This window comes from Sorex araneus, chromosome 1 (genome assembly GCF_027595985.1).
Source record: "Sorex araneus isolate mSorAra2 chromosome 1, mSorAra2.pri, whole genome shotgun sequence".
Classification (NCBI taxonomy): domain Eukaryota; kingdom Metazoa; phylum Chordata; class Mammalia; order Eulipotyphla; family Soricidae; genus Sorex; species Sorex araneus.
In genome coordinates, this window is record NC_073302.1 from 377,400,934 (window position 1) to 377,545,112 (window position 144,179).

Here is a 144,179-nt window from a genome sequence, read left to right on the forward strand (position 1 = left end):
CTCTTTGCAATCTTATTGCTCTTTTATAAGGAAAATTTTAGTAATTGTACTCTTATTTTGATTTTTTTTTCTTTTTGGGTCACACCCAGTGATGCACATGGGTCACTCCTGGCTCTACACTCAGGAATTACCCCTGGAGGTGCTCAGGGGACCATATGGGATGCTGGGAATTGAACCTGGGTCAGCCGTATGCAACGCAAATGCCCTACCCGCTGTGCTATCGCTCAAGCTCCCTCTTACTATGATTTTATATGATGCTGCATGTGTGCCAAAATTACAGACTTCTTTATTCCCCTGCCCAAACCTCTTCTTATCTTTCTTAGTTTTCCAATTGCATGGGAAAATCCACTGATTTTTATGAACTTTTTATGTTGTTATTTGTTTTTTTTGGACCATGATCAACTGTGCTCAGGCCTTATTTGGGGGTCTGCGCTTAGGAATCATACTTGGCATGTCTCAGGGGACCCTATGGGTACCAGGATTGAATACTGGTCAGTTGTGTGCAAGGCAAAGCACCGTACCGCTGTGCTATCACTCCAGCTCTGGGAACTCTGTCTTTCTCTCTCTCTCCATGCTTGAAAACTGCTTTTATTAATTTTTTCCCTCTCTATCCAGTCTCTTTTGTATTACATAATTAAATTTCAGATACATTTCTTTTGACCCTCAAATGCTGTCTTTCACTCAATGCATTCATGTATCAGGCAGCTAAAACGCTATTTTGATATTCCTATGTGACAGGGATTTGACAGCTCACTAGCTCCTCAGTGGCCTTTCCATATGCTCAGACTTTATGAAAGTCTTGTGTCTACTATAATAATATTGTTTCACATTTGTATTCATTTCATCTTGCCCGGAGAGCTAACTTCGTTGACTTAAAATGGCTTGGTGTCTCGTTAACATACAACTATATCCTTTTTAGTAGCCATTTCACTTCTAAATAATATTTAAGTGATATTTATCCTTGGCCTGCTGACTGGTATAGCTGCAAGAGCCAGTGAGAGAATATTACAATTTTTCTCTGGCAAGCTCTCTTGAAATAAATCGCAAGTGGCTGAATATCTAAAGCTCACATAGTGCTCTTTTGTTACTCATGTTTGAATAACCATCCAACACATCTATTTTCAAGGTCTTTAGACTCATGGTTCCAAAAACACACATGTAGTTCTCTGACTTTGCCCTTGAATTGGATTTTCGTAATGGAATTGTTATTTTTACTGAATTGCCCCTGAGCTCAATTGCAAACCATATTGAGTTTTTCTTGGACACACCTGGGCTCCCTATTTTTATTCTAGTTTCCCTACTGTGTAGTACCACCTTCTCTTCCTGTCTCTTCTTGTTTCTCATCATTCATCATAGTATACTCTTTGGAAAATAACCCTTATGTCATTCATTTTTTAAAAAGATAATTATGGAAGTTCTTTTTTAAAGCAATTTTGATCGTCATATAGCAAATGGTTTTGTTTCATGCCATAGGGACTACAGAACAAGTGTAATTGGTGGTAGAAAAGTTGGAGTAAAATAGGGCTTCTAAATATCCTGATATATTATTGAAATTTTCTTTTTTTTTACATTTCACTCTTTCAATTCATTGGGGCAGTGCTAAAATTTAAGTGGGAATGCTTTCTTTTCTTTTATGAGCCTGGCCTGAGGGGGGGAATAAGCTATTATTGTTAAGAGCACAGTTATTGATATTAGCTGAACCAGTTTCTACTATATCTTAATTCTTTACCTGGTACATATTCATTGTTATTTAAATTCAATAAGTCATATTTTTCTCATTAAAATGGGCAAATTATTTGAGAGGCACCACAGAATTCTATCAGAATAATTCACTAAATAATTCATTAATTCATATAACCTCAAAAATATGTAACAAATATGTTATTAATGTCACTATCTTACTTTTATATTAAGGGAACAAATTTTATTCTTTCAAAAAATTAAATCTGAGTCTCCACTATCTCTGTGAAAACCTTTATTAATACCTGTCACCAGGAGAACTCAGAGCCATGTATTTTGAATCTTGTGTATTTTTTCCCCTAAGTTGTGATGATATTAGTTCTATATTTATTGACAATAACTACACTATTATTTCTGGAAATAACAATATGATTTCATGAACACAAGACTCTCATACCAAAATTGTTATATTCCACTGATAAAATTGATACCCCCAGTACTAAGTAAAGAGGTTTATAAAGTTCCAGGTTTTAAGAAGCTTCCAAATATGTTTGAGAGACAATTATCCTAGATGGAAGAGGGACCATAATTAAGTAACAGTGTTTGATATCTTACTAGTAAATACAAGGCATGATTTCAGTTGAGATATCTCTAACATGACACTGTTCAGTCCTCAAAGTATGTTTTTATTTTCTTATACTTTTGCAAAATATAAGGAATATTTTATGAGTTTCTTGCTGGAGGAAAGCCAGAAACCAGTAACAAAGTTCAAGGCATTTGGAATGCCAGAACAGAGTATCACTGTTATAATTTGCTTAAAACCTCTCCTATATTTATTGCATGTTTTCATTCAACCCTTTGTATTTATTATTAGGTTCTCAATCATAAAATATTTGCTATTTTAGTATTTATGGCAAACATTTTCTGATATATCATCTTAATTTTTTCTCCTGTCTCATTAAAAAAAATCAACACTTAAAAATTTATTTTCTCTTCCATACACTTCAGTATTGTATATGTGAGAAAAGTACCATAAATTTCACTCCAGTTAATCCCTTCCTTAGTGCTCCTTGTTCCTCCTTCAAGACTACAGTTTTGACCAGGAACTTCAAATCTTCCAAAACCAAAAATGTTTTGAAAAAATAAATAAGCAATGATTCTCAAATAATTAGAGCTTCAGGTCATGAAGGGTAGTGCACATGCAGAGGAACTTATACCATTTTAAAAAAGGTTGCTTTATACAACTATCAAAGCAGTTTTTGTCCACAAGATATGAAAAGCCTTGTCATGTGACAACCTCATACATGCAGACTTCTCAGTAAATACCAATAGAGTAATCATGTGCATCTATGAATCATGAATAGATATCAGATAACTGTCATTAATTTATTTTAGCACACTATTTGTCGATAATAAGAAGACTATATAATAGTCCTGTGTTATTAACTACAGGAATAAAATAAAGGTCTGGTAATGAAGAATTTTCAAAATAGATAGAGGACACAGCTAGATCTCTCAGCAGTCTTTTGGAGTCTCTTCTCTACTAGTCTGTAGTCAGGAACATTTATTTGGGGTGGGAGAGAAACACAGGGGTTAAAATGTGCACCTGGCATGAGGCCAGCCACAGTTTGCTCACTGATATCACCTGGTATCCAGAACATAGCCAGGTGCAGCCCTATAAGCCTTTGAGCACTGTTAACGTGAAACTGAGAACCACTGGGGTGGCAGCACATGGCATCAATAGCTCTGATGCTGCCTGGGAGCTACCACCCAAACAGAACACTCACTGGATGATGTGCTGTAAAAACAGCAAATTCTAATTGCCATATTTATTCCATGTGTAACATGGTGGTGGTGGGGTGTTAGCAGACCTTCTGGGTGCTGATCCTCTTGTAAGCAGTTGGGGCATGATAATAGAATAATTTATGCTTGGGTCTTATGATGATATGGAAATACTCAGCCTGTATGCAAAATGCAGTGAATTCTAAATATGTAACAGATATTTTATTATTCCAACACAGCATGCCAAAGTAATATTAACAACGCCTCAGTGAACGCGTACATAAACAGAATCTATGCCTATCATTATTCTTATTTACTATTTGCTTGTCAATTTTTATTGCAAATTAACAATGATACTCATCATAGTGATATAGATTAATTTTTTGAACACTAAAACACAAAATACAAAAGGATTATTTATTCAAGGAAAATATTTTCTTCAAATGGAGATAAATTATGTTTAAGCCCATTTAGTATGTTTTTACATTAAATATACAAAATACATTTTTGGAAAGGATGTAAGTATGTGGACTCATTAAACATTTTTTCTCCTATGGTCAGACACTCTAAGAAGACTTACACTTACATGTACATGAAAAAAAAAAACCAGACACTCATCACTTACCATCGGGGGATGCAAATCAGAGCAAGAATGATGTACCGCTGCAGATTAGTGAGAATAATATGCCACACCTAAAACATTATAAAAAAAATGTTGAGGGCTAGTGACAGTATACCAGGTAAGGTGTCTGTCTTGAATGCAACTGACCTGGTTTCAATCCCTGGCACACCATATGGTCCCCTAAACCTATTAGGAGTAATCCCAGAACACAGCTGGGTGTGGACCCCAAAAGACAAAAAACAAAATAAAAAACAAAATAGAACAAAACAAAAACAGAGTAGCTGTGGGGACAATGGAGCCCTCATTACTTGCTGATGAGAATGTTAACTGATTCTGTACCTTTGGAAAACATCAAGGACTCTTCTCAAAAGACTAAGAATTGAACCTTCATACGATTCAGCAACTCCGCTTCTTGCCACCTTAAGAGTCCCCAAACTATTCTGAAAAAGACTTTTTGTGCCCCTGTGTTCACTGGAGCACTATTTTTAATACCCCAAATCTGGAAACTATTCATATGTCCCAGCAGATATATGGATAAAAAAATGATGGTATATATCCACAATGGAAAAATCCTAGGCTATAAGATCAAATCATGCAATATGTTGCTGCTATGTGGGTGGATCTGGAGAGTAACATGTTTGAGCCCTGTCATCCAGAAGGAGGACAGATAAAGAATTTCTCTCATGTGTGGGACATAATGAAACATGGGAAGGGAGTAACAAATAGCTAAAAGCAACTGATCTATAGAACTGATCTTAGCATTACTGGGGGAGGGGGCATCAGGAGGTGCTGAGGCTATGAGGGAAGAAGCAGTGCCTGGTGGAGGGTTGGGATGTTGCATGCATGAAACTAAACATTCACAGTATTGCAAATCATAGTGCATCTAAATGTTACTTTCATTCCCCATTATATTAAATTAAACTTCTGATTTTAACACAAACGTAACTGGTGAATTGGGTAATCATTAAAATTGTTATTCTTATTTTTTTAAACATTTCTTTAATTGTTACAGTGAAATGGGAACTGAAATAAAAATAGCAAATTGTAAGTGCTCCCTTTAGCTTTTGATTCAATTTTATTTTCCAGTAACCGTTTTAAAAATTGACTGCAGGGTGCTGAAGTGATTGTACAGTAATCAGGGTACTTGCCTTGCATGCGGCCAACCGAGTTTCAGTCCTGACACATATATGGCTCTCCCACCCCTTAGCCTGCCAGGAATGATTCCTAAGAGCAGAGCCAGGAATAAACACTGAGGGCCACCGGGTGTGACCCCCAAACAAAAACCAACCAAATAAGAATTTGCTATAGAATTGAGGTTACCAAAGAGAAAAAGGGAATTGCCAAATGGACTATGCTGTAGTTATAGTGTCACTCTGGGATGGTTCCAAAAGCACTGTAACCATAGAGCATAAAACATAGACTTGTAAATTGATATTACCTCAATTAAAAAAAATAAAACAATCTAAAACTTCCAACTGAGCAAGGTATCGGTGTTGGAACATTGTATGACTGGAACTCGAACATGAACAACTTTGTATGGTGAGTCATTAATCACTGTCACTGTCACTGTCATCCCGTTGCTCATCGATTTGTTCGAGCGGGCACTAGTAACATCTCTCATTCTGAGACTTATTGTTACTGTTTTTGGCATATTGGATACGCCACAGGTAGCTTGCCATGCCCTGCTGTGCGGGCGCGATACTCTCGGTAGCTTGCCCAGCTCTCCGAGAGGGGCAGAGAATTCGAATACGGGTTGACCGCATGAAAGGCGAATGCCCTACTGCTGTGCTATCGCTCCAGCCCGAGTCATTAATAAATAAATAAATAAATAAATAAATAAATAAATAAATAAAACTTCTGAATGATTTTCTTATTAAGTAAGTTAATTACAAAATTAGTCATTTAGATGATTGAAATATTTTTACATTTCAGGAGTGATTTTGAATTTCCACTAGAATGTCACAAAAGTCATCAGCTAATAACTTGTATAATGAGGACAATCTTAGAGATTAAATTAAATTTATGTTTAAAAGGAACCAAAGCAAATAAATACAATATTGCTTTCATTTACATGATAGTATAACCACCAATACACATTATTATAGCATTGTATAGCTGCCATTTCATTAACCATAACAATCATATTAAGTGTGCACCAAAATTTTATCATTTGAAAAGGCATGGTGGCCACCATTTACTCACTGGCCTTTTGTTGTGAGAGATTTTGCACACCCTCTAACCTCTAATTTTATATATATACACATATATATAATTTTTCATCAAAATCAAGTACCATACTTTTTTGTAACATTTTCAGCAGTTTTCCATAACAGACAATACAAAATATATTATTTTGGTTGTGCTTTGGGACAGGGATTGGGGCTTGGGATGGAAACATCCCAAATTTGGAGGTGGGGTTTGAATAGTAACTGTAATCAAATATTGTGAACCATCTTATAAAATAATTTAAAAAATTAAAAAAACAAGTACTACTGACTTGCATTAAGAAAAGTACTATTTAATCCTCAAATGATATGTAAATTAAACAAATGTTACTCAATTCAAAAAGTGAAAATTAAATGATACCATACTTATATGATGAAAAACTTCTTTAAAGTACTGGTTTCCTTAGATTATAGGTTGTCATACTAAGCTTTTGTTCCCTGATAGAAAAAAGAAGGGTGAAATGTTTTTTCCCATAATCAAGAAAAATGGAGAATTAATATACAGAGAATACACATCTCTGTCACAATTTTGGTGGAGATGGGGGCTGGCCACACCTGGCAGTGCTAGGGCTTACTCCTGGCAGGACTTCAGGGACCATATCGGGGTAACAGGAAATCTACTGGGTCAACCCCATGCAAGGAAGGTTTCATACCCACTATATTATCTGTCTGGCCTCTCAGGACCCTTACAATTTCAATAATAGTGTAGGAATTCTAAAATAGACTATATTTTTGTTGTTGTTTTTTAATTAAATCACCATGATATACACAAAGTCATAGTTTTTAAATATGTGTTTTAAATGTTTAGCATAATTATATAAAAAAACAAGCAATTTAATTTACTACATACACCTAAATTCTTATTTACTTACTGACTTGGATGCATGGAAATCAATAAAATTATAGTTGGATGTAATGTACTGTGACACAGATTGTTTATACATATATACACATACATGTATAAGTTTATCCAACCTAAATATTATTATTATATTATTACTATTATATTATTTTGCTTTTGGGGTCACACCCGGCAATGCAGAGGGGTTACTCCTGGCTTTCTACTCAGAAATTACTCTTGGCAGTGCTCACAGGACCATATGGGATGCTGGAAATCAAACCCGGGTTGGCTGTGTGCAAGGCAAACTCCCTGCCCTCTGTGCTATCACTCCAGCCCCCTACTAATAGTCTTAAGTGAAGCATATTACATAAAAATAAGGGATTATGTGCATTAAAATGTTTACAAATACAAGTTTATTAAAAATTCACATTCATATGAAAATCTTTGTAAGTCAAGTTATATAGGTTACAAGTTTTGTTATATAAGTGAAAGAACAATGAATATATTTAAAGGTAGTTGATCAGTACACTGGCAAGTAAATATTTCAAAATATATTGTGATTACAAATGGATAAGTTCTCAGTGGTATTATTATATGCAACATCAGATACTGTATTACCCAAATAAAATGATGTTTTGTGTAGGACTATTATGATGAAGTAATAATATTTTATGCTTAGTAATCATTACAAACTAATTATATCTTTATCAGTTGGAGTTTAAACATAAAAAAAATCACTGAGTGTATGGAAGGAAACATATTTTCAGGTAGATAGCATTTTATAACAGGAAACAATGATAGGATATTGTAAACATCTTCTTTTGCCTACCTTTGTATTTCAGTAGTTCAATAGAACCACATTTCTCCAAAGACTCATTCTGTTATTGAAAGGTAATGATGGGAACCAACTTAAGAACATGTAAAATGCAAGGTTTTTTAATCAATGAGAAGCTATTAATTTAACCAACCCTTCCTGTAATAATATTGAGACAGACTGTCTGCCTGTTTTTACATTATAGCTAGCTTTGCAATCTGTGTAGAATTTAATGAGGTGTGTAATTTTTGTGAAGTTTTTGATTCTGAGAGATTCAAAGATTTTAATGCTACAGAACTTTAGTATTTTTTATCTTTCATTTATCTTGCATAAGAACAGTAATTTTAGTGTCAGCTGTTGATCTCTTTGTACTGTCCTTAGTATGCATTAACTACTTTTATTTAAACATAAAAGGAAAATGACTTTAAAATATTTTAGTCTGATTCCTATTAGTATGCCCCTATTATAATTTTAAACTTATTCTTAAAACTCTTCTATGACCTACCTCAGATATTTCATAGTTTCAATTAATTTCTCACTTAGAGTTACGTAATCTGAAATTCCTGGAGTTTTGTATTAACCAAGTATTGTATAACAAAATCCAGTGTGTGCTCTCTATAAGGTCAGATATGGTAGGCTAATCTAATATATGAAAAAAGCTTACATAATTTGAAAAGCAGTTTTCTAGTACTGCATTTTGTGATTAAGCAAAGCACTGTATTAAAAGTTATTTATTCAGCACAAGCCAGAGAATGTTGATTGTTTACTTTATAACATGTTTAAATTACGTAATAATGATTCAATGATATTTGCATATTGTTATGATTATAGTTTTAAGTTGCTTGTGAAATTATTGCAGAGTCTCTTGCCTGCATGCCTGGCTGTCTTCCCCAGGGCCCCTCGGAGGTGATGGGCTCCAGCTTTCGTCCCCGCCCCGAGTAGAGCTCCAGGCGGCCAAAGACCTCCAGAGCCTAGCCACAGCCATGCTCAAAGCCCCTCTCCACACGTTTGGACGAGCCTCACACATGAAGGTACCAGTAGAGAACCCAGGTGTGTTGGATCCAGGGCTGAGACCTGCAAGCCTGCTGGGATCCAGACTGGGCCTGCTCCGCCCAGATTTCCCATTTCCCAGTAGCTAGGGGCTCACACTCAGGGACTGCCCCCCCCCCTACCCGGCACCGTGTAATCCCATCCACGGCCAGCATTGAGAGACTTAAAAGCAAGCTCCTGGAAGCACGCAGCCTCACGATATCTTATAGCCTACTTCTCCTCTGGGATAACCTGGCAAACTACCGGGACTCTTCTGCCCACATGGGAGAGCCTCACAAGGTCTCCATGGTGTATGCCAAAACCAGTAACAAGCTGGGTCTCATTCTCCTGACCCTGGAAGAGCCTCCAATGCAGCATTGTTGGTAAGGATAAGAAGAGAGGCTTCTAAAATCTCAGGGCTAGGACAAATGGAGATGTTACTGAGACTTCTCGAGAAATTCAAAGACCAATGGGATGATGATGATGATGATGATGATGATGATGATGATGATGATGATGATGATGTGAAATTATTACAAGAGAAGCTGTTTAAATTCTATCTCAAATATTGCTCAGAATTGAACCAGGATTGCATGATATGTTTTCTCATTATGTCAATTCTAAACATGCTTGAAGTGAATAGATCTTGCTGGTAATTAAAGACAATGTTCAGAACAATTTTGTGTTTAATTATTTAATGTTTATAGAGTTTTTGGGGGTAAGACTTTATTTTAATGAAAAAATATCTAGTGGAAATTTATTTTGTTGTTGTTTTGGGGGGATTGATTTAAAAATCTTTTGTTTTGTAAATATTGATACCATTTTTAACACCTTGGGGGTCCATCTCTTAAATCTAAGATAAATATTCCAGATTGGCATTTTGATATAGATGATCAGAACCTAGGAACCCTACATGTACAAATAGGAAGTTGATAATACTACATATTATATATAATACCAAGTGATCATTGTGATGGATGTTTTAAGCTTTCCAGGTTTCTTTAGGGAACTAATAGGTTAGGATTTCATAATCACTACACAAATGTATCATGAGTATTTTATCACATTGTCCTCCAAAAAAGTTCTTGTCTTAATCATGTAAAAGAACAAAGGGTAGTGGAAATTTAGAGGCAGAAAAAGTTGAATTCCATTTTGAAAATTAGCGAATACTATGTGAAGAGTATCTGTTCACGGATTAAGTTATTTTCTCCTTGTAAAACAGACCTTGCTTATAGACAGTAGTGGTTATTATTAGTATGCATCAGAATCCAAGAGGGCTTAATAAAATACCTTTCTCTGTATGGTACCACCAGAATTTTTTTCAATATGTTTTGTGGAATGATGATTCCACAAAACAAATGATGATTTGTTTTTTATTAGCTTCTCAGCTAATGTTGATGTTGCTTAAGTGGCTACTATACTCTGAAAGCCATGTATTTAAACTTGCACAGTTTTAACATTAGATAGAAATCTTACATTTATTATAGAAAAAAATAATAGCCCAAAGCCAACAAGTGTCATGGAAATTGCTGGGTCACTGTTCAAAAATAAAAATTCACTTTCAGCACTGGTCTTCAATTATGGAACAAAGCGTAGAGAAATAAGAACTATAGATGAAATAAGACAGAGGAGGGAAATTTTTGGTGCTACAAATTCTTTCTTCACTTCATGATGTTGGACTTCAATTAGTTGAAATATATTTCTGAACTGCAAGTTATAATATAACTTTGCTTAATTTTAAAAAAGCCATAATTCAGAACTGCCAGGAGTACATTCTTCACATGCAGGCCTCTAAGCTCCTATCCTCTGTAGTACATGGTCATTTTCAAAGTGCAGTTTATGTTGTTTGTACCATGTGAACAAAATGAATCAGACAGCCTGTGCTCTTAACTACAGGAACTCAGACACAAAAAAAGGAGAAAATGTGTTCTTTATCTATGGCACTAAATCACATAAACAGCTCCGTTTAAAAATGGAGTCTAATTTTAATAGTCAAGTTGGGTTTTGCCTGGCCTGGTTTCATGGTCATGAAGCAAAGGACTAAAGCGCTAGTCCTTCATAACAGAATGAGTCCCAGAAGCAGAAGTAAGAGAAAAACAACATGTGACACACAAAAAGGGAGAGCCTCAGCACCTCAGCACAAATGGCTTCATCTCCTGAGACCATCTCTTGAGAGGTCTTATAAACGATGGCTTTTCCAAGAAGTTCATCAAAAAGAGGAAGAGAGAGCACGTTTACCTGTTTCTTTCTCCTGCCCATACCATGTTTATCTATCAACATACTCAAATATCAGGATTGCACACTGGCCATTTTTACGTAGAAGTTTAAAGAAATTTCAGGACTTTTACAGTTCAACCAATTATCTCAGTTCCCATAGGAGTATCTGTTTATGTTTCTCTTGGAATATGTATGCACCACAGCTTTAACCAGCCCCACCCAATAATCATATAGTAAGAATGATATTGATTTTTTATGTTACTGAATCAATCTAATCCTTTTCATCCCCATTACTACTGCTATGCTTATGTGGGTTACTGACCTCTCCGGCTGGGATCACTTTCACAATTGTTTAATTGGATAATTCCCTTTTAGTCTTCTTCCTGATTCCACAGCTTAACATTCCTTCGTTTTCCCCCATACATTCTTTCAGAACAAAGAGGAAATATCTTGGCATGTATTTACATGATTCTCCTGTTGCTTAGCTTATCAGCTTCAACATTTATTACTCTCAGAATTTCCCTGAGTTACAGCTGAACTAAATTTGTTATGTTCAAATAACTTTGGCTAAAAGTTATTTTTTTTCTGGACTTTTTTTTGTTTAATTTCTATTTTACTTTAAATTGAGGTGATGATTGGCTTTCAAGATTAATAAAAAACAGAATTTTACCTTTTGAAATATCCATCACCAATCCACCACCAGTGCACCAACATAGCTCCCACCCCAAATCAGGCCCATATTTCTGTTGTCAGAGTCTAAAATGCTTATTTCCAGTTGCTGTCTATTCTTTGCTTTTCTATGTCTGATGGGCAGACGAAGGAGGAAACAAGGGCCACAGGCTGGTTGATGATCAGATGCCATTTATTTCATTCACCCCTCAGGGCTGTTCCATTCTCACTAAGGCCCCCACTCTAGTCTCACACTGCCCCTCATTCCCATCTCCTCCTGTCTCATCTCTCTGCACTCCCTCTTGCAGCCATGTCTCTCCTCTTTCTACATGCCTGCTTTTGCATTCCTCCCCTTTGTTCTTCTCCCTCTGTCCCCTTTGCTAGTCTCTTCACACTTCATCTTGCTGCCCTGGTCTCTCATCTCTCACCAACTCCCCACATTGGGGGTAGACACCACACCCCATCTGGTAGTACAATCAACATATCAAAAGGGCTCAAGAGTGGAAATATCACCTAGGAGTGTTTCTCCTATCCTCAGTCCAATAACTTAATTAACATCTTAATTAACATCTTAATTCTATGTCTTAATATTAGTTATATTGTATGGACTCAATAAGAGATACATTGAACTTGTAGGGTGGATCTCTTGGGGACATCTCACTATAGATCTCAGACTACAGTTCTCAGGCCAGATTAATCTTTCCTAACCCTAGTAAGGTCCTACTCCACTTATTACTTTTTGGATCATGGTAGAATTTGTCCATGACCATGCTCTTAACTTATAGTTAAGTATTATGGCGCTTTGGCCTGGCCCTGAAGCGATAGCACAGCAGGTAGGGCGTTTGCCTTGCACATGGCTGATCCAGGTTCGATTCTTCCATCCCTATTGCAGAGCCTGGCAAGCTACTGAGAGTATCCTACCCGCATAGCAGAGCCTGGCAAGCAACTTGTGGCGATATGCCAAAAAACAGTAACAAGTCTCACAATGGAGACATTACCGGTGCCTGCTTGAGCAAATCGATGAACAACGGGATGACAGTGCTACATTGAAGTGTTACCTTTGGCCACTTGGCCCTTTCTATGATACCTCTTTATGTCCCACATATGAAAGAAATTATTCTATATATGTCCCTCTTCCTCTGGATGATTGTTCAGCATATTCTCCATTTCCATCCATGTAGTGGCAAATTTCAAGTTTCACTGATACTTTTTTTGCATGTACCAACTCAAGTTCACACTTTATGTGACTCAGGTTCATAGATTTAAATTAAGTTTTTCTAGTTCCATCATAACAGTCCTACCTCTAAACAGACTTGCTATCTTTGCATTCTCTTTTCTTTTCTTTTGTTTCCTCAGGTTGCTCCCAAAATGAGCTAATAAAATCGTACACAGGCGATCTCTATTCTAATAAACTTTTAATTTAAACTTTATTCTCTTTTAAGTTATGAATTATTGAGGACTTTGTCTAGACCCTGATAAAATTAAATTGTGGAAACCTGTTTGAATAAGTTAATACCTGTATTTACTGATAAAGTAATTTACTAGATATGTCATAGTTATTTCACATTACTCCTATTTTTTGTTGTCAAAGAAACTAATATAAATACATTTATCAAAATCAAACAAGTAGTGAAAAAGCCAGATTCGAATGCAGGCATATTTGATTACAAAGCATTTATATGTCCCACAGAAATACATTGAAGGAGTTAGAATTCAAATCCTAACTCTGACTTTTGCAGATTACTTGATACATTTTTAAACTGATTACTCAATTTGTCAAAGCAGAATATTTAGAAATGAGATGGGTTATTTAGATAAAGAGGTAAATATACCATAACAGCATAGGGTTGATAATAAACATTTTAGCTAGATTATTTTGGTATCTGATGAATTATTTTAAAGAATTTAACCAAAGGCTAGAGAGATTATACTGGAATTTTGTACTGCCCTGCATGTGACCAACTCCAGTTCAGTCCCTTGCATTGTGTATCTCCCACTAGCACCTCCATGAGTAAATGAGCACAGATCCAGAGTAACCCCTGGGCACAGCCTGGTGTGGCCCAGTACCCCCCAGCATCACAACCAGCACCACATCACTGTCACTGTCACTGTCACCCCGTTGCTCATCGATTTGCTCGAGCGGGCACTAGTAATGTCTCTCATTGTGAGACTTATTTGTTACTGTTTTTGGCATATCCAATACGCCACGGGTAGCTTGCCAGGCTTTCCGAGCAGGACCACATAAACACAAAAAAATTAACAAGAAGTAACTGTACTAGGATTTAACATCGCAACTCCAATACCTGTCTACAAATGTCAGATATAAGATAATCGCTATGAAATATTATGAAGAGGGGCTTTACTTGAAATGTATAGAAATTTTATAGAGAAATGATACTAAAGTGGACACTATTCAAAGCCAATTGTTTTATTGTGATTTTAGCGGAAAGGTAATGCATTAAAATTGTCTGGCTTGAAACCAGGGGGGCCTAGGAATAACATTTAAAATTGGAGTTTGGAGGAAATCCACATAGAAAAGTCTCATCTTCTTTGTCATACCTGTTAGTTTTATTCTTATTATATTTTTCTTAGGAGAGCTGAGGAGTAATGTATTTCAGAGGGAGCAGATTTTAACAATAGCCTCTTTTGATAGACTAAGGATAATTTTATATATATATATATACACACAGTACCCAACAATATATGATAAGTGAAAAATATTTAACAAGCTTAATTTTCCTAATAATTTAATAGGGTTCAATAAATGGAAACTGTGCAGTCTGAATAATGAAAAGAGGATATAATTTATCTCATTCTGTTTGTGTCCTTTCTATGTTCTTTTGTCCTTTGATTGCACTGGTGGATAATATTATTTTGTTCCCAAGGAAATATGTCCCTTTGATTAGGTTGTAGATATTCTCTCATTTGTCACTGTTCTATCAAGCTATGCCATGTAACAGCAGGAACTCTTGATTATTTAATTGCTTGTAAGAACTCATTAAATCCAACTATCAATCATGGGACATATGGTAAACATCACCCAATGGCGTGAGAGGTTGTAGCAATGATCTGTCACCAGGGCAAACCCTTTTTTCAGAAATACAGACTTTGTTTTAGTTGTTTGACCATGATTATTTTTAATTGATATTGATTTACAAGTGAGGGTTCATCTAGTAGCCTTAATCCACACTTTGAAGTTAATAATATAAGCATATATAATTTGATTAGAAACACACTCAAATGAATCTTTTCTGCTTTGTACCTGATTTTCTTCTGTAATAATTACATTTATTCCTTTTACAAAGAGAGTGTAATAAATTTTTAAATCTACATATTTTCATGATAGAAGTCAAATAATATTTCTTAATGGAGTTTCCAAAGTCAATACCAATATTTGATTATAATCAGTTGTGGAAACACAGCAGCTGTAGATTATTTTTAGAGAAAATAAAAAATGTTTTTCTAGGAATAAATTGAAAAGTTGAAAACTAGTTCTTTTTCTACTAAGTAAACATAATTTCAAATGTATTAACAGTGAAAGTTTAGAAAATTTAGTCTTTCATTGCATTCAAAGACCTGAATGTATGTTCCCTTTAGGAATTGAGTGTAAAACTAAATTTAAGATAAAGTTATTTCTCATTAGAAAGCAATACATTTAACGGTTGTCTATTTCAGGTAAAAATTTGAAATGAGAAAATAAAATTTCAATCTCATTCTTCATGTACATTAATAAGCATTTGATACTCACACATAGATCACAATCTAGTTGCCTTCAGAATTATCTATATTTGTGTGTATGTGTGTGTGTGTGAGAGAGAGAGAGAGAGAGATTTCACTCTAGCAAAAAACTGGTTATATGAGAATGAATTTCAACAGGTTGAAGATGCTTATTCTTGATTTGCAAATATCCTTCATAAAGCAGGATCAATAAACACAAACTACAAAGACAATATGAAAGCAACGTATACAATAACAATTTACTCCATCCTATGCTAGAATTATATTGGTTAAGTGCATCACTGTATCACTGTATCACTTTCATCCTGTTGTTCATCAGTTTGCTCGAGCGGGTACCAGTAACATCTCCATTTGTCCCTGTCACATGCTAGTGTAGCCCGATGGCATATTGGGGGCTATTTCAGGATCAGGGGAATGAGGACTGATGTTGTTACTGTTTTTGGCATATCGAGTATGTCATTGGTAGCTTGCCAGGCTCTGCTGTGCTGGTGGGATACTCTCAGTAGCTTGCCAGGCTCTCCTAGAAGAACTGAGAGTTTTGGGGCGGCCTCTAATCACCTTTACAGGTGCTCTTAGTATACTGAATTATATGATTATATGTAGTTATAGCACAGTGTGTCTTGCACGCGGCCAACCCAGATTCGATTGCTTGGTCCCTCTCAGAGAGCCCAGCAAGCTACTGAGAATATCCCACCCCCACGGCAGAGCCTGACATGCTACCCGTGGCATATTCAATATGCCAAAAACAGTAACAAGTCTTGCAATGGAGACATTACTGGTGCCTGCTTGAGCAAATCGATGAACAAGGAGATGACAGTGCTACAGTGCTATATGTATACACACACATATATATATACACACATGCATATACAATATATGCATATCTACACATATGCATATGTGTAGATATGCATATATGCATATACATATATGCATATATACTACATATATATGGTTATATGTAGGCTGGTTTAAATTGTGGGGTCAATGTGTCTATAAGAAGAGAAAGAACTCTAGAGCAAAAATTTGGGTAAATTTTTCACCATAATGTTTAGAATTAAAATATAACAGATGTTTCATAAATATTTGAAATGCAATTTTATGAAATAAGTGAATGAACAGGTGACTGAATATTTTTCTAGAGCACCGGTGTGGTTCCTTGATGGAGTGGAGAGATAATACAGTGAATAAAGTCCTTATCTTGCATTCAGCTAAGTCAGGTTTCATCTCTGCCACAACATATAGTCTCCCCAGAAATTTCAAAAGTGATCCCTGAGTGCACAGACAAAAGGAAGCCTTGAGCCCAAGTAAAGTGCGACCCCAAAACAAAATAAACAAAAGAAGATATTTTCCTGGGGAAAAAATGTTTTCCGTTATAAATATATGTACTTAGACTAGTGGCCATTTTACTGTGCAGTGTGCTATCAATTTACAGTCTCTTAATCACATAATAAAGTTAATAATCTGGCACTGTAGTAAACAGTTACCTATGTTGTTATCTCACATAATTATTTGTATAAGGGTGTATGAAGTATGTATTACTTTTTTTTTTTTTTGACTTTTTTTTTTAATTTATTTATTTTTAATTAGAGAATCACCGTGAGGGTACAGTTACAGATTTATACACTTTTGTGCTTATACTTCCCTCATACAAAGTTTGGAACCCATCCCTTCACCAGTGCCCGTTCTCCACCACCCGTAAACCCAGTGTCCCTCCCACCCCCCCCAATCCCATCTCCCCCCCACCCCACCCTGCCACTGTGGCAAGGCATTCCCTTCTGTTTTCTCTCTCTAATTAGCTGTTGTGGTTTGCAATAAAGGTGTTGAGTGGCCGCTGTGCTCAGTCTCTAGCCCTCATTCAGCCCGCAACTCCCTTCCCCCACATGGCCTTCGACTACAATGTAGTTGGTGATCGCTTCTCTGAGTTGACCTTTCCCCGGAACGTGAGGCCAGCCTCGAAGCCATGGAGTCAACCTCCTGGTACTTATTTCTACAGTTCTTGGGTGTTAGTCTCCCACTCTGTTATTCTATATACCATAGATGAGTGCAATCTTTCTATGTCTGTCTCTCTCCTTCTGACTCATTTCACTCAGCATGAAACTTTTCATGCCCATCCACTTGACTGGTTCAGCCCTTCTGGAAAACAATATGGACGACTCTCAAAAAATTAGATATTGAATTCCCATTTGACCCAGCAATACCACTGCTGGGAATATATCCCAGAGAGGCAAAAAAGTACAATCGAAATGGCATCTGCACATGTATGTTCATCGCAGCACTGTTTACAATAGCCAGAATCTGGAAAAAACCCGAATGCCCCAGAACGGATGACTGGTTGAGGAAACTTTGGTACATCTATACAATGGAATACTATGCAGCTGTTAGAAAAAAGGAGGTCAAGAATTTTGTAGTCAAGTATGTATTACTTTTAATTTCATTTTTCAGGAAGGAATACTGCTTTAATGAGATTAGGAAATCCACTTTAAAAATATACAACTAGTATATGATGAACTCAGAATCTGATTCAAGTTACTTTGGCATTTAAGTCTTCACTCAGTTTTTTGTCTGAGTCAGTAGAAAGTGAAGATCTTTAGTTCTACCCACTTTTCATTTGTTGTTAACTGCTTATGCCACATGTCCTGAAAGTCCTTCTATATTTGGGCCTCTATGTAGTTATTGCCTCTTTGTGCTATGAATAAACCAACTTGTCACCCATGTATTAGTCTACAATGCTCAGGAAGAATGCTATTTATAAATCAGACATGAAGTGAAACAAAGCAAATCGAAACAGTCTCGGAAGCAAAGAGGAAAATTGGAATAAGATATGCAAATATTGATATTGAATAGTTGAACATTTTTTTTTGTGATAGAGATCCTAAATAAATACAACAGGTGGCAATTTCTTAGCTCACAGAGAGATAGGCTGAAACTAGAAAATAATTTTCAACTTCAAAGGCTGCTGTATCTTAATTTTTTGTTATATAGGGTTGATCTAACAAAACATTTATTAGATATGGCAAATCTGAAGAGCTGGCTTCATTTCTTTTCTCTCATCACTGGGAGGATATTAGGCTCCTTCTACTTGTAGAGCTATGATTTTTTTCTTTATGTTAATATACCTCTGTCTTCTCAGGGTACTATGGTAAAAATAGTTGTATTTTATATTTATATGAGTTCATCTTGTAAACTCTTACTTCTTGATTGAACACATAGATTAAAGATGCGATCTGATAGATACGTATATTATAGAACAGTACACATTTTATGTTCTTAAATTTTCAGTTTACCTGCTGGATTTTTCTCCATTATGCTTTAAATAGATAACAACACATATATTAAGGCAACAATAAAGTGTTTATCAAGTACTTTTTCCACTCTGTAGAAACATTTTTTTCTACATGTTTTTCTCTTTGTTTCCCTTCACAATTATCTAAGTAAATTTCTTTAAACAAAAATCTAGTTTGCTTCACTAAATAAAAATTAAACTAAAATAACATTCTTATCCTTGATCCAAGTCCTGAGTCTGTTGAACTTTTGGATGTGTTATATAAATTGACCTCACCCACGCCTCACATGCTCCAGATATGTCTTGGGGATTGTTTACAAGTATTATGTAGATAAAATTATAGGTACCTAAATTCTTTCGGTGAATGATGTACATATGAGAGATAGGCAGCCACCCATAATACATCTGTTATGTTTACTATCTGAAACAAATTTACAGTTTACAATATCAAGAAATCAGCACTGCCATGTGGAACCAGTAAAAATGACAGGAGAAATACAAGGTCCTGATTTCATAGAACAGGCATTTTGTGAAGCACTTGTCTTTGTATGATTAATTTAGACATTTTCACTAATAGATTCAAAGATAATTGCCAGATAAACAGCTGTGCTATCCCAGTAACAGGAGAGGAAATGAGTAAGGGATATTAAATAAGGAAAAAATGCTGCTCAGGTGCATTAATCTGGAAAATGGAGCTTATGTATGTATTCCGTCTTTCTTGGTATTTGGATTAACAAATAGGAGTACTAAGGTATGAGGACATGATAGGTCACCATGAGACAGAATAATTTCTTTACAAAAGCAAGTGATTATTCTAATGTAATTATGTATGGATGAAAGATTCTTGCCATTTTATTTTTCAGTCACCTACTAAACTCACGGTCTGTAGACATTCATATAGATAATATTTAAGATAATTAATCCCAAAGTGCATAAATCATGAGTCAAAATAACATGTCATTTTAGAATTCTTGAACTATAAAAATGCTAAAAGAATATATGCTTTTATCTAACTAAATTTTGATTTCCCTTAGTAATATTTGTGATTGTCTAGCTGGAAATGAAAAAAATCATAGTGACTTCAAAATAGTTTATTTTGATGTAGCTATCCATCTTTTAAAAGAAATCTCCTGGAAAATAAAATTCTATTTATAAACCAGGGGAGGCAGTAACTCTCATTAAATTTGCTAAATTTGATTTAATGCCAAATGTAAATAGACAGTGGAATACAGTAGTTGCCTAAATAGGTTAATATTTTAGATGCTTTGGTAATATCTGTATAAAACAGCTTTCCTGTCTTACTTTGCTTTTCAAGAGTACTATGAGATATGTTATTAAAAAACAATTTTGAAATATACAATATTAACTAAACCCTTTATAGACCTAGTATATTAATGAAAACTGCATTATACTAGTTTTATGACTTTTAGATATGTCAGTGCCAGAAAGGTCAGGTCTGGAGTAATCAATAACAGTTTATAGTACCAAGGAGGATTATTATTTTCATACTGCTATTGCAGGAGGGAAATGCAGACGATGCTATGAGATTATATACCACAAAGCACAGAAATTGTTCCAGGAAGTAAATGCATAAAATCGGCTATGCAACCTTACAGAAAAATCCATTAAAATCCATTAAAAAGGACCCAAAGTGTAGACAGAAGATAAAAAAGAATTGATTAGCTGAGTTAATAAAACCAATAGATTTATTAATTAAAAGTACATTTTATATATATACTGAATTATGATAAATAGTTTAACTGTATAAGTTAATTCCCTCAGATCTGTACTGAGGGCTATGAGCATTGATGAATTAGACACTGTGGCATACAATATTTCTGATAGGTAGTCTCAAGGAGTATTATACCTGAATTTTGCTCCTGGTATATACACAGCAATTTAGCTTGGCTATAGTTAACTCTGTCATTTTCTTTTTTTTTTTTAATTTATTTATTTTTAATTAGAGAATCACCGTGAGGGTACAGTTACAGATTTATACACTTTTGTGCTTATACTTCCCTCATACAAAGTTTGGGAACCCATCCCTTCACCAGTGCCCATTCTCCACCACCCGTAAACCCAGTGTCCCTCCCACCCTCCCCAATCCCATCTCCCCCCCACCCCACCCTGCCACTGTGGCAAGGCATTCCCTTCTGTTTTCTCTCTCTAATTAGCTGTTGTGGTTTGCAATAAAGGTGTTGAGTGGCCGCTGTGCTCAGTCTCTAGCCCTCATTCAGCCCGCAACTCCCTTCCCCCACATGGCCTTCGACTACAATGTAGTTGGTGATCGCTTCTCTGAGTTGACCTTTCCCCGGAACGTGAGGCCAGCCTCGAAGCCATGGAGTCAACCTCCTGGTACTTATTTCTACAGTTCTTGGGTGTTAGTCTCCCACTCTGTTATTCTATATACCATAGATGAGTGCAATCTTTCTATGTCTGTCTCTCTCTTTCTGAACTCTGTCATTTTCTTAATACAAGTGGTACTATATCTTAAATAACCATGTGCTCTTTTGATGCTGTGATAATACTGATGCATAATTAACTCTTCTGGAGCTTAACTGCTGGATAATCAAAAAAGAGTAGTTTTGTCATTTTTTGAACATTACTATGTATCAGTATCATAGCAATGGGAATATTGCGACATGGGAAACATTGTAAGTACATAAAATGAAAATTTCTGTGTTTTCATAATAAGAATATATTGTCAACTTATTTTTATAAGTGGCCATAAAGACAGGTGAGTTCTCTGTGTTCTAGTTCTTTTTTAATATCAACTTTTCTTTGAGAAGATGAATGGAAAATTTTCTGAAGAAGATGAAATTTTTAAAAATTCTAAATATTTATCTTTAAGGGTCTTCCTTCAAAGTTTTTTCATGCAGATTGGTTCATTTGAGAAAGTGGCACAGTAAATAAACTGTAGAGCAGAAATCTTTTCTACCAGAAAAAAAAAAGTAATTATAATCTATGAAATACTGGAGAGGCTCTATTCTGATTATTGGTCCTTCAGTATCCGATAATAAATAACTAGGCTCTTTTTCTTTAAAACATAATAAACAAGATATTATGAGCAACTTAATGCCAATAAATTCTTCCACTTAAAATAAATGGACAAATGCCTTGAAAAACAAAGAACTGAAGTTTCCTCAAAATAACATAACCCAGGCTACCTTTAGCTTATGGTTAAAAGTCTTTCCACATGACAACTTTCTGTTCAGATGACTTAATTTACAAATTGTATGAACATTAAAAGAAATAATAGTAAGTTTGCACAAAAATCTTCTAGAAAACTGAACATGGACTCTTTTCAACTCACTCTGCAGAAGTAGCATTATCCTGATACACAGACTAGACAAAAGTACTACCAGAAAATCATGGGCCAATTATCTTTGAAACTTAATGTTTTAGTGAACATTGGAATGTGGAAGTTGATGTGGAGGTCTCGTTCTGTTCAGCAGGGAGAACCCTTCGTAGGGCAGCCGAATGAACAGACGCAGAGCCCGGAGGAGGGAGAAAGGCATTTATTCTATGGCAGTTACAGTATTTATACCTCCCTGTTGGGAGGAGGTAGTGCCGGGACCCCCAATAGAAATGCAGGGTGTGGCACGGGATTTAGCTAGTAATAAACAAATGCTGATAGGATAAGATCAGTAAGATTAGGAGTGGCAACCTTTGCTAGGTGTGGCATGGGGTTAGCTAGTGATTAAACAAATAGTGACAGGATAAGATCAGTAAGGTAAAATGGCTCCCTACATTGGAACACTATGAACATTATCCTTGAAACATGCATGATTTCTGCATAAAGGTTCAACAAATTAAATCCAATGTTATATAATATGGAAAAATATAGCCAATAAATTTTATGAGAGGAATGGAATATTTTAATATTAAGATTATTATTATTTACAATATGAATAAGTAACAAAGGATCATCTCAATAAAAGCAATTGGCTATTAACAGACAATGGATATAGTGGATATGTTCTAGCCATATAGAAATAAAAATGATGACTCTTCTTATTAAATAAATATGCTGAGTTGGGGGAAAGTTTGTCAGAGTATACCCTTTGGTTTTATTTATCAAAAGTTTCGGAAAATGCTTATTTATCAGGAGTAATAATGCAGATTAGCAGATGCTTGGGTAAACATTCATGGAGGTTGGGGAAATACGAGATTCAGGAAAAAGTATAAGGAACGGTTACAGGTTACAGTGGGGACGAGCAGTTTTTAAGGTAATAGATTAGATTTTCATTATCATGATAGTGGTGGCAGTTTTGTGTGTACATACACGTCAAATATTAGTCAAGCTGCATACTTTAAAATATATGCAGCTAATTCTATGCTGATATCTCAGGAAAGTGATTTAAAGAAAAAGAAAAAAGAAAAATAGAGTCTCAGAATCCTTCTGGCAGTATTTGAATCTTCAAAATCATGCTGTGTTAATCCCATCCAACTGATGGGAGATAGACACTATCCAGAAAAAAACATTTGAAGACTCCAAATAATTTCTGATGTTTGGAAGGTGACAAGTTTTCTTTTTTCTCTTTAAATTTTATTTAAATTGTTATGTGAGACAAAAATCAAATCACTCTCTCATTAGCACTTTAATATAGGAAGCTGGAGGAGAGTTTGGCACCTGTCCTGGACTGAGAGTCTCTTGAATGGGCTATTGTTTCTCAGGGTCCTCAAAGTTAAACCTGACAGTGCTCAAGGACTATGTGGCACTGTGAATTGAACTTAGTGCTTCATACATGATAATGATCTAGGCATTCTGCTATGTTTCTTAACACATTTTTATAGGATAGTGGTTACAGAGGATGTACTTATGTTTTAATTACTATATAAGCATGTATGTTAGTTCACTAAAAGTACTCCAAAATGTTTAATGGTCTAAATATTAGTAAAATATTAAATTACTTAGTAAGGTATTCAACTACGGCTTAAATTTTTTTTACAGTCATATTTATCTTGTTAATAGTGAGCAACTAATCAGGTATTATTTTATCATTCAGATAATTCCAGATCTTACACTACTGTATATTTCTACTTGTGACAAAAATTATAATTTTATTTAAAAAATGCATTAATTGCTGTAATCAAGTCAGTCGATTGCTGTTTACCAGGAAATGGCTTATTTGACATAGACCAGTGATCTTGGAAAATGAACACCTATCATAACTAATGATTATAAACCTTTGTTTTTTAATGAACACTAAAGTATTTAAATGATATTTTTATTAATGATCATAGGTATGTAGTATTTTTTTGTAATCAACACTTTATCACCTCTCTTTACAAGCCTTGTTTTATTTTCAGCTTCAATTAATTTGTAAAAGATCAAAAGGTGTATTTGAGAAAAAAATAATATATTCATCAGTTAATTCAGCACTTTGTGAAATTCTACTGGTGAGTACTCTTGTGCCTGGATAAGTAGCAAGTGTTCAAGAACAGTGTTTCCACCTCTCTTTCAGTTCTTTAATTTTAAATCATATTTCAAATACATCTTTGGAGTATGGGGACCTACTGCTATGCTCATCAACTTTATCCTACTGTTTTTTTTTTTTTGCTTTTTGGGTCACACCCAGCGATGCTCAGGGGTTACTCCTGGCTTTGCACTCAGGAACTACTCCTGGCGGTGCTTGGGGGACCATATGGGATGCCGAGGATCGAACCCGGGTCGGCCGCGTGCAAGGCAAACGCCCTACCCTCTGTGCTATCGCTCCGGCCCCAATCCTACTGTTTTTTAACATAACAATGGCTACACTCAGACCCAATACACACATGGCTTTGGGAATAAGTACAACTAAGCAATGTGTTTTTAATTGATTTTAATTCTGTGACAGTCTATGACATAATTATATTATTTTTGAAGGTGTTCTTTCTTTCACATCCTTTTAGTTTTCTTTATTTACACATTGTATTCATTCTTCAATGTGCTAAAGTGAAAACCCATATATTAACATTTCTTAGTGTCTCAGTCTTACCAATCTTCAGAATTCTTACTTTAAGGTGAGGATTTTCACATCATTATCATATGATGATTTTAAGAACATGTGCAATGTACATGTTCTTAAATTATTTAGCAAATTATTTGCCACATGATATCATGTAAACAAATTCTGATGGTAGAGGGAGATATAGAAAATGAATGCAAAAATTTATAATATCCAAAATTATTCTAGGAATTCAACAGATGTTATTTAGATGGGTGGATTATAAAGAGGAGTTTCTTTGTGCTGCAATATTACATTATCCAGACCATAATATTTAAAATAGTTACAGAAATGCTTCTTGTCAATGTCATCAAATATGTTCCTAAGATGATTAACTATGTACCCTCAAAGTATTTTTAGTATCTCAGGTCATTTTGCAATATACATTGTAGAAAAATTATATCACTAAATTTTATTTTAGTAGAGACAAAAATGTGATAAGCAAAGGTCAACGACAACACTTTGTAAAACTAAATTTCCCTATCCAAATGATGCAAGGCATTACAAAAGAAAAAAAGAAGAAAATGGGAATAAAAGTAACCACTTAAAACAGTGGGAAAGGTGGCATTCCATTATGTATAAAGAAGTTATCAAAATGATTTTTACCCATTACTTCATAATGTATGTTATTATTATTGGTAAGAAGTTACAGCAATTGTATTTGAATCCCACACAAAATTTGACAAAAATAACTTTATAGCCCAGATTCATAGGAAAATTTTCTTGTTCTCTTAAGAAATCTCCAATGCATTTTCACATGACATTTCATAATACTGTCCTTTTGATTTGGTTGTATATGATATGCACAAAAATGTGTCACTTCTGTTGTTCTCTCCCCCCGTTTGTCATTATTATAACATGAAATATCCATATACTTCACAATTCTATTATCTAATTAAAAGTTTGGTGGTAAACCGTAAGCCTCACAAACCCTTCACAAATTTTCTCATTTACAAATGCTTTCCAGATTTTTAATATCAATCTCTGCTGTATTGGTTTTATAAAATAGAATGAATTTGGTTTAGAATATATAATTTTAATCATACTATTTCCTAAAATTTAAGGCATTAATTTATTTTAAGGCATTAATCATAATGCCTTAAATGACTGTTATTTCCCTGATTAGATCCCAGGCATTGTGGGATGGTCAAGGTCCCAGTAACAAGCCTTGAGCACTGCTAACCCAAGAAACAAAATCCTGAATTTTCCACATTTGAAATGAAAATACTATTTTAAAATTAGGCAGCATGTAGTTGTTTAACTGCTGATATGAGCTTGTAATTTTAATTTTCATATACTGAAGATAACATAAAACTACAAATAGAGATCAGAGTATTAAAATTGTGCTAATGAAAACAGTTTTTGTCCATACTGCATGAAAAAATACACATTATATTTGACATACACTTGAAATTTTAGTCATGAATACATATAAAATAAACAACTCTAAAATGAAGCAAAAATGGATGTGTTACCATCTAGAAGATAAAATAAAACACTTTCATTAATAGGTGAATTTTGTTTAAGTTGTACCTCCTTAAGTATTGTCAGTCAGTGTAGCATGATTTGCCATATATGAGTAATTTTTAATTGATATATATGAAGATATACAGTAGATAAGTAAGGAGTAGGGAGGGGGCCACATCCCTACATGCCACCCGCATGGCAGCACCTGGAAAGCTACTGATGGCATATTCATATGCCAAAAAAAGTAACAAAAATGGTCCTCATTCCCCTGGCCCTGGAAGAGCCCCCAATATGGCAGCATTAAGAAGGACAAGCAAGGAGAGGCTGCTAAAATCTCAGGGCTGAACTAGGCTGCCAAAATGGAGAAGAATTAAAATGACTGTCTGCACTTTTAATGCACATACGCTGGCATTGGAAGCATCCATCAAGGACCTGATGGTGCAAGCACAGAAGATCAAGTAGGACATCATTGGATTGACTGAAATGAGAAGGCATTGAGTACATCATACTGTTTTCGACACTGGAGAAAAACTGTTCCTCGGAACATGCAACAGTAGAGACATCGGTGGTGTTGGTGTCCTTGTCAACGTGAACTTGGCCATGAGCATTGATTCCTTTGAATGCCTAACAACCCAAATTGGACACTTATGTTTGAATAGATGTGGCTCATTGCTGGCAGTTTCTATCTTCGTCGTCTGTGTACCAACATCCATCTACGAAGAAAAAATTGTAAATTTCTACATGGAGCTGGAGAAGTTCTATAAAGAAGACCACACCTTCTACATGGTCACTGTCAGTGACCAAGATAGGACCTAGAAAGTCACCCGAAGAACTCTACATTGGGGCCCATGGCCTAGAATGGAATGAACAAGGTGAGAGAGTGTCGGAGTCCATCTTGTTGACCAATACCATCCATGGTAACTCACAGTTCCAGAAGGCCGAATCTAAACATTGGAATGGGAATCTCCTTGTGGACACTTCTGCAACGAAATTGACCACATCATATTCAGTCAACGGTTTTGCCTGACCAGTGTCGCTGTTGTCCCAAAATTCCAAACGGGATCAGACCACCGTGCAAAATTCTACTTCACGGAGCAGGGAGAAATGGCTGCAGAGTTTAAGAAAACTTCCAGAATGAACACCAACTGGGAGCTCTTTGGCACTATTGCAGCAATATGGGAGGATGCTGTCATTGACAACATCAACGAGGAATACGATCAACTGGTTTAGCACCTTCACGATTGTGTGCCGAACACTGAGAGAGAGAAAGCCACAAAAAGATGCCTGTCTTTGAAAACTCTCGAGCTCATTCGCCAATGTGGTTTGGTGTGAGCCTCAGGCAATCACAAGCTAACATCCGAGCTCGCACAGCTATGGAGGGAAGCGATAAAGGAAGACCTCAAAGAGAGAAGAGCAGCTGTGTTGGCTGATGTGGCAGAAGCCAGGAAAAGTTTTCACAACACCCACCTGTCCTTCGCCAAATATGAGACCAAGATGACTGCCCTCTGATGCCCTGATGGATCTATCACATCTTCCAGAAGGGCAATGGAAAAGGTTATGCATGACTTCTACTTGGATCTCTTCAATAGCTATGTCCACCTGCCCACATACCAAATTCACAGGGTAGATATGTTGTTCCCAGTGTTCTCCCTTCCAAAATCCAACACACCATTTCGTCGGTAAAGACACATACAGCACCTGGTCCAGACAAGGTCAGACCCAAACACCTGAAGAATCTGCTGCCAGTACTCGTCAATACACTGGCTCGACTCTTCACACACTGCCTGTCTGAATGCAAGTTTCCATCCCAATGGAAAACCAGCAGAACTGTCCTATTGTACAAGAAGGGAGATATCCATGACATTGGAACTATTGCCTAATCTGCCAGTTGTCCATCATCTACAAGTTATTAATTTGAGTTATCCTGAATAGGATTGGCAGAACACTAGATGAAGGACAACCATGCAAGCAAGCCAAGCCAGGTTCCAAAAAGGATTCAGCATAATTGACCGTATCCGCATGGTTTCTAAGCTCATTGAGGTTTCACAAGAGTTCAAGATGCCGCTCTGTCTAATGTTTTTTAATTTAAAGAAGGCGTTTGATTCTGTTGAGACTGAAGCGGTCATCAAAGCCCTAGCCAAACAGGGCACTGAAACTCAGTACATCAGGATCCTCCATGAACTGTATTAAGGATTCACCACTAGGATCTCACCATTCTATAAGGAAGTGATTATGGATGTAAAAAGAGGGGTTCGGCAGGGCAACATCATTTCACGAAACTCTTCAGTACCACCCTTGAGAATGCCATGCGATGACTGGAATGGGAAGGAATGGGAGTAAAGATAGATGGTGGGAAATTACATCAACTGTTTCGCTGATGACATCGTTCTCATAACAGCAAACACTTGCCAAGTAGCATGAATGCTGGCCAACTTCAACAGTGAGTGTGAAGAGGTTGGACTGCAGCTGCATCTCACTAAGACAATGGTCATGAGAAATGGACTAGTTCCTGATGTTCTTTCCATTTGCTCTCAATAGAATGAACATCTCCAAATGCAGCAGTTTTGTGTACCTTGGTCAAGAACTCAACATGATGAACAACCTGGCACCTGAGCTGCACAGGAGGAAGAGAGCCATGTGGAATGCCTTTAATAGCGTCAAAGAAGTTGTTCAGAGGACGAAGAACCTCTGGCTCTGGGCACATCTTTTGGACTCCACTGTTCTTCCTGCACTAACATACACCTCAGAGACCCGGGGCCCTATGAAACTGGGTAAGAATGCTATTCGGGTCTCCCAAAGAGGAATCAAAAGAGCTATGCTTGGAGTATCATGCTTTACTCAAGTGAGAGAAGGAATCCCAAGTTATGACCTCTGTGGATGATCGAGAATCAGGGACACGTTTGTTAAGGTGCCCAAAAATCAGATGGGCCGGACATGTAATGCGATTTAGAGATGACCGCTGGTCTAGAGCTGTTACTGACTGGATTCCACAGGACGTCAAAAGAACATGTGACTGCCCACTTATGAGATGGTCAGACTTCTTCATCAAGATCCTGAATGAATAGGCTCTTTGTGTTCCTGGAGTGAGCAGACGCCATTGGGCTATACTAGCATGTGACAGGGATGAATGGAGACGTTACTAGCACCCCCTTGAGCAAATTAATGAGCAATCAGATTACAAGTGATACAAGTGATAAAGATATAAATTTTCTAACCAGAAAGAACTTACACAAAACATTTGTATTCTAGAATTCTTACTAAATTATATTTAGTAAGATACAAAGTTGTTGTATCTTTTTGCACAGTGCTGTCCTAATAAATCACCGTATCACAGTATCACTGTTGTCCTGTTGCTCATTGGGTTGCTCAAGTGGGCACCAGTAAAGTCTCCATTTGTCCCTGTTGTGTTCAGGGTCAGGGGAATGAGGTCCATTATTGTTACTGTTTTTGGCATTTTGAATACACCACAGTCAGCTTGCCAGGCTCTGCCATTCAAGATTCTGCATCACTCTCTTCCTCTCTTCCAGGAGCTTTGTTTTATAGTCTCTGGTTCTTGGCCATTGATGAGATTACATGGCGCCAGGGGCGGTTTGTGGGTTTGACTGCCAAGCTACTGGAAAATAGGGGATCTGGGTGGAGGATGCCCAGTCCTGACTTGAGTAGGCTTGGAGATCTCAGCTACAGGCCCCACATATCTGAGTTCCTCGTTGTTTGCTTCATGGGTGCTGCTCATCCGAGTGTGTGAAGAGTGGCCATCCTAATAAATATGAATCTGTATCCAATGGTGAATTCTACAAAAATCATGAGATTTTCTTAGAGTGACACTTAAACTGACTATATGAAGAAACTATCAGGAGCAGGGTTAGGAATTTAACAACTCCTTCTTTTTAAATCCCATTAAGTTATAAGTTTCAGAAAGGATATGACAAAATATGAGAACAATGGTAGTCTCACTTTATCATTTTTATGATATGTTTGGTGGTCTAAGATCCTTTAACTCTAAATGGAGTAAATAAAATCAAATTTTAGTAGTTCAGTGGCATAAGGAAGGTAGTACTGAAGTGTCTAAGCAGATATAAATATAAAAGAAAGATCTGTGAATTCTTTTGTTCTTTGAATTACTTTTACAAAGTTGTTTCTGGCATAAAACTTATTCCTAAAACTTTGTACAAAATTTTTCTCTAAACTAAAGCCTGGTTTGTGTATGGATTATGTTGGCAATTGGCATTATGATTCAAATATACTGGGCACAATTTTTATCAAAGAGCAATTTAACCTTAAAATGAACACTAGGACAGAGAGTCTGATCAAAGGGCACTAATACTAGCATTTTCACATATATTATGATCAACTGAAATTAATGTTTATTTGGCATATTTTGGCACCATTTCTCTGTATGCTATCTCTAATGGATATGGGGCACGGCCCTATTAGAATGCCACAAGATGTTTTCATAGCACTGGGATGAAACTCAAGTAGGTTTTGAGTGTGGGTGAGAAGGATGTTGTCAGCCAACAAACAAAATGAAGAATTTACTTTCTGTGTACTCATTAAGGAGTTAAAAATAGACCGACATTTATCTTTAATTCACACTTGATCATTTTTTTCAAGCTTCTTATTTGGTATAATGTCACTTAGAATGACATTACTACTTTTGATCATCAGAGTAAGCAAACTAAATAAAATTCTAATATGCTATACTAATATGTTTTAAATCATATTATTTTAATGTGATTAGTTATATTTACTTCTGGTAACATGAGACAAATGAAGGTTTTTCACAGTATCATTAACTAACTACTTGATTAATAATTTTTGTTAGTCAGAACTGAGTAGTATTAGGAATTAATATGTGCTTGATTTTCTATTGCTTATTAAGTATTATATAATGTTTTTATCAAGATGCCATTTAATACTCTGTTAAAGGAAGACAGCATGTTAATATCTTTTGGGACATCTTCAAATTTTAGTACTGGAGCTGGGGAAATAGCACAGTGTGTAGGGCGTTTGCTTTGCATGCGGCTGATCCGGGTTCGATTCCCAGCATCCCATATGGTCCCCTGAGCACTGCCACAAGTATTTCCTAAGTGCAGAACCAGGAGTAACCCCTGTGCATTGCCAGGTGTGACCCAAAGTAGAAAAAAAATTGTAGTACTGAGGAAAAACTGAAGAAAAAAAATTATTTATTTAGGGTATGTGGTAACTTAAAAAGCAACACTAGCACATCACACACATTTAAACTCTTCCATTAAATCTAGTTAAAAAAATATGATCAAAGATATAGGGAAGAAAATAAATAATATGCTTTCATACATGTTTTTTAATTTGTAGTCAGATGAAGCCTGGGAGTAAGTTTCTTTGGCATACTCATTCCAATTGCATTTGAATATATATTTAAGCAAATAAAGTTTGAACCAGATTTGATTATAGCTGGAAAATAGCTACAATAATTAAATAGTGCCAAAAAATCATCGGTATTTCAAATATGGCTTTGCAGTTTAGAAGTAAGAACCCTCAACATAGTAGAAACAAATTTGATTGATAGATCGCTGACCTCAGCCAACACAGAGAGACAGAGACAAGAAAAGATGAAGGAAATAGGAGAGTTTATTGGGGTGTGCTCTGGGGAGGAACTCCATGAACCTCTGGTGAGGCTGGGGTAAAGCCTCACCTGGGAAGAGACTGAGGGGCCATTTAAGTTGTCTTTGGCCTGAAGAGGAGAGTAGGGAACAGAGACCAATGGAACCAGTGTGCTTGGTCTGGACTGTTGTCTGTAGGGGATGGATGTGAAGAAGCATGGAATGCAGCCTGGTGGCTCTCTGTCTCCAGGTGGGCAGTAAGCCCTGTTTCCACACTGGGGGCAGGGTGATTTTTGTTTCTGGGAATGTCAGATGAAATATCATCTGCCAGCCACCATTTGGTCCCTAGCAAATCTTATAATATTCACTTGGCAACAGAGCAAATAACTAACATTTTGGTTGTTAAGGCTTTCTATTTTGGTTTAAAATTGTGGCATACAATTGTGAAATGTAATTTTCTTTACAAGTGTCAGAAGATATCTAATTTTAAAAATTCATGGCACAAAAGCAGGCTATAATAAAAAATATCCAATGGAGTAATTCAATACAAAAATGGTCAATAAATGCCTTAAATTGAAAAACTACTGGTATTGCTTATAATTTGATATTTCATAAGCTTTTATATTGATAATTTTGTACCAGTCAAATAGTTCCAAAAAATGTCAACAAAATTAATGGTTATTAACAAATTATAATGATTATTTTATCATAAATATTTCATCAGTTTCAACACACAGAATGTCTTCCAGCGAGGGATCTGAATTTATACTTCTTAAAAGATGGATTTTTAGGGGCTAGGAGAGAGTTAATTAGCTAGCACATGCTTTACATGGCAGAAGTCTTGGTTTTGATCCTTAAGCATTCCTTGGGCCTTGATGGGTATAGTCCAAAAATCAAAAAGAAGCAAAAAAAAAAAAAAAGTAAAGTTAAATTGTATGTATTTTATGTATGCTATTTCTGGCATGAGATTTCTAGATAAATCATTTTTATTATCTATGGCACAGAAGTCAGCATATATATTTTACCATTGCTTTTTCTTGCCTTAAAATCCTACATGTCATATGATATGACAGACATGAATACTATATAAACAGTGGGTCTCTGTCATAGCTCAAGGACACTGAGTTTTATCATTTTAATTATATGATTATTAGCCTGGGCTGGAGCATAGCACAGTGGTTGGGCGTTCGCCTTTCACTCGGCCAACCCGAGTTCAATTCCTCCACCCCTCTCAGAGAGCCCGGCAAGCTACTCGTGGCATATTGGATATGCCAAAAACAGTAACAATAAGTGTCTCAATGAGAGACGTTACTGGTGCCCGCTCGAACAAATCGATGAGCAACGGGATGACAGTGATTATTAGCCTATTCTTTGTTCACAGATGGGGAATGAACAAGACTATTAACTTTTTTCTTTTTTTGGTTTTGGGGAACACCCTGCAATGAATGGTCAGGGGATACTCCTGGCTCTGCTCTCAGGAATTATTCCTGGTGGCATATGTGGGACTGTATGGGATGCCAAAGATTGGGCCACGTGCCAGACAAGCACTCTACTCTCTCCAGCCACAATTATTAACATATTTCTGAAGATTATTGGTTGCATGGACAACTTCACAAAGAAGTTTGGGAAAAGAATATTCACCTGACTTCTCCATGAGCCAATCTTGTTCCAAACTATAATTCCAGACTATAACTTCAACATGAGCCACTTTTGTCCCAAATCCTAAATGAGGTTACTTAAGTGACTTGAAATCAGCTATAGTTAAGAGTACTCATGCCAGGAAAACTAGTGTACATTAAGTATGGGGATGGTTTTTCATTTTCTGTTTTACTGGGGGTAGGGGGCACACCCAGAAATGCTCAGGGATTATTCCTGGTGGTGCTCAGGGGGAGCATATGGGATGTTGCAAATAGAACCCTGATTTGCTGAGTCCAATGCAAGCTCCTTACCCATTGTACTGTCTCTGCAGCCCTTGTTTAACAGTAATCATTCCCAGTGATGTAGACCAAAAGTGAGTGCTTGGCTGTCATGGTTAAGTACCCACAGTACCACTGGTATTGTTGAATGGGGACCTAAGGCCTATAGTGCCAGGGATTGAACTCATGGCCTTGCACATACTAGTCATGTGCTTTATCACTTGTGTTATCTCTCCTGTCACAAAACCTTTGCATAGTGTATGTTTACGTAGTAGCATACAAAGAGACCCTTTATTTGCTTAGTTTTTATTTTTTGGTATAGTAGTTTAGAGAAGCATACGCTGTATTTAAGAGGTACTTAGTGTAAATAATTTTCAAATAACAGAATATAAAATGCATAATGGAAGTTTAACATTTGCAGTTAACTGAAGTTTAGTAGATATTTGCTACAACACTTAGGCATCTCAGAGGAACTCCAGAGACATTCTATATACTGAAACAAAAAATATATGCTTTAAATTGTGTGCAGTGTTTGCTTAAATAATAAACTGTTGAGGGCAAAAAGAGGAAGTATAAAGTTAAAGCAATTGACTTGCATGTGACTGACTTCAGACCAGAAAGTAGCCCTGGGGCACCGTTAGGTTGGGTCTAACCCTTACCACCCCATGAATTCAGAAACTGGTATGTGAATTGAGAGAGGAAAAAAGGAAAATTAAATATGCATTTTCAAATTTTACTTTTGAGAACAGAATTTAAAAAGTGTTGGGGAAAAATGGAGGAAATTAACAATTGTAGATTTTGAGATCTAATGGAGTCTCTAAAATTTAGTGATAATTGTTGAGACTTAATGGAGTCCTTAAATCTTAATCTCTGTTAATTCTTACACATTTTGAAAAATCCTTAACAATTGAAACTTGCTTTAAAGCCTTATTCTTAAAAGGATACAACCTAATTAGGAACATGAACATTCTCTCCTAAATTTTGCTTAAGATGTGGAATAGTATTTAAATATTTTCTTTCCAGTAGTAACAACTTGGGTGACTTTACTTCCATACCAAATTTAAGCATCTATACTTTTTTTGTCATAGTCTTTTATAATTGTTTTTGCCAAAATCACACCCAGCAGTGCTCAAGTTTTACTTCTGACTCTGTGCTCAGGGAATCAGCCTGGCAATACTCTGTCAAACATGGTATCTGGGGGAATCAGACCTGGGTCAGCCATGTGCAAGGCAAGTGCCTCACCAGCTATGCTATCTCTCTGGCCAGCATCTGTATTATATAGACCCACATACCAACTTTACTTTCCTTCAGTGGGTTCCCATTGTTTTATCTTACATTCAGCTTTCTTCAGACTATGACTCAGTATTGAGTCAAAGTAAATTTTACCTGATTCTTTGGTTGATCACAATGTAGTTTTAGAATTGGAAACTTAAAACTTTGCTATTTAACTTTAGCACTGTCACTGTCTGTAGTACTGTTGTCCAGTTGTTTATCCATTTGCTCAAGCGGGCACCGGTAACGTCTCTACTGTGAGACTTATTGTTACTGTTTTTGGCATATCAAATATGCCACAGGTAGCTTGCCAGGCTCTGCCATGCGGGTAGGATACTCTTGGTAGCTTGCCAGGCTCTCAGAAGGATGAGTGGAGGAATCGAACCCGGGTTGACCGTGTGCAAGGGAAACACCCTATCTGCTGTGCTATCGCTCTAGTCTTTGTAATTAACTTTGCAAAGATAAATGTGGTTTTGTAAAATTTATTTACAAAATGAATGTGTATGTTATTTTTAGCTAAAATTGTATTAGGAACAGACCCCTCAATTCAAAAGTCATCACTCTTCTTTTCATAAACTTTAAAGACTTGCTTGACTTTCTGAGATCCTGAGCTGTAAACTTGTGGATGGAGTGTCATACTTTTTATTTAAAATCAATATTTTCTTATTTAATGAAGAGATTATGAACATAGGTTTCCCTGTGTGACCCAATTCACTATCATGGAAGAATCTGTATTCTTAAGACTTTCTATAAGTGACTGAGGGTAAGAAAACAAAAATGTATTGGCTTTAATTTTGAAACAAGGGTGGGTGGGACCCCTAAACAAATCCCAGTTCTTTAGACTGCATTAATAAATGTAAACAGGATGTTTCAGCACAGAAAGTATAAAATTGCCTGAGATATGCAAAGCATATCTTTAATGATGTTTAAAAAGGAGCTAAACATCTCCTTGGGAATTCTTAAAACATTTATCTTTTAGGCAGTTATTTAGCTTCACAAGTCTTTGTTGTTTAACAAGTTGGAGAAAATAGGTCAGCTAATGTTATATTAATCAGTAAATTAATATTTTAATTTGATTTTCTTTCTAGTTAAAATGCTTGCAGCTTTTCCTTTTTCCTGCCACCCCCTCTGCCCCAGCACTGATGTTAAGCAGTATCATTATCATATTGTACCTTGGGGTAGTGAGATAACAGGGTCCAGTGTTAGCTCTATTCTTAGAAGAGTGGGAGGTTTATCATGCCACTTACACATTTAAAATGACACTCTATGGCTCCTGTGTGACAGAGTATCTTAGAGCTGAGTCATAGCATTTTCCAAATTGTGCTTTTCAGTTCATAGCCTAAATTCATACCTTTCAAATCTGAGTGAAAAAATAAGATTTTGCTTAGTAAAATTCCTTTCCTTATTCTCAGGGTTATGGAGGGCTCTTAAATTGCCACAACAAAATAAATGCAGATTTCTGAGTCTGTTTTCTTTCTTTTTTTTTCTTTTAATTAACTGACAAATATGAATTTAAGACTCTATTCTTTGCAAGTGAATTAAAACCTACCATTGTTTTACTTCAAGAATTCAATAGTTACCATGAATGTGTTGCTGTTTTCTTTTTTTCTTTTTGTTTAATTTCTAAGACTTTAATTTTGTCTGGATTAATAGAGAGATTAGCCATGCAACTTTAGAAGAGATTATTTGAAGTTGTAATAGAAATTATGGCTGGCACATATATAGTGTTCTTTAATGCCTAACATGCATAAAGAAGTCTTATTCAATACTGATGTGAGTTAAGTATTTTTATATATTCTTAGTTTATTCTTATAATTTTATAGATGAAAATACAAACTAAACCACAAAAAGTAGTTAAGTTTTAAGCCCTAACAAATATAGGGCTTAATATGGTGAATTTGGACCCAATGTCTTATTTTAAGCCTGTACTATTACTATATTGCTTTACATGGTTTTTCACTATACATCTAGTCAGGATAGTAGAGGAAAAAATGAAGTTACTTTAAAAAACTGTAGCTATCTTCTACACACTATAGCCTTCTTTGTTTTGTAGGCTATCTCTGCGTGCAGATTTTCATGTTTTCAGAAACAAATTTTATATTTGTAAGCTTTGATTATATGCCTACTGTACACTGATACATTCAGGTTTAAACAAAGGATAGTCTGCATCACCCTCAATTGGTCTCTTTGGGGTATCTGGGCAAATCTAAGAACTAGTCTGGTTGAAAAAAAAAACACTTTGCAAATAATAGGGCATGGGGTATTAGTTGTGCTCATGGGTTATTCCCAGTTTTGTGCTCAGGAATGACCCCTTGTGGTGCTTGGGGAACTGCATTGTGGTGCCAGGAATTCAAACTAGAGATGCCAGCATAGAAGGCAAGCCTTAACCCTTATACTGTCTCTCCCACCAATATACGGAAGTTTTTATACATGAAAACGCAAATGAAAGAGAAAGCCTCAGTTTCCCCTTGCCAACTGCTATTGCTATTAGTCCTATTTTTGACTGACCTGTTCTACATTTTAATGTTCCAGTGAATTCCTCAGCTCTTCGTGATAAACAGGAAGTTACCAATTCTCCAAGACCATAAAATTGTGCCCTAGAGTTTAGGCTAACTGGGAGTCTAAGATAATGGGCTACTCCTAAGGCACAGGGCCAGACCTACAAAATGAGAAGAGCCCAATTTTCAGTTAAAAGGGCCTATACACAACCCCTTATCTTTAACTTTCCTGCATTCTTGGTTATGCAAAGATTCAGTTTTCCTATAAAAAAAAAACCTAGAGAAGGAGCCACAGTAATCTTAGTCTTATACTAAGTTTTTTACACTAAGCATAAAGTACAAACTAGACTCCAACAAATTAGTACAAAATAAGAAAATCAAGTGAATGATGCTTGGAGGACTCACTCGGGATGGGAGATGCGTGCTGAAAGCAGACTATAGGCCAAACATGAACGGCCACATACTACCTGTATTGCAAACCATAATATACAAAAGGAGGGAGAGAGCGAAAAGTGGAAAGTGCCTGCCACAGAGGCAGGGGAAGGGGGGTGCAGGGGAAGGGGGGTGCCCATTCTCCCCCACCAATGTTCCTATTGGTGGGGGAGAATGGGCACTGCTGGAGGGATGGGTACTTGATCATTATATGGCTGGAAACTAATCACGAAAGTTTGTATGTCTGTAACTGTATCTCAGGATGATTCATTAAAAAATTAAAAAAGGGGAAAAAAGAAAAAAAGGAAAAAAGCCTACCTAAGGTCTCATGCCACACACAAAAAAATAGTAAACTCTCCGATCTACATATTCAAAACCACAATGGAAGGTACAGACAATAGTGTCATGAAATACAGAATGTAATAAAAGTATCTTTATTCAATGTATCTTTAAAGACCTAAAAGACATAATGTAAAATGCAGGTTATTTTCAGAACTGCAAAAGATTTTTGATAATCTATAAGTGCCCCTAATGGAAACATAATTCAAGGTGATTTAGGCAAGCAGGAAGATAAGGAAGGCCCCCCCCCTCAAGACAATGGTAAAAGCCAACCTTGCAGAAAACAGGATAAAATAGAACCTACGGCCTGATAAGACCCTCACCTACCTACAGCAACAGACCCAGAGAAGTTCCTGCAGAAACAAAAAACCGGAAAAGGAATTTCAAAGTAGACCATCGCCAACCCATCTTTACTCACATTGGTAACTTCCTTAGCAATGGACTTTGACCCTGGTAGAAGCCCCAAGTGGGGCAGGTTGGAGAAACCCTATAAAAGCCACCTGGAACAAAGGGAGGGTGCATATATGCTGCCCAATCCCATGTGCTACTTGCACCCATGTAGCAGAGCATATGTGGTGCCCGCATCTTCCCTCTTGAGATGTGTACTTTCATGCCTTCATGTCTAATGCTGGAATGTGTATAAAGGCTCTCTCCACTCTTGGAGAAGCCTGAGTTCTCTCTTGAGCACATTACTCTCCACTCTACCCTTTCTCCTCCTCTTTCCCTTCAAATGAAATAAAATCTATTTTACTTCACTGCTTATCTACTCCTGAAATTCCTTTCTGCACGGCATGACAAGAACCTAGTAACCCTGGTCCTGGTGGGAGAGGCAGATAGGGAGAAAATGACCATCTTTCTCCTCCCCACTTAACATATGCCACCCGTGGGGCCCACCAACATCAAAGGTAGAATAATAATAGATTGGCTAGATAGTGTAGTGTCACTGTCATCTCATTGTTCATTGATTTACTCAAGCGGGCACCAGTAACATAGTTTATATAATACAAATAGTGTATTACAAACTGAAAAAAATAAAGATTTTGTAGAATTTGAGCAAATTGCCTAAAACCACTTAAATTGTTTCTAAGTTAAATTGGAAGGGACATTTCCAGGTATCTCAAGTTAACAAAATCCTGAACTAAAACTAGAACATAGGACTTTGAGTAAATGTGAATGGTAGGGCTACTAAGACAAATCCATGGAGAAGTAATGTACTATAGACTCAGCTTTGGGTCAGATGCAAGAACAAAGACCCAAATGGTAGAGCTTCCAACTCAGTATATGAGAGTGTTCCCATTGGTGGTGAGATTTTTTTGGGTTCTTGTCAGAGAGAGATAAATAAAAATGCTCTCTGTAGGAAAAAATTCCCAACTCAGGTCTTGAAAATGACAAAATACTGAAGTAAGTAAGAATTCATAGTTAAACATGACCAAACATACAAGATGATCTGTGGTTACCAAAGGTTAGAAGTAGAGAGTGAAGAAAAGGAAGAGCACAGATTTGTGGACCTACGAAATTAATGTACTATAATGGTAGCTACAAGCCCAGCTCCATAGGACATATAATACCAAGAATAAACCTAATCATAAAGTATGGACTTTGTGATATGATGTGTCAATGTAAGTTGAATTGTAATATTTTTAAAATTTGCTATTAAATTCTGATGAAGGAAGCTAGATATATATTGACACAGGATATTAGGAAAATCTCTGTTCCTTCCAATTTTTCTAAAAAGTTTAAAACCAATATTTAAAAACTAGTCCACTAAAAAATTTGTCAAACATACAATGAAGGAAATAATAGTTATATCCCTAGAGAATTCATGTATAGGAATAAGGAAATTATCAAAAGGAAATATCCAAGGAAATAAAAGATTTAGACACAAAAGTGAATAAGCAAGGTGGCCACATGTAAAGTTATCAGCTAGTTTTTAAACAATTCAAATCTGTAGGAAAAAAATATAATTCCTGTGTGAATAATGAATAACTTAATAAAACAGATTATAACACAGATTAATGAAAAAAATCTATTTACTTAGTGCTTATACCTTTGATATTATAAATAATGCAGCAAATAAGAGATCAGTCTTCGAAATAATGGCTTCATTTTCTTTGGCTGTATACCCAAAGTGCATAGAGCTAAGTGATGCTGTTCATGTTCCTGGAGTGAGCAGACGCCATTGGGCTACACTAGCACGCGACAGGGATGAATGGAGACCTTACTGGCACCTGCTCAAGCAAGTCAATGAGCAATGGGATGACAGGTAATACAGGTATACCCAAAGTGAACTAGATTGTATGGCAGCTGTTTTATTTATTTGTTTATTTGGATTTTGGACCATCCTTGACTGTGCCAGGGTTTACTCTTGTTTCTATGGTCATGAATAAATCCTATTAGATTCGGGGGATCTTATGGAAATCAACTGTGGTTGGGCACATGCAAGGCAAGTGCCTTACCTGCTGTAGATCACAGTGGCCATCTTTTTAATTTTTAATAATCCTCCATATAATTTTCCCATAGTGGCCCTATTACATTTCCACCAACATCAAAGATTTTCTTCTCTCTATAATGTTACTACATTTGTTATCTCTTTTCACTGAGGATAGTCAATCTAGCATGTTTAATGTGATATCAGTAGGGGTCAGTTTACAATTTTGGATAATTAGTACACTGTGAAGCACCTTTTCATTGACATTATGGCCATTTGTATAACCTTAGGGGAAAAAAAGTCTACTTAGACCCTATGCCCATTTTTAATTATTTTATCCCATTAATGATGTGCATTAGTTCCTTGTGTATTTTGTATATTAATCCCTTAACATATATGTGGTTTTCAAATAATTTGTCCATTCCATAAATTGCATTCTTTGTTGATGATTTCCTTTGCTGAGCAAAATTTGTTTGGCGTTTTCATTTTTGTGTTGTCTTTTATGTCAAATTTAACAAACCATAGCTAAGAGCAATATCAAGGAAGGTAGCCCTATAAATGTATATTTCACCCCCCCTCCTTTAAGGAAAAAATAAGAGTTGGCCATATAAGCAACAAAGAGAGAAACTTATAAGCATTTTCTTAGACAAATATCAAAACCAGAAATTAAAATAAGTATACATCATTTAATTTTGTCATCAGTTTAAAAAGATAAATTTAATCCCTAATTAGGTGAAGTAGAAGGAACTAAGATAGGCCAGTAACTATCATTTGGGTAGCAAAATAAGAAATGATAACTTAGTCTGATACCAGATTATCCTACATTTGCTGCCAAGAAATAGTAACTGTTAATAACTGTATCAGTCCCCATTTACCTGAGAATTCAGAAGTAAAATTTGGAAACTTAGTAGAGTGAAAATGAGCCATCCTGCTGTGTAAACATTTCTTAAGTTCTACAGAGAATATTTTCTTTACATCAAAAATGTATGGTTAGATCTAATTAATGTACAAAAGTTTCTTATGTATAAGTCAGCGATTAACTTATTAATTGGTTGCATATAATTTTAGTAGCTCAGATATCTGTGTGAATGTTAAAGGTATATGTTTTTCAGGATATCTTGGGAGATAATTAGCAATTTTGTTGTTGTTCTGTGAGCACAAAGCCAGAGTAAATACATCATATATAACTGAGTCAGATTATACTAAGTGCATATATAAATAGGTAAAAATCAATTGACAGAGACCATTGCTCCATGTACTGCAATGATTTTCAAAGCATCTGTGTGTTCACTTAAAATTTAATTTAAAGGCTAAGTACTGAGGGATGCTTTTTCAGGCGTCCCAGTTAAGGTTAAATTTCCTAGCTGTTCATTTTGTTTTTACAGATACAAACTATCAGCTAGTTTTAGATAGGTATTTCATAATTATTCATTTACCTTTTGCCTCATACTTATTTTTAAATATTTAGATTCTGTTCAGCTCTTTCTTTTCACTGTAGTTATTCTTTAACAAACTTACTTTCCTCCTTTCTGATGACAATATATTTTTATGATCAGTGATTTTTTTAAAATAAAATTTTCAATTTTTTAATTAATTTTTAAAATTCTTATACCTGACACTCTACCATTATCACTTAGTATTAATATCAGCAATACCAAACTTCCAAGGAAGATGTAAATGAATTAACCTTTAGGATCTGTTCTTTTCATCCAACAGATGTGTATTCTTTGAAATTGTGCATTAAAAAGAAGCCTACTCTATGACAGCCAGTATCTTAGTTTTCCTTAGAAGATTGAAGAGGAAATGGAAATACGCTACTGATACCAAGAAAAAAGTTTGAGTGGGTGCCCACGTGTTTTGAGAGTAAGGAGCCAGTTATTGAGCAACCTTAATGGAAGCTATAAAATCAAACTCTGCATTTAAAAAAGAAATAGGGTTGAACCAGAGAAAGGATTATTTCCAAGAAATTAAAATAATACTATGTACACTTTAGAAAGAAATATTGCTCATTAGGTACTGAGTATATTACCTTCTGTTTGGTTATGAAAATAGTTCACATCACAGGTAACCCAACTTAAGCAGTAACTGTAACTGGTTTTCCAAGATCAACAATAGTTTGAGAATATGGTTTTATCTTTTTTAGTTTTTATTAACTTGTTCTCAAGTCTTCCAAATTATTCTTAAAGGTACACTTAAATAAAAAATTTACATAGAGTCTTAGGGGCTGTAGCAGTAGTTTAGGGGAACATCTAATCTTTGATTAAGGAGCAAGAAATGTGAAGTGGAGCAAAGAAAGCCTCTTTAACAAATGGTGCTGGCATAACTGGACAACCACCAGCAAAAAAAATGGGTTTAGATCTCGTCCTATCACCATTCACAAAAATCAGATCAAAATGGATTAAAGACCTCAACATCAGACCAGAATCCATAAGGTACTTTGAAGACAAGGTTGGCAAAACCCTCCACGACATTGAAGCTAACGGTATCTTCAAAGATGACATTCGACTGACCAACTAAGTGGAAACAGAGATAAACAAATGGGACTATATTAAACTAAGAAGATTTTTCACCCCAAAAGATACAGTGACCAAAATACAAAGACAATCTACAGAATGGGAAAGAATATTCACCCAATACCCATCAGATAAGCAGCTGATATCAAAGATATACAAGGCAATAGTTGGAATCTACAAGAAGAAAACATCTAACCCCGTCAAAAAATGGGGAAATGAAATGAACAGAAATTTTCACAAGGAAGAAATATGAATGGCTAAATGGCACATGAAAAAATGCTCTTCATCATTAATCATCAGAAAGATGCAGACCAAAACAACCATGAGATACCACCTACACCACAGACACTGGCACACATCCAAAAGAACAAAAACAACTGCTGTTGGCGTGGATGTGGGGAGAAAGGGACCCTCTTACACTGCTGGTGCGAATGTCAACTGGTTCAGCCCTTTTGGTAAACAGTATGGTCGCTTCTCAAAAAATTAGAAATTGAGCTCCATTTGACCCAGCGATACCACTCCTGGGAATATATCCTGGAGAGGCAAAAAAGTACAGTTGAAATGACATCTGCACTTGAATGTTCATTGCAACACTGTTTACAATAGCCAGAATCTGGAAAATACACGAGTGCCCGAGAACAGATGACTGGTTAAAGAAACTTTGGTACATCTACACAATGGAATACTATGCTACTGTTAGAAAAGATGAAGTCATGACCTCTGCATATAAGTGGATCAACATGGAAAGTATCATGCTAAGTGAAATAAGTCAGAAAGTGAGAGACAGACATAGAAATATTGCACTATCTATGGAATATAAGATAACAGAATAGGAGACTAACACCCAAGTATAGTAAAGATGAGTACCAGGAGGTTGGCTCCAAGGCTTAGAAGCTGGCCTCACATGCTGAAGGAAGGGGCAGCTCAGATAGAGAAGGAAACACCAGGTAAAGTGTGTTTTGAGGACCCACACGGGATAGAAGATGCATGCTGAAAACAGACTATAAACCAAATACGATGCCACTCAGTGACTCTATTTTAAACCACAACACCCAAAAGGAGAGAGAGAACAAAGGGGAATGCCCTGCCACAGAGGTGGGGTGGGGTGTGGGGGATGGAGTGGGAGGGTGGGAGGGATACTGGGAAAATTGATGGAGGAGAATGGGCACTGGTGGAGGGATGTAAACAAAATGCAAACATGAAATTTCATAAGTTTGTAACTGTACCTCATGGTGATTCACAAGTAAAAATTAAAAAATAAAATCATGACACCATTTTAAAAAAATAAAGTTGTATGCAAAATACATATAAAAACCCATGTTTCGTTCTCCAACATTTCATGCCCGCTGTCAGCAGCACTGGGCCTAAGAACTACTACAAGTTTCTACTACAACATTACAGGTCTGCCTCCACCCAACACCTCTGAGCAAGAACATTGACCATCTTTTCCAGCTGGCTGGCCATGGAGTCCACCAGCATTTCTTAGAAGACCCCCCCTACCAATTCCTGTAGGAAAAAAATAACTGATCTGAATTAGGCTATTCTCTAAAACATAACTTGACACTTTTATAATAAAACTGTCTTTCAAATCTACAGTGATTTGAGAGTGCCACATTGCAGAGAACTCTATACAATTATTTAATTGTATAGCATTTTATTTTATTTAACTCTATACAATTAATTAGCTCAATTAATAACAATTTTTTAAAGCATGGAATTGAAATCGGTATATTGTTTGGTTTTGCAGAGTTAACAAATGAAGCCAAGATGGCAGTTCTTAGGGTCTAGAATATCTATTTGTTAAACTATATTGCTGATCAATTTGTTCTCAAAAGAGGTACTGTTGTGATTGCTATATTTAAAATTATATTAATTCAACTTGATCCTAAAATTATCTATTTCCTGACTTCTGGATCACTCTAAATAATATAAAAATACCCTGGTAGTTTCATTTTGCTTTAAAGAAGTGTTTGACTCACTAAGGTTGAATGTCAGGTAATTTCATTTAATGTTCTGTTTTAACAGCAAAAAGGGGGAGAAAGATTTAGATGAAAAGTAAAGTGTGTGACCTTAGAAATGTATTTATAAGGTCTGACTGCAGCAGCCAAAAATAATAACCATTGAACCTAGTGAATAATTTAAGGCCAATGAGCTAACAGTGATCTTTGCAATGGGATATTAATACGTAAATATTTTAGTCAGCTTTTTCACACCCAGCATAAAAATGCCTTGTATTTTATCTACAATCTTGCTCTAGGTGAAGTTTGAGAGATTCTGTGTTCTCACTGAAGCCTCTATATACACATTCACACTTTATAATTAAATGATTTTACGACCCAGCTACATTTAAAAAATTATGTTTTCTAAAATATGCAGTGATGATTCCTAAAGCCATGTTTGCTTTTGCACGTTGGGACAGTGCTGTAAGAGAATTTGGTTCTTTTATCTGGATCTGTTTACTAAAACTGATTTTCTGAAGACTGAAACCTTTTAAAAAACAAATTATTTTAAAATGTTTTGGACTACACATAGCTAAATGTGCCTCAGGCTCTGCTCTCAGGGATCACTCCTGACAGGCTCTAGGGACCACATGGGTGCCTGGGGGATCACACCTGGGATTTACAAACCTGGGATTTGATGCAAGGCAAGTACCATCTCATTTAACCCCTAGAACAATGTTATAAACAAGTACTTAGCATTGAAAAAATACTCAAACTGATGAGCAGATACAAATATTTGCTTGCTTGAAAAAATATATTTGCTATTCACATACCTATAAAATGTAAAAAGATATTCCTATAAATAAGTCTTAATTTAAACTGTGTCCTGATAATGTTTGTCATCCCCTTACTAATTATAATTGCTTTACTCTATCTTGGTATTCCCAGAACGCTTCAAGTCCTGCTGTCCTATACTTTGCTCTGAAAATCTAGATTCAAGTTTCATTCTTTTTAGAACCTTCAATTATCTGAGGATTCCATTTCCATCCTTTTTGAAAACCAAAGCCTGCAGGAGAGAGCAACTTAGAAACAATTACCATTATTCAGGTCCTGCCATTGGCTACATTTTATTCTTTCCTTCAAATAGTCCCAAATCTTTTATCATACAAAAATCTCTTTCTGGGTTAGTTTGGCTTTCTAACTAGTCCCTCTCAAACTCAAACTCTGTTGCCCTCTTTTAGGTCTTCAGATTTGAAACTTAAAAGAACAAGAATTCAAACACCATCCCCCCCCCAAAAAAAAAACCACTACTAGGCTCTTTAAAAAAATCAAAGCTTTCCTGTCAAAGCCATAATCCGTTTCATAAATTTAAAACAAAATAAAAATCAGACATTTTTCTTTTGGAATCCAAAAAATCAAGCAAGTTGACTTCTCACTTCTCTTGAATTTCTGTATTCCTTGTGCTTTCATTTTGGCAGGTGCTTGTTGCCTAGCCGCCAGGGGAGTTTGTGCTAATCACAACCATCTACAATTCTTGTACAATTCTGAGAGAAGGGGAGTAGATACATATTTTCTGGGTGAATTTGTTATCCAGGTATGAAACCTGAAGTAAAGGCAGCCTCCTTAAGCAGAATGAAAGTTTCCTTTTTTCCCAATTAATATAGATCATTGAGAGGGGATGTGGCTGGGTGACAGATGGGTATGAACTCATACCCAAGAACTGAAATCTCTGGGTAGCTTTCAAAAACAGATTTAAACTGGATTTTGAGGTACAAAGTGCAAGGGGGAAATCATTTCAAGAAATGTTTTTGAGGGGCTGGAGTGATAGCACAGCGGGTAGGGCGTTTGCCTTGCACGTGGCGGACAAGGGTTTGATTTCCAGTACCCCATATGGTCCCCTGAGCACTGCCAGGTGTAATTCCTGAGTGCAAAGCCAGGAATAACCCCATGTGCATTGCCAGGTGTGAACCAAAAAGCAAAAAAAAAAAAAAAAGAAAAAGAAAAAAAGAAATGTTTTCAAGATTTATCTGACCAACAATATTTTATCCAATATATAGATTGATCTAACCAGCTATATTTTATCCAATGGTAAACATATTATTACTGTAGTCCCCAAAGTAGCATAATGCTGTGATTTGAAACAGGTTTAAGACAGCATGTTATAAAGAAAATAATCAGACTATAATTTATTATGATAGTCCGAGAAAAAGGGAAATTTATGCAAATTACCAATTTCCAGTAAGCAGTATGGTGCAATTTTTAAATAGTAGATAGTTTATTATATTCCTATTATCTTTTGTCATTATCTTTTATTGTTAAAGAATTCTCATCACACTAGCCAAAAACCATTTTCTAATACTCATGAATAAGAAAAAAATATGTTTTGATAGCTTTTAAGTGAATGAGGTATTATCATCTGAGATTGGTATGTTCTTAAAATTCATTTTATGCCCGACTTATATCATAGGGGATGAGACACTTGCTGGGCACGAGACTGACCACAGTTCAATCCCTGGTACTAAAGACTTCCTTCAAGCACAGCCAGGCCTGACCCTTAAGCACAGAGCCAATGGTAGCCCCTGGACACAGCCAGATGTGGCTCTAAAACAAAAACAAATTCATTTCATTCGACAGAAGAAATTCTAAACCTAAATACAATATTTACATCACAACATAAGGACAGGCACCTTATAAATATATCACAAATCTATCCTGGTTTCCTAATGCACTGTATTAAAAGTATGAAACATGGGCCTCAAATACATTCTTTGAGAGTACGTATTAGGAAAAATACTTAAGCCAATCTATAGATCACATAATTCATAAAGAATTTTCTTGTATTGATTATCAATCCACTTTATTTGAACAATCTTGACTAAGATCAAAATCACTTTGCAAAAATGTCTATAAACCTGATAAAGTGCCATGCTCTACTTTGGAAGTATATTTGAAAAGTGAAAGCAAATCAATAATAATTATACAACCCAAAATGTATTATCTTTTCTTATTAATACCGTAATTGCAAAAAATACAGTGTAGATAGAACTTTTAAAATATTACAATCACCTATTATCTGAGTTTTTTCTCATTATAACTCTACTAATTTTCAAAACCACCTTCAATATTTAATGAGAATGATTGCAGAATGAAAGCAATAGGTATATTTGACAAAACTGAGAATTGCTTGAAATGTTACTTTGCAATTGTTCTACAATATTACAGGAACAATAAACTTTACCTTTGAAAAAGACCAGTAATTTAGTATATGTGGTTCCATGTGCACATGAATCTGTTTGAAGAGATATAACATAAGATAGCATATATGTATCATTTAACCTTCTTGAACATTTCAAAACCATCTCTTTCTACATCCTTACTAGCATTGATTGCAATCAGTTGAATAAGTAGTTTATGTTCATTTCCTTTCATTTGCTATTATTTCACACAGGGGAATATTTGCATTTGCATTGTATTCCTGACATAAGTAAAACCCATTTCAAAATTCATACCTGCTTAATGTACTAGTAAGTTTGCATCTATTACTTCCTTTGATGTCATCCTCTTAAATAGGAATGTGGACTACAAGAATCTTGCTCTATAACTAGGCCAAGGATGGTTATTTTAAAAGGTTAATAGTTAACTAAAGAAATTAGAAGTAAAGCCTAGCAGTTGAAAGACATACCATTTTTTAAATATTAATCTCTAGTGGTAGGAAAAAGAAGAAATAGCAAAATTATAGATTAAGAAATGCATTAAAGGGCATTTAGAGAAACAAGAATCCCAAATACAAAACCACTCAATAATTCTAATCTTTCTGCCTGATCTAATATAGTGCTGTGGACAGGACTGAGGTGATAAGAAGGAAGTGTCTATACCACATGCTGATCAAAGGAAAGCACCTAGCCTTCAATTGCATTTATATCATCCAAAACAGAGATGTTGGTTTCATTAATTGACTCATACTTTTTTCTATTATAGCTAATTTTTGCATAAAACATATTCAGTGATTTATATCTAATAAAAAGGTTATAAACTTTATTGTATTTTGATGAACAATTATGTTGTGTGTACAAATGTTAGTGAAAATGAAGTAATTCTTATGTAAGCTAAATTGCAATACTTGCAATTGCAATACAATGTCTAAATATTTGTATTGAACTCATAGTCCATATAAATCTATGACTCCAGTATTTCTATCCTTATTTTGTTGTGTTTCTCTACATCAGTAAACAAGGTAGCACTGCTCTTGAATTTACATTTTAATAGTTTACCTTGTTCACTTTGAACATGCTTTTTTTTTTTCTTTTTGGGTTACACCCGGTGATGCTCAGGGGTTACTCCTGGTTCTGCACTTAGGAATTACTCCTGGCAGTGCTCGGGAGACCATATGGGATGCTGGGAATCGAACCTGGGTCAGCCATGCTCCAGGCAAACGCCCTCCCAGCTACGCTATTGTGTCAGCCCCTTGTCTTTTCTTTTAGCAGGAAATGGCTTTTAAGATAAATAAACAATTCTAACATAGAAAGATTGCACTCATCTAGGGTATATAGAATAACAGAGTGGGAGACTAACACCCAAGAATTGTAGAAATAAGTACTAGGAGGTTGACTCCATGGCTTGGAGGCTGGCCTCACATTCTGGGGAAAGGGCAACTCAGAGAAGGGATCACCAACTATAATGTAGTCGAAGGCCATATGGGGGAAGGGAGTTGTGGGCTGAATGAGGGCTAGAGACTGAGCACAGTGGCCACTCAACACCTTTATTGCAAACGAAAACAGTTAATTAGAGAGAGAGAACAGAAGGGAATGCCCTGCCACAGTGGCAGGGTGGGGTGGGGGGAGATGGGATCGGGGAGGGTGGCAGGGATGCTGGGTTTACTGGTGGTGGAGAATGGGCACTGGTGAAGGGATGGGTTCCCGAACTTTGTATGAGGGAAGCATAAGCACAAAAGTGTATAAATCTGTAAATGTGCCCTCAGGGTGATTCACGAATTAAAATAAATTAATTAAAATTAAAAAAAAAGATAAATAAACAATTCTAGATCACCTTAAAATCTTCCTAGTATAACAAGACCTCCCCAGTTTTTATTTCCAGTCAACTGAGCAGGATATTACTCTGCCTCCACTATGACAGCTCCAGAGGAGTGAACCCAAGGAATTAGGTTCTGAAGCAGATGATTCTGCCTCCTGATTCTGAATCAATGTGCTTTTTCAGATGGAACAGTAATTTGTCCACTTTAAATTTTTATACAATAACTTGTTATTTCACTGAGGACCCTAAAACCCGACTTTCATTTGCTGTAAATTCAGCATTCATTTGTTTTTTTGAAGGAAGGGGTGACCCCTGGTAGTGCTCAGGGTCTATTCCTTTCTCTGCACTCTGGGAATTGCTCCTGGAGGTTCACTGGAAATCATAACAGGCGCCAGGTATCAAACCTATTGCACTGACTCTTGAGCCAACTTTAGTATTCAAAGACAACTGTTTGTGTTTTTGGGTTTTTCCCTGATAAGACTACATCTTCAGTTATTTTGAACCTCCACACAAAATGTTTGACTTTTTCCCTTCATCATGCTTATATTAGCCACTTCATTATTCCCTATACCTACTTACTTTATCAATTTTAATTTTTATCAAAAATATCTATAAGGGATACCTATTTATATATACATATAATTTTTAAAGTATTATCACTCAAGTGGGTTACTATGATATTTATACTCCTTCCCCTTCTTATGGTTGTTGTAACTGAATTATTTATTTGCTATCCAATTTAATGTGCTGTGTGCTTAGAAGTTCTATCATAGTTTTTCAGGGCAGTTATTACTCAATTAGAATGAGGTTGCATTTGACATTTACTCCTATCAAATGCCATCTTGACAGACTCAGAAGATATCCTGATTTAAATTGAAGTTTAAATAATATTTAATGAGGGCTCAATTGAAGTTTTGAGCATCATTTCTAAAATATTGTCAGATCTGGTTGAGGGAGACCATAAGTAGGGTAACAAAGAAGTATGTAGTGATTTATTCTCATCACTTAACTTTCTTTATAGAAATATACATTTGCTATTTAAGCCAACTAAGATATATCCAGTAGAAACAGAGATAATAGGGTAGGGTCAATAAAAATGGGTAGAGTGTATAACCAAATTTATATGACCTTTGCCCCCTAATTCTTCTTCCTAAAAGAAAAGTCATTTATTTAGGGAGTGAAGGGTTGAATAAGATGGAAATATTTATTCTTTTATTATTTCTCAAATTTTTCCAATTTAGTATGAAGATCATAGTGTTAATAATTATTCTTGTAACAGAAACCAAGGCAGTTTGTTATTCCTTTCAGATAAAAGTAAAACAATTGTAATTCAGGTGTTTTTTTTTTCAGAATTATATAAACACAGGGAAGTGTATTTGGCCAAGGACACAGGAGACTTTATTTCTAAATCCTTAGGAAGGAAGTGAGGAAGCATTTATTTTCAGTTCTGGAAACAATTTTTCTAAGTATCACACAAAGATCCAGATTAAAGTACTTTTTGAATCATTGAGGCTTCCTGGAACTTTAAGGTAGCTAAAGTATTGAAGAAGTATTAAGCATGACTGGATACTCTGAGTGTATGGTTATATGGGCCCAGTGATAGGACATAAATGGAATTATCTTCTTCTCTGTATATCCAATCCTGAGCAATCAGAACTCATTTTTTTAATCTTTTTTTTTAACTTTTTATTAAATCACCGTGTGGAAAGTTACAAAGTTCTCAGGTTTATGTCTCAGTTATACAATATTCAAACACCCATCCCTTCACCAGTGCCCATATTCCACCACCAAAAACCTCAGTATACCCCCCGCCCCCACTTCCTACCCCCTACTGTATAACTAATGAATTTCACTTCATTTTCTCTTTACCTTGATTACATTCCATATTTCAAAACAAAACTCACTATAGTTGTTGGAGTTTCCACCCAAGAGAGACAGACCTACTACCAAGGAAGCATTTGATAATTAGTTTTCCATTGCTGAGAATGGAGAGATATGTAGCCCCACTGCTACAAGTACATAACTCTTTTTTTTTTTCCTATTATCTTTTCCTTTTTTTTTTCCCTCATCCCCCTTCCCGCGCCTCATAGTATGGTGTACGCCAAGCCACGCCGAGTTGGCCAGCGTGGGGCTTTTGCTTAGTTCACAGTCCAGAGAGGTGGCTGCTACATTAATAATCTTCAATATTTCAACAAAAACTTACTGTTATTATTTGGAGTTCCCCCCCCTTCCCAAGTCAGACCTGTTCAAAAGGAACCATTTCACATTGCTGACAATTATAAATGTTAAGGTTTTGGATTTCTGTATAAAGTCCAGGGAAAATTCTGCCAGAAATTGCATAGCCCAGCTCGCAGTCCCAGTGTATTGCTGTAAGAAGTCTCTGGAATCAAAGTCTTTAGGCGCAGAGGGTCCGCTTCACGCTCAGCAGCTCCGAATTTATCTGGGCCGAGGGCGTGCCAGTTACACCCCCTTCCTGTGAGTCCCTGGGAGCCCCAAGTGTAAAAATCGAATACCTCTGGGTTAGGATTCTTGGAAGATGGTGCCTGCCATGTGGGTGCCGCCAAGCCGCTGTTTTCCGTGCAGGAAGACAGGGTGGGGAGGAAAAAAATCCACCCCCGGGCATCACAGAGTTGTAGCCCAGTTTGCAGTCCCAGGGCATTGCTATTAGATGCTGCGCTGGATGCCCGAATGTGTTAGGTCTCTGGAATCAAAGTCTTTAGGCGCAGAGGGTCCCCAGAACTCATTTTTAAGCAAAATTAAAACCTTCCATGTAGTTCTTCATTGTGCTACTCCAGTAACAGATTTTACTAACTCACAGGAATTCTCCACTTTTAGGGAGGGAAGAAGTTTACTATTTTCCTCCTTTCCCATAGAGATGAAAGATTCCCGTGCTATAATTTCTCAGGAAACTTCTGCTTCTTTTCATGTCTAAATCCCTAATGTCTTCACTCTAAAGACTATGACAGATGATTGATGCTTTGAGGCCTGAAATTATAATTTTGTGCTCTATAGGTCTTTAGTAAAAAGCAAGGTATGTAGATTTTTTTCTTTTAGTAACTAGTCAAGAGAGAGCTTCTATTTGCCTATTTTAGGTAACAGACACAGAAGCTTATTACTTGTGTGTGCTCTCTTTAGGCAGTGAGACTTTATCCAACTGTTTACCCAGCCATTTCACTATTCTTTCCATAAAAACATTCTATTTGTATGACTTTTATTGACTACTATGTTTCTTATAGATGCATAAATATCCTTTAAATACCTAGAAACATGATGTGATACATATGTGTGTCTACCCAAACATGTATACACACACAAATTAGAATGATGCAAAGGAAACTATATTTTACTTTAAATATTTACAAATATAGTGCATTACTCTTTAGAATTAGAAGATAGTTACAAGTGTTCCTATTAAAAGAAGAATCATAGTGAACACTGTCTTGTCATTTAAAGTTTTCCTTTTGATTAATTTTTAATTTGTCTTAAATGTTATTAATTAATAATATATTAACAGACTAAACTTTCTGATATTTGTTCATAGTCATTTAATACTTAGGTCCAACAATGTTTTTATTGGAATTAATGTTTTTATCTATCTAATAAAATAATTTAAGTAATAGCCATTTATTTATTTTTAAATTTTATTTTACTTTTCACTTTTTTGAGCCATACCAGCTGTTCTTAAAGCTTAAGGTAGCCTTTAAAAAAAAATTTAATTGACTCACAATGAGATATAGTTACAAGCTTTCATGTTTGAGTTACAATCACACAATGGTCAAACACCTATCCCTCCACCAGTGCACATTCCCTACCACCAATATCCCCACCCTTTCCCACCCTCTCCCCACCTCCATGGCATACAATATTCCCCATAATCTCTACTTTTGTGCATTATGGTTTGCAATGCAGATACGGAGAGGTTATTATGTTTGGTCCTTTATTACTTTCAGCACACATCTCCCATCCCGACTGATTCCTCCAACCATCATTTTCTTAGTGATCCTTTCTGTATTTCGGCTATTCTCTTCCCACCTGCTCGTGAGGCAGGAGCAATCTTCCTGACCCTTCTATCCACTTTTCTTGGGTGTTGGTCTTGTGTTATGTTATTTAATACTCCACAAATGAATGCAGTTAAGGCTTAAGTTATTCTTAAGCAGACTTTAAAATGTGTATTTCATTTCTTCAGGAGTGTTGAAACACTCATTATAAATAGTCCAGTCCTAAATTAAATTCTATATTCATTCTGAGGAATTAATTTTATATGAAGAATTTATTAATCTGATTACTCATTCTCACAAATAGCACACTGCATTATTTGATAATCATAATAATAACTTTGAAAACACTGATGCAAACCCCAAGCAAAGAGAAATGATGCCGGATACTCTTTCTCACCATTTGCTCACTACTGAATATTCTGAAATGTAATCAGCAACAAAATCAAACATAAAAGTGTTTTAAAACATATCTATTTAATCTGAGAACTACAGATGAAGGTATTAAATTTAATGTGGAAATTTCCCTATAGAAGAGCAGTTACACTCAAGAAAATAATATCTGCTGTTTGTCAGTATCACATCTCAGAATGAATCCTACAATTGCATTCATTCTTACATCAATAAGATTATCATAATATTTAATTGCATTTGATGATATTAAAATATTTCCGCGTACACACACACGAATCTCGGAACAGAGCAGCCCACTGCAGAGATGCTTCTAGTCTTTGCAATAGACCCCTTCATCCGCACCACTCCAGACAGGGGTGGGTGTCCCTACACCCGCCCCCTAGGAGTCCCAGTGGCCATCTTCTAGAAGCCAGTGAAAGGAGCAGGTACGGATTAGCAGTGGCGGCAAATGCCAGGCTTCACGGGAAGGGGAGGAGCTGGTTCCTCTCCTTCACCCCGCTCTGATGGGACTCTGAGATGATGCCCACAAACTGCCATCAGCTACTGAAACCCCTACATGGCCATGATCCAGAGACACACACATGAATCTTGGAATTGAGCAGCTCACTGCAGAGATTGCTCCAGATGTCAGTTATTAAGTTTTTAGAATTCCTATAGTGCTCAACTGCAAGAGTGGCCGCTCAACATTATATCTATCCATAACAAGCAATACAAAACAAAATGTCTAATATTGCCTTTTCAGCAGGTTTGAGTGGTGGTGGGACTGGTGTCAAAATATCAAATGCAACCAAAATAGAGATAGAGTATGGCGGGAAGATTTGGAACAGAGGTCGGAGGGGGTACCGGGAATTTGGGTGGTGGAAAAATGTGCATTGGTGAAGGAATGGGTGTTTGATAATTGTATGACCAAAGCTCAAACATGAAAGGTTTGTAACTGTATCTCACGGTGAACCAATAAGAAGGGGGGAAGGGGACTGGAGTGATAGCACAGCAGGTAGCGCATTGGCCCTGCATGTGGCCGACCAGGGTTCGATTCCCAGCATCCCATATGGTCCCCTGAGCACCGCCAGGATTGATCCCTGAGAGCAAAGCCAGGAGAAACCCCTGTGCATTGCCAGTTGTGACCCAAAATAAAAAAAAAAAAAACACTAAAACAAAGAAGGGGGGAAATTTTTTTTCTTCTTATTTGCAGTTAATTCCCACTATTCAGGCCTAAGAAAACACTAATGTAGTCTTTTGACTTATAGGTTTGCTTTCTAGTAATTTTATTTAAAAATAATTATACAATATGTGATATCTTCACCGTTCACACGAGTTCGATTCCTCTGCCCCTCTCGGAGAGCCTGGCAAGCTACTGAGAGTATTGAGCCCGCACGGCAGAGCCTGGCAAGCTACCCGTGCATATTGGATATGCCAAAACAGTAACAATAAGTCTCTCAATGAGAGACATTACTGGTGCCTGCTCGAATAAATAGATGAGCAACGGGATGACAGTGATTTTGACATTTATTTATTTCAGGCAACTCATATTCAATATGCGAAAAACAGTAACAAGTCTCACAATGGAGACATTACTGGTGCCCCCTTGAGCAAATTGATGAACAACGGGAAGACAGTGCTACAGTGCTACAATTTCTTTTTTGTTGCAGACTAAATTTCCAACAACTAGACACCTTATTTGGCTTACTCATTCAGTTATCAGTTGATACTCATCTGGATTTTTTCCACTTCTGACAATTCTGAGTAACTGATATATGTATTCATGATTGGGAGGCACGTGCTTTGACGCAACACTGGAAGTGATCAGGGAGCACGTAGTGATCCTGGCAGCTACCAGGTGTGGCTACCCCAATAAAACAGAGCTGAAACATTCATAGTCAAGCCTTTATGGGTGCTATACTCTTTGTTTCTCAGGGGTAGGTGCTGGATATAGGAATGCAGGCTTGCTGACACACTGTTCTGGAGTCTATACTTTCCAGTTCAGTTGTGCAATTTCTTTCCTTCCTCTCTCCTTTAATAGTTTCTAAATAAAGTGGTTGCACTAAAATAAACAAAGGAATACAAAATTGTAAAATACATATAAAAAATTCCAAGTAATTTAGAATACCTGTGTTCTAAAAGTTTACAATGTCATTGCCCTTTTTGAAAACAATGTTACTGGTATTTCTTCAAGGTACTAAAGTGTATTCTTGAGAACTGACCTTAAAGAAATGAAGCCATTGCTCAGTGGTATTCTACTTCACAATTTTGCAGTGTCCAGAGTCTCACAGGAGAGTTCTTATCAATCAGTGTTGTTCTGCTGAGAGTGAGCTACTGACTCAGAAATATTTTCTTTTGTTACCCAAATAAACATATGTTCTGTCTTTGGATACATAGTGGTGAAATATTGAAGTGGAATTAGGTGTTGCTATAGGATAGTGGACATGCCATTTTTATTATGCTCACAATTATATATCAAGTGTTAAAGCCTATGAATGGGATAACTCTTTAAAATATATTTTGCATAATATAATTTTTTTAAAAAGATGAATGACTCAACCAAATGTTATAACTGATCCCTCTTTTCTTCTCTGCAGTTGTAGTACTGTAACAAGGACCATTTTTAAAAGGGGCTCAGAATCAGATGACATATGATTGCTGCCAGCTGCATCAAGAGGCAGAGTCTGGGTAAAAATAAGTTATTTGACCAGAACAGCAGAACAAAGCTGAAAATCTTCTGACACCTGATCCCTTTAGCAGCTGTGGAAATCTATTGAAAGGGTTCTCCTTCTAATGCATTTGTCAGAATGCTAATTGGAAAAATGACTTCATGTCATGAGTCATACAGTCACCTCTGTGGACCTCATTAGAGTTAAATGAGCACACTCAAGTCCAGTGCAATCATTCAGATACAGCCATATGTTGGTAAAGAAGATCTCACAGTAATTGGGCTCTGGGCCAATTGTGAACATTGGCAAGTGAAGAAATGGGTATTGGTGTTAGTGGTGGTGGTGGTGGTGGTGGTGGTGGTTGTGTGTGTGTGTGTGTGTGTATAGGGGGTGTATTGTGAAATCAAACAGCAGTGTTTAATGGAAGATGTAGATATAAGGCATTATAGCTCCCAGCATAATGAAAACATGTAAAACTTGAGGCAATTAAAAGTTTAACCAAAGTAATGTACAGAGTGCCTAATATTTTGTGAGAGTGAGACATGTAAATTTCATTATAGAAACCCACAACTTAGAAAGTCAGATACCCACTTATATAACTTTAATCAAGTAAAACAAAAAAAAGAAAGCTTAGTAGTAGTGTGTCAGAGGTAATACAGTGGTAGTCCATGCATGCTTGCCTTGCATGCACTTGACCCAGGTTTAATTTCCAGCACCTCATGTAGTTCCTCAAGGATCACTGCCAGGAGTAATCCCAAGTGCAAAGATAGGAGCACAACTGGGTGTGACCTTGCCTTCTGACACAAAAATTAAAATTTAATAATTGTGTAACAGTTTAGTTCCCAGAGGTCAGTAAGAAAGTTAGATATCAGTTCACATATTGGGTGAGGAGAGGATGAAGAAATGAGAGAGATTTCTGAGAAAGGCAAAATTTGATCAAAGACTGCAAGGATGATATCAAATTCTGGAGGAACATTTAGACATAGGTATCTAAGAAGAATGCTAGTGGGAAAGCTTTCCAAGTAGCAGTTGCTCTAAGGAAAAATTGCAGTGCCAAAGAATAAAGCATGATTAATTGTGAGCATCATAGGAGATAGGTTGAAGCAATGGAAATTTGGTGTTGGTAAGGCTAGAATGGTTAGAAAAACTTTATATGTCATTTGGGAGTTAACATTTTGGAACAGGATCACTGTATCACTGTCATGAGGTTACTCATCAATTTGTTCCAGTGGGCACCAGTAACATCTTCATTGTGATACTTGTTACAGTTTTTGGCATATCAAATATGCCATGGGTAGCTTGCCAGGCTCTGCCCTGCGGGCAGGATATTCTTGGTAGCTTGCTGGGCTCTCCGAGAGGGACAGAGGAATTAAACCCAGGTCAGTCGTGTGCAAGGCAACTGTCCTACCCACCGTGCTATCACTCCAGCCCTTTGAAACAGGATACAGCTAATTATTGCAAATGATTTAAATATGCTATAGCTATTATAAAGACAGGACTAAAGCGATAGCACAGTGGTAGACGTTTGCCTTTCATGCGGCCGACCCGTGTTTGATTCCTCTGCCCCTCTCAGAGAGCCCGGCAAGCTACTGAGAGTATCCCGCCCGCACGGCAGAGCCTGGCAAGCTACCCATGGTGTATTGGATATGCCAAAAACAGTAACAATAAGTCTCACAATGAGAGACATTACTGGTGCCCGCTCAAACAACGGGATGACAGTGGCAGTGAATATAAAGACACCCCATCTTATGGGAAAAAATATTTACATACCATATATCTGACAAAGGTCTAATATTCAAGAAATAAAATGAAAAAAAGAACTCAATAGGCAAACAAACACCCACATCAAAAAATTGAAGGAGCAGCACAGTCACTTTCTTAAAGAAGATATACATATTTTCAAAAGGCATAAAAATTGTTCAGCATTACTTATTGTCAGAGAAATGCAAGTCAAATTTATAATGAACTGTCACCCCAGGCAATGAGACTGGCCTACATCCCAAAGATCAGAAACAAAACAAAAAATAACAGTGCTTGGAGGGATGCAGTGTGAAAAGAACTCTGATTCAGTCTCTGATACTGATTCCCAGGATTGTTACCTGTCCAGCGTCCATGGAAAACAAGATGAAGACATCTCAAAAACATGGAAGTAAAACACCCACATGTCCCAGTGATTCTACTTCTTGGAATCCATCCCAAGCATACAAAAACATTAATTTGAAAAGATTTGCACATTCAAGTTCAATACAGTGTGTTTACAATAGCTAAAAAGTGGAAGCTATAACAAATGACCAATGACAGATGGGTGAAAAAGGAAACATATACATTTACATGTATATGTAAATATATACACACATATAAATCATATATCTGTATACATATAGTTAGATATTCACCTATAAGAAAAGATAAAAATCCTGCCTTTTTCTGTAACTTGGCTGTAACTAGAGGGTATAATATCAGGTGATCTCATTCACATGTGGCATATAGGTAAAACAATAAAGCAAGGGATAAAGCAAGAAATAAAGCAAGAGAGGGGCCAGAGCCATAGCACAGCGGGTAGGACATTTGCCTTGCATGTGGCTGACCCAGGTTCGATCCCTGGCATCCCATATCGTCTCCCAGCACCACCAGGAGTAATTAATGAGTGAAGAGCTAGGAGTAACCCCTGAGCATGGCTGGGTGTGACTCAAAGGGAAGAAAGAAAGAAAGAAAGAAAGAAAGAAAGAAAGAAAGAAAGAAAGAAAGAAAGAAAGAAAGAAAGAAAGAAAGAAAGAAAGAAAGAAAGAAAGAGAGAAAGAGAGAAAGAGAGAAAGAGAGAAAGAGAGAAAGAGAGAAAGAGAGAAAGAGAGAAAGAGAGAAAGAGAGAAAGAGAGAAAGAGAGAAAGAGAGAAAGAGAGAAAGAGAGAAAGAGAGAAGAGAAAGGAAGGAAGGAAGGAAGGAAGGAAGGAAGGAAGGAAGGAAGGAAGGAAGGAAGGAAGGAAGGAAGGAAGGAAGGAAGGAAGGAAGGAAGAAAGAAAGAAAGAAAGAAAGAAAGAAAGAAAGAAAGAAAGAAAGAAAGAAAGAAAGAAAGAAAGAAAATGAATAGTATCTATGAAGTCAAATTCTTAGACCCTGATAATAGAGCTGAGGCTAAAATATGGAGTGGGAGAGAGGTCAGTTTGGCGACAGAGAGGGAAGTACAGACCAGAAGTGCTATAAAGAAAGAGATGTAGTCTTGGCACTTTGGTAATGTAGGGTTAGTAAATTGGCAACCTAAAGCATAAATATTCACAGTATTGTATAATCATGTTGCCTCAAGAGTAAAAATTATTTAAAAGTTAAAATGAAAATAGTCTCTAAGGTTATATGAAATTACATTGTTTTTATTTCAGATAAAACAATGATAGTCACCTCTTCAGAAGTATGTAGATGCATGATACAAACATACCACACTGTCAATTTAATTAAATATTTTTTCAAACTATTTTCTATATATTAGGAAAAATTGATTATCTTTATTAAATCTGGTTGTCTTTCTATGAAATATATAAGCTACCAAGGACCTGAAAATTCTAGTAAAAACTTGCATTTTTATTAAATATACAACTAAGATGAATAAACATTTCTTGAAAAATTATTATGATCAGGTACATAAGAGATATTGTCATGTATATTACAGCATTATTTAACATAACATGAGCTGAAAGAAACCTAGACATCACTGACAAAAATTGTATAAAGAAGGTGTGACATATACAGAAAGCATAATACTACCCAGCTATACAAAAGATAAAACACTACCATTTGCTTTAACATGGAGAACCTATAACATATTATATTTGGTAAGACAAGTACATAAAATCAAGCAGTCTATGATTCAATTTACCTAGAATAAAGAGAAACAAAATATATGAATGAAATAAAACAAAAAATATTAATCTTTACCAAGTGCCAGGGGTAGAGAGAATGAAGATTTGGAAGAGGAGGGGTAAAGTGAGTGAGTTAGATGGCACAGAATAGAATTGGACCATTAGTGGTGAACTTAATGTAGTATACATGCTTGTTATTTTATAAATATGCACACTGTAACACATTAGTATAATGCAAGGATAGTTCAATAAACATAATTAATGAACTTAGATGCTATGGAAGAAATGATGGTGTAATTATAAATAACTGGCCTTAATTATGGTCAAAAATTCATAGGTGATTGGGGGGCTAGAGTGATAGCGCAGTGGGTAGGGTGTTTGCCTTGCACGCAGCCGATCTGGGTTCGATTCCCAGCATCCTATATGGTCCCCTGAGCACTGTCAGGAGTGATTACTGAGTGCAGAGCCAGGAGTAACCAGGTGTGACCCAAAAAAGCAAAAAAAAAAATTCATATGTGATTATGGATTAGAAAGTTACTGATATTTTGAAGAGTGTTTCTGAAAGTTGTGGATCTCACCACTGGCCTTTACACCAAGATGTTCTACTCTATCTTGATGTAGTAACATCTGGAACATGATCATTTAAGGACTCTTTAGTATGCCAGTATTCCTCAACAATTATTCATTAGCTTAACTGTTTTAAGCTAAAGACTTAGATAAAAGAAAGGAAGCAGATTTTATTACTTGGTTTAACTTAATTTTCTATCAGCATGTTTAAATCTATAGTTCTATCAGTGCCACTTTTCTCACTGATTTTTAAAAATGAAAATAAGTATGGTAAAAAAGTACAAAACAAATTGTCACATAATGATTTATGCAGTTTATATAACATTCATTCAAATATTAAAATAAACACCAATACCATAATTTAAAATTTAGAATCTGCCTACTGTAGATAATGCTGTGATGTCCATACTTGCACATGTATTATGCACCATTCATATAATTTTCTATAGCAAGGAAATTTCTTGCTATATCTCTTATGTACCTGATCATAATAATTTTTCACACAATATAACTATTGTGTGAAAAGTATGTATATATCATGCTATAGAGAGCATTTTAAAATACTTCACCTGTTGACCATACTTGTACTCATTTTCACTTCCAGCAGTGTGAGTATGAATTTTAGTTGCTGTAAATTCTCAAATACCATGGGCTCTACCAAAGAATATAAAACTATTAATTAAAAAATATATTTCTTCTGAGTTCATAGCAACAATGTTTACAAAAGCTAATTCATGAAATTAAGCTAAATGTCTATCAAAGATTGAAAATGAAGATGTGATATATATGTGTACGTGTGCAAATTTATACATATAAATGTATCATATTCAACTTAATATTCTCCCATTTATAAAACAAAGAATAATAAGTTTTTAAATAACATGGATATAATTAGGCTATTATGTTAAGCAAAGTGAGGAAAAAAGTAAAAAACAATTACCAGGTGCCTCTGTCATATGTGAATATAAGTAACCAAATTTAAGTAACTCACAAAAATAACTCAGATATTGAAAAGTACAGTGATTACCAAAAGGGATAAAAAATGTGGGGCTAGGGAGTAGATACGAGTCATTTGAGAGTGTTGTAAATGAGGAATAACATTTAAAAATTTACTGAATTGGGAAAATTGGAAATGGAATGGCATCAGCGGCTCCCGGAGAAATGCAGGTTTAAGATATCTTCTTTAGACTCAATAGATGGTCTTTATATCCTTGAGATAAATGAGACCACCAATGACTTAAAATCTAATAAATATCTAGAAATAATTCAGTTTAAAAATAGATTATAAAATTATGCATTTTGCAGCAACATGGGTGGACCTAGAGGATATTTTGCTGAATGAAGTCAGAAATAAATGGATAGGTACAGAAGGATTGCTCCAATGAATGGGACCTAAAGATACACAGTGAGGCAGTAACTATGGGCCAGGGCCAATTGATCTACACTACTGAATTGGGAAAGAAAAGTAGAGGAGCATTACCTCCTTGGTGGAGGTAGGTGGAAACACTGGTGATGGATATGGTGTTAGAATTATGTGCACAGGAAACTACCAATAACAATATTGTAATCACAAAACTGCAATAAAGAAATTAAATTTAAAAATTAATAACTATAAATTAAGAAAACTTCAGAATAACTTATGATCTGAAAATACATCTAAATACAAAAAAGTTCTCAAAAATTTTATGCTAATTATTAAATATTCTTACTAATTGGGGCTGGAGAGATAGAGCAGCAGGTAATGTGCTTGCTCTGCATGTGATTGACTTGGGTTTGATCCCTAGTACCCCATATGGTCTTTTGGGCCAGCCAAGAGTGATTCTTGAGCACAGAGCTAGCAGTAAGCCAGCCAGGTGTCACCCCAAAACAAAACAAATAAAACAACAACAAAGAAATTCCACAAAAAGACCTCAAAACATTCTACCTTTCTTGCTAGTCATTTGCATTTGAAAATCCGTCACTGTCACTGTCATCCCATGGCTCAATGATTTGTTTGAGTGGGCATCAGTAATGTCTCTCATTATGAGACTTATTGATACTGTTTTTGGCTTATCCAATATGCCACAGGTAGCTTGCCAGGCTCTGCCGTGTGGGCGCGATTTGAAAATAAGTTTCAAAAGAAGATAATGTTTAGCTAGGTGTTTTTAACTGGGTACAACTTACTTTTTTTAAATATAGCGTTTGCATTTTATGTTATTCAATACACTAATGTATGAAAAATTTATCTGCATGGAATATACAGCACCTATTATCTCATAATACGTGTTTAAGAGTTTAAAACTAAATAGCAACATAAAAATATTATGAAAAAGCAAACAAATGCATATTTTTGTAAGAATTGGAGCTAAGAACTTAACAATAGCCACATGTGGCCTAAGTAAATTGTAAAACTCTTATCTTCCATTTGAGCTACCTGTTTCACTTGACAAAATTAAGAATATCCTACCAAGAGATCCTAGGACAACGATGGAGGGAGGCCAGAGCTGGTGGAGGAGGGTGTGGTTTGGAACACTTTTCATGAAACTGTGTTATTAACACTATTGTAAATCACAAATTTAAATGGTATAAGATGCTTATCCCACTAAAAGAGTAATTTTTAACATCTGAATTGCAAGTTTTATTTTGTATTTTTATCTGGTGTAATATAATATGTTGAGCTTGAAATAAAAGTTTTAAAACTGGATTGCTATATTATAAAAGAAACTTTGGAATAGTATTCACCAAATCTCTCTGTCTCTCTCTCTCTGTCTCTCTTTATGTTTCTCTCTGTCTCACTCTGTTGTTGTTTATTTTTTGGTGCAAACATTGCTAAATTCTAAATGGTGCTCATCTAGATCTTCCTAAAAAATAACACATATTGAACCTTTGGAAAATAAAAATGTAACTAGGTCAAAGGAGACGTTGATATGGTACAGAACAAAATCAAACATCATACAGAGAACATTAAAATAAAAAGATTTTGTTGAATGAACGCAGATGTAACTTTCTGTGATTTATAAGAACATCTATAAATCCCACTCATATGAAAAGCAGCAAATTTGTAATGTTTTCTTTTACATTATTTTATTTTGATATGTAATTAATGTTAATATTATGCTAATCAATGTTCCTTTAAAAACTAAATCTGCATAACAGTTCCATTATATAGGATACCTGTGTGCTTTAGACTGAAACTGCAGAACTCTTAGCATTTCTTCTTGGTTAAGATAGCAGGAATCCACAATGGCACACTACTTGACTTTAAGATCAGATAAAATCATGTAATCTGCTACTACATGTACAACTGAGAGGGTATCATGCTGAACAACGGCAAAAGGAGAGGGACAGATAAAGAATGATCTGTCTCATAAGCAGGATATAAAGAAACACAGCAGATATTAACAATGGACAAAGGCAACATAACCTAAGAACTGGTCTACAGAACTGAGAAAACCAAAGGAAGGAGCTGCATAGTAGATGTGATGGGACATGGGATTGTAGTGGAGGCTGTGGTAATGGAATGGTTTTGTGCACCTGAAAATATATCATTGATGGTATTGTAAATCATGGTACTTCAAATTAAAAACAGAAACAATGATAGAAATTTGAATTAATAAACTGTTATAGGGACTAATTATACATAAAACCCTATGTTTATTTTTGTTCTTTTTCTTTTTTTTTCTTTTTGGGTAACTCCCAGCGATGCACAGGGGTTACTCCTGGCTCTGCACTCAGGAATTACTCCTGGCGGTGCTCAGGTGACCATATGGGATGCTGGGATTCGAACCCGGGTTGGCCGCGTGCAAGGCAAATGCCCTACCCTCTGTGTTATCACTCCAGCCCCATACAACCCTATGTTTAAATATGTGTATATATGTATAAATTTTGCATATAACATATATATTCTTCAACATTTCTAATATACAGATGCATTAATATTTTACAATTCCATTTATTATATTTTAACCTAATCACTGTATCACTGTCACTATCATCCCATTGCTCATCGATTTGCTTGAGTGGGCAACAGTAACGTCTCCATTATGAGAATTGTTACTACTTTTGGTATATGGAATACACCACAGGGAGCTTGCCAGGCTCCCCAAGAGGGGTGGAGAAATTGAACCTGTGTTGGCTTCGTATAAGCCAAACACCCTAGCCACTGTGCTATCACTCCAGTCCTAATTTTAACCTAACAGTCACTAAAAATCTTCAAATCTTATAATTGATGTTTTATAAATCAAAGACATAATAAACCCTTTCTTAAATATTTGTATTAATTCCCTCAAAAAATACACTCAAAAAGTGTATTAAACATCTTTTAAAGAAAAGACATCATCATTAAGACTCTTTGTATTAGGGAGGGATAGGTATTCAATCATTCTATGACTGAAGCGTAAGCATAAATGTTTGTACCACATGGTGATTCATTTAAAAAAATAAAAAAAAATTAAAAAATTTAAAAAAATTAATTCTATTAAGGAGATATATTTATCTTCCTGCCTATATCCACGTGGATATGCATAATATAGAACAAAGCAAAAATAAAGATTCCTAAGGTCTGTACTAAAAAACAAAAAAAGACTATATTAAAACTGAAGTATATTACAATCTTTTGTTGCTGAAATATGTCTCAGTATTTAAGAGGATAAAAAGATGTTTCTTGGGAGGGATTTGCCTCGCTCATAACAGACCTGAGTAAATCTCTGGCATCCTGTGGTCCCACAGCACCACCAGGAGTGATCCCTGAGTGTAGTGCCAGGACTAAGCACTGATCACTGACCGGTGTGGCCTCAAAACAACAAATATGTTTTTATTTTTTAAAAAAATTATGCTAACAGCAGTACTCAATTTGGAGCAAGGCTCAATTTTTTTTTAAATTTGAGAATTGTGAACCTTGCAAAGGAGGAGTCAATTTACATTTCAGAGAGCATCAGGTTACCTTTCATAGATTGTCCAAAATTGTAACATTTTCCTTGTAAATTTTCTTTTTTAAGTCATTTCAACTGTGGTAAAAAAAAAAGTAGTAGCTAGTTTTGATGTTTAACAATAATATATATGAGATATCATGAATAAAAAACTTCAAATCTTGGGGATGGAGAGATAGTACTGCAGGGAAGGTCCTCGCTTATATGAAATTCACATCAGTTTGATCTCTGACACCAAATTAATTGCTAAGCACTTCCCGGAGTAATCTCTAAGTACAAACACAGGAATAATTCTTGAGCAGTACTAGATGTGTCTCCCCACCCCATCTCCCCCAGTAAGACAAAAAACCAAAAAACCCAGAAACCAAAAAGTGATGAGCACACAGCCAGGACTGGCCCCAAACCAAAAATACCAACAAACAACAAAAAAGTCCATATAGATTGTAACTTTCTACCCCTGCAGTATAAAATAAAACGTTACTGAGATTATAACTATTTACTAATTGATCCAATTAAAATAAAATAATTATATTGAATATATTCTGATAAAATCAAATCTATTTATTTATTTATTTTTCTTTTTGGGACACAGCAATGCACAGGGGTTACTCCTGGCTCATTCACTCAGGAATTACTCCTGGCGGTGCTCAGGGGACCATATGGGATGCTGGGATTCGAACCTGGGTCGGCTGCATGCAAGGCAAACACCCTACCCACTGTGCTATTGCTCCAGTTCCTAAAATCAAATTTATTAAACTAGGACACATATCTTCACACACACTCCCTTATAAATTGCAAGAGAGATTCATTTATTCAGTGGTCAAAACATCTATGATATCCCGCACATTCCATAATAATAAATCTAAAAATAAAGGAAAATATTCCATAAAAGTTATAACGTCTTGCAGATAGAATTATATGGAGAGAATTTAGCCAATGCTATGGCCATATGTAATTCAAAGAAGAAAGAAACAAATATTGGGTTTACAAAAAAAGTGAAATGAGAATTTTGCCTACACTTATTCATTGGTTCGGCACAGCCTTTTTTAAATAACTTTTAGGCCATACTCAGTAGTACTCAGGGATTACTCCTGGCGAGGGTCAGGTAGTCATATGGGGTGCTGGGGATTGAAAGCCAGGTCAAGCAAGTACCCAATCCAATTTACTATTGCTATGGCCCCTTTCACACAACTTTTTTGACAACTGATATTCATTTATTTCTATGAAACATTTTATCACTATATTAGGAATAATATAGTGATTATTATTGTTAATTTGCATTTTCAGTTAATGTGTAGATATTTATAAAGCATAGTAAAGCTACTCTAATAACTTTTATTAATATATTTATTTTAGAAAGCTCACAATATAATGCATGCACTTTTTAAAAGAAAATTTAAATTCAGGACTTAAGAAATTGCCACCGCCTTAATGTTGGAAATCCTTTTGAGTGAACTTAGCTATTAAACCAAAATTCTCAGCTCTACACATGAATTAAATGATGAGTGATGTATCTGTTACCACAAAAGAGCTTTTAGTGGCTCATATGACCATGCCATTTTTAATAAGAAGACAAATCATTGCCCTTGTAAAGCTCCGATCAAATCTGAGCTATTTACAAGCTAGTGGAGTAAAAAATGAGGACACATGTAACATATGTGAAGTTTTAGCTGCTAAAAATCCAAAATTGCCAGAGACAACAGTAAGATTGGTAAGAGAAACAGTTATACAAGCCCAGGTTGAAATGTATAGCTGTGTAAAACATGGAACAGTGATTAGAACACATTAGGGACACAACAGGCTCAGTGAATAAGAATTCATGTTGTTGGGATGAGAGCAAGTCTTTCAACTTTAAGTGGCATAAACAGACCAAGTCCCCGACTTTTTCACCATGAGACTATTTCAATAACTAGCATATCAATTATTAGATTCATTCATTGTTGGGGGCTCGAGTGATAGCACAGCAGGTAGGGTATTTGCCTTGCTTGTGGTCGACCCAGGTTCAATTCCTGGCATCGCATATGATCCCCCGAGCAATGCCTGGAGTGATTCCTGAGTGCATGAGCCAGGAGTAACCAACCCCTGTCCATCACCGGGTGTGACCCAAAAAAGTAAAATATATATATATATATATATACATATATGTGTGTGTATATATAAAATATATATATATATTTACTGTCTTTAAAGGAGTTAAACTTGGAATGTGCTATTTTGGAGAAGCAACATTGCTAACATTATTTTTCTCATGGCATATTTCATCAGTATGGACATTGGCAGAGCTGAAATCTGAGAAAATGAGAGACTTCTATTTAGAAATAATACACAAGAATTTGTGAGATTCACTCTCTGTATTAAGGCAAAATATAAAGCCATGGCTTCTATAAAATACAATAGCTCTTTCTGTTTTGAAACTCATTTTCAATTTTTGCCTTTCTTTAAGTTACGTTTCTCTTTGGCCACAAACGTTATTCTAAAATGCAGTGACAACCGCTTTGTAGTAGAGTTGGAAGTTGGGGAGGTTGATTCCTCCCATTTTCTTTTTCCCAAGGATTGCTTTAGCTACTCGTGGGGGCTTATTGTTCCATATGAATTTCAGGAGCGCTTGCTCCATTTCTTTGAAGAATGTCAAGGGTATTCCTATAGGGATCGCATTGAAATTGTACAATGCTTTGGGGAGAATTGCCATTGTGACAATATTAATTCTCCCAATCCATGAGCAGGGGATGTCTTTCCATTTCCTCGTGTCCTCTTTTATTTCCTGAAGTAGTGTTTTATAGTTTTCATTATACAAGCCCTTTACCTCCTTTGTTAAGCTGATTCCGAGGTACTTGATTATTTGAGGCGCAATTGTGAATGGGATTGCTTTTTTCAGGTCACTTTCTTCTCTCTCATTATTTGCATATAGGAAAGCCATGGACTTTTGAGTATCTGCATTTCTATGTTCATTGCCGCTCTGTTTACTATAGCCACAATATGGAAAAAACCAGAGTGCCCGAAAACAGATTATTGGCTAAAGAAACTCTGGTATATTTACACAATGGAATACTACGTAGCTGTCAGAAAACATGAAGTCATGAAATTTGCATATAAGTGGATCAACATGGAAAGTATCATGCTGAGTGAAATGAGTCAGAAAGAAAGAGACAGACATAGAAAGATCGCACTCATATGTGGAATATAAAGTAGCTGAGAGGTACAAGCTTACAATGTTGCGATTCCTAGCAGACATTTCTCTGGACTTAGTTACTAAAATACTAAAATACAGAAATCCAAAACTATGCTGCTGCTGGTGCGGCCTCCTGACCTCATATCTCTTCATTCTCAGCAATGGAAAACAAATTACCAAATGCTTTCTTTCAGCAGATCGACTTTAGGGGGGAGAAACTCCAAATCAATAATAGTGAATTTTTTGTTTAAATATTGAATGTAATCAAAGTAAAGTGAAAGTAAAGTGAAATTTACCAGTTACACATGCGGGGTGGGGGGCTCGGGAGGTGGGGGGAAGGGGGGAGGTATATCATGATTCTTGGTGGTGGAATATGTGCACTGGTGAAGGGATGGGTGTTTGAGCATTGTATAACTGAGATTTTAACCTGAAAGCTTTGTAACTTTCCACATGGTGAATCAATAAAAGAATTAAAAAAAAATAAAATGCAGTGAATCCTAAGTCTATTTGGGGATTGTATAAAATACAGGTGAACGGAAAGAACAACTAAAGATAAGTAGAGGTGAAAGATACTGGAAGAATTGAGAACTGGAAGACTGAAGAACCATACTTACAGGATGAAAACTTAGCTAAAAAAATTCATTTTGGTTGGGAACTATTAACAAAAGCAGGTATTTGGGAATGTAAGAATGTGGCTGTAGTATGCTAAAGTACCTACTGTATATTTTATACTCAGCGCCTTGCTTAGTGCCATCCCCAGCAGTGCTTATGTGATTTCCTGTCACATGATCCTTGGGACACAGATGAAAATTGTGTGTGAGCACCCATGATAAAGTAAGGAATTGCAGGAACAGCACAACTTTTGTTGTGCCAAGGGATGCAAGAGTAATGTTGCACTCTAGTGTATGATCTGTGGATCCCACAATAGTGAGATTAATATCAAGGGGAAGGGAAAATGGAAAAATATTTATTTACAGTTTTTTATTACTTATCCTCCTTCTCAAAAAGGTTGACTTTGGTATACAACAATTATTTCCTTATATCCTGTTCAAGAGACCGATGCTTGTATTGAAGGGAAGTAAAACTTGATTGGTATTTGCTTTTGAATGAATTTTTTGTACCAGCCATTACATAGGCATCAGTTTGAGTTGATTTATTTCTGCAAATCTCTGGGCCACTTAGGAGAAGTTAAACAATTTCCAAAGGTAAAGAAAGATTTGATAAACTTAACAACTATTTTCCAGGAGAGGGCATCCCCTGTGATGCTCAGGGATCACTTCGAGTGGTAGGACAATGGAAGCTGGGTTGGCTGCATGCAAGGAAAGTGCCTTACCTGCTGTACCGTCGGGCTCTTAGATAGAATATAAAGCAAGTTTCTTTCTTTAGAAAAGAGCAAGGACAGGAGGAAGTAAAGGATGTATCTTTCAGAAAACCATCTGATTCTTAGTTAATTTGAGAGAATGTTATGAGAAAAACTAATATATATTGCTGCTAAAACCATTTATGAGTTGCTATGGCAAATGTTTAAATTTAGTCCTCTAAGTCATAATACTTTATGATTTGAAAGATGATTACTTTATAACAAATTATGACTGTCAGTGTCACTGTCACTGTCATCCTGTTGCTCATCGATTTGCTTGAGCGGGCACCAGTAATGTCTCCATTGTGAGAACTTGCTGTTACTGTTTCTAAATTATGACAATAAAATTAATTTCTTTATTGAGTTTTCTAGAATTTGCTGTTTGCTTATTCACTTTCTTCACCAGGGTACATGCTAGCAGGTCAAGGATTTTTAAGACATAATTGCTCAGACATGAAAAGAAACTTACTTTGTGATTTTATATCGTCAATGCTGAACCTAAATTATATTAATTTAGTAATAAGAAGTTTGGATAAAATGAATTGATAAAGGCAGTTGTCTAAGATGTATGTTTTAACATTATAAAACTAGTAGCTCAGTGGTGAAAAACAACTAGTAATAAGTACTTGGTTTTTGGATCACACCCAGTGGTGCTTGGGGGGGGTCATACGTGGTACTTTGGACAGAACCAGTGGTGTTAATATGCAAGGCAGATGCCTTATTCTCTGTACTCTCTCTTCAGCATACAACAATATTTTTAGCATTTATCAAAGTGTTTAATTACACTAAGCATTTGCAACTTCTTAATACTATGAATATTAGAATTTTGTATCATGTATAATACTATATATATATGAACTATATAAACATATACTGTCTTAGTGAAATTCTTATTTCCTTCTATTTAAACAAATATTTCCTATTCCTTTGCTTTGTGGTTGTTGCTGCTGGGATGCCCAGGACCCGCACACTTGACTGTGGTACCTGAATGCTTTAGTGGGGTACATTGGAGGTTGCTCACTTTGTTGCACTGCCAGTGTGTGTGTGGCGGGGGGGTAGTGTAAGAGACTAAACTTGAGGTTCCCGGCTGCAAGGCAGGAACTTTGCTACCAAGCCATTCCCAGGGCTCAAAAGGACTTAAATTCAATAACTGAAGAATATCAAAAGCTTAGAGAAATCCAAGGATGCCTTTGGCTTCTAAAAAAATCCTGAATACAAAATGAGTAAGTCCAGAGACTACTAGTTGCTGGTTTCAAAATTTAACTGCCAATCAGTACTATTTGGAACATCCACAGTACTCTTAATATATTTCCAACAGTACTTAAGATGCTGTGTCTAGCATATTATAGATGTAGCTTTCCTAGCACATAACCTACCACACAAAATTGATCGGTGAAAGTGGCTTGACTGCTTTAAATATCATTAAAAGTTGACTTTGGTTTAGATGTTCTAGAACTGCGAACTTTGATACAATTTTATCTTTTCAGTTCAATTACACCATTTGCCTATATTCCCTCATGTGATATTAACTGCTATTGTGCATCATTCCAAGTACATTCTCAAATGGCATCATTCTAGTTAATTTATCTTATCCCCTAGGCAAGATAAAATATTTATTCACTTAATATTTCTGTTAACTTGCATTCTCAGAAAGGATGTGTAAGGTTATAGCAACTTGCTTCTCAGAAATCTCTCATCAATTCTTTCCTGGACTGTAAAACAAATCAGAATAAAAATGTTTTTGTTCTATCTAATATTAATAAAATCTTGCTAGTTGAATGCTTTCTCACTGTGCTTTTTATATTATAGTTTTATATTAATAATGGCTTAGCATATTCAATGTATTAATATCTTCTATTTATGTTTTATTATAGTTTTATAACACATTTGCATGAATGTGCTCTTATTCTGTTACTCAAATTTAATTAGAAATGAAACTCTTAAATGTTAAGCAACTTAACCATTTGCTTTTTTGTTTCTTTGTTTTATTTTGGCCACATCCACCTAGGGCTCTTAGGGATTCCTCTGGCTCTGCGCTCGGGGATCATTCTTGGCAGGGTTCAGGGGACCTTACATAACTTCAGGAATCAAACCCACGTTGCCACATGCAAAGCGATATCTTTACCCACTCCGCTATCTCTTTGGCCCTGAAATGTTAAACAACCTTCAAAAAGATTAATCAGATATAGAAAATGGTTTTATGTCCATCTTAAATAGTAACAGGGCTGGAACAATAGCAAAGCGGGTAGGGTGTTTGTCTTGCATGAGGCTGATCTGGGTTCGATTCCCAGCATCCTATATGGTCCCCTGAGCACCACCAGGAGTAATTCCCAAGTGCAGAGCCAGAAGCAACCCCTGTGCAAATAAAAAACAGTATCTATTTTGACTTATTAATATCCTGAGACTAATCAAAAATTGAATGACTGTTTTTTACCTTATTATAAAATAGTTGACTTAAATTTAACAAGCATAATGAGTAGGTTCATTGAGTACGAAAATCCAAGTCATGGACTAGATGTATTCGTGCTTAGAAAATTGAACATTGTGAATTCATCATGTTATTTCTGGAAATCCTGCTTGAGTGTATCTTATTTTGAAATTCAAACAAATCTGAGTATATAAATGATTAAGGTTTGTATTGCAACTTGGTATTGCAATTTTGTATTGCAATGAAGGGTCAAATGGAGACAGTGTTACTGGCGCCCCCTTGAGCAAACCAATGAACAATATGAACAATGGGATGACAAGTGATTGCATGTGATTACAATGATTGCAACTTGCCTGAAGGTATTTCCTAAGGCACTGAACTTTATAATGAAAGATTACCATCTCCAAGGCAAAATGGTCATACAGAGGGAGTAACTATTTTGATATTTTGTATATTATTTAGATTACCCCACTCTTAAGCTTTCTTATTTGACAAAACTTACGGCTAATAAAAGAGTCCCCAGTACATCCCTCAGAAAAAGACTGTGCTGCTTAAATTCAAGCAATGCTAAATATCTCAAAATTGCCATGAGTAACATGATTATGCAAGTGCTTTCCTAGAAGTATTAAAATCATTAGATATATGCAATATACTTTTCTGAAGTTAAGAGAAAGTCCGTTTAATGTAAAGTTACACAAAGAGTAAAACTCATTGCATTAATTTTGGAACAGATAAGGATCTAACTGAGGCTTTCACATATCTGAGGCATATCTTCATTTGTAGAGACACATCTTTGATTTACACATAGAATCTGAAGATAAAACAGAATTAAAGAATTCATAGTTGTGTTACCATGTTCATGGAAGTGTTAATGCAAAAATTTGGTTAAGATCAGCAATATTAAATTATCAACACATTGTTCATGCTTACCAAAACATATTTTACGCATTGGAGTCTGATGTGAATTAATAGATATAATGAACATATTAAGCTGGAGATGCCTTCAGCTGTTTCTGAAGTAGGCAATATTACTTTGTGCTTTCAGTGATCTGTATCTTTGGATTTTGCAACCATATTGTAAATATTGAGGCCCCACAGGTTGGAAATCATACCAAAAGACAACAATGTATATCACGTGATATCCTTGAAGACATCTAGAAATAAGTCACTAGAAATTTTGAAACTAGTTATATTTAGATTTATCACAAACAATTTATAGATTGTACTTCTGCTATAAAATTATACACAGGAGCCATAGAGATGGCACAAAGGTTTAGGCATTTGCCTTGATATGGCTGGACCTAGTTGGATGCCCATTATCATATATGAACCTTTGAGCACACACATATTGGAGTATCCTTTGCGTGCTTTTGGGTGTGGCTGAAAGGAAATAAAAGTATAAATCTTGTGCCAATAGCATTACATTTTAATTATAGGGTGTGCAAAGCTGACTAACTAGGAAATAATAATAGATAATCTTTTTTATTTAATGTTTTATTTGCTTGAAACTAATATTGGACATCTAATCATTTGCTAGGTGCTATCTTAAGGTATGCAAATAAATTGAATGATCACAAGAAACAAAAGAGAAAACATTAAAAAAGAAAAAAACAAAACAAAAAACCAACCCTTGAATTAATAAATTTATAGCAGGAAGGCAGATAAGCAAGTAGAGTCTTGTAATAATTATAATTATTCCATAAGGTTATTTTATAACTCCTATTATATAGGAGTACTTAAATTTTAATATGTTGACTGACTGCAATGAGAGAAATATTTTTTGGCAAGAAATTAGAGTAATTCTTCGGAGAGAAAATAAGCTGATTTCTAATAATTCCTGAATACAGGGCCAGGAGAAAACCCTGAGCATCATTGGGTGTGCCCTGCCTCCACCAAAAAGGTGTTTGAACTCACATATGCTTTTCAACGTTCTTAGTTTTCACTTTTCCAGTGTATTGTATGATGAAATGAAAGATCAGACAGAGGTTACAGCAGGACAATGGTGGGGATTCATGAGCACTTTGGTGGAAGATATGAATATCACCTTGCATTTCTATAGCACAAACTTAATCACTTTTGTAATCCAATAATTTAACAAACAAGACCTAAATGAAAATAATTTTAAAATTAGGGGCTGGACTGACAGTACAAAGAGAAGGAGGTAGGGCATTTTTGTTCATGTCCTCAGCATCTCAAATGGTCCCCAAAGTTCACTAGGACTGATCCCTGAGTACAGAACCAGGAGTTGTCCCTGAGCACTGCTGGGTGTGGCCCAAAGACAAAACAGTGACAACAACAACAACAACAAAAAAAACCCCTTCAAATTATTTCATACTCCCATTTTTATTGTGATACCGTGATTTACAATACTGTTAATGATGGTTTCATGAATATATGATTCCAATGACACAATACTCTAAGACTTAAATTTCATAGCTATTTAATAATGCTCTATAGATTCTGAGATGTGTGACTGTTTATGTCTTTTCTGTGATATTTTAAAAATATTCAATCAATAGCAAAGAATAAATCTTCTAAGAGCATCTTCATTTTATCACTGTATCACTGTCATCCCATTGTTCATTGATTTACTCGAGCAGCCAAATACATTAACAATAACAGGTCTCATTTCCCTGACCCTGAAAGAGCCTCCAGTCATTAGGAAAGACGAGTAAGGAGAGGCTGCTAAAATCTCAGGGCTGGGATGAATGGAGACACTACTGGTGCCCGCTCTAGTAAATTAAAAGCATCTTAAGTATATTAAGTATATTCAAGTCCAGAGATAGACGATGCCTTGGGGTTCATATATTGTAATCATAATTACTTAGCATATTAATAATAAGATATATAATTCACCAAAATTATATAAGATATCTCATTCATAACACAGCAAAATTATATCAAAATGGCCTAGAATTTAGTTCAAACACACATTTTTTTCAGAGTCAAATCTCATAATTTGTGGTTCAGTAGCTTTAGGAGACTAGATGGAGGACTAACAAGATCTTAGGAAATACTAATAGGAATGCTCCATGGACCATATATATATATATATATACACATATACATATATATATATTTTTTGCTTTTGGGGTCACACCAGGTGATGCACAGGGGTTACTCCTGGCTCTGCGCTCAGGAATTACCCCTGGCAGTGCTCAGGGGACCATACGGGATGCTGGGAACTGAACTCAGGGCAGCCGCATGCAAGGCAAACACCCTACTTGCTGTGCTATCGCTCCAGCCCCCATGGACCATATTTTGAGAATCATTGTTAAAGAGAATATCATCACTAGATATTAAGTTTACTGTACATGATCAAATCAAATTACATAAAAACTTAGGACACAAGATTAATACATATGAATAAAAAAGAAACTAAATTATATATGGGTTTTCATTTATTTATTTTAGTACATCTAACTTCATATATGTTAACCACATAATGCTCATTTCTTTAATAATGTTTTCAGTTTATGTTTGTTGTTAATCACAGTGAGTTCTTTTTTTTAAATTTATTTATTTTTAATTAGTGAATCACCATGAGTGTACAGTTACAGATTTATACATTTTTGTGCTCATGTTACCCCCAAAGTTTGAGAACCCATCCCTTCACCATTGCCCATTCTCCACCACCTGTACACCCAACATTCCTCCTACCCTCCCCAATCCCATCTCCTCCCACCCCACCCTGCCACTGTGGCAGGGCATTCCCTTCTGTTCTCTCTCTCTAATTAGCTGTTGTGTTTTGCAATAAAGGTGTTGAGTGGCCACTGTGCTCAGTCTCTAACCCTCATTCAGCCCGCAATTCCCTTCCCCCACATGGCCTTCGACTGCATTAAAGTTGGTGATCCCTTCTCTGAGTTGCCCTTTCCCCAGAATGTGAGGCCAGCCTCCAAGCCATGGAGTCAACCTCCTGGTACTTATTTCTACAATTCTTGGGTGTTAGTCTCCCACTCTGTTATTCTATATACCATAGATGTGTGCAATCTTTCTATGTCTGTCTCTCTCTTTCTGACTCATTTCACTCAGCATGAAACTTTTCATGCCGGTCCACTTAAATACAAAATTCATGACCTCCTTTTTTCTAACAGCTGCATAGTATTCCATTGTATAGATGTACCAAAGTTTCCTCAATCAGTCATTCGTTCTAGGGCATTCGGGTTTTTTCCAGATTCTGGCTATTGTAAACAGTGCTGCAATGAACATACATGTGCAGATGTCGTTTTGATTATACTTTTTTGCTTCTCTGGGATATATTCTCAGCAGTGGTATTGCTGGGTCAAATGGGAGCTCAATATCTAATTTTTTGAGAATCGTCCATATTGTTTTCCAGAAGGGCCGAACCAGTCGGCATTCCCACCAGCAGTGTAGAAGAGTCCCTTTCTCCCCACATCCTCTCCAACAGCAGTTGCTTTTGTTCTTTTGGATGTGTGCTAGTCTCTGCGGTGAATCACAGTGAGTTCTTAATTTAAAGTTCTTAAGTCATAGCTGCTATGCTATGATACTTTTACAATATCACACTTATTAAACAAATAGAACACTAACTCCGATTTTTCATGGATATGTAACATTTTAAATATAATTGGCATACAATTTATAGAAGAAAATTCAAACATTAGTATTTGCATTTGTTAGTAAAATTTTAAAAAATAGTCATCATAGGCCATTCTGAAACACTTAATATTAAGTTGACACTGAAAGAAGTCATTTCTCAAAAAGAAATTATGGTAATTAATGACCAATTTAGTACCTCCTATATTGTAGATCAAAAGTTTCATAGTATTAAACAGGAATGCACTATGCTATTTGCATATCTAAAAGTTCAATATTTAAAAAATTTACAGTACTAAATATTTTGTTTTTTTAGATTACTGGTTCTAATAAATTCGGGCTGTAGATATGTTTGTATGTTTTGTATATATGCATCTCCCACATAAAGTTCATATCTGTGAATTTACATAATTACACTAATAAGTGAAAAGATAGGTATGAAAATACTTCAAAAATGTTTCTTATACTATAAGACAGCATATAATGAGTACACCTTGTCAATAATTTCCTTGTCTTTTTATCAATAGATTATCCATTTAACTTTTTGTTATTTCATTTTTTTGCTTGTTTTTTATCAGTATATATTTCTAAAAAATTTCCTTTGAATTTTTTTATTGTCAAGATTTCATCTCAGTTTGTTAAAGAGAACCAACTGTTTTCTTGAAAGATAATTTTCTGAAGCTGTTGTGTGCCATAATTACACTGCAATTACATAGCAATATCCATAAAAGCAGATGAGGATTCTATGTGTCCCTTTACCTCGTTAGAAGCAGCAAAAATGATAGATGCAGTCTATCTTAGTTTGACTATTGCCCTCTATTGGCAAATTTAAGTTCTGGCATATCCAGAAGATTGCAGCAATTTTAAAAAGTAAAATAAAAGAAAGAAAAAGATAAATTTTGAGTTTGTTTTTGCCTTTTACAAAACACCTTGGCTTGCAAGGTAACACTACTATGAGTTTCAAAACTTCTTTTCAACTAGATTTAAAACTTATCTTTAAAAATCAGGCCATTCAAATATCACTTAAGCTAGTGCTGTGTGAATTGGGAGTATTTTCTGAGAACCAAAATGCAGAGTCTTTATCCGTATTATCCCTCACTGGAATCATACCCCTTTTTCTATAGGTTATTAATAGATTTTCTCTTCTCCCAATATGACATTTTTTAAGAATTACAAAAAATTGAAAATTTTAATTTCCTTACTTTTCTATTGTTGTCAAGACAATAGAAAAATAACAAGAACTAGAAATTTACTCATAGAAGAAATTAATTCATGATAAATTTTTATGAAGAATTTTCATTTTAGGACAGTTTTATCTGAGTAAGAAAAATTTATTCATAATAAATTACTATGAAGGACTTTCTCTTTAGAACAGTTAATATCATTGCACGTGCTATGAGTGAGAAGATAAGATGTGACAAAGCTTCTCCCCAAAAGGGAGAATGTTGTAACATTTAATGCAGCTTGTATGATGGGCAAGATGCACGTGCACAAATAAACACCATATTTAACGTACCTTTGGTTCACTTGCAGCTGGAGAATAGTATTTTAATAATATTTATTTTGGCACAAGTGGCAGGAAGTAATTTAATTTTGCAGCCAGCCAGGCAAGAGAGCAACAAATTTTTATGACTCCTTTCATGACCTTCTAGGAATCATAACTTTTGACAGATATGAAAAACTTAAGTAGAGTTTTCTAAATTTTACTTTGCCCATTTATACCAGGTAAACTGCTCTCCTCTCAAGTAATTTTATTAAAGTAATTGTTGGCAATGCAGCCAACTTAGATAAGTTTAGCCACAAAGTTTCTGGATTGATGTCAGATTTTGGAGTTGAGAATTAAAATTAGTTCACTTCTTTGCCAACACTAACACAAATATTGGAGCTCATTTCATCAGATGCACTGAAATGGTGACAGCTTAGATAACCACTGGGGAAGTTTCCTGTACAAGAGCTAAGACTCATTTAACAACTTCGATTTAGCAGGATCCCACCTCAGTTGCTTCTTCCTTCTTTAATTAATAACACTGTTGCCTTTTTGAGAAATTCATCTCACAAAACAAATTTCAGGCAGAACTCAAGAGTTCTACAATGGCTTCTCTTGTTTCTTGTTCAACTCTCTGCCAACTGTTTGTCTGCACCTACATAGCACTTTTGAAGTGAAACTTAACTATGTAATTGACAGGCTCTTTGCCTTTGCAGCAATTTTAGTCACTGACTGTGAACCAGTGTTGATTAGTGTTCAGAGGTTGACAAACCATGTTGGTTGTACATTGAGAATAGCCTTTCCAGTTTGTCATTCCAAGTGTCTGGTAGTTTACAAAATTGGACTCTTCATTATTTAAATTGTTAGTAGAGAAATATAGCACACTTCCCTCATGCTTTCACTTCTTGGTTAGCTTGTTTACTTTTTGGAAATATTTCTCAGCCACATTTCAAACAATTTTTCTTATTTCTTATTATTGCTACTCTTTAAATGTTGGTATGCTAACAAAGCAAAACAGTACAAAATGCAAAGCAGTGTAAAACAGTGATTGAGTCAACAAATATGGATTGAGTTCCTTGCTTGGGTCAAGCACAAATACACATACTGTGAATGGGACCTATGAAGAAAAACTCAGGCTGGAGAGATTATACAGATGGTAGTGAGGTTGCCCTGCACATGGCTGACCTGGATTTGATCCCCAGCACCCCAGATGGCCACCAATACTCCAGCTCTGCTAGATTCGTTCCTGAATGCAGAGCTAGAAAAAGTCCTGAGCATCACTGGTGTGGCCCAGAAACAAAAGGAAAAAGAAAAAAATGTTTCCTGGCTCTCAGTGTCTTAGCTTCCCTTGTAAGTACTCAGAATTGTGTGTATGTTGACTGTTGTTAGCTCATCTAAGGAAGAGTATATTCTTCAAGGTTTAAGTAAGAAAGCAGGATCACTATAAGTGATGTCAAATTGAGGGACTAATTAAGTGTCACTTCATATTTTAAAGCTGACCTTACACTATGTGGAAACTGATGAGACTATTCAAGGACATTGCCTTTGCATCCAGTGGTGACCTGTCTTTAGTGCCAGCATCTAGAAAGAAGCTAAGAATGTATGTCTGTTACCAGTACTGCTAATGCATGACAGCAGTTTATATACTACATAAAGAGGGTACCTGGGTTGCCAAAAAATTTGATTATAAATTTGGGAGTTCTATAAGCATAGCTTACAAACCCTTAATTACAATAATTTAAGAGATGTAGCCAGCTTCTTATTAAGGCACTATCACTATACATATCCAATTTATATTTTCAGTTTTATCATCATACTACATTACAAAACAATACATAATCACTGATAAAGATAAACCATTTTAACACTTGAAGCAATTTATCCAAAAACCCAACAATTGAAAAGTATGTTTTCTGTTCTTATAAAATATTAGCATCTGTCATTTTCTCCACATTTGTCTGACCATAGAAAGATTGAATGATGCAAATATGAAAATCACCATTTTGGGAGCTGGAGCGATAGCACGGTAGGCAGGGCATTTGCCTTGCACGCAGCCAACCCGCGTTTGATTCCCAGCATCCCATATGGTCCCCTGAGCACTTCCAGGGGTAATTCCTGAGTCCAGGAGTAGGCCCTGAGCATTGCCGGGTGTGACCCAAAAAGCAAAAAAAAAAAAAATCACCATTTATTATTCATATATCCTCAGATAACTCAAAAGAAATATAGCTATTATAGTTTATAAATATAATTTAAGAAGCATCTTCTTGATATATAAAATTTAAAATGTAAACCATTTTATTATAATGAATTTATAATTCATGATAAATTCTCTTCAGTGTGGTTGCATGAATGTGTATGCATATCTGTGATTAGAAAACAGTGTAACTTCTTTGAGAAAATTAGTATGTAACTATTGAGGAAAGTTAAAACCATACATTTACCACTTCAATTACATTGATTTTGGCTGTGTTCCCCACATACAAATAATGGCCAGGTTTTACTTTTGTATTCCCAAAGAATTGGTATGGTTCTAAGCACCATACAGAATAATTAATGCAACATTTATTTCAATATTCTTGCTGAATATAACAATAAAAATGAAAATAATTGTGATGTTTATTCATATAGTTACATGTCAGGCCTGCACATAGACATACAGTAAAATTTACTTAAAACATAATATCTATAAACCTAGTTAAATGCTTGTAATGATGCTATGACTAAGCTGCAAAAGATAAATAATGTTTCAATCTTTAAATATTCCTTTGAATATCTGATGACAACTCTAAAACTTCTAAATTTCAGATACTCTATTAGAGTAATTTACATAAACTGTCAAAACAAATGCCATGGTGTCAGTAATTTTAAATGAAATTCATACAAAACTTTCTAAGTTCCTCCAAATCTGTGTCCAGTACGCCTCACATTCATCCTTGCCATCTCAGGAGCCCTCACTTGCAATCACAAGCATATGAAAGAAAATGTGGAAAAGCACACTTCCATTGTCTAGCAATTGATGTGATGCATCATTTCCCCACACATTCTCAAAACTCAGTCACACAGCACCAAAATTGTAACTAGGAAGGAATAGACTAATATTTCTGCAAGCTTGGGAAAAAAGATGAAAGGACATGCTGAATTTTCTTCTCCAGATGATACTAATGTTGATAAAAAATATTTTAAATACAGGGAAAAAAAGTTAAAAATATTATGAGATTTATGAAATACGCATGTAAAATGCTAAGTTTTATATTCTTGAAAATAATTTTATTCCAATGGAGATCTACCAAATATGTGATCAAAAATTGGTAGAAACTTTTAAAAATAAAACTTACAACAAGGAACCAATGTCAATATACCTAGAAATGATCCTCCTTTATTTGCTAAATTTGTTTGGAGTCCTGTAAAAAACTAAAGCTAGCCAAAGGGCGAGTGCACTCGCGGGCTCTCTGGGCAGCTGTGTCTCACCGCCCACGTTTGGTGCTCTGGAACTGCTGTGTATGGGCTTGATCGTGACAGCTGTTGGCCAAGGACAGGCAAAGGAAGAACGAGGACCAAGCTGGTTGCTGATTAGTTACCGTTTATTCAATCTTCCATCTTTCTCATCTCCCGCACTCCCAGCTCCGTCCTCTCTCTCGATCTACTCCAGCCTTTTTCCTTCTCTTGTCTCTCCTCCTCTTCTCTCTCCCACCTTGCCCTCTAGGCTACACCCAGCCAGGCAGCAAAATCAACATAAGAAAGCCCTTCCTGAGGGCAGGGCATTCCAAAGCCCTTCCTCACTCTTAAGTTTTTTTTCTTTTCCTTAGTCCAAACACTTATTAACATCTTAATACTAGTTATTTTTGTATGGACATAGCAAGAGATACATTGAGGCTTGCAAGGCAGCTCTCCTGGCAACATCTTGCCACAGACTCAGACCACAGCACTCAGGCCAGATTAATCATTCCTGACCCTAGCAGGGTCCGAATCTAGTTATCACTGTTTGGATCATGACAGCATTTGTCCATGATCAAGCTCTTAACTTATAGTTAAGCAGTAGGCACTTTGGCCAGGCCCATCTCGATGCCAGGGTAGCACACAACTCACCACTTGCCCTGGGTCTGTCTCGTCCCTCGTCAGGACCCTGCTTTTGGGGGTGCTAGGAAGTAAGGGCAGCTGAGGCTTAGGTCGAGAGAACAGATGCCCAGGAGGAAAATATCATGTAGAGTCAAATGACTCCCAGGTTACAAAAGCATAACATTTGCTAAGTCTTCCTGTGTCCATACAAAAAGGACATTGCTCTGAATAAACTATGCAAAGGACTCAAGGAGAAGATAAAAACAATGTTTACAAGTCAAAAGAACACTAAGAAAGAAGCTACAAATAAACAAAGAGGAATGGGAGCACTGTGATGGGAGTAACCCAATAAACCTAAACTACCTGAAGCTATGTTATCCTACAAAGTCCCCTCAAAGCCCACTGGATTACATATAGGACTTTTAGAAATGATTTCACTTAGATTGTAATATAAGTTGTCTTTTGTGCTTTATTTCTGCTAATTGCAAACATCCAATCCCCTATACGATAAAGTTTGAGACTTAGTGTTGAGTCAGCATCCCTATTGTAAACTAGTTATCTTCAGAGTATAACTTTTGCTCTTAACTGCTTCTAATATTACTTTAAGGAATCTCTGTAAATATGTATTTCTGTAAGAGTATGGAATCCAAGTTTAACAATTTATACCAACACCCATTTTTTACTTCATTTTAAGATTTGACTATATTTACTAATCTCTAGTTCATGGGGGATCACCTATTCTCCAGCGACCAAGGGGTCACACCTATAAGTCACCTCCTGCGGGTGCCAGATAATCTCATTATCGGCTACCCTCCAGAACTCAAGGCTGCTTCTCCTGGAAGGGAGCATAAAATGAGGCCCCATAGCCATGCCACCAGACTCTGCACCAGGGGTGCTCCAGAGGAGGGCCGGTGAGAGCCCTCCCCGCCCCAAGGGACCCAGTCCCAGCAGCCAACCTCCACTACCCAATAGCCACCACGTTCCAGGTTGCTTTCCATATGTTCAGGCCATGCCTCATGCAAGAGTGAACGTATTTCTGGACACATCATCATGAAGGGATATATATACATATATGTATATATACATATATAAAGAGAGAGGTATATATGTATATATACACACATATATATGTATATATATACATATATATATAGTTCAGTTTATATATATATATCAGAGAGCCCGGCAAGCTATTGAAAGTATCCCGCCAGCATGGCAGAGCCTGACAAGCTCCCTGTGGCGTATTCAATATGCCAAGTATAGTAACAATAACAGGTCTCATTCCCCTAACCCTGAAAGAGCCTCCAATCACTGGGAAAATTAAGTAAGGAGAGGCTTCTAAAATCTCAGGGCTGGAACGGATGCAGACCTTACTGGTGCCTGCTCTAGAAAATCAATGAACTACAGGATGACAGTGATATAGTGACAGAATTCCTGGAGTCTGCCTCCCGAGAAAACTGGACTATTCATTGTCCATCTGAGGGGACAAGATTAGCAGGGAGAAAAAAATGAGAAAGTTGTTGAGCCAGTGGTTTTTCTGATGTGAGGTGGCTCATATCTATGCAGTAACTCTAAGTATGGAATGTCAGGACTGGGAAACCTGTTCTCAGCCAATAAACCTTCTCTATGAGTGATATAACCGATGAGTTGTCTAGGCAGTATTTTTTTTTCCTTGAAATCTGAGGTTGATGTTTGTTAAAATCTGATTTTGCTTGTGAGTCTGGATGCAAGATCACTGCCACCTGTTAAGTAGAACTAATAGTGAACATGTATAGGAGGCAAAAAAAAAAAAAATAAACAAGTTAGGTATGGGTAACTTGAAAGTCAGTGCTAAAATAAAACAAAGACAGAAAATGTGGTCTGGAAATTTCAGTGGGCAATTAACATTTAGATATGGTAAATTAAAAATATCTCACTAACAAGAGACCTGAAAATAATCAAAGCAAAATCCAGGAATCTGGGGGAAATTTCCTTCTGGAAAAACAACATAAATTGCAAAGATGTAAGGAAGAAAGTGTGTCTCTGACATTTTGGTTTTGCTCCATGGCTGTTACTGTTTGTTCCTATCCCAATCGAGTCAACATATTAATTCTCCAAACCAGTCAAATGAGATAACTTTTCAGATTTTTAATTTTAGTAGATGGGTAGTTTTAAGGGCAGATGAATGTCTCCATAGCTTTTTTTAATTGGTGCAATACATTCTTAGGTACACAGTTCTGAAGATATTAGACATGGTTACATCTAAACATTTAAAACTTTTTACATTACTCTCAAGACATTCCTGTAAATAATGTTTTCAAATCACCAATTTATAAAATAATTTTTCTCTTCAAAGTAAGAACATAGTCATTCATATTAATGAGTAACATTTTTAAGCCTCTCTTAGCCCACCTGTTATTCATCAAGTAATGAAATTAAGAACTTGATGTTGTTTGTGATGGAGAATACTGCTTTTGAATCATATAAGCAAATCCCTAGAACACCGTTCTCTTTTCCTCCCCCCTCTTTTTAGAGATTTATTGATTCAAGCTGCCATCAAAGGAGATCCATTGAACAAAGGACATTTCATTGAGAAGTATAAAATTTTTACTCATCTACAACATTAATTCTATTCTAACATCATTTTGCTATTAGTCTATTAGACACTATTGATGTTGCAACAAGCTGTCAAACACTTGGTGAGAACAAAAAATCATTGTCTTACCATTTTGGAGATGAGAATTCTGAACTGGTTTGCTGGGCTAAAATCCAGGTATTTCCAGATATGTGTTTTTTTCTGGAAATTTTCAGAAAGAACCTGTTGTCTGAATGTTTGTTTTTTTCCATTCCCTATATTTCTTGATCGATTGCTCCATTTTTTCTATCTTCAAAAATAACCATATCAGGACCAGTCTTTTCCAAGATTCCATCTCTCTAGTTCGCTCTTATTTACCTCCCTCTGACACTTATAAAGTCCCGCTTGATCACACTGAGTTCACCTGTGTACCCAGGAAAGGTCACCTCAAGGTCACTTGATTAACAATCGAATCTATCTGTGATTTCATTCTCCTTGGGTACACAAACTAGCATGGTCACAAGCTTCAACACAGACATATTTTGGGATTATTCTTCTATTTATCATAGATACTTTGACTCGAGTAGTGCTTGATCAAACAACATGAAAAGATTGCATTTCAACCAGATAGGCATCTGAGTTCACAGTGAGAAACTGAATCCTGTGTCTTTCATTACATATTTTTCTTAGTCAGTCCACTTGGCATTATTACTTAGCTAATGGTTTTCTTTCCAAGACAGTTCTATTTTTTCTATGCACTCGTCTTTAACAGCGATCACATACTTTCAGTACCAAAAATGCTGTTTGTTGAAAAAGAGCTGTTAGCTGTTAGTAGCAAAAAACTTGGGTGCTTTGACCATGATTTTTGCTTCCTAATCAGATTAAATTTTGGCTTTCAAAATGTGACAGAGTCCATGTTGATTTTTAAAAAATTAAGAATTAATTTCTCATAATTCCCACATTCTGCATTATTTTTTCCAAAATTCTAGGAAATTATTAATATGTTAATTGCTCTTATGAATACTTCCCCAAACAAATCTTAAGCACAAAAATTGTATTGAATTTAAATTACATAAATTTCTTTGAAAGATAAAAAGAATGAAGCTACACATGTGCCTAGGTTTGTGGTTTGGTTATTTGTATGGCAAAGATGTATTGTAGTTAATGATGGGTGGGTGTTTGTAGATGTTTATGGCTTGCATTCTTCATTATTTTTTATATTTGCATTCTTTAACATAATTCTTTTGGTCCTCTGCTGAGCTCATGTGATCCCACTTGAATGAAAATAGAATAGAATTATAGGGAAAAGGAGAAGAGAAATCAATATCTGTCTTAAACACAAATCATCAAAGAGATTCCATACAAGAAAGCAGAAGGTGAAGGACTTAGTTATTTTTAATCAAATCTGTTTTAAATAAGCAATGATTTGTGTCCCAACATGAAAACCGTTTTCAATACCTTGAGAGGAGACCAGAGGACAGCATGACATTTGGGTAAATGGTATTGATTTTTCAACTGATGAATAATTTTAAGCTAAGATTTTTTTAAAAAAAAGATTTATTTTTAAATGTCATTTTACTTAACACCAACATATTTACAAACTATCTCTTCATATTTAGTTTAAATTGGTCAGTAGGTATTATACTATATAAATTTCCAAAATTTCACCAGTGACTTTGGCAAAGCAAACCTTAAACAAAAATGTTATTATATAGTGTCCCAGTTTGTCAAACACAGTTTATGCTAAGCAGTTAAAACTTATTTTCACTTTTTACATAGCCTCTTGAAGATTATATAGCGGTATTATGTAAGAGGCCCTTAAAATATAAATGGGGCTTAACGGTATGGAATGAAATAGGTCAGTTGAACTATATAGAGCTTTTTTTCCCCTCTGGATTATTAAAAAGTATCAGGATTGCTGCTCTCTAAAGAAAAATCTCACATTGAACTGCTGTTCCATCAGGGGTCTGTCCAACATGCACTGAAATTAAAAATAAGGCTTCTCACTTTCAGAAGTTGAGAGGGCTAGAGAGATAGTACATCAGGTACTAAAGCCCCATGTACAGAGCCAACCAGGGTTCAATCATTAGCACCACTTGGTCCCCCAAGCTTCACCAGGACAGATCTCCGATCACAGAGCCAGGAGTAAACCCTGAGCAACCCCCCAAAAGTTCAGTTCAATGGGGAAGTGATGAAATGAAAACAATCAATTAAATGAGAACATTATAATACAATGGAAGGGAATAGAAATACTCAGAAGAGCAAATGGTAACATTTCAAATTTACAAAGCTCAAGTTAAAACACACAATAAAAATTACTGTCGGATTTTATGTTCTCCCATCCCTCAAAAAAATATCTATGCCAAATAATTCTGGCAGAAAACATTTCAGAGCCCTAGCTTAGACCAGACCAGCTGTGCATGGTAAAAAGCTAATGATGGTGAGCACTTTCTAATTTTGTGTTTATTTAATCAGGTAAGTTCCAACTGACCACACTGATGAATTTGCATGAGATACAAGATAATTCCAAGATGATGTTTATGCTACAATCTGGTAAAAATCCTCCATAATCAAGTTGACAATATATTTTTAAGATGTTTATGAAGCCAAATTTAGCATAGGTAGATTACCCATGGGAAAATGTGAATTAACATAAGCCTCAGTACCTCATCAAAGGAGACCAACAAAGAAAGCAATCATTATGATTTAGCCTCCTGTTGCTAAACTCTGATAAATGGTGACTGTAAATATATATATATGTATATATTTACATCATATGGCATTAAAAACAGGTATAAGGCCTTATGTTTTCAATGAGATAATAATATGGTATCCTTACTAAGGGTAATAATAAAAAAATGTAAAATGACAAAAGTAAAAATTCAAGATGTGTTGCATTTGTACTTTATTGTGCTTGCGGACACTGTAAAATAAAGTAGTCTTTGGAGGAATACTGTTTTAATACACTTCTTCAGTTATTTTTCCCAGCCCCTGTTTCTGAGGTATATAGGTTGACCATTGAACAACCTTGGTTAGTCATTCAAATTGCATAGTCATTTCATAGGATAATTTTTCTGAAGTTAGCAGAAGTGCTTACATTCCATTGAATTACTGTATTTCAACAGATGGAAGCACTGTCTTCAGAAAGGAATGCCTCCTTCTATCTTGCAAAAGACCCCATTGGTTACTCTTCAAAGGAAACTTACACTATTCAATTAAATGCAAGAGGAAAAAATCCCTTTTATTATTTTTTCTTTGATGTCAAAAGATAAAAACTTGAAAAATAGATGGGAAAATAAAGTGGTGAGTTCAGCCTTGACAAGCATACATATCAGAAAAGTTTGTCTTTGTACTAAAGGAAATGTATTTTAACATCCTCCATATTCACTGTGAATTCAGCATTTGGAGAATAATTAGGGAAATTGTGATTACAAAGGAAAAGAACTAAAATAAATTAGACAAAATGATGTTTCATAATGCTTCTGTAAAAGTACATTCTAGGGATTCCTTAAATTTCATGAAGTTCTAGTGCTAAAAATGTTCAAACAAGTTTTTATGCATAGAGAAATAGTCTATGTTTAAATAATACCATGGTTTTATATACACATGTATATAATTATATTAGGCTTGGTAAGGACTGGAGCGATAGCACAGCAAGTAGGGCGTTTGCCTTGCATGCAGCTGACCCAGTTTCGATTCCTCCATCCCTCTTGCAGAGCCCAGCAAGCTACCAAGAGAATCCTGCCCGTATGGCAGAGCCTGGCAAGCTACCCGTGGCGTATCTGATATGTCAAAAACAGTAACAACAAGTCTCACAACGGAGACATTACTGGTGCCTGCTTGAGCAAATCAATGAGCAACGGGATGACAGTGCTACAGTGCTACAGGCTTGGTAAAGTTCTGCTATTAATCTTTAATAAATTCAGAATTTGTTTTTATTTTTGCTTTTGAACATTTTCTCCTTCCAATATGTCTCTATTTATATCCTGTTAATGGGAGATTATGTGTGGAATGTGTTTTTGCTTTCCAGACAGAGATAATTAAATGGATTTAGCGCATGTTCTGCATGTGGGAAGACCAGGTTTGAGTTCCAGTACTAGATGGTCTCAAATTTACAATGTCTGGACTACAACAAAGATAGGCAGAATTACCTTTGCAGAGAAATATAATATGGAGAACAATTAGCCAATCCAAAGTGGTTCAGAACCGATGCCAATATAAGAATAATCAAATAAAGACACAGTTATTGTATGACTGTAAAAAAAAAGTACCATTGAGAAAGATCCCCAATTACAAAGTCAGGTGTTGCACAAAAAAGAAATTAAAAGTGTTTTCCAATATATGATAGTCTACATATAGGTAGGTTGAGAGAGCTTTTATCTTTTTCCCAATTATATTAGCTACATAAAAAAATTAAGACAAAAATTAGGAATATAATTAAGAAGCAGCAACTTGTCTTGAGAGATTAAATAAGTCTCTATTTTATTTTAACAGTCCAGACTCAGCCATCTTTGCCTTCAGAGACTATGTTAAAGAATTTCCACTTAATTAACTGACTCTGCTGATCTGAATTAATAACAATATTTCTAGCACCTATTCCTATTTTCTCCAGGGAGGGAACCAGTTGAATGGAGAAGGAAGCTTCAGAAAGTCTCCGAGGGACAACTGAATCCAGAAGACAGTTTAGAGGCAAATTTCTACTATAAGACCTTCACTAGTCATTTGTTGAATATCAGTCACTGAGTTGGGAACATTGCTTTAGTTAAAGTGAAAAAAAGACAACTTTTTTTTTAATACACCTGCTCAGATGTGCATGATTTAAAAATTCCTTTGACAAAACACTTAAGATTTCAGATACTTCAGTAATGTCAAGTAGCAGTGAAATAAATGTGAAGACCAGAGAATTTTGCCCTGAACAACTCCATTGTGCAAAAATTAACTAAGAGGAAAGCAGGATTGCTTAACACTTATTTTCATACTATTAATATGACAGGGACCAAATTCTGACACTGCTTCCCTTTCCATCCCTTATAATTAATTCTGTGGATAGTAAGGCACACTTTCTCCTTTCCTGGGGCTCTAATTCTTTATTACGCAAAGGACTAATTCTTCATTGATTTGGAAGAATTGAAAATAACTAAAAATACCAACCCCTCCCAGCCTTCAAAAAAATGAACCAAAACAAAACCCCAATAGTTTTCTCTAACTAAACAACCACTTGAATACATTGCAATTTCAGTGGTGAAGCAATGACATAAAAATGGAGCTTTCATAACAATAGCTTATTCCATTTGTTTCTAGAATCCATGGAATTATTTTTTCCTTCAAAGCAGCACTTGACACCTTAGAGCTGCTAGTGAAAAATAAGTAATTGAGGGATTATTTTTAGGAGTCAATATAGGTTTAACTTTTTATTTCTTATATTTTTATTTTTTATTCCATTAGAAGTGATAAAATGTTTATAATATACCAGGAATCATATAAAATTTAATAAAATAATTTACATAAATTTTAGACCATAGGGGAAACAATTTATGCCAAAGTTTTTTATTTTGAACAGTCAAATAACTCTAAAATGTTAATTCTGTTTTGGTCACTGACAGTATGGTAGATTAGGGGTCTGATGATTTTATATAAAAATAAGTATTGTGTATTTATAATATATTTTGCTTTGTGTTATTGCTTTGCTTATAGTGTATGAGAGACACTGAGTATTTTACATCCCCACATAATAAGTCTGGAGTGATACCACAGTGGGTAGGGCATTTGCCTTGCACGTGGCCAACCCGGCTTCTATTCCTTGGTCCCTCTCGGAGAGCTGGGCAAGCTACTGAGAGTATCTTGCTTGCACAGCAGAGCCTGGCAAGCCGTGGTGTGTCCGATATGTCAAAAACAGTAACAACAAGTCTCACAATGGAGACGTTACTGGTGCCCGCTCGAGCAAATCGATGAGCAACAGGATGACAGTGATACAGTGATACATAATAAGAGATAAAATAAGGGATGAACAATCATTAGCTGGAAATTGAGCAGTGAGACCAGAAGTGTCTGTCAATGTCAATTCTGAGAACTTCTGCTGTTATCAATCTGCAGCATAATTATTATAAGAGAGGAGAAGCTATACTAAATGACCTTCCAAAATTAAGTTATGGATCCTGAGAGAGGCCAAAGAAGAGAGCACAATTTAATAACGTCTTGTAGTCACATACGGAAAGAATGTGCTCTGTCACAAAGAATTCTCAAGGTGAACACTTAAGAAAGCAAGCACCAGTGAAAGAAGAGTCAAAATTCACCTTAAGCTAGAATAGTTATCTAAAAAAGAACATTTGGAAAAGTCCGATACAAAATATAAAACATTATATATGAAAATCTTATATTAAAAAGTCACTAGAAATAATAGTAAAGAATATGATAAAAATAAGACAATTTTTAAAAATAATTAAATATAAAATTGGTAAGACTAATAATTTTGATTGGGGAGAATTATAAATAAAGGGTTAAATAACAAATGAAATATGGTTAAAGAGAGAATAAATTAGCAGGAAAGGGAGATTAGAACATATGTGATTGAAAAAATAGTGCATAGAGATTTGGGGAAAATATTGGCAATATGCAAAATAAAAAAATTTAAACTAATTATTTTTAATATACCAGTGATGACCAGTTATAAAGTATCATGGGGACATATTTGTAATAGCATTTAAAACTAAGCAGTATTCAGAAACAAATCTAAACAGGCAAGATATATAATGAAACCAGTTGGAAAGAAGTTAGAAAAGAAGTTATTAGAAGTTAATTTTAAATATTATAGAAAGGGAGAAAGTATATAATAAGTAAAAATATAGATTTGTAAAGGGACCATAGTTTATACTACTATGTATAACAGTTAACATAGAAATGACAACTAAAATACAAACCTTACATACAAGGTAATAACATTACGTAAAAACATTAGGTAAAAAAAAGACTCTGTTCTTCCCTTTTGACAAAAACTGCCTCTTCTTTGCTGCAAAAGCCCCATCTCTGAGATGCCAGTGAATGGCTGTGGCCACATTGACCAGATCCCAGTATGAATCCTACCACCGCATAAGGTTCCTGCAAGTTCTACCAGGACCGAATCCTGAGCACAGAGCCAGGAATAAGCCATGGGCTACTTCAGGTGTGGCCCAACTCTCCTCCCCCCAATATTATTATAACATATAGAAATGTTTTTGTATTGAAAAATATAGAAGAAGCTTGAATATTCCCTTCCCTCCAAGTTCTGATACAGTATGGTAAATTTTGTAGAGAAGGTATTATAGAACAAGCGATTGTATAACATCATTCAAATAATTAATCATTAATACTTTTAAAGACTGTTGTGAATTACTACCTTTCTCCTTCTAATTTGCCATACTTTGTAAAACTTGTGGTTTGGGTTAGTGGGATATAGGATGTGGTTTTCCACATCAAAACACGATTTTTCATGTGTATGTTCATATCTCATTGATTTGATTTGCATTTCCCTCAGAATCATTGACCGTTTGCTTTCATTCTTAGTTGTTGATAGAGTTATCAATACTCAGGACTCGTGAGGACCACTCCAGTTATGTTGGGTAGGGGTTAGAGGCACAGTACTACTCCCAATAATGCTTTGGAGGAGCAAGTAATACAAGGATCCAAACTAGGGATGTGAACACACTAGGCATGCGCTTTTCCACGTTTACCCACATACCCAGACCAATAATGAACTTTTATTTTCATATGCCTATTGGCCATTTCTGTGCCTTTTTTTGCAAATTGTCTATTGGACTTTTCACCTCATGTTTTCATGGGTTTTTGTTTTGTTTTGAATTTCGGATTTCTGGCTATTGAGTTTTGTGAGTTTTACAAACACACATACATACACACGAGTGTGTGTATAAATGTGTATATATACTTATATATGTGTATATCATCATCATCATCATCACCATCATCATCCCGTTGATTGTCGATATTCTCGAGCAGTCTCAGTAACATCTCCATTCGTCCTAGCCCTGAGATTTTAGAAGCCTCTTTTTACTTGTCCTTCCCAACAGTGCTGTACTGGAGGCTTTCAGGGTCAGGGAAATGAGACCCATCATTGTTACTGGTTTTGGCATATGAATACACCAGAGGGAGCTTGCCAGGCTCTCCCATGAGGGCAGGAAACTCTCAGTAGTTTGCCAGGTTCTCTGAGAGGGAGAACTATATGCATATAACATTTTCTTTTTGTTATAAATATAGTATGTAAACATTTCCTTTATTCAATATAATGTCTTTTTGTTTTAGTGATAGTCTCTTGCATAAGCAGAAAACCTTTAGTGTTATGTAATGTCATTGGTTTTCCTTGCTGATAGATTCAAATTACTGAAAACACAACTGAAACCATTATCAGAGAATGCATTGTTTTAGCATTTCTTCTTTTCCAAATCCTTTTCTTAATGGTCTAATTTCTCAATCCATTTTGAGTTAACTTTTGTTCATGGTGTGTATTATTCATTCTTTTACATGTGACTGTTTAGTTTTCTTAACATAATTTGGTGAAGAGTCATTCCTTTCCTTATTTTATTCTCTCAGCTCCTTTGTAATAAATTAACTGCTAATATATTTGAAGGTTAATTTTGGTATCTAAGGTATATTTCATTGATCTGAGTGCCTATATTTATTCCAACTCCACCATCTTGATTAATATAGATTTATAGTATAATGACAAGTAACATTATGAAGTCTATATTTTTTCTCACTGTTACTCTGCCTATTTGGATTCTTTTGTGGCTGCATAACACTTTATTAATATTTGTTATATATCCTTGAAAAATTCCATTGGAACTTTGGTAGGTATTATATTAAATCTATATAATACTCTAGGATGATCATTTGAACAATATTATTTCTTTCAGTCCTTGAACATGAAATATTTTTTTATTTACTGTGTTTCTCCGATTTCTTTTAACAATTACATAGCTTTTAATCATTTCCTTTGTTATGTTTATTCCAGGGTACTTAATTCTTTTTAATGAAATTATAAGTGGCATAGTTTTCTCTATTTTTATCTTCTGGACTTCCTAATCATTAATTCAAGTTTGATTAATAAATTCTGTTTTTAGTGTTGTTCTCTAATATAATACTCAAAAATAAATACTTTTCAGGCAACATCATTTTGTGAAAAATTTAAATACTCATGCTCAGCAATACAAGTTTTAAATATATTATTATTATATGCATGTTATAAAAATTGTATAAATATAATAGAATTATCTTTCACTAGTCTATTTTTTAAAAGATAAACTATATTTTATAAAGGATGAATAGAAGGATGTACTACAAATTACTAATATGGTTATCTCTTACATGGGAACAAATATAGTCAAAGGAAATTTAAGTTCATGTTTTATATATTTTTATTTTTTTATATTCTTTTGCCAAAGTAATGCAGTCTTTACTTTTCATGGTATAAAAATATAACAAAAAGATATACACTGGTATTCACTAAAGCACCACTTATAGGGATGACATGAATTATTCTTATTTCCCTTTATTTCCTATTATTCCACGAACTTGAAGATACTATTAAAAAGCAAAACACTATTAAAAGTCAGAAAAATTCTAACCCTGAGTACCAACTGCTTAAGAACAACACATTTTCATCTTTACTACAGGACCAAGCACTATGGGGAGTAGCCCTATGTGAAAAAAGTAGAAATAATTTTCTCTAATGAAAAAAGCAATACAGAATCAGAATTATAAACAGAAAATTTATGCAATGAGCTTAGTCTCTTTAGTGAGAAGTGTGAATAAGTTAGTAGTTTATGATTACAGAGAAATTACATTAGAGAAAAAATATGCAAAATAAAACCTCATATAAAATTTCAGTCTTTTACTTTATATGTTATATCTTGAAATAATATTAAATATATGAGAAGAAGTTAAATATATTTTAATAGAATGTGGCTCAATAAATGCATTAAGATTTAATTTTATCAGATTTCTTAAACAAATACTTTAAAAATACTTGGGACCAGAGAGATAGTACAGAAATTTAGATGATTGCCTTGCACATATCCGAGCCCAGTTAAAATCTTCGTAGCACATAGGGACCCTGAATACCACCAGATTTGATTCCCAAGCCCAGAGCCCGGAGTAATCTCTGAACACTACCCAATCCCTGCCATACTCCTACGTCAAGGAAGCTTCTCTTAGAACATGTGAAAAATACATTCTGTCTGACATGGCAGTCAAGGGGAGTTGTCAAACTAGATGGTTTTAAGAAAGGTGAAATTGAAAAAATAAGGTCAAATTATTATGCCATATTTGGGACAGTTGGGTAAACATCTGCCTCAGGGGGCTTAGTAAGTCTGGGGCCTCTTCCCAGTGATTCTCAGCCAAAGGGGCATGTGAATGAACACGAGGGCAGGCGCCAGCATGCAGTCCTGCTTAGTCCTCTATTGCAGGAGTTACATGGGCCTACAACCACAGTGCCCAGGGTCATGCAAAACTTCACCTGGAGATGCTCTGTGGACTTTGCGGTGCCAGGTACTGACTTGGAGTCAGTCAAGCATGCCGGGTTTCAAGATAGTAAACTCTATACTATCTCTTTAGCACAAAGCACGCTGTTAAATACAGAAAGAGACTTAATTAAGATGTTTCTGGGCCAGTGTATTTAAAGCATGGTTCACATACCTCTTTAGGGATGGTCTTTGAATAAAACTGAGCATATTAATTTAAAGTAAAACATAATAATCACATTTTCCAATAGGAAGCTCTAAATTGTTAGACCTTTTAAAAAATGTGCAGATGTATGTTTTACTTTGCAACTATTCTAATAAATTTATCAAATTGAGCATCATCAGGTAATAGAATAAAAAAAAATTTGTATATTTTCAGATAGCAACAAGTGACTAAACATTCACTGTGTGCCTTTTTTTTTTCTTTTTGGGTCACACCCAGCAATGCTCAGAAATTACTCCTGGCAGTGCTTGGGGGACCATATGGGATGCCGGGGATCGAACCTGGATCGGCCACGTGCAAGGCAAACGCCCTACCTGCTGTGCTATCGCTCCGGCCCCACACTGTGTGCCTTTTAAGGAGTAAAGTGTCATTTCTAATTTGTGGTTAATTAAACAATTTGACATAGAAACACATTAAAATGACCATTTCATCACAGAAACATTGTTCATGACTATAAATGTCATTTTAATGATAATTATTGTACTAAAGTGATGACAAAAATATAATCTGAGAACTACATCTTAAAAAACTACAAAATTGTCAGTGAAGAATAAAGGCAAAATATATGAAATATCATATTTTAGGGTAAGGAGAAAAATCAATCTTTCTTTGATGAGTACTCAATGAGAGGAATCAAAGAAATTAGTTGCTTATATTTGAGTATAACTTTATAGTTATATAGTCCTTTCACACACTTAATCTTGTTTGAGCTAAACAATGTCTTGAGGAAGGCAGGGCTTATTGGCACAGAGCACCAACAAGGAAACCGGATCAGAAATGTCAAACAATGTGTCCACAGTCACAGTACTAAGAAGTTTGAAACTAGAGAAGCATTCATACCTTCTGACACTTAATCTGGTGTTTCCCAGCTGCTTGCATTGTGAGGCTTTCAAAAGCCCAATGGTATTGGGGAAGGTTTATTATCAGTGTGAATTATGAAATATTCAAGATGAGGGAAATTCACCATTACCCCTCTTGATCTGTTTGTGTGTCAAGCTAGAGGACCTTCTAGCTATAGCAGGATGTTAAAGTTGAACTGCTTTCGACTGTTTTATTGAACTCTCAAGAAAACAGATACCAACTACTCTAATACAAAAATTAAGGAAAAAAGAGTGAGATAAACTTTCAGTATGAGAAAAGAAGTAGCTTAAACTCATTATTCCTTCAAACTCACTGTCATAAAAGATTTAAAGGTGTAGTAGATGGGTGACTCCATTTTTGTCTCCCACACACCCACCCAAGCATGGAAAATTATATAGTTAAAGGAATTCATTCTCTGTGACCTTTATGTGATCCTGAATGTGATCCTACCCCACTTATTTTAGGGTAGGAAAGTGAATAATAGAATAAATAGTCATTCATTTTACTACTTCTAGTGACACAGTAAGTTACAAAATCTGAAGGAAGTTTACAAGTTTACGTCTTACAGTGGATTTATGTGTGCTATCTGAAGTAGTCAAAGGATTAACTTTTAAATCTGAAAGTGACAAGTAAAGTCATTAAAACTTTCACTATTGTTTTGAGGACTAGTGAGATAATACAGTAGTAGTTAGGGTTTTTTTCTTGCATGCAGCTGACCTGGTTTTGATCCCTGGTACCCCATATGGTCCCCCAATGTTTGCAGGAGTGATCCTTGAGCACAGAACCAAGAGTCAGTCCTGAGTATCACCGAGTGTTAACCCAATCAGACAGAAGGACACCCTCATATAATCTGAACAGGCAAGTTATTTGAGATGGTTTTAGGGAAAGAGTTTCTTTCCAATAATTTTTTAAATTCCTTGTTCTCAATTCAACAATTATGAAGACTTAGTATGTCAAAACAGGGCTCTTGAACTTAACTTTCCTTATTGCCCCCATTTTTTTCTACTTTCAACCTCTTCCACTGCTATTTTAATTCAGTTTCTTATGTCAAAAACTTAAGCATGGTCCTTCAATCTTTATTTTCATCTCCTACACCCAATTAATCAGGAAGTCATGAGACTCTACCTCTGAAATATTTCATAAGAATCTTATTTTTTTTAATGTTGGAATATCACTGTATCACTGTCATTCTGTTGCTCATCGATTTGCTCGAGCGGGTACCAGTAACATCTCCATTGTGAGGCTTGTTGTTACTGGTTTTTTTTTTTTGACATATCGAATATGCCATGGGTAGCTTGCCAGGCTCTGCCATGCAGGCGGGATACTCTCAGTAACTTGCCACACTCTCCGAGAAGGACAGAGGAATCGAACCCAGGTCAGCGGCGTGCAAGGCAAACACCCTACCCTATCACTCCAGTCTATTTTGGAATAGTATTACTTATTCCAATAACCTAAGTCATTGTGGCTGTCCTTTGACTACTCTCATAACTTTCCCACTACTGCAATAGCCACTAGAATACTCTTTTAAACTCCTGACCTGCTAGATTCCCTGTTATCTGTTAAAGCACAAACATACACTCACTAAAATTCTCCCACCATTTATTCATGTCACTGAAATAAATTACTAACTTGTTTCCAAAGCTTACAAACTGAAATGATCATCAACACCCGCTCTGCCTTCCCCCTCCCCCCTCACTACCTCCCTCCTAGCCACTACCTGCTTCTGTTCTCATTTCTAATTCTGCCTCATCATACCACACTGTAGCCTTATATGACCTCACCGTAGCAGTTCCTGTAACAGATTCTTGGAATCTTTGAGTTTCCTATTATTTATGTGCTTTACTTTGTCTCCCCCAACACTTTTAGTCTGCACTATTATTTATTATTTTATTCATGTTTCTGCTTATATGTCAGATAAAAGAGAGTTGCTCTAATCATTTACTACTCAAGTTACTCTATTTCGCTGGAGGAGTCCCTCCCTTGTGAGTGTAGGCTGAAATGTGTGAGTCTATGGTTCTATTCAGGCCCTGCAGTGATGGTTACAAGAGTCACCTAGGAAGTGCTTAGGGACCTCCAGGGATTCTCCCACTGATGCTTGAGAGATAATACCAGAGTTAAAGCATATCCTGTGCATGTGTTGGCTGCATGCAAGACATGAATTTTAACCCTGGTACTCTCTTTCTCTCACTCTCTCTCTGGTATTTATTCCACTTGGTCTTTACATATTTAAATATGATGTTCTCTTCATCATGCTTTTCATTAGATCAAACAGGATTTTGACATATTTATATGATTGCACATAATCACACTTTCACACTAGAATGCAAGTTCTGTGAAGGCAGGACATTGTTCACTGGTATGTCCTCAGAATCCAGAGAAATTCCTAGCATAGAGTTGATTGTAAATCAGGCTATTTTTTTTAAATCAATGACTAATACTAGGCATTAGTATCTAAAATTAAACATTGTACCAAATTTAAATTTTAACATAACTGTAGAATTCCTTAAGTGGCATTAAACTAAGCTATACAAAGTAACAGAATGATTTTCAAATAGTCTTGCTTTACTTCCTGCAAAAAAATAACTAATTTATTTTGGTCAATCATTTATAAAATAAGGAATAGTCAGACTTCCACGTGGCTATAAAATGTCAACGTTCTCATTAAATTTATTTTCTGCCTAAGGCAAAAGAAAGATTCATTGTAACCATAATCCTGCATTTTGAAAATGTCATTTATATTTGCCAAATATCTTAAATCAAAGCTTCATATCCCTGTGCAAAACAATGATATTCAGACAGAGGGCCATTGTTTTATTTAAACCTGTGTCCTTGAAAAGCAGAAAAGAAGTTGGCAGTCCTGCCAAAAAAAGTCCTTAGAACATCTAGACAATTCATCTACTCAAAGCTGAGAACATAGTGAAATCGGACTGAATCAGTAGAACACTACTCTTCCGGGAAAGACAGGTGTGACCACAGTATGAATCATTGCAAACTTGTTGAGAACACAAATAGGTGTTGAATGTCTCTATCATCTGCTGACTTAGAGAGGGGAGACATAGAGACAAAAATAAAACATTCTAGTTAGTAATTTTTAAGCCACATTTGAAAATTTTATAGTGATGCTGGGAGGTAGGTTTTTATTTTGGAATTATAGAAACACTATTTAGTCAAGGAAATAATTTCAAATTTTGTACTATAAGCACATTATGTGAAGGCAAACTCCTTGTGGTAGGCCTAAAATATACAATATATATTTATTGGAGAGAAGAGCCCATTTATATGGTCAAAAATCAATTAAGCTACCTCTAGATTTTTAATATTTATTTAATTTAGTTCACACTGTGTGTCTGCTCTTTTAGGTGTTGAAGATATAGGGAAAAATTAGAGCCCTATCTATCCTTACTCAGTAAGATTCTTTCAGAGAGGATAGTATAGCTATTGCGCAAGACTAAGTAAAACAAAGTCTCTGGATCTTCCCTGGAATAACTATGTAATATAGCGCACACAAAAGTTGCCCTAAAAGAGTGGACACTTAAGAAATGTGCAATATTGCACTAAATTTACTATCCCAGAACAAACAGGAATCTTGATGTATGAAAATAAGAAGGGTGTATTTCAGTAAGTAGGAATAGCATGATTTGAAGCTATCCTGGGCAAAATGTGTAAAGCTAGAGAACAGGTTCCTGGCTGCTGAAGTGAAAACTTCTAAGCAGAGTTTAGTGGAACATGAGTTTTCACCAGTAATCTCAGGTTAGGTCATAAAGATTTATTCACATTCTTTGTGATTAGTGGAAGAATCAGATTCACGTAGAAATCTCTAATTTGTAAATGTGTGGTTCACCCATTTACTCCATGATAGACTAGCCAATTGTGATCATAGACATAGTTAAGGTTCTTAGTTAAGGTTCTTATTCTTGGAGCAAAGTGAATAGAAAAAAACACTTTAGTCATTGTCTATAAAACATGAGACAGTGAGGAGGAGGGCTCAGACTCAAAGGCACAGGTGACTACCACTGGTTTATTATTTATAAGCAATTTGAATCTCCCACAATTGAATTCCACAGCCAGCTTAGGTTTTATGAGTATTTCCAGAAAACTCAACACTAGCAAACAGGGGTGCTGCTATGTTCTTTACATGAAAAAAAAAACAAAAAGGTGAAAGATGCTGGACACTTTGACAAGCATTGTATTGTCAAATACTATAAAAATACCTAAGTAGTCAAAAAATTAAATTAATTGTTTAATAGAGGAAATTATTAAAGACATTCTAAATGGAATTGGTTAGAGGTTGAATGATAAATAGCAAGTTGTATGCATGATGGCAAGAAGTAAACAAAATAAATAACTTTAGATAAGAGACATTTATTGAAAGAATTATGAGATCACTATAAATCTGTTTGCTTTGGATACTTTAGGGGAGAAAAACACCATCAAATCCCTGTGATAATAGAAAGCAGAGGATCAGCAGAAGAAATAGAGAAGGTTTGGTGTTATCCTGTTCCCATGGAGGGGTCATCAAGATATTAAGTATAATGATGAACTAAACTTCATGGAGTATGGCCTTTGTTTGCATAACACACAGCAGTACAGAGACGGAGAGATATTTGCAAATGTGGAAACATTCTAATAATGTTCACATTAACATTATAAAAGGTGACTATCAGAAAGACTTAAGCTTGGAAATATTTTAATACTGGATTTTAAGTTGATCAAGTATAAAATAACTGTAAAATATAAAATATTTTTTTAATTTGTGAATAACCATGAGGGTACAGTTACAGATTTACACATTTTCGTGCTAGTGTTTCTGTCATACAGTTTTCGAGAACCCATCCCTCCACCAGTGCCCCTTCTCCACCACCAGTGAACCCGGTATCCCTCCCACCACCCAATCCCATCCCTCCCCACCCCACCCCGCCTCCGTGACAGGGCATTCCCTTTTGTTATCTCTGTCCTTTTGGGTGTTGTGGTTTGCAATAGGGTATTGAGTGGCCGTTGTGTTCAATCTGTAGTCTACTTTCAGAACGCATCTTTCTTCCCAAACAGGTCCTCCAACCAGACTTCACTTGATGTTCCCTTCTCTGTCTGAGCTGCCTTCTACCCCAGTACATGAGACTGGTTTCCAAAACATGGAGCAAACCTCCTAGTACTTATTTCTACTATTCTTGGTGTTAGTCTCCTATTCTGTTATAACACATAAGATATTTTATATAACATTCTTTTGACAAATTTTCATGGTGAGAAGTTTATGAATAAAGTGCATAGATTTCCTTTTAATTTTTTTTTCTTGGGGACTTAAAGATAGTTGCAGGGATTTAGATGCTTGCCTTGCATGCTGATGACCCCACTTAGAGCTCTGCCACTGTGTATGGTCCTCCAAATACTACCAGGATTGTTTCCTGTTCACAGGGTCAGGCATAAGCCCTGAGCACAGCCAGTTGTGGCCGAAAAAACAGCAAAAAAAATTACTTTTAGTTTATACCTTCATCCCATGGAATTCAAAAAGCCTGTCTTTGTAAATATTTGGAAGTATTTTTGTACATGACAGATATTAAATTTCTCCTTAGAGAGGATTAAGTGTATTATTTTAGGTGCTAAAATATTTACTATATGTTTTTAAAATAGAAATAATCATAGAAAATGTACATGAGGATCTTATTCTTTTTATAAAATTATGCTTCAGTTGGCTTAAAAATAATCTGTGGCTTACTCATATTATAAGGCTTAATAGTGAATTAATCACTTGAAAACCAGGGGAAGATGGCTTAATCAATACCAGAAATATAGTTTTATATTTCTGGATAATGTTTTGATAAGTATGTTTTGAATAAATATTTTTATGAATTGAGTCATATTTCTTAAAATATGAAACCAATAAGGCATTAGATTTGGTTTGGAAAAAGAGTGATCTCAGAAGTACTTCTGACCAGCCTAACCCAAAGTGTGCCCATGTATACCCTTATATCTATGCAATAAGCTCATCTAATACATTATTCATACAGGCTGCAAATAATAATGGACTAGGAATTAATTTTTTATGTGCAATATGAATCCTTGATCTTCTACCTCCCAGGAAGCAAATGAATTTTATCTAAATCAGCCAGGAGATTTGAGGCAAAATTAATAATAAAAATCACTCAATTTCAAACAATTTCTTGATACATTCAAGTTATTAAAAAATTTATACAAAATGCTATTCTTTTTACAAAATGCTTCTGTAAAAACAAAAGGACTTTTACAAATTTATAATAAATGGTACAATAGCACAAAATATCGTCATGTTAACATAGGTTTGCTTCTTGAACAGTTTTCTACATTATGCTCTATAAACCATATCTTTCTAAAATAATCTCTGTATCCCAAACTTCTTAAAGGAGGAAATAAAGACATTATAAAGGCACAGATATTTTTAGTTAGGTAGTGGTTTATTCTTGAAAATTACACTTTGTCCAAAGTAATGATTGATGCATTTTAGTACTCTGCAAACATTTCTTTAGCTATTAGAAAATTATGTGAGATATCCTAAGTTACCACTATCGTGTGTTCCTTAGCTAAAATCAGTTTTTGCTTTGTATATTGAATTTAGATCTAGTTCCACTTCCCAACCAAGAAAAGTACACACATTCACATACGTGTATGTGGAAAGTAAAATATTCATAGACATTTGAGCATGTGTGTTACTTTTTATAGAGAAGAACATCCATCCATTTCTAAGCACAGACTTTAAAATTGTTCCAAGATGGCAGCAAGGGATGTATGATCCATGAGGAAAAGGCTTTTCCCTTCACCAAGTTTGCAGTGCCTTACAGATTAAACTAAAGTCATATCAAAATTGTATGGATAATATCATATACTTTTTCATTTGGAGATATATAAACCTGAAGCCAAAGAAGTATATTGATTTTTTTTCCTCTGTGTTTTCTTGACTGTATCACTGTATGACTGTCATCCCATTGTTCATTGATTTGCTCGAGCGGGCACCAGTAACATCTCCATTCATCCTAGCCCTGAGATTTTAGCAGCTTCTCTTTACTCATCCTTCCTGGATGAGCTTCACACATGGGTTCCACAGCAGAGGAAAGGTGTGCAGGACCTGTGGCTGAGATCTCCAAGCCTACTTGGATAGGGACTAGGTCTCCTCAACCCAGATGCCCCATTTTCCAGTAGCTTGGCAGTCACACTCAGAAACGCCGACCCCCCCCCCCCCCGCCACCACCATGCAATCCCATCAATGGCCAAGATCCAAAGACTATAAAATGAAGCTCTGGGTAGCAAGCAGCCGCGCAACCTCTTATTGTCTAGTTCTCCTTCTCAGAAAACCCAGCAAGCTACCGAGAGTATCCTGCCCCCACAGTAGAACCTGGCAAGCTCCCCGTGGCCTATTCAATATGTAAAACAGTAACAATGATGGGTCTCATTCCCCTGACACTGAAAGAGCCTCCAATGCGGCACTGTTGGGAAGGACAAGTTTTCTTAACTAATTGTGTGTAACCCTAATATATGTTTTGGAAGAGTTTGGCCACTTTAGAAGAAATGTTCTTGTATTTTTGTTTAACATATTTATAATAGTCTATACTTAGTGCAGAGGTCCCTTAGAAACACTGCATACTAGTTAGTGGATATTTTTGAGAATGTTTATATACTTAATTTGTTATTTTTTGATTATATGTTATTATTATGTTATTGTTATATGTTATTGTTACATACTTAATTTGATTTTTTTTGTTTTGGTGTCAAACCAAAAGTGCTCAAGACTTACTCCTGGTTGTGTGCTCAGGGATCAATTCTGGCAGTGCTTGAGGTACCATATGTAGTACAGGGTTACCGGAGATGGCTATGTCCAGGGTACTCAGTCAAATCCCTGTATATTCTCAGCAGCCCCAGTAATGCTTACTTTGAAAGTAGAGTTCTTCCTTGCTAATTGTAATCTAGGGTGCACTCCTACTTAATATTTTAGAAAATAAGTTTTCTAATTTATAAAAAGTGAAAATTACTAGTATTGATTTTTAATAGATACTGTACAGATCTATCTCCACTCTCGGAGAGCCCAGCAAGCTACCGAGAGTATGGAGCCTGCACTGCAGAGCCTGGCAAGCTACCCGTGCGTATTGGATATGCCAAAAATAGTAACAATAAGTCTCTCAATGAGAGCCGTTACTGGTGCCCGCTCGAACAAATCGATGAGCAACGGAATGACAGTGACAGTGACAGTAACTGTACAGATAAGGGTGTATAGGACTTGTATATCACGCCATTTTCAATACAAGTTAGTTATTCTTTGTTTTATTACACATGTGCCTGTCAATTTCTATAATGTTTTCTCTGTTTTTTCAACACATTTTCCCAGAAAAGATAGTAAGTCTAATATATGATACATATTCTGTTCTAATTGCTATTTTTATTATTAATTTTTACATACATATTTAGGGACTTAAATTTTTATAGTAATGTTTTAGTTTCCTTAGTTTTTCAGCAATAATACATAAATTGCTTAATGCACATTTATATGTTAATGAAATTAAGGAATTTCCTACTACAGCTTTTAATATAGTTTCCTATTCATCTTTGTCAGCTGACCCGGGTTCGATTCCTCTGCCCCTCTTGGAGAGCCTAGCAAGCTGCCGAGAGTATCTCACCTGCACAGCAGAGTCTGGCAAGCTACCTGTGGTGTATTTGATATGCCAAAAACAGTAACAACATATCTCACAATGGAGATGTTACTGTTGCCCGCTCGAGCAAATCGATGAGCAATGGGATGACAGTGACAGTGACAATGATTCTTCTTTGTACATACACAAAAATGTTTATGTGGAAACATAAGCTTATTTTATATAGACAAACTTGATTCTGCTATTTTGCAACTATTTTTTGTCTTTTTGGGTCACACCCAGCAATGTACAGGGGTTACTCCTGGCTCTGCACTCAGGAATTATCCCTGGTGGTGCTCGGGGGACCATATGGCATGTTGGGATTCGAACCTGGATCGGCTGTGTGCAAGGCAAATGCCCTACCCACTGTGCTATTGCTCCAGCCCAGATTCTGCTTTTTAAAGTATATTAATTGTTAAATTTGTAAAGATACTTTCTTTACCACTTAAGAATTTAAATTCTTTGTATTTTTTCTAGTGGGTTTATAATTTCTAACTTAATATTGAAATGTTTTGTTAAGTACAACATAATTTTGTAAATTTATGATTCTAGCTTTCTTTTAAAAATGAAACCATTGTTCTCATATATTAAAACACTTTGCTATAATTTTTAAAGACCAGGCATTTTTAGAATAAAATATTTAGAGTAGTGGCTAGAGATGTAGCACAGTGAGTAAAGCACTTGTCTTGCTTGTGATAGACCAGGGTTGAAATCCAGGTACCCCATATGGTTCCCCGAGTTGTCAGGAGTGATCCTCTGAGTACAGAGACAGAAGTAAGCCCTGAACACTGCTAACTATAGCTCCTGAACCACATACAAATATAAATATACATACACACATACATAAAGAGCTATATATATAGTTATTTTCATTTAAGTTTGTATTTTAAAATACTTTCTTTTGAACTTAGTACTATACTAAGTTCTTCCCGAGCTAGGGAGTTTCTTTTCTTTTCCCTTCTATTTTCCAATAAACCTTTTTTAAAAAATAAAACTTTCTTTTACTTATCTATACCTATGTCAGATATCTATAATACTTTCATTCTATTTTTCTAATAGGGTATATCTCTTACCAATTCTACTTAAAATTTTTGTTTGGTTCTGTTTGTATATTTTCCACCCAAATAAATTGTATCTATTTATTTTGGTGGTCACACTGGTAGTGCTCAGGATTTACTCCTGATGTTGTGCCTAGGGATCACTCATGGAAGGTTCAGGGGGCCAAATATTGGTGCTGAGGATTGAATCCAGGTCAGTCACATGTAAGGCAAGCTTCCTACTCATTGTACTATTACTCCAGCCCTTTCTCATAATTTTTAAGTTTTCTACTAAAAAAACGCTACCTGTGGTATATCCGGTATGCCAAAAACAGTAACAATAACAGTTCTCATTCCTCTGACCCTGAAAGAGCCTCCAATCACTGGGAAAGATGAGTAAGGAGAGGCTGCTAAAATCTCAGGGCTGGGACAAATGCAGTCAGTACTGGCGCCCGCAAGAGTAAATTAATGAACAACGGGATGACAGTGATAGAGTGATACTATATTATTAGAACACTTTAAAAGTTTTTACAAGCATTATTATATAGTAATAGTAATAAATAATATAGTAATAAATAATAATAGATTATTATTTCTAATAAATTATGAGTTTTATAATGTATTTTGTTAGAGGAAATTCATCATGTTTCTCTATAAATACATTTTATAGTGGCTGGACAAATACTACAGTGGGTAAGGTGTTTGACATAAACACAGTTAACCAGGGTTTTATCCTTGGCAGCACCAACCCACCAAGAGTGATCTCTGAGCACAGAGCTGGGAGTCAGCCCCAAACACTGCTAGGTGTGGCCTTCAAACAAAACAAATATATATATATATATATATATATATTTAAATACACATAGCACAGCAGGTAGGGCATTTGCCTTGCCCGCGGCTAACCCAGGTTGGATTTCTCCGTCCCTCTTGGAGAGCCCGGCAAGCTACTGAGAGTATCCCGCCCGCACGGCAGAGCCTGGCAAGCTACCGGTGGCATATTTGATATGCCAAAAACAGTAACAAGCCTCACAATGGAGACATTACTGGTCCCCGCTTGAGCAAATCAATGAACAACAAGATGACAGTGGTACAGTGCTACAGTGCCCTATATTTTATTACAAAGCAAAATATAGTACTTTTAGGTATTTTACTCTTTTCTATGCATTTAATGAAACAATTAATTTAACTTAATTTAGCCAGTTATTTTGAGTTAGTACTATAGAAATGGCAAATTGATTAAATTTCATTTAAACTATTTCTTATATATTTCTTCACAATTATAAGTTGAAGTTTTATTCGAGGTAAAGGTGTGGTAAAATACAGAAATATGTACTAGATAAAATGAATTCTCCATCTACATTCTTATCACTGATTCAAGAACGATTCTGGATCTAGCTTTTTAGTCTTATATCATTGATCTTTGTGTTCAATGATATCTGTATAAACTAGAGTTTCTTGGTATTTGCTAATCATGGGACTATTTAAGCAGATAAGGATTGAGTATTTATTCAATAGAAAAACATTAATAACTTTACCAAGGAATATTTGAACAGAATCTGTTACTTACTGACTCCCATCGTTAGATGAAAATGTCTTATCCCCTATCAACAATTTCAAACCTCTGAACTATGCACACTTTTGGGTGTGAGAAATATCAATAACTTTGTATTATTAAATTACACTATTACAATTATGGAACTTTCTGTTCATCATAATTGCCTTGAAATAACTGATCATTAATTTTTTTAGATATGCTGTTCACTTTCTCCTTTTTATCTCAGTGAATTCTTAAAATTAAAAAAGACATTAAATGAGCATAAAGTCTTGGGCACTTGTATATCATTCGTCTGCAAAAATGATTTTTGAAAAAATGCTGTTGTTGATGATTCACAAGTCAATATTACCAGCATAATCTAATGTGTTTTAACCTTCTTCAAGTCTCATATTTTATAGCCCTTTTAAGAGGTTATATAGAGCCATCTTGTTGCTATAGATTTTGAATTTGCAAACCACTAAGTTCCACTATGGTGAGCATGTATTATCACTTCATAAAACTCATTCAGCTTCATCATTCCAGTAAAGATATGACAAGGCTGTTTATCAGTAGGTAATAAGACAGATAATTTAACTGTACAAGCTCTAATTGGTCTAATTCACTAACTGACCTCTCACCACTTGATTCACTAGTACAATTGAGCTCTGATAAAGCCTTTAATTGTAAATTGCACACAGCTGTGAGCTGCTTCTCACGCTGGCACAAAAACACTATCATCGACTGTTTCATCTCTGCGACCTGCTAATTTGGAGCATATGTAACTGTTTTTAATGCTGAAGGCTTGACATACCACAAACAGCAGATGTTGCAGCTGCCCCTGAGACGCTTTATTTAATTCAATTACGTCTTTTGGAGATATGTAAAAAAGCGAGGCAAGATGAGAGAGGGCAAGAGAATGTTAAAAATGGAGCCCCTGGTTGAGGCCCAGGTGGCTCGATAGGCAAATGATTGGGTGAATGTCTAAATGATCTTTTTAATTGAGTAGACTGACGGCTAATCAGGGTCATGAAGTGTTATCACACTGATGAGCTGAGTGGAGCCCTGGGCTGCTCTGCAATTAATGCCGCTTTTGTGAAAGGAGAAAAAAGAAAGATAATGTATACCATCTGGCAATTGTTTATGATAAAAGCAGCAGTTTGCTGCAAATTCAAGTTAAATGCTATTCATAACATTATTTTTGCGGCTGCTGAGGGCAAGGACACGAAGCTCAGGCCTTTGTCTGACTTCTCATTCTCCTTCTCAACCAAAACATTCATTTTCTTCCACGTGTGTTATTATTAATTACTTGGCTGCTTGCTAATATATGGCCTGAATGATTCCCTGTTTGATATGCCAATAAAAAAGCCAAGCATATACTTCTTGGAATCTACTTCAACTTTCATGCCAATGTATCCAATTACAATATAACAAAGCAGCGGCTAAAGTCACAGCCAAAAATCAGAGAAAACAACTCACGTTTTCTTCCTTGTCCTAAATAGCTTGTCTCTTCAGCATCTCTGAGATGAAAAGGAAGAGGAGGATGGTTCTTAACAGTGACAAAAATGTCTGTGTGAAGTGGGATTTTCCCCCCTCTAACTCAAGACAATTAGGACCTGCAAACTTTAAACAAATAGCTATTATTTTCCAAAAGTTCCAATATGCTCCCCTCCTTATCATTTAAGAAATGAGCAGGGAAAATGTCATCATAATTGAATCAACTGGGAACTTAAAATTCTTTTTCAATAGTTAGAAAAGGGTATACACAGAGTTCTGAGATACACACACACACGCACGCACGCACGCACGCACGCACACGCACGCACGCACGCACGCATGCACACGTACGCACGTATGCACGCACGCATGCACAAGCAATTTGGCGTGCTTTTCACCTTGGGTCTTTGGTAAGTTCCAAAAATAAATAAGACAAAAGATGAAATATCTGGTTAAAGCTTTTAAAAGATCAACTATAATTGACAAAAGAAGAAAAGTGTTATTTCTTTGAAGCATATAATAATAAGAGTTTTGTATCACTTCACTTCAAGTCATCAAAGAATACAAGGGCATACATATTCAGGAGTTTCCAGTGAGAAAATAAAAGAGTCTAAGAATCAAGAAATTAACTTTAGAGAAGTGAAGAGGACTTAGGCTTCAGAGACATAAGTATGGGTTATGCAGTCAGATTCCATTATTTTGAACTTGGTGGCCTTGAGGCAATTGAGACCAGGTTCACACTGTTATTTATGAACAGGCAAACACAGGCATCATCTCTGAGTATAATTTATGCGGCCCTTTTGCAGACTTTCTAAAGCCCGGTTTTAAAGAACTGGAAATCAAATGTCTATAAACAATAGATGTCTCCCTAATGAAGTTAAAATCCTGTTATGGAAACAAGTACATAGGCAACATTCACCAGGAAATGCCGTGGGGGGAAGTATGGTGCCTGGAGAACTTAAAGGTGGGAAACCCATACTAGACCTTGGAAAAGGTGTGGGTGGCAGTTAGGAAAACTTTGCTTAAAAAGGCAACATCAAAATTGAGTGATAAACAGCTGTTAGGTTCTGTGGGAAGCTTCACATTTCTTCAGAAGGAGTGCGAGGTGGAAAAAAGTTATAAATTAAGCACTATGTGATATGGAAAAAAAGTTATTGCAAGGGCAGCCTTAGATAGCCTCAAAAATATTGCTAAATAAACAGATATATTTATATAAATGTTACAGACATGCACCTAATCAGGAAAGAATTTCTACCTGTAGATTCCATTTGGGGTGAAGAACTGACTTCCCCAAATTAGGACAAAGGACCATTAGTGCATCTAATTAATTATTGGTATAGTAAGTTGTCTCATCAATGTCAATATTATCAACTCAAATGTGTCTTAACCACCTTGAAAACAAGAATTTCTATTTCTTCATTTTTTAAAAATGAACCCTATAATATTATTGTAGTTATGTGAGGCATACTTATACAATGTTCACAGAGAATTTTGCTGACACTTGAAAGGACAGCTGCATCTGTTTCAAAGGACGAATTTTTGATCATGCTCATGAGAACGAAAGGAAGGATATAAAGAAAAAATGATCAGTGTCTGATTCCAAAGTTAATTTAGAAAAATTCGATATACCGTAGTCAATAGATCATTTTTAGAAGAGGATAGTCTATCCCATTGATATTCAGTATTACCACAAAACATATACATGCACATGAGCAAAGACATATTAGTTCATTCATCTTTTAAATGGAACACAAACGAGATGAGACTACAGTACAAAGTTAAGGCACATGTTTTACATATTTCTGATTTTGGCTTAAACTCTGCACCACGTGCCCCCACCAAGTGCATCTAGGCACCCCGGAAGCCACACCCCAGCACCAGGGTGAGCCAGGTAATCCCTGGCACAGCACAACCTAAGTGGCACCACCTCCTCAGGCCTTGCATTAAATCACAGGCTTCAGCGAGACTCACAGGTGCTCAAAGCCAGGCATCCTGAGCTCATCTTGGGAGGCTTATCCCTCCTCTCAAATCAGAACATCGTTCTATTTGAAGGAAGAATTTAACTTACCATTTTATAGATAGAGAAAAATAAAAGCTAAGTATGATTTCTGACTTGGAAAAGCATACTGAATAGCCCAGGCTATTAGCAATAGGGTGAACTTGTAAACCTTGGACATTTCTTATACGTGGGACTGAGAAGAGAAAGATTATAGTCAAAGGCACCAGGGATAGAAGTTAACTTCCCGTAACTGAAGTTAGAAGTTAGCTTATTTTACATGTTCTGAAAGAACCTATTAATTCTAATGATTGAAATATAATTAATCTTCTTCACTTGGGACTATGCTTTACATCTATTTCCCGTTTTACCCTTTATGACAGTATTTTACCATGCAACATAAGAATAGGGGTACAAGACTTGAGCAAATTTTATGATAGTAAGGAAAGGACTTAGGATTTAAACCACTTTATTAAACTCCCCCCTTTTTTAGCATTACTGTCTTTGGAAGACTTTAGAGACATGAGAAAAATATCATGTGTGTGTGGGGGGAATTTTTATTCCAACCACCATGCACTGTACTGTAGCACTGTCGTCCCATTGTTCATCGATTTGCTCGAGCAGGCACCAGTAACATCTCCATTGTGAGACTTGTTACTGTTTTTGGCATATTGAATATGCCACAGGTAGCTTGCCAGGCTCTGCCATGCGGGTGGGATACTCTCAGTAGCTTGCCAGGCTCTTCAAGAGGAATGGAGGAATTGAACCCAGGTTTGACCACCATAGTTTACAATATTGTTAATGAGAGGTTTCCATGTCTAACAACACATTCCAGCACCACCCCTACACTAGAATGTCCATCTTGCTCTTTTGTTGTTCCAGTGTCCACCCTCTTATTCTCCCCTATGGTAAGATTCCTACTAAAGACTAGTTATTTCTGTTGCCTTTGGGCAATTGCTACATACCTATACTTTACATACCATATGAAAATAAATCATTCGTCTGTCCTTCTCTTTCTGACTAAATTTACTCAACATGGAATTCGCCATTCATGTAGTAGAAAATTTCATGATTTTATTCCATTGGGTATTCCATTATAGTATGACATTGTGCATATATATTAGTCTTTTTTTATCCAGTCATCTGTAATTGGATGGTTGGGTTGTTTCCAGATTTTGATTATCACATATTATTGCAGTGAACATAGGAATAAAAATGTCTATTCTGAATAGAGTTTTAGGGCCTTTGGGTAGACGCCAAGAAATGGAATTGCCAGGTCAGATGAAAGCTCAATTTCTAGTTTTTGGAGAAGTGTCCACATTGTTTTTACCAAAGGTCTGGACCAGTAGGCGTGCCTACCAGCAGTGAATGGGGAGGGGTCCCTTTTTCCCCAGATCCATGAGAACACTGGCTTTTTTTGTTCTTCGTGGTGTGTGCCAATCTCACTGGTATAAGATAATATCTCATTGCTTTGATTTCATTTCGCTGATGATAAGTGATACAAATAATTTTTTCATATGTCTTGACTATCATCTCTGTGTCTTTGTGGAAGTTTCTGTTTTCTTTTCTCTCTCTTTTTTTTTTTTTGGTGGGGTTAGTTGTTATTTTCTTATAAAGTTACTTTATCAGATGAGTGGCAGGCAAATTTTTACACCCAGTCTGTGTGTGTGTGTGTGTGGCAGGGGTGGTGTTCCTTTTTAATTTTGGTTTCTTTTGCAGTCCAGAATATTCTTAGTTTTATGTAGTTCTACTTATTTCTCTTTGCTGCCATTTACTTGGCCAATGGCATGAAATTCTTGAAAATACCTATACCTTCAATATTATGGAGTGTTCTACATGTTTTTTCTCAGTTCAGCACATGGGTTCAGATCTAATATCGAATTCCTTAGTCCATTTTGGTATTTGTCTTCTATGCATGGTATCATAAAGTGGCCAGTTTTCTCAGAACCATTTGTAAAGAGGTTGTTCTTGTTTCACTTCATATTATTTGCTCCTTTATGGAAGATTAGCTGTCCACATATCTGAGGAATTGAGTGGGAGAAAAATTCTTGTCCTAAAATCTCTTCTAATTCACTTACTAATTCATTTACTAGTAGTCTGTTTAATTTGAAAATTTTTAAATGGTGTATTTTGTAATGCTGTTTAATTATAATTTTTGCTAATACTTCTGTAAGAACCATAAAGTACTTCTTTAATATGAGAAATAAACTTTAGGGGAAGTACAAAACTTCCTACACAGTCACTCACATTGATAAAAGAATTCAAGTTTACCAGAGAGTTAGATGATAGTTTCAGTATATATTTAAAAATATACATTATAGGGGCCAGAGAGATGGTACAGTGGGTAGGGCACTTCCCTTGCATGTGGTCCACCCAGGTTTGATTCAAGCATCACATTTTGTTGTGTTCCCTCATTGCAGAGTCAGGAGAAACCCCTGAATACTGCTATGGGTGCCCCGCAAATATATGTATTTACATAATGTAATAGTCATACTGTACCCATAACACTAAATAATTTAGGTTTAAAATGTTCATACCATCAAATGTTTATTAAATATAGATTAAATATGAGGCATGTAAATGTGTCTAATATTTGCCATTCTCAAAGGGCTCATGGAATAATTTAGCAGGCATTGGATGTAACGATCAGAAGGTAGCCACTATCTGTATATGAAAATATGTAAAAGATATGATTCTTACATGAGCTTATCTTGATTCTCCAGAAAAATTCTTGAGCTCTGCTTGAGGAAATATTAGGGCTGTGCGCAGCATAAGAGCATCCAGAAAATACTGGCATATACACAGAAGGGAGGGAAATTGGGGAAGTGTCAAAGAATAGCATCCATAAAAGAACAAGAGGCCATTCCATGGAAGCTAATATGAAGATAGTATATGAAAAAAAGATTTCAGAAATCTCATTGTCAGTCAACCAGGTGATAGGAAAGAGGAGGAAAAGGAGAAAAGGAATTTAGACAACATTTTCATGTCACAGGTCACTGAAGAACACTGACAGGGAGCACTGTGTTAAAGGTTACAATGGTATATCACAGTAACAATAGAGAGCTTATGAGAAAATCATCCACATTGAGGCCCAGTGTTAGGAGTTTCTTCCTGCCTATACAGTAACTTCTTGGCTAACAACTATTAAACAATAAAATGAGAATTAATAGGTACTTTCTGTCCTATGGCTACAAGATCTCTGTCTCAGTGTCTATCAGCCTGCCTCCGTCTCTCTGTCTGTTTCTACTCTCCCCTGTCCTTTTTCACAGCTAACTTTCATAACATGTACAAAAATCAGGGACTTCTTAAAGACCTGTGTTTCTGTCAATAATAAATCCTGTGAAAACCAAGACTCAACTCTGGTGGAACTGCAGTCGTAGCTCAGGAAGTAATTATTTCCAAGTTCTGATGACTAGTTCATTTTCAAGCCATGAGAATGCTTTAACAGTGAGAATAAGAAAAACAAAAGAGGCTGTACTAATAAGATTCATGTTTAAAGGAATGTTGGACTTTGGGTTGATCTTTAAAATTCAGTGCAAGAAAAAGGGTTTCAATATCCCTGCTTTATGGCAGTTTCTACCATATATATATGCAATAACTGGACTAGTTAGCAAACCTCTGTTTGTCTGCATGCTCTTATCTAAAAATCAGAAAAAATACAATACTTACCTCTTAAAGTTGTTTCTAGGATTAAATGTACTTGAAACATCAAGCCTGGAGCATTGTGCTTGACAAATGGCAAAGATGCCATAAAGTTTAGTAACTTGCTATTCTTATATGGATTGACAGGTAAAGCAAGAGGTACATGCAAATGGCACAAACTTTAAATGTGAAATTTCTGATAATGAATGAATCATCTATTAAAGGCTGAAGTATGATGAGACTTTATAGCATAAAGAAAAATTTGATATTTGTAATAAAAAATTGGTACTATATTCTGGAGGAATTTTGTTTTATTTAGTTATTTTATTTTTAAAATTTTAATAATAATTTTAACAATAATTAATTTTTTTAAAATTTCAATAGTTGTAAATTATTGAAATTGTAATTTAAATGTTATTAATAGTAGCTTCTCATGCACATAATTCCAATTCTATACTCATCACCAGTGTACTACCTACCAACCTCTCCTCACTCAATCATACAGATCATTCTCTCAATATGTTTTATTTGAACTATATATAGAGTATTTAGAGCTCAATAGGAGCTTATTGAGTCGGTAGGAAAATTCGGAGTTTGGAGAGTTTATAGCTTCAGGAAATGTTAACTAAGTGGGAAATGATTTTAAACCTTTTAAGTTAACTATATTTTGTGAAAGATTGCTAGTTTATAATAGAGAATAAATTTAAAAATGTTTCCTTCACATTTGATGATATTGTGCTAGTATGAAACTTTTTAAATGGAAAGGAGTAAGTATACAAAAATTTTATTATTTAAATAAATTCACTACCCATCATAAACTTCCCAGTAATACTCCAAATGTACTTTATTCCTTTAAAAAAAGATATAAAGAAACTCTACCTGATTTCAAGACTATATTAATTCTCCATTGAGATACTAACAATATTCTATTTTTATGACACATGTTCTTCTAGACATTATGAATATAATTATGAATAAAAATTTACATTTTAATGTGAGGCAGACTTTTTTATAATTTAGAAATAAGGGGTGAGTCAATTTCAGGTTGTAGTTGCTGCTACAAAGAAAGTCAAAATTACTTTGGACATAGGATGATTGTAGAATAAGGAAGAGTTAGATAAGTAGCGTACTCAGGAAAGACATTTTTGAGTGACCAGTTTTTAAATTTATATATGAATAATCAGAAAGAGGCTACTCATTAAGTAATACAACAGGTGAAAATTTCATAAAGGCAGAACATAAAAACAAAAACCCGTAGGCTAGAGTGATTTTGGTTTGAATACCAAAAACATATCAGTAAGGTGTTGGAGAAAATGTGTGGTTAAGAGTATTGAATAAAATGAGCTATAATGAGGCATATAAGGATCAAATTATATTATACATACACATATACTTACAATTATATTCAGATATTCATTATATATTTACAGTACACAGACATCATATACAAACAGAGACATTGGGGAATAGGATAAAAAGTTAGAGACAAGCGAAGAAAAATTCAAAAGCACAGAGAAAGAGCAAAGAGCAATAGAGAGAAAGAGAAGTATCTAAAATAATCAGGATGAGGGGCTGGAGCAATAGTACAACGGGTAGGGCGTTTGCCTTGCACATCGCCGACCCGGGTTCAGATTCCAAGCATCCTATATGGTCCTCTGAGCACCGGCAGGGCTAATTCCTGAGTGCAGAATCAGGAGTAACCACTGTGCATTGCCAGGTGTGACCCAAAAAACAAAAACAAAAAACAAAAAATAAAATAATCAGGATGAGAAAGAATATATATATAAATTATTTAACTTGGCTATTAATTTAAAAATACCTCACTTATATTATTACAGGTATGTATTATAATGATACCAATACATGGCAATATTTTGTTCTTCACAGATAAGAAAACTTAGGGTGTAACCAAATTTTCTGAAGTCACATGTTCAATGTCTCCAAATCAGGTTTATTTTTCTCAACCCATCTGCAAATAGTAGCACACCCTTTCCCATTAGTTATAAACATTTTAATTTGCTCCCTTTTGGAAGAGTTCCCAAGTAACATAAGTCTCCAAATGTTGATGTAATTGTGATATGACTTTAGGAAACAAAATGGTATTATAGACATGTTTTATGTCAATTACAACAGGGTGCAAGGAACAACACATCAATCTCAGGGGTGCATGGGCCTATTGATATGCTAAACTCTGTCAGTTACCTAACAGATTTAGCTGACCAAATGGAACTATGATTTCACATTATTTTTGACTTTGTTTTTCTTAACAACGTAGTGAAGGAAGCTTAAATTAACCCATCCTGAACTAATTTATGTCTAGAATATATAAAGTTGGTAATGAAAATGCTTTGAATTCTCTGAACTATAACTAGCATGAGTAGACTTACTAAATCCTTAAGAAACTAGCCAGGTTGCTAGGTCTCTCATTGTAAGCAAACCACAAATAACCCATGAACCATTTGGGGAAGGAATATTACATGCCAGAAATTAAGTGGACCTTGTAAGAATGATTTAATTTATGTATCTTCACATAATGTGACGGAAATGTTATCCATTACGGAACTACTTTATGGTTCAGTGGGGATAATTGATACAAAGTGAAAGATGTTACAGCTGGTAGTTAAGAAAGGAATTTGTGTTTCCTTTAATTGAAGTCAGGTAAGTTTTCCTTTTTATCATTTGAAGAAGTAATAGGAGAGCCACAGCATAAAGTGTAATTATTTCTCACTGTTCTTTAAATAATAACAGAAAATTTTCACTTTGTTGAGCTATTATTGCAATAAGATATGATGGTAATTTAAAATAATATTAGAAAGTAGCAGGGAGATTTTACTAATTATCGATTTATTACCTCTCAATTGTATAGTAAGACCTTTTGTCTGCTCTGTGAAAATGAATCAAGGTCCGTTAAATATTTTTGTTGTTGTTTTTTGATTTTTCTCAGCTGATACAATTTATCAGAAGTTGATAAATGATGGAGACTCTGAAAGAAAATACATGTTTGGATCTATTTTCTTCTCATTCAAGAGTACTCATCATGAAGGCTCTGTATTTTGACTTCTCCAGCAGCTGATTCTTCTTACACATGAGTTTGTTCCCAAACCACAAGCTCCTCTAGTATCTCTATAGCCAGTTCATGCAAAGCATGGGAACCATAAACACCTAAATTCCAGTAATTTCCTGAGATTTCCTTTAACAGGTTTTGGTGTGGTGTGCTTCAAATTGTCTATAGGACATAGAAGTTAGTAAAAGAGAGGTAGAAAAGAGCTGAATTTGGTGAGAAATTAACATGGATCATTATTAATTAAGTAGGGAATAATAATTTGAGAAAACTACATTAACATATTATACTAATAGGATATTACTCAAATATACATATGGCTAGATAGTCTAATTTTTAAAATGAATCATCGTGAGGTACAGTTACAGACTTACAAACTTTTGTGTTTACGTTTCAGTCATACAATGATTGAGTATGCATCCTTCCACCAGTGCCCATTCACCACCACCAATATTCCCAGTATCTCTCCCCCGCCCCCCGATTCCCCCTGCTTCTGTGGCAGGTGCATTCCCTTTTGCTCTCGCTCTCCTTTTGTGTTCTGTGATTTGCAATACAGATATTAAGTGACCATCATGTTTGGTCTATAGTCTATTTTAAGCACACATCTCCCATCCCTAGTGGGCCTTCCAAGCATCCTTTACTTGGTGTTCCCTTCTCTATCTGAGCTGCCTTTTCCCCAGCATGTGAGGCCGGCTTCCAAGCTGTGGAGCAATCCTCCTGGTCCTTATCTGTACTAGATAGTCTAATTTTTAATAAAAACAATGTCCTCTTTAACGTTACATATTTGTGAGAATCAAACTAAAAACAATGATGATAAAATGTTTGATGGTACCTTGCACAGTATAAAAACTATATAAAGAAAAGTGTAGTTTATTCATATTTAATATTTAGTAAAATACTGTTGATCTACGGATGTGGACAGGACAGGTGATGAAAGAAATGAGAGCAACATAACCTTGAATCAGTTTCAAGAGTTGAAGGGCCACGACAGAAAATAGGTCAGACAGAATTTGTTCAAAGTCACAGTGAAGGCTGAATTCAAAGATAGGGCAGAGATGCGAACGGCTAGAAAAAAACAGAAGCGGCAGACAGCTTAACCTGGCATTTGGCAATCAGTGATGGGTGACTGTTTGAGAACAAGGACTCTGAAGAGAACATGAGGCAGAGGCATAAATAGTGCCAGACTCTGCAAATAACAGCTGCAGCTGCAAACCCATGTGCACTGTGTGGAAAAGACTCAAAGTCACATGTCAGTCTCAGATACACGTGCATTGGCTATTACCATCACCAATTCTATCCTCACATGCATCAAGGAGACACATGCTTCTGATCGTGTATCAACAACGTTATTTTCAATGATTTTTAAAAATGATTCAATGCTGAAAATCTTGGATAAATCTGGAAAATTTAACTTCTGCTAGTAGGTTTTAGGAATAAAAATATACTGTGTTGAAACATAAATTTGTGGTTTAATTCTGCTCTCTGCTTTTGAAGAGAATATAAAAATTAATTTGTAGATAAACTAGTAGCACATATATACATTTGTGTACAGGTGTTAATGAGTAAATTTGTACTTTGTATATATTTTTAACAAAATAAAAGTTATCTTGGGAATAAAACATAAACATAAATTAAAAACGTCAACTTTCAGTTTCATCAATTAATATAATCTCTCTGGTAATAATAAACCTGTATATGCAATCTCAATTACATTTATTTTGCAGTATTTACGAAAACACACAAGGACATAGATGAATTTCTTGAACCTAATCCGAGGTCAGATTTAAAATATTAGGTTATTTAATACTAAATCAAAGAATTCCTAAATGACATACAAAGTATCCTGTTGCCAAACATACCTATAAGAATTTCAGCTAAAAGTACTGCAGAGCTGGGGAGTAATGTCTAATCAGAAATTAAGGAAAACTATAAAATCCAAATATTATTTAGAGCTGAAGCACACAGATTATAACAAAACTACTGAAATCTAAATATGAAGATCTGGGAATGCAAATTGAGGACAAAAGTAGAATTTCTACAGAGGGATGTAAATTAGACCTAGAGCCTTCCTATTTTGTTTTCTAATTATTTTTAATGAATAACCGACATTTTATTATTTTGAAATTGAGGTTATATTAATTTATGAGAGTATTTAGACACTTAAGTGTTACAATGTTAACCATGCAGCTACAAGCTAGTATCCATCCACTGCGGTACATTGGACATTCTGCTTTGTAACTTCAATTCTGCAGTCATAATTAAAACATATGTTTTCACTGGAGAATATGTTTCCTTCCCGTATTTCTTTCTACACTACATGTACATGGGATCAAGTACTTTCACTTTCTCCTGATTTATTTTCCTTAATATGAACCTTAAATAACAAAAGGCACTACCTCATCTTTTGAATAGCTGGCATATATATGCCACATAATTATCCACCTATATGTCATAGGATATTTTATTTTTTTCAGATAGTTCTACTTAATATATATTACCTTTTTAATTTTTAAAATTGTTGTAAGGCTGTCAATATTTTTATTTCATACTTGCAGTGCTGTTTCTCCATGCTCACCATCAGAGTTCCAGGATCCCTTACTAGCGAAGTCAGATCACATTTCTTTTATTACGTGTCTGATACCTTTTATTTTTTAATGTTTCACAAATGAGAGAGATCATCTGGTGTTTGTCGTTTTCTTTCTGACTCACTTCACTTTGCCAGAGTTCTTCCAGTTCCATCCAAGTTAAAGCAAACTGCAAGATTTTATTTTTCTTATAGCTCAATAGTATTTTTATAAATGGATACATATATATAATTATATAATTTATCAACCCATCTGTTGTTAGGCACTTGGTCATTTCAGATCTTACTAGTTTAAGTAGTACTGCAATGACCATAGTTGTGAACATATATTTTTGTATTAGTGATTTGTGTTTTTTGATAAATACATAAAAGTGGAATTACTGTATCAAATGGTAGTTTTATTTTCATTTTTCTAAAAGTTAAAAAATTATATTTATGTTGACTAATCCAATTTATACTGGTACCTCGCACACGACCAACCCGGGGTTGATTCCTCCATCCCTCTCTGGGAGCTTGGCATAGGAAATTTGATGATGGTCATATGCAATAATTTTTCACATGAACACCATAAACTTTAACAGCTTAACTCTTGGATAACATTGGGATGTCCTTGCTCCTCCTGTAGGGAGCTTGGGTTTTACTCAGTTACTCCCACAACAGTGCCCCTGTGGCACACCCAATTCCATCAGGCACTAATAATCCTATATTGCTTTTCTCCTTCCTTTATGCCCTTTGCATGGGAGTTAATTGAGTCCTGAAATAATATTTACTCTTGAGCATCTGTCATATTTACCTGACTAAAGCATCTGTTTCCCTTACTTCCTAACACCACCCAAAAGGAGAGTCCCAATGAGGACAAAGATGGACCCAGGGAAAGCTGTAAGTTACCCTTACAGAATTACAAAATTTGTCACACCAAATCGGAAAGGGACAAGCTAAGTGCCATAAGAAGTATAATAAGTTAAGAGCATGGTCATGGAAAAAACTCTGTCATGACCCAAAAAGAAGTAACTAAAACAGAGGGGTGTTGTTTTAAACCTCAACATCCTGAACCCTAATCATATGATTTACCTGCAATTATTAATTGCACTGGTCTGAAGGCAAGAAACCTTAGGATATAAACAAGGGGCAGAGTCATCAACAGGCACTATCAGACTTCTTGGTGACTACCCTGCTGATAGACCCCATATTTGATTCCTGTTGCCAAAATATTTAAAATATTTAATAGAGTCACCAGTAGACATATCTTGGGAACCTTGCACAGTCTTGCTGTTGGATGTCTTAATGGATCTCTCTTTTTAGTAACATGCCTAGTAGGCAAATTCCTTGGGTGCCCTCTGCCCACCTCAATTAGCTCAGTAATAAATGGTCAATAAGAGACACTTGCTGAAACCTAACTGACCATTTCCTCTCAGATCTCATCTAATTGCTAAATGGAGCAACATACCCACAGTCAAACTTCACTTGTCACACCTCACAAGGCATAGCTGTGGTTTGCCTATTGTGCTTCCATTCCATTCCTAAGCTACCATCATCATCTTAAAACCAACCACTCCTTCCATGGGTTCATCAATCCCTCGTGACTTTGGCAGGACACTCAGGAACTGCCAGTTACTTATAATCTTGTTCACCAGATTATCCGCCAGTCTGAACTTGAACAAAGTTGTGACTAGGGGCTCATCATTGTCTAGCCTTGACTACCAGGTGTTCTGGGTCTGCTAAAATTTGGCACACCAATGGCCCCAAACATGTACCAGCACAAATCACTACTCTTTACTGCACAAGCATGTTAGACCTTTGTACACAGGTCCCCCAGTAACTTACAATATTGCACCTAATGTCTCCCTCAGTACTATACAGAACCGTCAATATGCACTTACTAGGCACTGGTGATGTATGACCCGGGCCACAGCCAGGGACTGAACAAATTTTACACACAGGAACTGGCAATCTTGATCCTCTTTACCCCTAAGCTTGTTCAGACTAAGCCAAGCACACACTCAGGCACTAGCAAGCTCAAATTCTTGTTCCCCACTTTATTCAGTTTTGGTGTTTAGATATATCCTTAGGCACCCACGACTTTGAAACTTGATTATTGTTCAGACCTGCTTAAACTTTGAGCCAAAGCATTGCCAGACACAACCTCATACCTGGGAACGATATCCAGATCCATTCTCGCCTTGGTACTACAACTGGTGCCAAGTGCTCATAAACACAAATTCTTTCACAGTCACATAGTTGGGGGTCTGTGCTCCAGCTGCTCCTGAGAAGACAAGTTTATACTTCCCTGGTCAGTATGATTTCAACACCACTCAAGTATCCTGCAGAAGTAACTGTGGACTCTGGTTCACTGTCCAGGCCTGCTAAACCTTAGAACCATCAGTACCACAAAACACTCATGAATGCTAATTCTTACAAGTCATGCAGACACACAGAAACTCAGCTATGGCCACTGCAGGGAATTTGTGATTGCTTTGTCCCAACTGCCACCAAACCTGGGTAAACATCTTTTAACCCTATTCCTTGTGTAATGTAAGGCATACTGTAATTTAACAGCACTGATGGATAAATAAAAAAAATAAATAATAAAGATGAGAAGAACCCAAAACATATCAGAGCTGTCTAAATCCTGGAAGTCCTCAGAGCAACAAATCCTAAAGATGATCACTGAAATACCCTCATCAATGTTAAAATAATCAATTGCAGCAGAGAAAGTATGAAATTCAAGAGAAAAGGTTAACAACTATAACTAAAGTAACAGACATAAGCCAGCAAGAAAAACTTCATCAGAAATCTACTGGGACCTGATATTCTAGCATTCCTTTCCTTTTTTCCCTTTCTCCTTCTTTTCCTCCCGCCCTCCCTTATCTCTTTCTTACAGCTTTCTTTCTCTATCTCTCCCCATAAGCCTTACTATACTATCAATAACTTATGTAAAAATATTTTTTTGTTCCCACTTAATTTGAAGAGAGATAACAAAATATATGTGAGAATACATAGATATATGGTATTATAAGTGTTTGAAGAAACAGGTTTAAAAGTTGAACTGTACAAAGATGATCATTGGAAAAAGGTCTCAAGCTAACAGAAAGATTTCAGTTTGATCAGTCCCAATATCGCATAAATACATCTGTATTACTGAAAAATAATCTTGAAGGTATCAGAAGAGCACTCTATATTTATCTCACCATTTTTTCTCATAAACAATGCAACTAACTGAAGAGTTTGATAAAAATTTTTATTACTTAAATTTAATAAAGGCCATTTTTTTGACTTAGGAAGTGTTTTTGAAGGAACTAAAAATGAATATTGAAAGAAGACAAATCAACCAAAAGAACAGGGTTTATTTTGAGGAATAAATACCTCAGAAAGACTGTTTGACAGACCCAGTTAAATTGTTCACCTCTTTTTTCTTCTGTGGACTGCACTAACAAACTGAAAAAACAAATAGGACTTTCTTCTAAATTCTCAACATACCTACAATGAAATTTTAAGTTTGAATCTTGCCTCTATTAAAATTATATTTATTTAAGTATCAGCAAATAATAACCAGTGTTAGATATGTATTCTCAAAGACATTCATTCAACAATTTGGAGTTTGGTGCGGTAATCAATCTCCTGTATCCTCCATTCCAAATATTAAACATATCATGAGCTTAGTTTAAAACTTTAAAACATATCACAGGAGAATTCATGATAGATTCCAGGAAACTAGTTTAATTTGTCCACTTATGTATATAAAATGTCATTGTGAAAATAACCACCTAAGAAATCGTGTTTATCTCTAAATTCTGTGGTTGCATCACAGGTTTACATGACAATCTAAATCTTCTATAATTCATGTAGAATTATGTTGAAATGCATTTCCAGAAAAAATATATACTTAACCACATGCTAGTGTAAATTTACAAAGAAAAAATATTAATATGGAACTCGATAAATATTAATTAAATTAGCCTCTAACTATTTCTTAATTCTAAAAAAATAAAAACATAAAATTAGAGAAAATATGATATCTACCTATATCAATTCCTGAAAGTGGCCTCACTTATAATTTGAATTCATATATCCTTAGTAAATTGGATTATGATTATAAGAATCTCCATGAAAAGACAATTATTTCTAATCAAGTCATTTACAAATATCTGTAACCAGTAACTCACTGACAAATATGACTGTGGGTTTTATAGTATAATCTTTAAAATCTGATTATATTTAGGGAAAACAAAATCTTATAATGCATAATAGTTTTGTTTTTGAAGTCTCCAGGAATTTTTAAATTATTTTTAGCTTGATTCTATTTAATCACACTCTGACTATGAGAATGAAATATTTTAATCCAATATCATGTAACATTTACTTTTGAGTACTAAACTTTTATAGTAACCTATAAGAAGGGAGAAATTGTCTTAACTGTTCATTGCAGAATTTATTTTGGCCCTTCAGCAACTACTTACAAGACCAATATATTTCTGAGTTATATTGTAATCACATTATTAAGAATTGTGAGACTGTGAATAGAGAAACACTCTGAATGTCTCTCAAGTATTGAATAGAATTACTTAAAAAATAGCATCGCTGTCATCCCATTGCTCATCGATTTGCTTAAGCAGGCACCAGTAATGTATCCATTGTGAGACATGTTGTTACTGGTTTTGGCATATCAAATACGCCACGGGTAGCTTGCCAGGCTCTGCCGTGCAGATGAGATACTCTTGGTAGTTTGCCAAGCTCTCCAAGAGGGACGGAGAAATCAAACCCTGGTCGGCCACATGCAAGGCAAATGCCCTACCCACTCTGCTATGGATCCAGCCCTGAAAAATAGTATTACAAATAAAATAGAGTTACTATAAAATAGATTACTATTAAAAATAGAATTGCTGTTTGCTTCAACAGTGACATTTCTGGAACTATATCCAAAAGAATGTTGAACAACTAATTTTGCATTTATGTTCACAACAGCATCATCCGTAGTAGCCTCAAACTAAAATTAACCCAAATGTTCATCAGTGGATGAACAAATAACTATAGTACACACATACAATGGAATATTATTCAGCCTTTAAAAGAAAGGATATTTTGACTCTATCATATGAAATAACTTCTTGGATATCATGCTGTGTGAAAGAGGTCAGTAACAAACAAACAAACAAACAAAACTGTGGTTTCACTTATACAAGATTCATAGATTAGTCAAATATATAGAGACAGGCCACCCAATTCAGGTACCAGCCTGGGTCAGGCTCCTGCCTGGGGCCATGTTCTTGCCCGGTTCCTAGGAAAGCCGGGTTTCATTCTTTCTCTTCAGGGGACGGGAATTGAGGGACACTGCGCTGTACCCAAAGCTGAATCATTCTGCTCACTCTCTGCCACCAAATTCAGGTACCAGCCCAGGTCAGGGCTTCTGCCTGGAGCCACGGCCGCTGCGGCCTCGAGTTTTTTCTCTTCCCTCCATATTCCACAAGAACCAGAAGTTACCCTTTTAGCTAGAACTTTCACCAGGTTAGCTTTAACCAACAGAAACACATTAGCCAATATCTCATTAAGCCAACCTAAATTAATATTGCATCATTTGCAGAATAATATATATCAGTGAGTGTGAAGGGCTGAGCCACATAGGTCACCATGGTAAAGTAACGCAGATCCCCACCAAGCTTACTTGTTGAAGAGGCTAGCCCAGAAGACCCCAACAGCAATGAAGTGCTATACAACCTCTCTGACAAGGAATTTAGAAAGGAGCTACTGAGGATGTTTAGGGAGCTAAAAGAAACAATGGAAAGCAATACCAACAAAATACAAAAAGATTTGAAGGTAGAGATGTGGAAAATAAAAACGGAAATGTCAGATGTGAAAAACCTGGTAAGAGAATTAAAAAACTCACTGGACGGCCTCAGAGCAGAGTAACAGCTGCTGAGGACAGAATTAGTGAGCTCGAAGATGAAGTCCAGAGACGCTCTAGAAAACAACAGAAAATGAAAAAGAGACTGACAATCTGGGAACAGATGGCAAGAGAAGATTGTGATGAAGCCAAGAGGAGTAATATAAGAATTATTGGCATCCCAGAGGGACAGGAAAAAAACCCTGATGAAGAAGAAACTGTCAAAGACATCATTGCTACAATGTTCCCAGAGCTGAAGAAAACATGTGACCACATTCAGGAGGCCCGAAGGGTACCAGCTAGAAGAAATTCAGATAAAAATACCCCAAGACACATCCTGATCAAAATGATCAAAACCTTACATAGAGATGAAATCCTGAAAGCAGCAAGATCAAAGAAAGAAATTGCCTATAAAGGAGCATCCTTAAGATTCACAGCCGACTTGTCTGATGAACCGTCATGGCCCGAAAACAGTGGTGGGACATAGTAAAAAAACTCAATGAAATAAATGCCTCACCAAAAATACTTTACCCAGCTAGACTCTCATTCAAAACAGAAGGAAAAACACACAGTTTCACAGACAAACAACAGCTCAGAAACTTCATAAACTCAAAACCATGGTTACAAGAACAACTGAATGGGCTACTTTAAGACAAGACAGGACCCTCAAATACACCAAACTTTAGCAGAAAAATGGGACAAAACCCCATAACAATAATCTCTTTCAACGTCAATGGGTTAAACGCACCACTTAAAAGACACAGACTGGCAGGATGGATTAGAGAATTGAACCTAACATTCTGCTGCCTGCAAGAAACTCATCTCAACAGTCTGAGCAAACACAGGCTCAAAGTCAAAGGCTGGAAAACAATCCTACAGGTGAATAACTCCCATATGAAAGCTGGTGCAGCCATCTTAGTATCAAACCACATTGATTTCAGACTGAAGAAGGTCACAAGAGACAGTGAAGGTCATTTCTTATTGATAAAGGGATGTGTGCAACAGGAAGAACTAACAATACTAAATATATATGCACCTAATGAAGGACCAGCAAAGTACTTAAAACAACTACTCATAGACTTGAAGAAAGACATCAATAGCAGCACAATACTAGTGGGAGACTTCAACACTGCTTTATCACCTCTTGATAGATCAACCAGACTCAGGCTTAGCAAAAACGTACAGCATCTGAGGGAAGAAATGGAAGAAAGGGATTTAGTAGATATATGCAGGACACTTCATCCTCAAAAAGCTGAATATACATTCTTCTCAAATGTGCATGGAACATTCTCCAAGATAGACCACATGCTGAGCCACAAAACATACCTTTATAAAATTAAGAAGATAGAGATTGTATCAACAATCTTCTCAGACCACAATGCGCTAAAATTAAAAATGAATCACACACAAAAAACAGAAAAAGAAATCAAACATCTGGAAATTAAACAGCTCACTATTGGACAATGAGTGGCTTAGAAAGAAAATCAAAGAGGAAATCAAAAGTTTCCTGGAAACGACAATAAGGACATGAGTTACCAAAACCGATGGCTTTTGCTGTGTTAAAGCTGAGGAAAGTTCATAGCTCTACAAGCATTCCCCAAGAAGGAGGAGCGAGCCCATATAAGTAACCTAACCTCACAGCTTAATAGCTTAAAGAATGACCAACAAAAGGAGCCCAACCCAAACAGAAGGAAGGAAATTGTAGGATAACATAGCCTCAGGTAGTTTAGGTTTATTGGGTTACTCCCGTTACAGTGCTCCTATTCCTCTTTATTTATTTGTAGCTTCTTTCTTAGTGTTCTGTTGACTTGTAAATAATGTTTTTCTCTTCTCCTTGAGTCCTTTGCATAGTTTATTCAGAGCAAGTCCTTTTTGTATGGACACAGGAAGACTTAACAAATGTTATGCTTTTGTAACCTGGGAGTCATTTAACTCTACATGATATTTTCCTCCAGGGCATCTGTTCTCTTGACCTAAGCCTCAGCTTCCCTTACTTCCTAGCATCCCCAAAGCAGGGTCCCGACGACGTGGGACAAGAAGGACCCAGGGCAAGCAGTGAGTTGTGTGCTACCCTGGCATCGAGATGGGCCTGGCCAAAGTGCCTAATGCTTAACTATAAGTTAAGAGCTTGATCATGGACAAATGCTGTCATGATCCAAACAGTGATACTAGATTCGGACCCTGCTAGGGTGAGGAATGATTAATCTGGCCTGAGTGCTGTGGTCTGAGCCTGTGGCAAGATGTTGCCAGGAGAGCTGCCTTGCAAGCCTCAATGTATCCCTTGCTATGTCCATACAAAAATAACTAGTATTAAGATGTTAATAAGTTCCTGGACTAAGGAAAAGAAAAAACCTTAAGAGTGAGGAAGGGCTTTGGAATGCCCTGCCCTCAGGAAGGGCTTTCTTCTGTTGATTTTGCTACCTGGCTGGGTGTAGCCTAGAAGGCAAGGTGGGAGAGAGAAGGGGGAGGAGAGAGAGAAGCCAGAAAGAAGCGGCAGTAGATCCAGAGAGAGGCCGGAGCAGGGAGTGCGGGAGATGAGAAAGATGGAAGATTGAATAAACGGTAACTAATCAGCAACTAGCTTGGTTCACGTTCTTCCTTCGCCTGTCCTTGGCCACCGGCCGTCCCAATCCAGCCCATACACTGCGGTTCCAGGGCACCGAACGCGGGCGGTGAGACAGAGCCGCCCGGAGAGCCCGCGAGTGCACTCGCCCCTCGGCGAGCCTTAGTTTTTTACAGGAAATAATAAAACTCAGAGCAGAAATTAATGAGATGGAAACCAAAAAAATAATCCGAAAGATCAATGAAACCAAGAGCTGGTTCTTCGAGAAAATAAACAAGATCAGTAAACCTTTAGCAAGACACACAAAAAAAGGAGAGAGAAAACCCTAATAAACTGAATTAGAAATGAAAAGGGTGACATTACAACAGAAACTACAGATATTCAAAGGATCCTCAGAGATTACTTTGAGAATCTTTATGCCATGAAACATGGAAACCTCGAGGAAATGGATAAATTCCCAGACTCCTGTAGCCTTCCAAGGCTGAACCAAGAATACCTGAAATACCTGAACAGACCTATCACCATCAAAGAAATTGAAAAAGTAATTAAAAAGTCTCCCCAAGCACAAAAGTACTGGCCCAGATGGATTTACCAGTGAATTCTTCCAAACCTTTAAAGAAGATTTACTCCCAATCCTCTTTAAGCTTTTCCAGGAAATTGAAGTATCAAAAACAGTTCCAAACAGTTTCTATGAAGAAAATATCACCCTGATACCAAAAACAAAGATACCACAAAGAAAGAGAATTACAGATATCCCTGATGAACACAGATGCAAAGATCCTCAACAAAATATTAGCAAATAGAATCCAATGACTAATCAAAAAGATCATACACCATGACCAAGTAGGATTCATTTCAGGGATGCAAGGATGGTTTAACATTAGCAAATCAAATAATATAATTCATCATATTAATAAAAGAAACAATAAAAACCATATGATCATATCAATAGATACAGAGAAAGCATTTGACAAGATTCAGCACCTGTTTATGATGAAAACTCTCAGCAGAATGGGCATCGAAGGAACTTTCCTCAATATAGTCAAAGCCATCTACCAAAAGCCCACAGCAAGTATCATTCTCAGTGGGGAAAAACTGAAAGCCTTCCCTCTAAGATTGGGCACAAGTCAAGGTTGTCCGTTTTTGCCACTCCTATTCAATATAGTACTAGAAATCTTGGCCATAGGAGTTAGACAAGAAAAAGATATCAAGGGCATACATATAGGAAAGAAAGAGATCAAATTGTCACAACTTGCAGATGATATGATACTATACTTGGAAAACCCTAAAGACTCTACAGAAAAGCTCCTAGAAACAATAAGTTGATATAGTAAAGTGGCAGGCTACAAAATCAACACCCAAAAGTTGATGGCTTTCTTATATACAAATAATGAAAGAGAAGAAAGAGACATTAAAAAAATCCCATTCACAATAGTACCTCAGAAAATCAAGTACCTTGGAATCAGCTTAACCAAATAAGTGAAGGACCTATACAAGGAAAATTATAAAACACTACTTCAAGAAATAAAGGAGGGCACGCCCTCGGCCCAGATAAATTCAGAGCTGCTGAGAGTGAAGCAGACCCTCTGCGCCTAAAGACTTTGATTCCAGAGACCTAACACATTCGGGCATCCAGCGCAGCTTCTAATAGCAATGCACTGGGACTGCGAACTGGGCTGCAACTCTGTGCTGCCCAGGGGTGGATTTTTCCTCCCCACCCTGTCTTCCTGCACAGAAAACAGTGGCGGTGGCGGTGGCACCCACATGGCAGATGCCATCTTCTAAGAGTCCTAACCCAGAGATATTCGATTTTTACACTTGGAGCTCCTAGGGACTCATGGGAAGGGGGTGTAACCGGCATGCCCTCGGCCAAGATAAATTCGGAGCTGCTGAGAGTGAAGCGGACCCTCTGCGCCTAAAGACTTCGGTTCCAGAGACTTCTTACAGCAATTCACTGGGACTGTGAGCTGGGCTATGCAATTTCTGGCAGAATTTCCCCTGTACTTTATACAGAAATACAAAACCGACTTAACATCTATAATTGTCAGCAATGTGAAACGGTTCCTTTTGAACAGGTCTGACTTGGGGGGAAACTCCAAATAATAACAGTAAGTTTTTGTTGAAATATTGAAGGTTATTAATGTAGCAGCCACCTCTCTGGACTGTGAACTAAGCAAAAGCCCCACGCCAGCCAAGAAGAAGAAATATCCCTCTTTCCAGGTTATTTCCCATTTTCAGGGAGAAACTCAGTGTGGCATACACCATACTATGAGGCACGGGAAGGGGAATGAGGGGGGAAAAAAAGGAAAAGGAAAAAGGAAAAAAAAAAGAGTTATGTACTTGGAGCAGTGGGGCTACATATCTCTTCATTCCCAGCAATGGAAAACTAACTATCAAATGCTTCCTTGGTAGTAAGGCTGTCTTTCTTGGGGGAAAACTCCAACAATAATAGTGAGTTTTGTGTTGAAATATGGAACGTAATCAAGGTAAAGAGAAAATGAAGTGAAATTCATTAGTTATACAGTAGGGAGTGGGGGTGGGGGCGGGGGGGTATACTGGGGTGTTTGGTGGTGGAATATGGGCACTGGTGAAGGGATGGGTGTTTGAATATTGTATAACTGAGACATAAGCCTGAGAACTTTGTAACTTTCCACATGGTGATTTAATAAAAAGTTGGAAAAAAAAAGAAATAAAGGAGGGGGCTGGAGCGATAGCACAGTGGGTAGGGCGTTTGCCTTGCACACGACTGACCCGGGTTCGATTCCCAGCATCCCATATGGTCCCCTGAGCACCGCCAGGAGTAACTCCTGAGTTCATGAGCCAGGAGTAACCCCTGAGCATCGCTGGGTGTGACCCAAAAAGAAAAAAAGGAAAAAAAAAGAAATAAAGGAGGACACTAGAAATGGAGATACATCTCCTGCTCATGGATAGGGAGAATTAACATTATCAAAATGGCAATACTTCCCAAAACACTATACAAATTTAATGCAATCCCTATCAGGATACCCATGACATTTTTCAAAGAAATAGACAAAACACTCCTGAAATTTATATGGAACAATAAACCCCCATGAATAGCAAAAGCAATCCTTGGAAAAAAGAAGATGGGTGGCATCACCTTCCCCAACTTCAAACTCTACTACAAAGCAGTAGTACTTATAACAGCATGGTATTGGGATAAAAACAGACCTGCAGACCAATGGAAAAGAGTTGAACATCCTGTCACAGACCCCCAAATATATGGCCACTTAATCTTTGACAAAGGAGCAAGAAGCATGAAGTGGAACAAGGAATGCATCTTCAACAAGTGGTTCTGGGAAAACTGGATAGCTACCTGCAAAAAAATGAACTCTGACCTCTGTCAAATGCCAGGCACAAAAGTCAGATTAAAGTGTATTAAATACCTCAATATCACACATGAATCTATAAGTTCATAGAAAAAATGTAGGCAGAACTCTCCATGACATTGAAACTAAAAGCATCTTTAAGGACGAAACAGCACTGACCATGCAAGTGGAAGCAAACATAAACAAATGGGACTACATCAAACTAAGAAGCTTCTGCACTTCAAAAGAAACAGTGACCAAAATACAGAAAGAGCCCACAGAATATGAAGGAATATTTACTCAATACCCATCTGATAAGGGATTAATATCCAGGATATACAAGATACTTGTAGAAATGTGTAAGAAAAAACCTCCAACCCCATCAAAAAATGGGGAGAACAAATGAACAGAAGTTTCCTCAAAAAAGAAATACAAATGGCCAAAAGGCACATGAAACAATGTTCCACATCCCTAGTCATCAGGGAGATACAAACCAAAACAACAATGAGATATCATCTCACACCGCAGAGACTGGCACACATTCAAGAGAACAAAAGCAACCAATGCTGGCGTGGATGTGGGGAAAACGGGATGCTCCTTCACTGTTTGTGGGAATGCCGACTGGTTCAGCCTTTCTGGAAAACAATATGCACAGTCCTTCAAAAACTAGAAATTGAGCTTTCTTATGACCCCACAATACCACTTCTGGGAATATATCCCAAGGATGCAAAAGAGCACAGTATAAGTGACATCTGTACCTGTATATTGATTGCACCACTGTTCACAATAGCCAAAATCTGGAAACAACCCGAGTGCCCTAAAAGAAACTTTGGCTAAAGAAACTTTGGTACATCTACACAATGGAATACTATGCAGCTGTTAGGAGAGATGAAGTCATAAAATTTGCTTATAAATGGATAAACATGGAGAGTATCATGCTAAGTGAAATGAGTCAGAAACAGAGGGACAGACATAGAGGGACTGCACTCATTTGTCGAGTGTAGGGTAGTATCACATGAGGCTGACAACCAAGGACAGTAGATACAAGGGCCAGGGGGATTGCCCCATAGCTGGAAGACTGATTCATGAGCAGAGGGGAGTAGGCAGATGGAATAGTGAAGGAATCACTAAGAAAATGATGGCTGGAGAAGCCAGTTGAGATGGGAGATGCATGCCAAAAGTAGATAATGTACAAAACATGATAACCTCTTAGTGTCTGTGTTGCAAGATATAATGCCCAAAAGTAGAGAGAGAATATGGGGAATATTGTCTGCCTTAGAGGAAGGGGGAGGGTGGAAAAGGGGGGGTATACCCTGGATATTGGTGGTAGGGAATGTGCACTGGTGGAGGGATGGGTGTTTGATCATTGTGAGATTGTAACCCAAACATGAAAGCTTGTAACTATCTCACAGTGATTCAATAAAATTTAAAAAATTTAAAAAAAATATATATAGAGAGAGACAGATAAAGAATAGTGGATTCCAGGAGCCAGGGAAGAGGGAAGAATAGAGATAGCACTGCAATTTATATTAAATAGTTCACATTCAAGTGAATACACTGGGGTTATGCACTGGCATCAGTAATTAACCTGAGTTGCAAGATGAAGATTTCTGGATATTGGCTGTAAACAATATGGATGTACTTAACACCAGTGAAATATGCTTTTAAAAATTGTTTACACTAAATTTTATTATGGACACTTTTCAACAATTAAAACCAATATAACTAGGGCTAGAGCTATAATACGGAGGTTAAGGCACTTACCATGAATATGACCAACCTGGACTCAATTTCTAGAATGTCATAAGGTCCCCTGAGCTCAGCCAAGAGTGACTCTTGCATGCAGAGCCTGGAGTAAGCACTGAGCACCACTGGGTGAAATCCCCCAAAACAAAACCCAAGACAAAACCCAGGATAACATGGTATACTAAAGAAAGTAAGAAATTAAACTTGGTTGGACTATGACTAGCTGAATTGCATGACAAATTTAAGCTAGTGATTTCTGAATATAATTAGCTTTTAATTAGTTATATAAAATTATTGAAAGTAATTTCAATAAGGTTGAACAAGGTTAAACACAAATTTCCTGTTATAAGGTTAAACACAAATTTCCTGTTATTAATTTACAAAGCATATGAACAAATTTTCCTTCAGTTACTTTTATGGTAGAAGATGAAAAATTCATTGAGTAATAGATTGAGATTGAGATTAAATTAAGATATGCCACTTCATCTCATGGACACTGTGAACCACCTGAAATTAAGATATGCCACTTCATCTCATGGACACTGTGAACCACCTGAAGAGGAGTGGAGCACAGAGCTAGGAGTAGCTCCTGAGCACAACTGGGTATGGTCCAAACCAAACCAAAAAAATAAAAATACAACTTCAATCTTGTAAACTACCTTTGTCTCACCTGCCCTGCCATTTGTTTTAGTAAGAATCTGTTCCATCATATATGTGCATATACACTTAGAGAGAAATAGATTTCATACCATAAACATATGATATCACAGTAGGTCTTGGAAGAAATAGTAATGTATATGTATGTTAAGTGTGTATGTGTGGTATGACTAGAATATATAGCATACATATTTACACATATGGAGGAAAAACATGCAGAAAGATACATGTAAAATGTATAAAAGGAGAGGAAGATTTGTTTATTATATTTGGACAAAATGCAAGTAATATTTAGTAATCTATCATTTGATCTTTTAGGATTGGATTACAGAAAAGGTCTAAAAGTCAGAGACTTTAATGATAAGTAAGTCATTTCAGGCCTCATTATTCTAGCAACTTCAGTACAGAAAACCTGATGTCAAGATTTCTCAATCAGCGATCTTTCCCTATTTTACCCATTTCTTGTTTTCAAGTGACACCAAAAATCATTAATTTCTTTCCTCTAAATTCATAATTATCTATGGATTTTCATAATGGATGGCCAGAATATATTCCATTTATGTCATGTTGGAAAAGGTAGATCATATGAAGACTTCTATTTTGTAAGCCATATGATGAATTTTATTTGATAAGCCAAGCAAAAAGTTCCATTTCACTGTAAAATAGTTATTCAGTAATGCCAACAACAGAAGAAATAGACGTCTTGCAAAATAACTGCTGCATTATTATAACAATGATCTCTGAAAGTTTGCTGATAAGTTATTATTTTAATTATGATTGACCTAGAAATACTTAGGGTTTATTAATTGTCATTAATATTTGTGTCAACTGGTCTTAACCTAAATAGGTTGAACTCAATTGGGCAGCTGTGCCTTTCACTGCTGATTAATGGCACAATAATATGGCTCTATTTCAAATGTTTCCAATGTTTGTATGTCAGCTATCTGCCTGAGGGTGTTCCTCTTAAAATGGTGTTAGAAGTGAGATGGAATAAGCCTAACGGCACCAGCATAATTCAAGCTTCTACTGGTTTCACAACTGCTATTACTTGTTCGATTAAGAAGCTTCATGACCCTATCCAAAGTTAAGGGACTGCTAATAAAGATAGGTCTCTTCTTAGTTAACATGGCAAAAGTGATGTCAATCTTTTACTGGGGAAGCAGTGAAAATTTGAAGCACAAATTGCTCTGTCACATACCCGGAAGAAGTCTAGATTCAAATAAAAAACTCTATCATTGCTTCTTTTCCTACCGTATTCTATAAACTATTTTTCTACTCTGTAAAAGATATATCAAGTTTCTTAAGAGATCTTTCATGTGAATTCATTTTAACATCAAACTCTTAAATCCTCAACTCCAGCAGAGCTCCTGTATTTTCTTAGATCTACTAGAGGATGCCTAGTATTAATTATTATTGCATCTTCTTCATTATTTTTTGTGTTTTGGCTTTTTGGGTCACACCCGGCAATGTTCAGGGCTGACTCCTGGCTCTGCACTCAGGAATCACTCCTGGCAGTACTTGGGGACCAGATGGGATGATGGGAATTGAACCCTGGTCGGCCGCGTGCAAGGCAAATGCCCTACCCGCTCTACTATCGCTCCAGCCCTGATTATTGCATCTTCTTTATGACAAGGTTTGTTTTTTTCAGCTATGCCGATGCTATAGGCTGTTTCTGGAAAATTAAACGGGCTATATTTTAAATTGTCTGCTAGAATAATCCAGGTCTGTCTTTTTATAAGGAATAATATCCATGTGCTACAATGTTGCACAGGAGATAGTTGAACAGAAAAGGCAGACTTGACTAATGTCAATAGGGGAGTGAAATGAAACTCAAGTCTGCTGAAATATAAGTGTAGAAAGATTTTACACTCTGGTCTGAGCTACTGTAAAAGCACCGGGAATATTAGGAGGTAAGTTGGTTAAAAAGCCTAGACTTTGGTTATAATGATCACTTGAAAGTTAGGCCCCTGCCCTCCCATTGAGATGAACGGTGCTATTACCATCATCAAAAATTACATTTCACTGGGAATCATTCCATGCCCATGAGAAAGATACTTTAATTTGTAAACTGGCAGGATACAGTAAAAAGATTTATATCTTGAGCAGAAAAATAATATGCAATTACAAATTTTATGAAATTAATGTTCTAAGAAAAGGATGGTCAAGATCCTTGTGCTGGGAAGAAGCCCACTTAAATTTCAGTTGAGCTAAACGAAAATTAAGAGCGTCATGTTCCTGCTAGAATTAGTCTTCTGGCAGTGCTCAAGGGTCCATATATGATGCCTGGGATCAAACCTGGATCAGCCGTATAAAAGATAAGTTCCTCAGATGCTATATTATCACTATGACCCCAGGTATGTCAAAGAAAAAAAACTATAAAATATGCAAATTCAGAGGTTTAAAACATCAGTATTTTTATTGATATACTTGTTAGTTTGTAAAATATATGTTGATTCTATACTAAATAAATATGAAAATATAAGAAACCTAAATAAATACTAAAACAATTCTAAGTTAAATTAAAGTTTCGTTCAAATATTCAAATAGATAAACAAGACAAACAACCCATGTCTTGCCCGGAGATTGTACAGTGGGTAGAGTTCTTGCCTTGAAAGATTGCAACACAGGTTCAATCCCGGGCATCCCATAAGGTACCCAGAGCACCATCAGGAGTAATTACTGAGTGAAGAGTCAGAAGTAACCCTCAGAACATTGGGTGTGCCACAAAATAAGCATATAAAATCCATTTTTAAATAAAAGCAAGTTACCTAAAATATAAATAAAACTTACATACTATAATTTTGAGTATTAGGGGACTGAGGAATTATTGTCCACCCCAAAATCTCAGTTCTGAACTTCCTGGAAAATGTGAGAATAATGAAGAAAGCACTTAGGGAGATCTTTGGAGAGGAGGGTGATTTCTGTAAGTAATTAAGCTTTCTAATATTAACCTGCAGGTGTAGAATGACTTATCTACACACTCTTATATAAAATATCCATCACAGAAGAAGAGATAGTCTTCAGGATTGTTACTGAAGGCCTGGTAGAAGTCTACATAGAATATGCTCCTTCAATTAAGAGTGGAAAGAAGAGGTGTAGGCTAACCATTCTTTATCTTTCAATATTTGTCAGTTTAACTAAGATACACATTCTCTCCTGGAAGAGAGGGATTCAAGATCAAAAGAAACCTGAGAAATAAAGCAAGAATGCACTTCATGTGACCGGAACTCTCAAAGAGGAAGTGGTCCTTTCTTACTTGATCCACAACCAAATACTAGTGGAGTCTTACTTGAGAATTTTATCTGATTGAAATGTGTGATTAGTATGCTAAGTTTATCTTGGTTTTTGTGTTTTATTCCATTATTTTGTTTATAAACATATATAAATAAGGCAGTAAAAAGTAGTTCTTGGAAGTATATGTAGAGAATATTTCATTAGCTGTTCCCAGCTATAACATTTTTTTTCAAGCAAGGAATGAGATTCAAATTAATCTGAGCAATTCTTAATTAAAAAGACAAATCTGGTGGAAAAAATACACCAAGTTTAACATTAAAAGCATAATTGTATTAATGTACCATTTTATATTTGTTGTTCTATAATTTTGTTACTCATATTGCATCAATAATTTAATAGTTACTTTGTTTAAATATTTAGTTATCAAATGAAAATAAGCATAGATATTCCCTATTCAGATAAATTAGAAGAGCCAAGAATTTTCTTTAAACATCAACAGAGATACTGGCAGGTGATTTTTTAAAAACTATCTTGAAGCTTCTTATAGTTATAATTTAGACTTTTAACACTTCAGTGAAAACAAAATTGGAATGAAAAAGTGATATTCAAATATCATATAAAGTAGTTTCAAATATTATGTTTCTTATGTAGTGAATAGGATTGCCACACAGTATTTTTAGGGTTTCAGTCTGGGCATTTAAGAAAAATCTACACTACCAATAAAAGTTTTCATGGGGAAGAGCATAAAGGTCAAGTAGACTTTCAGAATGAGTCAAGAGCAATGACTCTGTTCCTGCTATCTAATCCATTATTAGTTTAACAATGCTACAGGAAAAGAATACCCAAACTGTGTAAAAGTGTTGTCTATATGGGAATAGACAAGTGCAATTGAAGTGAAAATAGAGATTCAGGTGAGTGAGGAGGCACTGTTAGAAAGTCAATGCTGTTGGAGAGACTCAAGTGCTAGAAGAGCTAGAACATAGAGGTTAATACTACTTTCTAAAGTTATTTTCTGACTCAAAATGTATATCTGGAAGTATATATTGTCCACTTTGCGTTATACCATAATGATTTTTCTTTGTATCTATACTTGTATTCATACATAGGCTTATTTCCTAACTTGAAAGTTACATATTAAATTTGGGTATTTAGCTTATATTCTAAGTAAGATTATGAGAGTGATTTTCCTCATCAGATATAAAGAGAGCACACATATAAAAAATTATAAAATTCATATACTACTCTATCTCAGTGAGGAAACCCATCCTAATATAATATAAATTTTGTTTCTCTCAGTGAAAAAAAATAAATGTCTATAATTCCAATTTTTCCAATTGTGCAATTGCAATTGTTCCTATCATGCAGGTTTTTAATATAATTTAAAATGGTGCTCAGAAAAATTTTTAAAAAATGAAGTATCACATGGTTCATTTGTCTATGTTCATATTCCTTGTTTTAATTTTAATTTACCCTTGCATTTGACTTCAATATAGAATGCCATATGAGTAGCTTAGAATTGATAGGCCACATTGTGAAAAACTGGGAAGCTTCCACTGGAAGATTTTATTGCTATTTTGACTGAAAATACATAATTACCCAGCAGAGTGAACCTGGCCGCATAACATACAACTATATTCTTGTTGGACCTTCTCGGCATTTAGCATTCTGACCGTTTGAAATGCCTGATGGTAATGAGAAGGCATCCTGAAGTTGTGTATTTTCCATTCAGTATGATATAATTGCAAGCACCATATTCAGTGCTTGCTTTTCTTCTTTATTAAAACAAGTAGCAAATAAAAACTTTTTATATGGGATCTATTCTTTAGCTAAGTATATTCAATAAAATTTAAGAATCAACTAAAGGTACTCACAAATGACACCTTAGCAATACGATAACGGGGGCTCCTGAAGCTCAATTTTAGAGAAAAAAGATGCTTTCTTCTTTTCTCTACTAATTTTTTTCATTGAATCATTGTGAGCTACAGTTACAAAGCTTTCATGTTTGAGTTTCAATCATATAATGATTTAACACTCATCCCAATGCACCCCAAAATGTAAATTTTCCACCACCAATGTCCCCAGTATTCCTCCTCCTATCCGTCCCACCCCTCCCCCTGCCTCTATGGCAGACAATTTCCCTCTTAACTCTCTCTCTCTACTTATGGGCATTATGGTTTGCAATACAGATAATCAGAGGCCATCATGTTTGGCTCTTTATATACTTTCAGCACATATCTCCCATCCCGAACGATCCCTACAACCATTACTGACTTAGTGATCCCTTTTCTATCCAACCTGCCTTTTCCCTCAGTTCATAAGACAGGCTTCCAATCATGGAGAATCTTCTTGGCACCTGTCTCTACTATGCTTGGGTGTTAGTCTCATATTAATATATATTATTTTATTATTTATTTATTTATTTATTTTTGGCTTTTGGGGTCACACCTGGCGATGCACAGGGGTTACTCTTGGCTCATGCATTCAGTAATTACTCCTGGCAGTGCTTGGGGGACCCTATGGGATACTGGGAATCGAACTCGGGTCAGCTGCATGCAAGGCAAACACCCTATCTGCTGTGCTATCACTCCAGCCCCATATTATGATATTTTATGTTCCACAAATGAATGCAGTAATTATGTCTGTCTCTCTCTTTCTGACTCATTTCCCTTAGCATGATACTTTCCATGTCTATTTATAAAAAGATGCTTTCTTAATAAAGTACAGAGCAATGTGAAGGCACCCAGGTTAAAAGTATATTCTAGAGACTAACTTGATATTTTGAAGATTACTATAACTTTAGTATTAATTCAGCTATTAGTAGAAATGTTGAATCTAGTTTCCCCATTTTATAAGATATTATGATAATTAAAAACCAAAAACCCCAACTCCTGATAGATTATGGATAGGGACTTTATTATATTGAATAAAGATCGTTGACCAGACATTATACTTTATACAACTGTATGTCTCTTTTCCATTTACAGTAGTACTAAAATAGTATGTGTGTACATAATTTAATTTTGTTTAATGTTGTGCCATGATTTATAATACTATTGATAAAGCTTGAGGTCTATAATCTTCCAGCCACACCCACCACCAACATATTTATTTTTAATAATTTAATTTTTATTTACAATTTAAAGTACATGATGTAGTTTAATTTAAATTTCTATACCATATGGCCAAAAATCTAATTCAAAAAGATAAATCAGTAAATTGTATTGTTAGTAATACTTCACCAAAGAGGTGCAATAAATTAAAGTGATTTATATAAAACACAATAGAACTAATATATGCTTTATTAATGATTTAATTATTGTTCATTTACTAGGGTTTATTGACTGTTCAAAATATATAACTTATTGTTTATAGACTACAAAGTGAAAAGTGATTTTTATTTTGTAAAGAATTCAGGATTGATTTGTATTGATATTAAAATTGCTCCTTTCCCTTGTTCTCTGTACTGCTTGTAGGACTTCTCTTTTTTTTTTACATTTATTTATTTATTTTTAATTAGTGAATCACCGTGAGGGTACAGTTACAGATTTATACATTTTTGTGCTCATGTTTTTGTGCTCAAAGTTCGAGAACCATCCCTTCACCAGTGCCCATTCTCCACCACCAGTAAACCCAACATCCCTCCCACCCTCCCCAATCCCATCTCTCCCCACCCCACCCTGCCACTGTGGCAGAGTATTCCCTTTTGTTCTCTCTCTCTAATTAGGTGTTGTGGTTTGCAATAAAGGTGTTGAGTGGGCATTATGTTCTGTCTCTAGTCTACATTCGACACACATCACCCTTCTCCCGCATGGCCTCCGACCACATTTCATTTTACTTGGTGTTCCCTTCTCTGAGTTGCCCTCTCCCCAGAATGTGAGGCCAGCCTCCAAGCCATGGGGTCAACCTCCTGGTACTTATTTCTACTATTCTTGGGTGTTAGTCTCCTACTCTGTTATTCTATATTCCACAGATGAGTGCAATCTTTCTATGTCTGTCTCTCTCTTTCTGACTCATTCCACTTAGCATGATACTTTCCATGCTGATCCACTTATATGCAAAGTTCATGACCTCATTTTTTTCTAACAGCTGCATAGTATTCCATTGTATAGATGTACCAAAGTTTCTTCAGCCAGTCATCTGTTCTAGGGCACTCTGGTTTTTTCCAGATTCTGGTTATTGTAAACAGTGCTGCGATGAACATATAAGTGCAGATGTCATTTCGACTATACATTTTTGCTTCTCTGGGATATATTCCCAGCAGCTCCCCAAAGCATTATACAGATTCAACGCGATCCCTATAAGGATACCCATGACATTCTTCAAAGAAATGGATTAAGCAATCCTAAAATTCATATGGGACAACAAACGCCCACGGATAGCTAAAACATTTCTTGGGAAAAAGACAATGGGAGGCATCATCCTCCCCAACCTCAAACTTTACTACAAAGCAGTAACGATTAAAACAGCATGGTACTGGAACAAAGGCAGAGCCGCAGACCAATGGAACAGGGTGGAATATCCCTACACATAACCCCAAATGTATGATCATGTAATATTTGATAAGGGAGCAGAGCAAGAGATGTGAAGTGGAGCAAGGAAAGCCTCTTTAACAAATGGTGCTAGCACAACTGGACAACCGCATGCAAAAGAATGGGCTTAGACCTCGACCTAACACCATGCACAAAAGTCAGATCAAAATGGATTGAAGACCTCAACATCAGACCACAAACCATAAGGTACATTGAAGACAAGGTCGGCAAAACCCTCCACGATATTGAAGATAAAGGTATCTTCACAGATGACATGCAACTGGCCAGCCAAGTGGAAACAGAGATCAACAAATGGGACTACATTAAACTAAAAAGCTTCTGCACCACAAAAGATACAGTG